Here is a 121896-nt window from a genome sequence, read left to right as displayed (position 1 = left end):
CCTTCAATAGGCCCTATCACAATTTCGGACCGTGCCCCAAATTTCATGAAATTGCGAATTACCTCTTTTCCCCGGCCTTCTCCGATATGGCGGTTCAATGAGTCCTTACTGGGTAACGCAGACCATTTATCACAATTGAATGTTTCTATTGCTATATTTTTCAGACAAAATATCTTAGAAGGAGAAACTACTCTCATTTGGGAAACACATAAGATGGTCCTCGGGGGAGAGTTGATTGCATTAGGCTCCCATGTTAAGCGTAAGAGAGATAAAGAGATTTCTTCTCTCTTAAGCTGGAGTCACACATAGTAACTTACCAGCGATCCCGACAACGATATCAATGTGTCAGGATCGCTGGTAAGTCGCTATGTGATCGCTGGTGAGCTGTCAAACTGACAGCTTCACCAGCTATTAGCACAGCGATGCCGAGCGTGCGGCATCGCTGTGTTCATTAGCGCTGATGCCATATTCATGTCAAAAATAGAATTAAAATAAAAAATATTGTTATTCTAACCTTCCGATGTCCCGCGCAGCCTTCCCGCCTCTCTCCACACTCCGGTCCCAGTAATCCTTTGCGAGAATGACCGCGATGACGTCCGTTCTCGCGGGATCGCGAAGTCTCGTGGTCATTCTTGCAAAAGATTACTGGGACTGGGAGTGTGGAGAGAGGCGGGAAGACTGCGCGGGACATCGGAAGGTGAGAACAACAATATTTTTTATTTTTTTAATTATTTTTTACATCCTAGTACAGCTGATCACTGGTTTCCCGCCTGTCACACGCAGCGATGCGTGCAGGCCAGCGGGAGATCAGCGACAAAAAAATGTCCAGAGGTTTCTTGCAGCGATCAGCAATACCGGCAGGGGGGCCGGTCGCTGATTGCTGTCACACACAGCGATCTCGCTGGTGAGATCGCTGTTGTGTCACAAAAGTTGTGATGCGTTCCCAGGCATCCCCAGGCATTATCCTTTGGCTCCTTAGGTATTATTTAATTTCAGCTCCCATTACTTTTTTTCCCTTCTCACATTGTATGACACTTTTGTGGTGTCTCTTGGTCACTGCACCAATTTTTTCCATTGCACTTTCTATTTCACTTATTGTCGGTATTATTGTTGTTGTTATTATCACTATTTTTTATTTTTTGTACACTGTGTTTACACTATTTTTGTTGATTTATTATTATATGGTGTACTGTATACATATTTTACTTTGGGGGCTTGATCAAGGTTTCATTAATACTTTTTTCCTTTTTGAGCCTGTGCCTCATAGGTATACATTTTACCCTATGTTATAGGATATTATAATCCATTATTATGCATGTATCTGGGATGCCTTATTATTTTTTACTATCATTGTTTATCTAGGTGTACACCCATTTATATTAATAAAGGTGTTTTTATCTATTTTCACGTGTTGTTGTATATATTATTTCCACTTGGTACTCTGTCAGCATCATCTTCCACCATACTCATTGGTATTTGGTTCTTTCACCGGATGGTTTGCCATCCACATTTCTAGAGGGGTGCTGAATTTTATTTTATTATTTATAATTAGTATATTACCCTCATTGTTCTAAACCCTTTATTGAAGCCATATTGTCATTATATGCTCACCCTACGGCCAGAGTCAGGGTGAATTAAATCCTATCGGAGCCCTTTAAGATCTGTAACGGTACCACTCTCCCCTCCTTATTCGTATTGGCTATGGAGAATTTAATACAATCCATTAGGCAAAATAGTGATATTAAGAGAATCAAGATTAATCAACTGGAAGTGAAGGTCGCCGCTTTTGCGGATGATCTCTTGCTGTTGCTCTCCAACCCGGGGACTGCCTTCCCATAGCTGTTAGAGATTTTTTCTTTATTTGGAGAGCTATCCAAATTTAAAATAAATCTTGGTAAGTCCAATGCCCTTAACATTTCAGCCGACATGGAAGACATTCACATACTTAAAATCTCAACTCATTGTAAATGGCCTAGCGGGAAAATTAAATTTGGAGATTTTTATCACAGATGATCCACAATCCCTCTTCCAACATAATTGTGTCCCCGTTGGGGAAATCAGGAACCTTTTTAATTCCTATGACTTCCCCTTTTTGTCCTGGTTAGGTAGGGTTAACATAGTCAAATCATATATTCTCCCCAAAATCTTTTTTTGTAATGACTATGGTCCCAATCTCCCTACTGAAATCCTTCTTTTAAGCCCTAAACCACGCCATTGCAAAGTTTGTTTGGAAATTTAAAAAAGCCAGACTACCTTTCAAGACCCTAATCCTTCCGAAACAGGCTGGAGGGTTGGGCCTCCCTGATTTATTTTCCTATTATCAGGCTATACATCTAGCCAGATGGATAAGACTCACTCATCTGGCAGATCAAGGTACGCAGGCACACATTGACGTGCAGCTTCTAGGTAGGAAGCAAAAAAATTGCTTTGGACAGCTTACCCCATCTTGAAAACTAGCTTCGACGAGATTTTCTCAACGTCCATTTTAATTAGACGCTTATTGATTCCAATCCACCTGCATGCTACTCCCTGGATAAAATACCGATGGCCTGATCCCGTGCATCTATAACCCAGACTTTACAGACCCCTATGGGCTATGGACCTCTCTCCCAAACAAACCAATTTCCCATTTTTTGAATAACAAAATACCTTGCAATAACTCATGAACCTTTGAAGCTACAAAACGTCCAAGTAATTACCTTCAACAAATTCATGTCGCATTTTAGGAAACAGATTAAAAAATTAACCACTCCACCCCCCACCCATCCCAGTGGCTTTGGTTAGACTTAACGAAAATAAAAACGCCTATTCCGAAACGCATTTCAAAAATTTACATTAACCTTATAAACTCAAAATTAAACACTACTCCACTTTTTCTCCATTCTTGAGAAGTCTAACTTAATATCACCTTATCATCACAAGATAAACAAAGGATTTGTTCTAACTTGCATGGCTTTTCTAGATGCAGCTTGCTTCAGGAATCTGCATACAAAATTCTTTCAAGGTGGTAGTACACCCCGGAAAAGCGCTTTCATTTGGGCTTAGCAGAGTCTCCACTTTGTTGGAGATGTGAGAGGTCGAGGCACACTTACCCACATTTTTTGGACGTCAGAAACGTAGATATTTCTGGCACAAAGTCAATGATATCTTTAAGGTCTTGGGAGTGCTAAAATGGGAACTTACTGCCCCAGAAGTACTTCTGTCCCTCTCCACACCAAATTTCAAACCCAAGAAACATGCTCTTCTGGCTAGAGAAAATTAAATATCTATTAGAGGAACTCTCGAGTTGGGAAACCTTTTCTCACGACGGTTTCCTAAAGATCTGGGCTCCCTGGACTAGATGAATCGGAAAGGTTCAGGTTCTCCAGTTTATTCTTGGGGACCATGGTGATCGAGCTCCCTTTAGGGAATGCCCTCTTTGCTGAGGGCTCCCTCTATAGTTTATATTTCTCTCATTTTTGCTATAGACTCTGTTCTAAGCTAAATATATTTACTCTAAACATTGGCTTATTCGATGATTCATCGCCAATTGTTAGTTTATCAATACAACTGTTATTTGTCTTGACCTCTTTATACCATTTGGACTGGTTTAAAAAAATTTTGTTTTATAGTTTGTACAAACTCACATGTATAATTGTGTTTACACAAAAGACAATGCTCTCTGTGATATATTGAGCTGTGAGTTCAATTTTTGCATGTCTAAAATTGATAATTAAAAAAAAAAATTAAGATGAAGAGCCGCATAGAAGAGCTCAGTGGATAGGAATCTAAGGGAATAGAAAAAAAATGCTCAGCTACTTACCGGTAGCGGTGTTTTTCAGGAGCCCATGACAGCACCACGAGAGAGGGGATCCGCCCTTCGGGGACAGGAAACCTAGACATAAAAAGGGCGGCCCTCTCTCCCGCCTCAGTTGGATTACAGAGCATGAGAGGACCTCTCTGGTTAGTAGCAATTCATATATGTACAGTCAAACTAAATGTTCTTACTACTGTGACTAATTCTCAACTAAAAGTAAAGGTGCTGATCCAAGACGTGAAAGCAGAGGGAGGGAATGTGAAGGTGCTGTCACGGGCTCCTGAAAAACACCGCTACCAGTAAGTAGCTGAGCATTTATTCAGTCGCCATGACAGCACCATGAGAGATTTACAGAGAGAACTCTAGGGAGGGATAGCTGCCTCAAGCACCTTTCTACCGAACGTGAGGTCGGCGGACCTGCCTAAATCTAATCTATAGTGGTTGAAAAACGTGGATGGAGAAGACCACGTGGCCGCCTTACATATGTCCTCGATGGATACTTCCGATCTCTCTGCCCAGGATGTTGCCACGGCCCAAGTAGAGTGCGCCCTTATGCCTTCCGGAACCTCCAGCCCACCTGCTGTATAAGCAAAAGAGATAGCCTCCCTAATCCACTTAGCTAGGGTGTTCTTGGACACTCTTAAGTCCTTTCCTAGTTCCCTGGAAAGATACAAATAGAGCATTGTCCCTTTTCCATGGTTCTGTGGCCGAAATGTAACTATGGAGGCACCATTTCACATCTAGGGAATGGAGCTTCTGTTCGGTCGGGTTAGTGGGGTGCGGGTAGAAGGATGGGAGGACTATTTCTTGTAGCCTGTGGAACTTCAAGGCGACTTTGGGTAGATATAGGGGTTCTGGCTTTAAGGTGACCCTATCATCTCCAAACTAGGTGTATGGACGTATCCTAGAGAGGGCTTGTAGATTACTAACCCTCCTGGCTGACATTAGTGCAATCAACAGGACAGTCTTGAATGAAAGGATTTTTATGGGGACAGATTCAATAGGCTCAAAGGGGGGTTCTGTTAGCGCTGATAAAACTAAGTTGAGGTCCCATGGGACCAGCCTATGTTTAATGATGGGTCTGGATCTTGCTGCTGCTTTAATGAACCTTGTCACCCAGTAATTATTTGCTAAGTTGCAGTTGTAAAAGTCCCCTAGAGCTGAAACCTGGACTCTAAGTGTATTTGTAGCTAGACCCATCTCCAACCCCCTCTGAAGGAATTCCAGAATCTGATCAATGCGGATTTTCTGACTGACCTCCGCCCCCGACTCTGCTAAAAACTTTTTCCAGACTCTGGTGTAGATATTTGTCGTGGAGGCCTTCCTGCTCTTTAAGAGGGTGTTGACTAGCCCCTGAGAAAACCCCCTCCCCCTTAGCAGCTCCCCCTCAAACTCCATGCCGCTAGATGTAAGTTGGAAACTCGTGGGTGATATACTGGACCCTGGGACAGAAGGTCCGTGAGCTCGGGGAGAATCCATGACTGAGATAGACATTTTCCTCAGCCAAGGAAACCATGACCTCCTGGGCCCGAACGGGGCTACCAAGATAACGTGGGCCCTGTCCTCCCGGATTTTCCTCAGCACCATCGGAATCAGATGCAGTGGGGGGAAGGCATATGCTAGGCCGAAGCTCCACGGAATCAGGAAAGCGTCCACGGGTTCTCTCTGGGATCCAGAGAACAGAACATAGGGAGTTGGCTGTTCCTTCTGCTGGCGAACAAGTCTATCTCTGGAAGCCCCCACCTGTGTACGATCTGTCCGAAGATGACCCTTTTTAGTGTCCATTCTCCGTTTGAGCCTGTAGCGACTTAGGAAATCGGCTGTCAGGTTTTGTTTTCCTTTTATATGTAGAGCTGTAAGGGGATAGGTGAACCTCGGCGATCTGGAAAATACGATTCGCCACATCCATTAAGGGCCTGGACCGGGTTCCCCACTGGTGGTTAATGTAGGCTACCGTTACCTGGTAGTCTGAGAATAGTCTGACGTGTTCGCCCTGTAGGGACATAAGGAAAGCAATTACAGCCCGCTCTACTGCTAACAGTTCCTTAAGGTTAGAGGAGAATTTTTGTTCTGACGGAGACCATGCTCCCTGGACCCAGTTGTCCCCCATATGAGCCCCCCAGCCCCTGGGGCTAGTATCCGTGGTTAGAATTCGGGAGATCTGGTTTACCCAAGGAACACCCCTACGCAGATTTGAAGTCAGTGACCACCAATGTAGAGACTGAATGGTATCATTAGATAAGGTAACTCTACTCTCGAGGCAACCCTCCAGCTGACGGGTGTTGTGTAAGATGTCCCACTGCAGGGTTCTTGTGTGGAATTGGGCCCAGAGTACTGCTGGTATACACGCTGTAAGTGAGCCCAAGAGTGACATAACCCCTCTAAGAGTAATCGATGGATTGTCTATTACCTTGAGTATCTGATGTTGAATTTTGAAAACTTTAGACTCTGGTAACCGACACTCCTGTATATCAGCATCTAGGATAAGGCCAAGGAACTGTTGCACTTTTAGGGGCTGCAGTCGTGACTTCTTAAAGTTAATGATCCAACCTAGACCCTGAAGGCTGGATATTACCTTCCCTAATTGCGTGGTGCAGTGATACTCCAAGTTCCCCACAATTAGATCGTCTAGATAGGGGACTACGAGAATGTTTTGTTCGTGCAGATGAGCCATAACCTCCGCCATTATCTTTGTGAAGACCTGGGGTGCCACTGCCACCCCAAATGGAAGCGCCCTGTACTGAAAATGGCTTATTATTCTGCCCAGAGAAACGGCCACCCTTAGAAATTGCTGATGATCTGCGTGTATCGGGACATGATAATAGGCATCTTTAAAGTCTACGACTACCATAAAGCACCCACCGAATAGCAATTTAATCGCCGATCTTACAGACTCCATTTTGAAAGAGTGAATTTCTAATGAGGTTTCTGAGATTAATGGTGCGGAAAGAGCCGTCTGGCTTCTTGACTAGAAAAAGGGGGGAGTAAAACCCCTTACTTCTTTGTAGCTCAGGAACCTTGACCAAGACACCCTTCTGGAGAAGATTGTAGATCTCCGCCTCCAATGCCTTCTGTTCTGTAGATGAAGAACGGATGGGAGTTAGAATAAACTTCTCACACGGAGTCTGCTGGAATTCGAACCTCAGTCCTGTTCTGATGATGCTCCATATCCAAGGACTATTTGAAACGCGTGACCAGGCTGGGTAGAACAACCTCCCCCCCACCTGGTCCGGCAGTCACTTGGGGTCGTTGTGGTCCCGAGGGGTATTAAACATATACCCCCTACCTCTTCTGGTGTCAAATCTGGGTCTTTCTCTTGTTGTTCTCCTACGATCAAACCACCTTCTGTAGGAGTCTCTTCTGTAAGGCGGTCTTCCTAAATATGGAAAGCGCTTCTTACTGTTGCCTGCCTTCTCTAACAGCTCATCCAGAACTTTACCGAATAAGTAAATCCCCTCGCATGGGATACCGCATAACTTTGATCTGGCCTGCATGTCACCTGGCCAACATTTAAGCCACAAGGCCCTACGGGCGGCATTGGAGAGTGCCGCGGATCTGGCTGCTAACTTCACCGAGTTCGCCGACACGTCTGAGAGGAAGACCGCTGCTCCCTGGGCTATAGAGAGGGAGGAAAGAATGTCCTGCCTTGGGACTTTATCCCTAATCTGCTCTTCCAGCTGGTCCAACCAAACCGATAAGGACCTGGCGGTGCATGTGGCAGCAATTGCTGGCCGTAGGGCTCCAGCTGATGTCTCCCAGGTTCCCTTGAGGAACACATCTGCCTTCCTATCCAGCGGGTCTTTTAATCTTCCAAGATCCTCAAAGGGTAGGGAAGTCTTTTTGCATGCTTTGGCTATAGCTGCGTCCAATCTTGGGGCTTTGTCCCATGAGGATGAAGTTGCTTCTTCAAATGGATACTTTCTTTTGAAGGCAGGCGGTAGGGAGCCTTTACTCTCGGGTTTTTTCCATTCCCTTGTAATAAGGGCACTAATTTTGTCTATCAATGGGAAGGACCTTCGATTTTTCCGGTCCAAACCCCGGAACATAAAGATTCCTGTACTGACTTCTCTGCCGGGGTCTCCTCAATCCCCATTGTGGTGTTTACCGCCTTTACCAGATGATTCACCTGTTCTAGTGGGAAACAGGAGTGGCCTGATCTGGCTTCAGATGATGAAGATGCTGACTCTGATCTTTGCTCCTGCAAGTCACTCGGAGACCAGAACGTGGGATTTAGGGGACTTTTCTCTAGATCTTGTGGCCGGAGAAAGGGATCTAACCGAACCCCTAACTTCTTGTCTATCTCCCTTATACTGGAGGTAAAGTCAGCGGTCTCTTCCGAGACCAGGCGATGTATGCAGGGTCTACAAAGCTTCCTTCCCTGACAGTCCGGGAGGGGGACCCCGCATTCGGTACACTCTGTGCTTGCTCTTTCCCGAGCACTTTTTCCCCTGGCAGAATGGGAGAGGGAACATAAGGGGAACAGTGAATCACCTAGGTGAACTTTCTCGTAGCTCACTTACCCTGGCTTATAACAACGCAGTACCGGGTTCTGTGGGGGGTCCATCGGAGCCGCCGATCCCTTACGGCTCGTGGACTTCTCAGGTCTCGCCTTCTGAGTAGACCTATGGTTCTCAGAACGGCTGCTGCTGCTAGAACGCTGCTGTGGTTTCTCTGAAGACTGAGGCTGCGTCTGTGCATGCTCCTCCAGAGGCTCTGGCTGCTCCTGCGACGCCATCATGGAATAACACAGGGCCAGAAGCAGCTCTCAACCTGACCTGAGCCTTTAAATAGACGGCCAATCCCCGGTACCGCCGCCTCTGGGGCTCACAGATGTCATCCATCTGGCCCGCCGAGTACCCCTGGCGTCCGGCTTCTTCCCCTCCCCCTGACCGCGCCCGCAGCGGGTCCGGACAAAACCCCCGGCCGGGCACGCCACGCACGCCCTGGGCGCCCAGAGGCGCACACCCCTGACGTCAGTCGCGGCCATAGCACGCGGCCGGCGCGTCATCAGCCCGCGCCTGCACGCCAGCGGCCGCTGGCGGTAGACGCCACGGCTGTCGCGGATGCCCCCGGGCCCGCGCCCCCCCGCCGAAGGAGACCGCCGCCCCCCCCCAGGACAGGGCGAGAAGGGAAGAAACCGGACCTACACACCTGGTACCGGTGTCGGGCTTCTGGAAGTAGGCTCTCCCCCTGAAGGCCCCTTCCACCTGCTGCCGCCTGCACCAACAGTCCCCCTGCCGTGCGGCGCTTCCAATGCTCTGGACAGGCCGAGGCAGGGGACCCCCCCCTTCCTGAGTCGGCTGCCAGGCATGGGCTTCCATCCGGAGTCCTGAAGGTATGTCTGAAGGGATCCCCTGTCAGGGACAGGAAACCAACTGAGGCGGGAGACAGGGACGCCCTTTTTGTCTGTAGGTTTCCTGTCCCCGAAGGGCGGATCCCCTCTCTTGTGGTGCTGTCATGGCGACTGAATAAAATAGACATATCCATGCCTCAACTGAACAGTTTAGGCCTTCCTAAAAGTTATGGCCAGTGGAAAATAAGCCCTGCCTAAACAAAAAGACAACACAATTCAATGCCTTTGGTCATAAAACAAAAAGCATATAATGTCCAAGGCAAAATGTGATACAAAACTTGAGGATACAAAAAGGGAACAAACCACAACAACAAAAGGAATGGATGAGTATTTCCCTAAAACACAAGTAAAATACATCAACATAGAGGATGAATACGTACCGTAGTGTAAGTAAAAGGCGCTCCTCTGCAGAAATATACTTGCGCATCTTGGTGTCCTTGAGGGTGATCCCAGGGCGCACAATCTCCAGCAGAATGTCAAATGTGGGCAGGCTCATCCGACAATAATGGTAGAACTTGTCAGGATGGCTACGTAGAAAAGCATACAGACTGTGGAAATGGCCTTTAGTCAGCCGTCGCCTCAAAAGGTACCCACATTCGTCTCCGCTTTCTCGGATCCACAATCACTGGGTGTGGCTCCCCAAAACGTTGGGACAAAACCCAATGGAAAAGAATCAGCTCAGTAGTGTTGAAAGTAAGCCTGTCTGACATGTTTAACACGAAGCAGAAATACCACAACACAAGCACGGGCTCTATTGCAAAGATTGGAGACTGTCGCCTGTTGCAGAGCCAATAAATAGGGTTGCTGATTAGGATTTAAATTAATTTCAGGCCATGGATACATTATATGTCCATTTTGCAAGTCTGAGAAAATCATTGCATACGCATCACATACGGATGTCACACAGATACTTAGATGCGAGGAAATCGCATCCTTGCATTGCAAACGGATTACACATGAATCACCGTACGGAGAATATTGGTGCGATTCACGGCCGTTAAAATCGGACCGATTTTTTTATGCGTTGAGTGTGACTCCGGCCTAACAGAAATAAACACGTGAAATAGATCACTCTGTCTGTAATGACTCTAATATATGAGTTTCACTTTTTGTATTGAAGAACTGAAATAAATTAACTTTTTCATGATATTCTAATTTAGTGAGAAGCACTTGTATATAATAATATACAAAGTGCGCTGCGGACCTCTATACAGAAGCTTTCTCCAAGGGTATTGGCACACTCAGGTTTGAGTTATCTTCAGATTTTGAAAAACGTCTGAAAAAAGTAGAGGAAGTTTATTTTATGAAGTGACTCTTGATGGGAAAACGCTCTGACAAGGCACCGTCCAAGCATAAGGCTGCAAAAAAAATATTCAGGAAAAAAACGTTTCAGAAAACAAAAAACTCCAAGCATGAGCACTTCCTGACTGCAATTTCTGGGGTCCTCCATTACTAGCAGCAAGTTTGTGGCCTTTTCTAAACAAATACTGCAGTATTGGACAGAGATCACTGCGCTGTCTTATGCGGTCACACTGCCTCTTACTGGCCAAAATCACAAAGGTTTACAAATGTGTTGAATTTTCTGTCAATGGTCATAAGTCGCCTAAGCTTCACTTGCCCAAGATCGCATATTGTTTATTACAGCCCTAAAAAAGTTGTTCTACAGTAGGTTGCAGAAATATTTTTGGTTCATGACTTGTCACTCCAGCCTGATAGGGATGTCTAGTTGCAGTATGTTTAACACAGTGGGGTTCCGACGCCAATCAGCTGCTACAAGCTGCGGCCGGATGCCCTTGTGTGGCTCCGTACAATATGTAGCAGCCGCAGAGATCTGCACATTGCAGCTCCTTTCCACAACTTGTAACAGATCATTGGGGTGTTGGAGCCGCACCAGTCTGATATTGATAACTTATCAGGTTCAGCAACTACAGGATCCTCCTAAACTCCATATAGTCATGAACTAACAGGAAATCTAACCCTTTAACAAGCTTTTCCCAAAAGGAACAGAGGAATCAAACATACTGTCCTGCCTGTATAGGGGGTATTTAACGCTAAATACTACTTTACTGGATAGGAAATAATGGGGACCCATTGCTGTGCCCCTATAAAACAAGGGTCCTGTGGAAGTTACAAATTTCTCGCTCACTGACAACTCATCGACATCACAACAAACAACACTTTTATTTGTCGGTGACCACAATGTCACGTCGGGTGGAACGATCTAATCTTCTATTTGATCTACTCCTTCTTCCATCGGCTCCTCGGGGGGTGGAGATTGCGTTATGGCGTCCAGTGCGGACTCGCTTTCTTCTTTTTGAGGAGACTCTTTTCCTGGAATTTTCTGAGGACAAGAACAAATCCAATTTAATTGAAATGCAGCCAGTGACTAAATGAACAGATGATGTAAAAACCCCACACAAACCATCTCCTCCTCTTCATCATCGAGCAGAAGAATGGGGAAATCCATCTCTGCTTCTTCCTCTTGCACTGGGGCACTTTGTGCTTTCTGCTCCTCTAGAACGTGTCGCTTAAGAGATTTTTCTTGGGCTAAATGATGGGCGATGAGGTTGTTAGATGGAATCTCTGTTACCTTAATTCAGCCAAGAAAAAAAAAAAAGATAAGATTGGGTCCAGCGTCGAGTTCTCACCAACACAGAAGCTCCGACTACTGACCTCCTCTGTTTGGGGGATGTCATCCGGTTCAGTGTCCGTTCTGGATTCAGCCTCCAGAATTGCCATGATGGTATGAGGGACATGGGCCAGCTAAAAGGCAGGAGAATCAATAACTTGATCGGTCTGTATGAGGGAACATCGGGCCGTGCTCTGGCTGATGGGTTCCATCACTCACCTGGTTTGCTGTAAAAGCCCGAACATGGGCCAGCAGAGGATCACGGAGATCGGGGGACGTCTGGAGGACGGACTGCAGCTGTGGAGGGGGGAGCTGAAGAAGGACACTGAATGACTGCGGTTTGGTTCTTTGGCAGCATTTTATGAAACCCTCCCAAACCTTCGGATACTTCCAGACCTGGAACCAAGAGAATGCAGCACAAAGGTTAGACACTAGATGAGAGGAGGGTTGGAGCGGTCAGTGCAACAGTTGTCAGCATGAGTTTATTGGAGAGTGAGAAAAAAACAAACAAAAAAGAGCTGTGTCCTGATGCTAGAATAATGGCTTCAAAATTGTTGCTGGTACAGGATGGGACTTTGTAGCTGTCAAATGCCACCTACTAGGGCTGCCAAACGCTAGTGCCATCCAGCCAAGAATGTAGGGAGCTTGAAGGGCCAGATAATTTTTCTGGCTCTGTTCACTGACCGTGCACCAGTCAGTTGAAACCAGCAACCAATACATGCTAGTAGAGTATCTACTCCCCAGGCACAACCTTAGTGCCCCTGCAGGGGATTAAAGGGTGAAAGCCAAATGTGACTCCTGCATAGCCTGAAAGTGAAAACATACATTGAGCTGATGGACAGTAAATATTACTCTTGCCAACCACGGCCGTCAATGATATGTGCACAGAACAATGGTTAGTTCACATGAACATAGAATAGCGTCGTTATCAGCAGCACATTCACAGGACAATGTGCTGCTGAGAACTATCCAATCACCCAATGAACAAGTATTTCACTTATCGGCTTGTGTAAAATTGCCAGTAAATGCTCATTCCCGATTATTGGCTCTTCTAAATGTCCATACCAACCGGTCATCCGGACAGGTCTTACCTGCTTGTAGATGAGTCGGGTGAGGATGTTCATAATGAAGCCCCCTAACCTGGGGTACATGCCCAGGGCCTGGATAACCGTCCTCATGAGAAGCATGGGTAGCGGGGTGGTGTCCATCAGCTGCTGAAGCACCACGGCCAGCACTTCAGACGTGTACACCGAGCGCGCAGAGAAACACAGGTTAATGGCTGCAGAGGAACAAGATGGAGATTTAGGCCTGTTTCACACTTCCGTTTTTGTGTCCGCCAAACGGATCAGTTTCCGTTTTTTTGACGGAAACGGATGCCAACGGATCCGTTTTTAAAAAAACGGATCCGTTTTTTTGACGGATCCGCGGTAACCGTAATGGAAGTCTATGGGACAAAAAAAACGGATCCTGCAAAAAATGGCGGATCCGTTTTTTTACGGAAAACAACGGATTTTGACGGATTTGAAAAAACGGAAGTGTGAAACAGGCCTTACACAGAGAAGGGAAATGAAGAAATGCCAGAGGTCAGGGAAAATTAAGAATTACCTTTAATGACAGATTTCATGTCACATTTACTGGAATCGATGTTATGAAGAGCGACCAGTAGGTCTCCAGGAGTCAGAGGAGAAATAGAGCTGCTCCCATCTCCTAGGAAAGGCACAAAGAAGCCGAATGTTTCACGTTCTCATGCACAAGCGGACTTGGCTTCAAACAGAAAAGTCAGAACAGGCACCATCCCTGCCCCCGCGTCTGAATCCATCTTTGCTCCTGCGTCGCGCACAGGACATCTAACCTTTCTGACCCCCATCCCTGCTCTTGTGGTGCACAGGAGTTCTAACCTTTCTAACGCCATCTGTGCCCCCAGGCCACACAGGACATCTAACTGTTCTGACCCCATCCCTGCGTCGCATGGAACGTCTTACCTTTCTGACCCCCATCCGTTTCCTTGCCACATAGGACATCTAACCTTTCTGACCGCATCCCTGCCCCCAAGCGTCCCACTGGACATTAACTTTTTTGACCCCATCCCTGCTCCCCCCCCCCCACACACAAAGGATTTCTAACCTTTCTATCTCTGCGCACTCATGTCGCACAGGACATCTAACCTTTCTGACCCCATCCTTGCCTCCACGCCGCACAGAACATCCAACCTTTCTGACCCTTCCCCCGCTCACCTTGCTGTGTTCCCAGGAGTCGATTGAACACCTCTTTCACGACAATTGGGTTGAGCTTGATGAGTTTGGGTAAAGCCTGAATGACCTCTTTCTACAAGACAGAAAGTGCACAGTAAAGAGGTCTCTATCCTCCCATATACAGACCATACACTCCACCAGTGGTACACAGTGAGGTCAGACCCCATCTTACCTTGTCCAGGCCATTCAGCACTGGGATCAGGAATCGGACGTCTGGGAGACGCTTCTGATACAGATCCCGGACGCGTTTCACAAGCTCGGGGGAGGGCGGAACTAAAAGGAGGATGGAAGCGATTACTGAAATTACCATTACAAATTCCAGACAGAGGTGACCCCGGTCTGAATGTTGTAATAAGGGGGCAATGTGGTTGTGGATCCAAGAGCTGACAATCTAAGAAAGGTCTCTTTGGATGATGCATTTCCTTCAATTTTAGGCAGTTTATGAAGGTTGAGGATATATGCTACACACGTCCCCTCCAGCATCTGCCATCTCTCGGGATGTCTGGGACAAACCTTTATCAGTCAGGATGTGCAGGCAACGAGTCACCAGGGTTTCTGCCCCCTTGGGGCAATTCTCCACAAGCAAGAGCAGCTCGGGGGAGTTCATGCCCATGCCACGGATCTGCAGGAAAGTAGCAGAGTCAGGAGCAATGCTCTGTCCCTCCAGCCACTCTCAGGTTTATGCCTTGAGGGTTTGAAATGTCTCACCGGGGTCTCGATGACGCGCAGCACAGTCCGCTTTATGTCTGCGGTGGCCTCGGTGTAGACTGATGCCAGCTCATGGATCAGCTTGTGGTTCTGCGGAAGTAAAGCCAGGTACAGGTACAGGCAGTGCTTCACCGTGTCCTCCGTCCAGGGTGCAGCCACCTCTAAGAAAAAGAATGAACCGAAGTGTCAGGTTTACATTTCATGGCCAGTAGAATCTGGGGTCCAATGACCAGGAAAATCCTCCCTGACCCACCCAGATCAGCATGTCACTGCCACATTGACCCTTCCATACCTGTGTCCTTATCTGCCCCGAAGAGCACAGATGGGGGGTTTGGGTGGACGAGCAGCTGGAGGTAATTCAGTGCAAACTTCTCTATGTATTGGCGGAGACTCTCCTTTTCATACATGCGTTTGATGAGCAGCAGCGCCTGCTGTCGGACCTGAGAAACACAGTAATAAGGAAAATGTCAGGGCAGAAGACTGAGCAGCTGCACAGAAGACCACAGAAACAGAGCGCAGAAAGAACGCAGTGGCAGCACAGAGGAGAAGCATAGCAGAATGGAGGAGCGCAAGCAGCAGCGCAGAGGAGCGTAGCGGCAGCGCAGAGAAGCAAAGCAGCGGCAGAGGAGCGAAGAGGAGGAATTCAGCGCCAGCGCACAGGAGAATCGCAATCAGCAGCGCAGAGGAGCGCAAGCAGAGGAGGAGAGCAAGCAGCAGGGCAGAGGAGGATCGCAAGCAGCAGCGCAGAGGAAGATCTCAAGCAGCAGCGCAGAGGAGGATCGCAAGCAGCAGCGCAGAGGAGGATCGCAAGCAGCAGCGCAGAGGAGGATCGCAAGCAGCACCGCAGATGAGGATCGCAAGCAGCACCGCAGAGGAGGATCGCAAGCAGCACCGCAGAGGAGGATCGCAAGCAGCAGCGCAGAGGGGGATCGCAAGCATCAGTGCAGAGTAAACCGTACCTTGTCCTTCTCGTTAGAGCTCAAGTCCAGAAGTAAATGCAAATACTGGAATTGCCGAGCCGGGCGAGTGAGGATGAGATCTCTCAGCGTGGACATCCCCAGGTAACTGCGACCCTAGGAAGGAAGCAAAGAGGATCAAGACCAGCCGAGGAAACCCTCCTAAAGGACGATACCATTGAAGAAAGATTCTTGCTGCACAGGGATTGCTTATTTCAGGCTGTATAATATGACAGGGTTATACAAGGGGAATATACTTCCTGAGAAGAATAATCCCATTCATTGTAGTGTAAATCCTCTTTATGACCCCATCATATTTTACACATCACCAGACTCCATTAATCACATTCTCTCCATACATTAACCCCTTTGAGACCCAGCCTGTTTTCACCTTAATGACAGGGCCAATTTTTACAATTCTGACCACTGTCACTTTATGAGGTAATAACTCACAGATACCGGTGATTCTGTCACTGCTTTTTCGTGACATATTGTACTTTATGATAGTGGTAAAATTTCTTTGATATGACTTGCGTTTGTTTGTTAAAAAAATGAAATTTGGTGAAAATTTTTAAAATTTTGCAATTTTCAAACTTTTAAGTTTTATGCCCTTAAATCAGAGAGTCATAGCGCACAAAATAGTTAATAGATGACATTTCCCACATGTCTACTTTACATCAGCACAATTTTAGAAACATATTTTTTTTGTTAGGATGTTATAAGGGTAAACAAATTTTACAAAACCATTTTTTTTAGGGACCACCTCACATTTAAAGTGACTTTGAGGGGTCTATATGACAGAAAATAACCAAAAGTGACACCATTCTAAGGCTATGTACCCACATATGCAGAAAATTCCTGACTAAAAACCGGACTCCTTCCCAGGAAAAATGTGTTTGTTTGCGCGTTTTTTATGCGTTTTTTTCCCGGAGCATCCACATTCTCATAGAATATAGTTGGAAATGCGTTTACCACAAAATTAATGAACATGCTGCGTTTTTTACCGCGATGCTTTTTTTTTTTGCAGAAAAAACGCATCATGTGCACAAAAATTGCAGAATGCATTATAAGAATGGGATGCTTAATGTATGCATTTTTTAAGCGTTTTTGCATGGAAACTCCCCCCCCAAAAAAAAACGCTTATGTGGGCACACAGCCTGAATAAACCTTTCAGTTTTGTTTCACAAAAATTTTCCTTTTTAGACCTAATGCTCCATTTGACATTTTGAATGTAAAATTTGCTGGAATAATTAGCGGACACAATGTCATGTTTGGAGAGCCCCTGATGTGCCTAAACAGTGGAAACCCCCAACAAGTGACCATTTTGGAAACTAGACCCCTTATGGAACTTATCTAGCTGTGTATTGAACACCTTGAACCCACAGGTGCTTCACAGAAGTTTATAAAGTTAAGCCGTGAGAATAAAAAAAAAAAAAAAAAAAAAAAAAAAAAAATCAAATTTTTCCCACAAAAATCTTTTTTAGCTACAAATTTTGTATTTTCACAAGGGCAAAAGGAGATAATGGACCCCAAAATTTATTGTGCAATTTCTCCTTGAGTTCACCAATACCTCATATGTGGTTGAAAACTACTTTTGAGGCACAGTGCAAGACCCAGAAGGAAAGTGGCGCCATATTACAGTGCAGATTTTGCTATTTATTTGAGGGTGCCATGTTACATTGACAGAGTCTTGAGTTGCCAGAGAACCCCCCATAAGTGACCCCATTTTACCAATTAAACCTCTCAATGAATTCATATAGGAGTGCAGTGCCAGTGATTATATTGACATCACAGGTGTGTCACAGACTTTTATACCATTGGGTAGTGAAGATAAGTAAAATTATTCTATTTTTACCACCAAGATTGTGCGTTAGCCCCAAGTTTTAAATTTTCACACTGGGAAATTGGTAAAAATGGCACGAGAATTTGTCCCACAATTTCTTCTGAATATAGAAATACCCCCATATGTGGTGTGGCTGTTAAGTACTACTTTGCCTCATGGAGAGATTCGGGAGGGAGAGAGCGCTATTTGCCTCCTGGAACACACATTTTCCTAGACTAGTTTGTGGATTCCAGATAAATAGACCCTAAGTGTTAAAAGAGCAGAATCCCCCCTCAAGTGACCCCATTTTGGAAATTATAACCCTTTGGGAATTTATCTACAGATGTAGTGACGATTTTGACTCCATGGGTGTTTTTCAGAAACAGGCAGCAGTGGATGTTGCTGAGTGAAAATTGCAAACTGCCGTTGTAGTGACCAGTATGTTGCAATCATGAGTACATTATGCCCAGCTCATGCTTCTGTAGACATGCACCTGTAAATTAGGCGGGCTATCATCACTACAGAAATGCCAAACATGTGGGCGCTATATGTAGTTTAGGTACACTGTGAGGCTCAGAAGGGAGGGGGGGGGGCGCATTAGGATTTGGGAGCAGAGAATTTGCTCAATTTCTTTTGTCGAGTGAGGTGCCATTGCGTTTTTCCAGAGCTTTGTGCTACCAGTAACGTGGAATCCCCCAATACTTACGCTAACAGATCACAGATCTGAGTGAGGGCTTGCTTTTTTTGTGGCTTGAGTTGAAGCTTTTATTGGGAACATTTTACATAACATTTGGGATCACAGTTATCCTGTGCTCTACGCCGGGCACTTACTTTGGTGTTTCCAGCTAAATTGCTGAGTGACGTGATTCAGATGAAACCCCCGATGGATCCATTCAATATCATGAGGCAGCAGAGTTACTCTGGACTCCGTCTGGCCTCTGTTCAGCGGTGTCATTCTTTTCAGAAGTGCACAAAACTGTGGCCAAGGGCACATTTATGCTCGCCTTAAAAGACAGACACCACCGGATCACAGGTCCTACTCAGTCCACAGTGCCTCCCATCTGCCTTGTTATAGGGAATTTTCCAGCTGGGGTACTGTCTGAATCACGTATTTCAGATTTACATGGAAACCCCGGTGTAAGCGCTCAGTACACAGCACAAGATAAATGTACGCCAAGCCTTACTGCGATCTTTGGGAGACAGAATGAAAAAAATCAGCAGCATGTGAAGAATTGGTTTATTTATTTTTGATGCCATTCCTCGTGTGGTATAATTGATTAGGCGACTTTATTTAAGCGACTTTATTCTTCAGGTTGGTGCAATTCCAGTGATACCAGTTTTATATCGTGTTTTTATGTTTGGCTGTTGTCACACACTAAAAGACTTTTTTTTATTGTGAAAACTAGTTTTTGCATCACCATATTTTGAAAGCTATAATTTTTTTATATTTCAGGGAGACAGTCATATTATGGTTTGTTTTTTGCGAGACGAGCTGACGTTTTTATTAGTACCATTTTCGGGCACATGACATTTTTTGACTGCCTTCTAGTCCGACTTTTGGGAGACAGAATGAACAAAAACCAGCAATTCAGGAAATATATATATAGAAAATTGATAAGGCAGCTTTATTCTTCGGATCACTACAATTACAGCGATACCTCATTTATATTTTTTTTATGTTTTAGTATGCATGATGGCTTGTTTTTTGCAGGACAAGATGACGTTTGCAGCAGTACCATTTATATTTACATATGTCTTTTTGGTTGCATTTTATTGCACTTGTTGTTTGGCAGTATGATGATAAAGCATTGTTTTTAACTTGTTTAATTATTTTTTTACCGTGTGGGATAACTAGTGGGACAGTTTTATAGAGTGGGTCGTTACGGATGCGGCGATACCAAATATGTGTACTTATATTATTTTTTTTTATTTACATAAATGTATTTATTGGAAGAATATTTATTTTTCTTTATTTAGGGATTTTTTAAAACTAGGGATTTTTGTGTACTCACCGTAAAATCCTTTTCTCCGAACCGTTCATTGGGGGACACAGAGACAGTGGGTGTTATGCTGCTTGCCACTAGGAAGACACTAAGAAAACCAGAAAAAAAATTAACTCCTCCCCTGCAGTATACACCCTCTCGCTGGATGAGATTTCTCCAGTTCGGTGAAAAAAGCAGAAGGAGCTTAAACAGTCAACAATAATCATAACTATGTCACAACCTAAGAATGCTACAATGAGCCAGTAGGCTAAACAGGGTGGGTGCTGTGTCCCCCAATGAATGGCTCGGAGAAAAGGATTTTACGGTGAGTACACAAAAATCCCTATTTCTCCTACGCCTCATTGGGGGACACAGACAGTGGGACGTCCTAAAGCAGTCCCTGGGTGGGGAGCATGCATCTGCTAATACCCCTTGTACCACTGACTTAACACTGTGGTACTGCCGATTGCAGACTGCGTCTGCCAAGAGCTGCATCCGCAGAGGCCTGAGAATGAATTTGGTAATGTTTTGTAAAAGTATGCAGATTGGACCAAGTCGCAGCCTTGCAGACCTGTTCTGCCGAGGCCTGGTGCCGAATGGCCCAAGAGGCGCTCACTGAATGGGTAGAGTGCGCCTTAATCCCCGCTGGGACAGGCGCGTTCCTGACACAGTAGGATTCCTGAATTGCCAAGCGAATTCACCTGGCTAGCGTTGCTTATGAAGCGGCTAGACCCTTCCTATGCCCCTCTGGAAGTATGAACAGGGTATCTGACTTGTGGAAGGGAGCCGTCCGCGAGGTGTACCGTCCTAACCACATCCAGGGTGTGGAGGGCCTTCTCAATGCGATGGACTGGCGCCGGACAAAAGGATGGCAAAACGATTTCCTTGTTGAGATGAAAAGAGGAGACGACCTTGGGCAGGAAGGACGGGGACATACTGAGAACTACCTTGTCCTGATGAAAATTCAGGAACCGAGTATGGCAGGACAGGGCCGCCAATTCTGAAACTCGTCTAATTGATGTAATTGCCATTAGAAAGACCACCTTCCAAGAGAGGACGGTCAGTGAAACGTCCTGCAGCGGTTCGAAAGGAGCCTCCTGTAAGGCCCCGAGAACCAGGTTAAGGTCCCATGATTCCAATGGCCTTCTACAAGGAGGCGCCACATGGGAAACCCCCTGAATGAACGTCTTGACTGAAGTTTGGTGGCAATCTTGCGCTGGAAAAGCACTGACAAGGCTGAAATTTGGCCCTTGAGCGAGCTAAGCGCGAGGCCTGACTTCAATCGGGATTGAAGGAATTCCAATATGGCCAGAATGGAAAACACCAGAGGGGATCGACCATGATCCTTACACAACGAAAAGGTTTTCCAGGTGCGGTGATAGATGCGCATGGACACAGGCTTCCTAGCACTAATCATGGTGGAAATTACGTAGTGAGAGAACCCAGCCTGTGCTGAAATCCAGGATTCAACGGCCACGCCGTCAAAGAAAGGGCCCTGGAGTTCTGGTGGTAACTCGGGCCCTGTGAGAGTAGATCCTTGCGATCTGGAAGTCGCCAGGGGACGTCGGCAACTAGTTGTATTAGTTCTGCATACCATGCTCGGCGCGGCCAATCTGGCGCAACTAGGATTGCTGGTACTCCCTCCACTCTGATCTTCTTGATGACCCTCGGAAGCAAGGGAAGAGGGGGAAAGATGTACGGGAGCCGGAACCGATGCCATGGCAGAACTAGGGTGTCCGCTCCGATGGCGTATGGATCGCGCGATCGGGCAATGAACCGAGGAACCTTGTTGTTTCATCTTGAGGCCATGAGATCCACATCCGGAGTCCCCCAACGATGACAAATCTGTTGAAAGACTTCCAGATGAAGAAACCACTCCCCCGAGGCAATGCCTTGACGACTGAGAAAATCTGCAGCCCAATTTTCTACGCCCAGGATGTGGATTGCTGAGATGGATGAATGGTTGATCTCGGCCCAATGGAGGATGTGACTCACTTCGTGCATGGCCATCCTGCTCCGGGCACCTCCCTGGCGGTTGATATACGCTACAGCCGTGGCGTTGTTGGATTGGATCCTGATGGGGTGACCTGCGAGGAGATGGTGCAAACTCCGTAGAGCTAATCTGATCGCTTGTATCTCCAAAATGTTGATGGGGAGACGTGACTCTCGGGTTGACCAACGACCCTGTGCCGTGTGGTGATGAAGGACCGCACCCCAGCCCAGAAGACTTGGGTCGGTGGTTACTACCAACTATTTTACTGGGAGAAAAGACCTCCCTTGATTCAGGAAGGACCTCAGTGTCCACCACCTGAGGGCTTGCCTGACCCGCAGGGACAGAAGGATCCGACGGTCCAGGGAGAACGGGTTCTTGTCCCAAGCTAACAGCAACGCATGTTGTAAGGGACGGAGATGGAACTGTGCAAATGGATCTGCTTCCATCGCAGCCACCATCTGTCCGAGAACTCTCATAATGAAATGAATGGAGTGAGAAACCGGGCGGGAAAGAGTCCGCACTGTCTGTTGTAAGGCTTGGGTCTTTTCTGGAGGGAGAATGACCAACCCGCAGGAAGTGTCCAAGATCATTCCTAAAAAGGAAATCTGCTGAGCCGGTTTTGGGAAAGCCTTTTCGAAGTTTATCTTCCACCCCAGGCGAGAAAGTGTATTTACTGTTATATCCACGGATTCCTCGCAGGCTGGAAGGGACGGACCTTTGATGAGCAGGTCGTTCAGATACGGTAACACCACTACTCCCCGAGAGTGGAGAATGGCCATGACAGCCGCCATGACCTTGGTAAAGACCCTGGGGGCGGTGGCGAGTCCGAAGGGCAAGTTCCTTGTGAATTGCAAAACGCAGGAACTGCTGGTGGAATGGTCAGATCGGAATGTGAAGGTAAGCGTCTTTGATGTCGATGGATGCTAGGAACTCTCCTTTTTCCATGGAAGCGACAACTGATCGGAGAGATTTCATTCGGAATCGCCGTACCTTAACAAACTGATTTAACAGTTTGAGATCCAGAATGGGCCACATCGTCCCGTCCTTTTTTGGAACCACAAAAAGGTTTGAATAAAATCCCCTGAACCTTTCATGATGAGGGACCGGAATAATGACTCCGTCCCTTAGCAGAGCCTGAACAGCCCGAAGGAAGGCTCGTCTTTTTCTTGAGGGGAGAGGAAGGGAAAAACCGAGTTGGAGAGGGAGAAGAAAAGTCTATCTTGTATCCGGAGGACTCCAGCTCCCTGACCCACTTGTCGTGGACGATCACGAGCCAGGTGTGGATGAAGGAAAGTAGGCGACCACCTACTTTGTTGGTGTCCGCCGGATACCGCAACAAGTCATTGGGTAGAAGATCTATGAGATCTGGCTCCCCTAGATCCAGATGCCCTAGGCCTAGGTTTCCAAGAGCGGTTAGGCCTGTATGAAACCTGGGCGCCTCTGTCTCCGCGGGGACCAACCTTATCCGGAAGAGAAGGTAGAGGAGGACCAACCAGAATTGTTGCGAAAAGATCGAAAACGTGTTGGCTTTTGTTGAGGGAGAAATTTACATTTTCCCCCAGGAGAATCAGAAATGAGCTGGTCCAGTTTCTCTCCAAAAAGACGACCAGTTTGAAAGGGGAGAGAAGTCAACGATCTTTTAGATGTGGCATCCGCCCGCCAGTCACGGAGACATAGGGCTGAGATCGCATTAGCGGCAGTTTGAGCAGTGCAATTGGCGGCATCAAAAGAAGCATCCACTACAAAGTCTGCTGCGTGAATTATCTGCCTGGCGACAGTGGTTGCCTCCGGAGGAAGATTGGTGCCCTGGAAGGAAGTAATCAAGACTTCTGCCCAAGCGGCCATTGCCTTAGTGACCCAAATTGCCGCGAAAGATGGAAAAAGCGCCACTCCTGAAGCTTCAAAAACTGAGCAGGCAAGGTAGTCAATTTGACAATCGGAGGGGTTTCTGACTGAGGATCCCTCAGAAACGGATAGGAGCGTTTTAGAAGCAAGACGCGATACAGGAGAGTCCACCGGAGGGGACTGTAACCAATCCTTCATTAGGTCTGGATCAAATAGTTATTTAGCATCAGTAGACTTTTGCCCTGTGAACCGCTTATGTGGCCGATCCCTATGTTTCTGGACAATTTTCTTAAACTCCGGATGGCTGGTAAATAACCAACGCACACGTTTGGTTTTCTTAAATGAGATAGGGTGTGCTGGAGCGGGAATATTTTCCTCAACCAACTTCAGAATCCTGTTAACTGATTCTATAAGAGAATCAAGCGACTCGATCAGTTGGGGGATTCTGAGAGGCTGACGTGTCAGATTCGAATTCAGAGTCGTGCTCGCTGTGAACCTCAGGAGAGCGAGAGAAAGGAGTCGCCGATGCTGAGGCGCTACCGGGACTAGGGGAGGCGTCATGGGTCCGCTTTCTAGAGACCTGACCATCCCTTGAACGAATACGGCCCCTGCTGGTGGACGGTTCCCAGCTGACACCAGAGCCCTCCTCGGGAGGTAAGGACGCTTTCTGACTTAGAGTCCTCCCGGAGGGAGAATATAGCCGGGGTCAGAGACTCCACCGACCGTGACAGGGACACAGCCCACTCAGGGGTACTAAACGCAGGAAGCCCTTCAGCAGCGGCGGCGAGGGGCATTTGAGCGCAGGCAGGGTCGAAGTCCATGCATAACGGATTAATCTGTGCACTGGGTAAGGCAGACTTGCAGGTGGTACACACGGTAAAAAACGCAGTGTGCTTCTTAGCAGCCCGTTTAGCCTCCTTAGATTGAGACATAGAGCTCCTGAAAGGGTTAACGGCAGTGTCTGTCTGCAGCTGCAGGGAATGTGCCGGGAAGGGGTTTTTAATTTGAGGGCAGAAGCAGCTTACCCACGGTCCTGTGCTGGGTCCCCTAGGGAGGAATAGCGGTTGCCCTGTGGTGTCACCCGGTATCCGGGAGAGTGCGCGCCTCACAGCTCGTGTCCAGAGCAGGCTGAGGTAAAAGACATGGCCCCGAGATTAGGATTGCACGTTTCGTAAGGAATGAGAGGCGCCAAGAGAAAGAGGCGGCGACGTTAGCGTAGGCGGCGCTAATCAAATTGCGGCCTGGTACGCTGGAAAAGCCGGGGACTAAATTTTTGGCCTACCCACGAGAAGCGCCGAGAGGGGGGGGGGGAGGGGGGGCGCCGGTGCACCGCCGCTGACGCTAAGTCAGCGCTTCTCCCGGGGACCAGGACCTCCAGTACTCAGGCCAGGCAGGCCGCGCTGTCCAGGGCCATCCATGCAGGTCCTCTCATCCTCCTGGGCTGATGTAGCAGAGCTGGAGGAGTTCTTAAAGGGGTATGCTCAATCGATCCTCCCTATGGCAGGGGGTATGGAGAGCTATGGGGCTGATTCAGGGCATTCGGAAGCGCTGTTCCAAGTCTTCTCCATTGCACTCGTATCCGTGGATTACCGGGACCGTAAGGATCATCGCCAGAGGAATCAGCCCCAATCGTCGCAGGAAAGTGTACGGGGAGGTATACTCCGCATGCTTGCCTGTTGTTGGTTCGGGGGAGAGCGGGCCGTAGAAAGGAACCGTCGCCCCCTTCACTCCGTTAATTAAAAAATAAAAATTTACAGAAAATTCAAAAATAAAATAAAAAAGGTGGGGTCTGAAGCCAGACCCAAGTGCCTCCTACAGATACTAAGCATGAACTGGAGATATCTCATCCAGCGTATGACAGTGTATACTGCAGGGGAGGAGTTAACTTTTTTTTCTGGCTTACTTAGTGTAATCCTAGTGGCAAGCAGCATAACACCCATTGTCTCTGTGTCCACCAATGAGGCGTAGGAGAAATTATTTTTACCCAATATTTTTTTTTACTTTATTACACTGCGTGCAGAATTATTAGGCAAGTTGTATTTGAGAGGATTCGTTTAATTATTATTGAACAACAACTATGTTCTCAATCAACCCAAAAGATAAATATCAAAGCTTAATATTTTTGGAAGTTGGAGTGGGTTTTTTTTAGATTTGGCTATCTTAGGAGGATATCTGTTTGTGCAGGTAACTATTACTGTGCAGAATTATTAGGCAACTTAATAAAAACCAAATATATACCCATCTCACTTGTTTATTTTCACCAGGTAAACCAACATAACACAAAATTTAGAAATAAACATTTCTGACATTCAAAAACAAAAAATCAGTGACTAATATAGCCACCTTTCTTTACGATGACACTCAAAAGCCTTCCACCCAAAGATTCTGTCAGTTGCTTGATCTGTTTACGATCAACATTGCATGCAGCAGCCACCACAGCCTCCCAGACGATGTTCCGAGAGGTGTACTGTTTTCACTCCCTGTAGATCTCACATTATATGAGGGACCACAGGTTCTCTATGGGGTTCAGATCAGGTGAACAAGGGGGCCATGTCATTATTTTTTCTTCTTTTAGACCTTTACTGGCCAGCCATGCTGTGGAGTATTTGGATGCATGTGATAGAGCATTGTCTGCATGAAAATCATGTTTTTCTTGAACGATACCGACTTCTTCCTGTACCACTGCTTGAAGAAGGTGCCTTCCAGAAACTGGCAGTAGGTCTGGGAGTTGAGCTTCACTCCATCCTCAACCCAAAAAGGTCCCACAAGTTCATCTTTGATGATACCAGCCCATACCAGTACCCCACCTCCACCTTGCTGGCGTCTGAGTTGGAGTGGATCTCTCTGCCCTTTACTGATCCAACCTCGGGCCCATCCATCTGGCCCATCAAGAGTCACTTTCATTTCATCAGTCCATAAAACCTTAGAAAAATCAGTCTTGAGATATTTCTTGGCCCAGTGGCCCAGTCTTGACGTTTTATCTTATGTTTCTTGTTGAAAGGTGGTCATTTTCCAGCCTTCCTTAGCTTGGCCATGTCCCTGAGTATGGCACACCTTGTGCTTTTTGATACTCCAGTAACGTTGCAGCTCTGAAATATGGTAAAACTGGTGGCAAATGGCATCTTGGCAACTTGACGCTTGATTTTCCTCAATTCAAGCGCAGTTATTTTGCGCCTTTTTTTATCAACACGCTTCTTGCGACCCTGTTGGATATTTGCCATGAAACGCTTGATTGTTCGGTGATCACGCTTCAAAAGTTTGGCAATTTCAAGACTGCTGCATCCCTCTGCAAGACATCTTACAATTTTTGACTTTTCAGAGTCCGTCAAATCTTTTTTCTGACCCATTTTGCCAAAGGAAAGGAAGTTGCCTAATAATTAAGCACACCTTATATAGGGTGTTGATGTCATTAGACCACACCCCTCCTCATTACAGAGATGCAAATCACCTGATTTACATAATTGGTAGTTGGCTTTCAAGTCTATACAGCTTGCAGTAGGACAACATGTATAAAAAGGATGATGTGAGCAAAATACTCATTTGCCTAATAATTCTGCACACAGTGTACTTTGTCCCTGAATGGGACATTACTATGTTACATCAGATCGCTGACCTGACACTCTGCACTGCAGAATATCAGATCAGGATCTGACAGGCAGGGAAGGAGGCATGCCGTCGCCTGCTCTCAGCAGGCGCTCACAAGCCACCTTACCTGCAGAACCCCGTGGCCATCTTGGTGCCGGGGATCTCCATGGAGACCTTCAGAACAACACGATCATATTGAGTTGTTCTGATGGGAGCGCGCAGGGAGCTCCCTCCCTGCGTGATGCTTCTCTATGCCACTGTCACTACTGACAGCGGCATCAGAGGGGTTAAACGCCTACAGTTGGTGCTAGCACCGATTGTGTGCGATGCAGAACAAGAGATAGGGGCACCACCGTCTATGTATAGCACAGTAGGATCCAACCAAGCCCATTCAGAGAACAATACAGAAACAAAAAAAAGGGGATGGGCTATGCAAGGGGGATCACCACAGACAAATGGTTGGCGTTTAAATAGACAGTTTTTTTATTTAAATTTAGACATGTATAAACCACACAAAAGATAAAAACATAAAAAAGTCACACATGTGAATTGACAAACACATAACTGGCTCACAATAGAGCCTTCACCCTAGAGGTGTACTCCACAAAGGACTTGCCTGTATAAACAGCATACCAAAAGGTGACCAAGTGTATCGAGAAGTGAGGAGGGTTGTACAGTCCCTCAGTCCAAAACACTTGAAATTATTCGGAGGTAAATGTAACCCTTAAATAGGTTGAGTATACAAAATACACTTGGTCACCATGACCCAGAATGCCTATCAGGAAGAAATTGTAAAACATACATATGGTCATCATCAAATGGGTGCAACCCCAAATTCAAAATAAACCCAGACAGGCATAAAAACCTTAATAGAAGGAACCTATAACCATAAGTAGTGGTATGTAGAGTGACCAAAAATTGCAGAGTCCATGTGGGGCAACCTCAGGGAGAACAAGATACCCGACGCGTGTCGCCACCCACAGTGGCTTCGTCAGGGGATTGTGTGCGATGCTGCGCGATGCTGCAGGGTGTCAGCTGTCCCCCGCACGCGATCGCCGTGGCGCTCAGCGTGAGGCTGTGGCACAGTACCAGTACTGCTCTGGGCACAAATGCACCTCCCGTAGAACAGTACTAATATGGTAAAGGTCACAAAGGGGTTAAATCAATGGTTGGGAATTAATGTGGCTCCGGCTGGGCAGTACCTCGTCCTCGCAGTATTTACGGATGACATCCAGCGCAGAGTCTGTGAGCAGCGGAGCCTCCAGGACAACTTTTGTGAAGACCCTAACAGGATGGAAACACCACAATGTCAGAATGACAATAGGAGAACATTGTGCCCTGGAGCCCCTGCCACCAGGCACTGACCCGTCCCTCTGGTCCGGCCGCTCCTGCAGTCCTGTCAAAATCCCAATCAGACACTCCTCATATCCCTCTTCTCCTGCCCCGGACTGATATTCACAATACTCCTGGAACAGCCAAGCCAGAGCCAGGTCCAGACGTCCACGAGGGTCAAAGAGAAAGTGGCTCAAGACTTCATCCTTCAGTGAAGTGTCGAACAGGGTCACCAATCGCGCCAGAACCTTCACCCGCATCTGTAAAGAGAGATTAAAGGCCATGGACACGTCTGGCATGAAAACAATGGCTGCCTGATGTCAGAGGTAAACTAAGGTACAATCTTCAATGAATCTCAAACCTGATATGCGGCAATCATCGCATAGTTTTACACTGATATTCTGTGGCGCCCTCCATGTGATCTCCAGTGTACCAGTCCTTCCCAGTAATACATGCTGGATGTGATCTCCCATTGATCTTGCCCTCCCAGTAATACATGCTGGATGTGATCTCACATTGATCTTGCCCTCCCAGTAATACATGTTGGATGTGATCTCCCATTGATCTGTCCCTCCCAGTAATACATGCTGGACATGAGCTCCCATTGATGTCGTCCTCCCAGTAATCCATGCATGATGTGATCTCTCACTGATCTCGCCCTCCGAAGTAATACATTTTGGATGAGATCTCCAATTCATCTCATCCTCCCAGTAATACACGCTGGATGTGATCTCCCATTGATCTGTCCCTTCCAGTAATACATGCTAGATATGATCTCCTTTGAACCTTTCCCTGTCAGTAATACAGGCTGGATGTGAACAAGGCTGGCAGTCCTCGGCAGTGTGCTGCTAAATCAGTTTCAGAAGTAGCAGCTACTGTAACACTACAGCATTAAAATTATAGAAGAAATTATGGAAATTGTTTAATTTTGCATTTACAAAGCAAAGGCACAATAACACAACTTCAGTGTGAATATGTGTACAGCCAATAAGATAAATAATCAAAAACGACAGTGGAAAAATAGGAAAAGCCTTCTACCTGAGCGGCCCCGCTGCCCCCCACACTGCGCTCTGCCTGTAATATCCTCTGCACTGCAGTTAGCTTTAGTTCTTTGACCTGTGTCTCCGTCAATGGCTCCAAAACTTCCTTCAGTTTGAAGATCTTCTTACGTCCTATGGCTCCAGCCGCCCTGCAAGGAAATAAGCAGTTAATATGGCTCATACTAGGTGGCAAGGTGCACAGTCTCCGACCAGCGTCTTCTCACTTGAGCTGCGCCCCCGGCAGAATGGGCTCCGGTCTTTTTTTGGCAAGTGGGGCTAAGTCACCCTTAGCATTCTTAGCCTGGTAGCCCACCACGGAAATGGCCTGGCCATGGGTGAGCAGGGTGGAGACTCTTCTTTTGATAATTAACCCTTCTGGTTTCATACTTTCCTCCTCCACCAATTCCACTGGAGATTCCTTTATCTTTTCCAATTTTTCCACACCTACAGAAGCACAAAGCAAGTATGAGCGGGGGCAAATGGGTCCAGTCTAGTAATTGGCTGCTAGTTGGGACGGGGGTCTACAAGATGTAACCTGTATACAAGCAATGAGAAGAAGTGATGGAGGCACCAGGTGGTCACCAGATACGAATAATGGAGGAGCTGTGCGGTCACCAGATATTGATTATGGAGGTGTCGGGCGGTCATCAGATACTGATGATGGAGGCGCCAAGCAGTCACCAGATTCTGATGATGGAGGTGCCGGGGCGGTCAGCAGATACTGATGATGGAGGTGCTGGGTGGATACCAGATACTGATAACGGAGGCGCCGGGCAGTCACTAGATACTAATAGCGGAGGCAACGGGCAGACACTGGATACGGATGATGGAGCTGACAGGCGATCACCAGATACTGATGAGATTTACATTTCTCTTTACTTCAATCACTTTAATATTACCAATGAACAAAATGCAATTTATTATTGCTTTTATGTATGACGTGTCTTACTGTGCAGCATTTATTACACACCTGCCTAACACTTTTTACAGTACTGTAACACCTGAAGTGGAAGTCCGGAGTGTCAGGTGTTCCCTGCAGGTTGGCACATTGTAACCTCCCACCACTAGATCAGCCAGTTTTTCCCTGCTATCAGTTCCCACCACTTTACCAGGCCCAATTCCAGCAGCTGTCATCTGTGTAGCCATAAGACGCGCAAGGTGCCTTATCTGAGCATCCGTTCCCGCAGACTCCACTGGGGTGTAAGTGGCCTGGAAGGAGGCAGGCATCGTATCTGGCAGGTAGACCATACTGATGAGGACCTGAAGACAAGGCAGACATTTCTGGATTAGCTCAGGACATGGTAAGTGACAGATAAGGCAGTTGGATGCCAGAACATGAGAAACAATAAAGATAACCGCACTCTAGAGTATTCAGACAATAGAAACTATCAGCAAGGATATAAAAAAAACAAACACAAAACTGCTGACTTACCAGATTGGCCACACTTTCTGGAGTGAGTAACGGACGCAGGAAATCAGCAGTGATGTCAGTGGCAGACATTGTACTGGGGGGAGCAGGGGGTAAGGAGGTGTGCGGGATGGTGTCCTTTTCATCATCATCATCTGCCAAGGGGGCATCTGCAAGAGACCGGCGATATTACGTCACATTACAATCATCCGGTGGGAAAATACTCCAAAATACAACAACACAAAGCACGAGAAGTGAGAAAAGGGAATGCGCAAGTCCTATAGGAGAACGTTATAACTACTCTAAGATAGGGGCAGTTATATTCTGGAATATAGGATCAGTATTATAGTAGTTATATTTTTGTACATAGGAGCAGTATTATAGTAGTTATATTCTTGTACATAGGAGCAGTATTATAGTAGTTGTATTCTTGTACATAGGAGCACTATTATAGTAGTTATAGTCTTGTACATAGGAGCAGTATTAGAGTAGTTATATTCTTGTACATAGGGGGCAGTATAATAGTAGTTATATTCTTGCACATAGAGGCAGTATTATAGTGGTTATATTCTTGTACATAGGGGCAGTATTATAGTAGTTATATTCATGTACATAGGGGCAGTATTATTGTAGCTATACTCTTGTATATAGAGGCAGTATTATACAGGTCAGTTTTGGAGATTTAGTTCTCATTTGGTCTGTGTCATAACCGCTCAAAATTCCTTTAATTTCCCATTTATTCTGCTACCAATATACCAAACTCAAGAACGACCTGTTCACTTACAACCTGCTGTATCTTGTCCTTCCTGCTGCCACCAGATAATCAATGTCATTCACCTCACTTGTCAGTGGTTTTTATGTTACGGCTGATCATTGTATATCATCACTGGGATCACATTCTTATTGTTCTCCTCCATCTCATCCCTTTTATTAGTCTTCAGAGAAGTAATAATATAACTGGGCCATAAGTTTTCTGCCTCTAACATTTGTCTTCTCAGCTGCTGCCCATCATTTAGTGCTACTACCGATCTCTCTGGTAATCACAATTCCTAGGTACTTCAGTTCCTCTAGGGTTAAAGAACGGCTCCAACCATAGGACTAGTACCAACAGTTTCCACCAGTATAATGTAGCGTCACTGTAACCCCTTATCTGCTATCACCTTACCTGTTCGGCTCTTCTTCTGGCCTCCTTCTCCGCCCTCTCTGGTCCTCTTGCGGTTAAGTTCCCTGGGTGGTGGCAGGTGGCGAGTAATCTCTGCCTGTCCGGTCCCCAGATCCATTAGAAGGGTGCTAATTGGCCCCTGATATTCAATAGATGACGGGTGCCGGAGTACGCTGAGCAGCTGTAACTTCAGGTTTTTCCTAACGCTGCTCACTTGAGATTTGGCCAGAGTTGGAGGTAAATTTGCTGCAAGAGGGAAAAAGTCAGAAGAAAAAGAAACGAAAAAGAAGGCAAGAAAATGTCACATTTACTGTGCGGAGATTGCACGGCAAGCCGCGCCCCACCTGCCTGCACTGAACTGCCCCCAACCTGCCCTCATATACTGTTCTACCCCCCACCTGCCTGCACTGAACTGCCCCTTCACCCCCAACCTGCCCTCATATACCCCACCACTGTACTGCCCCAACACCCATTGAACTGCCACCAACCTGCCCTTATACACTAAGTTATATACTGCCTCTACCCGTACTACATGTACAGCAACGGCCTCTACCCATATTAAATGTACTGCATCGGCCTCTACCCGTACTACCAGTACGTCACGTTCAGTATCTTACCATGTAGAGTTTCATAGGCTTGGATGACTTCCGCCATGAACATGGGTCTCTGACGAGCGATTGAAGCCAGAGAACCGAGTGCTGCAGTGAGGTTGATGCTGGAGATTGCAGGGTGAGCCATGAATTTCAGAAGTTCTTTGAGGGCTTGTTTCCCGACATCTCGTAACATATCTACAGAGAACAAAGGACTAGCAGATATCGAGGAGCCAATTTTCCCTACATTACCCAGCATGGCCAGAAGAGACGTCGCCTTTTTCCATCCCGCCCGGAAACAGGTCACTAAGCCCTGATACCTGACTATTCGATAACTGTGATAGTAAAGGGCACCGTCAGTACTTACTGTACTTCAGGTAGGAGTGATCTGTAGGAATTTGCTCCAGACTGATGTCACCCTCTTGCCTCTTGGGGATTTCACTATCTTGAGTACGAGGAGACAAAGTCACAATCAAACTCTCCACAAACTTCACTGCATGTGTGCGGATCCCATCGTTGTCAGACTCCAGAAGTTGGAGGATGTCGGTTGCCATTTCAGTTACCAGATCCCAGCAGGACTCTTGGCGATCTGATGTAGGGCGAGACCGGGCAACCCACTGTACAGAACAAGAGAAGATGGATAAAACGAGAGGCGCTGCAGACAATTACCAGATGAAAGCAAGAACTCGTTCTGGCCACAGTCGCAGTCCCATGTACAACAATAGCATGAAGCTAAAATCCTGCAATGTTTCCAGCTCTGAGGTCCGGAACGGCTACATAACGTCTGAGACACCACCCAAGGGAACAACTGGTAAGAAACCGCTCAGACACAAACATGGGTAATAAGTGCCGGCTCAGAAGTACAGCGAGTCTGTCATCACCAAACTCAAATGAACCAATTAAACATGTGTGTACTGCCCCTATAACCTCAGACTAATGGTGGGCACCACCCGGGCTTCTATTAAATCTGCACAGAGCCATCTTCATGTATCTAACACACACTCGCTGGCTCAGTTATGAGCGGGTTACGTGCCGTCAACAAGATACATGAGGACGAGCGTCACAAATCGAGGATGGAGCCAAGTAGGATGTCACATTCAACCAGCCAGAATTTTACTGCAAACTGATCCAAAAAAAGTAGTCGATGCACAAAATGAACAAGACAAGCCTGGAAAAAATGGGTGCCACCTCAGTATGTTATCTTATGGGAGGAGTAAGACTGCTCCCAGGGGATGGAGGCCACTGCATTGAATGGAAGACAGGTGCAGCAGAGTTGGAGAAATGCAGGTCTCCAGGTAGTGTCCTTCCTCACCAGGGTCCATTGCAATACCTTATGATGATGCCGACACCGGGATATGATCACTTTGAGGAGGCTCTAACCTGCTCCATCCCCTCTGGAGGACGTGAGCGCTGACCTGTAGGGCCACTTTGTAGAGATGGGTCATGGTTAAGATGGACTTCTTCACCACATTCACGTTTTCGTCCTTCAGCAGCATGTGCAGATTAGCAATCAGCTTTACGAGAAGCTCGTTATCCAGTTTACTGCCAGGCAAGAAGACATGAGTAACCAAAACTGACAATTCCTACAGACACCCAGCGAAGTGTGAACTCCCCGGAGACACCACACGACTATCATCAAAAGCCACACCTGTCCTCCCACTACCACTCAGAGCAAGGAATCCCACCATGCGTGTCGAACTCACCAGGCTTCTTCTATGAAGTTCACCACAAACTTGCGAACGTCCACAGATCTGTCAGCCTGGAAAGCGATGATCTCCTGCAAAATGGGCAGATGCCGGGTCAGAACCTGCACCGCCCACACCTCCACTGCACACACATGCGCCGTCCACACCTCTGCTGCACACAACTGCACCATCCACACTATCCCCCATCAGCACTTACATCCAGGAAGTTATCAAGCAGCGTCGGTTCCTTGTTTATGATCAGCTCTTGGACCTGGAAATAAATGAGACACATAAGCTCCGAAGACAAGGCACAGCCACTACGGGCGGAGAATAGAACTCACCTGCTTCAGCATCGTGATCTTGGAGTCATTGGCGGCCAGGGCGGCCATGTTCAACAGTTCCACCACCTGAAAGGAAAATCACATCAAAACACATGAAACCTTAAAAACTGAGCAGGAACAAGATGCTCATCTCCAAATAATCCTCCAGAAAAAGCAGAAGAATGGGAGAGGGGTCTACAACACTACTTCAAGTGAAAAAAAGGTCCAGCTCCAGGGATAAAATTCAAAGCTTTTATTAATAAACTTTAAAAGATATACATGGCTGCTGTGATCATATAATCGGTATATCCTTTGAAAGGGATTACCGCATGGGGATATTTCAGAGGAGCTCTGTACTCTGGCAGAGACGTGTCCGTGCTCGGATGCATTGGAGTACAGGATGAACTACGAGAGGTGAGCTGAATATTTTTTCTCTTTCTACAACACTACACCAACTAGGGGTCCATGTACAATGTGGAAGTCAAGACTGCTCCCCCTGCTGGCTGTATCAGGAAGGGCTCAGCTAGGGTCTAATCTGAAGAAGCAGCAGCTCCGACAAAGTCCAGGAGACAAGAACTGCGCAAATCTAGAGCTCTCTGTGTCACCGCTGCTGCATCCACAGACTGAGCCAACACCCCGCGCCACGGGAAATCCAACCACATGATCACATAATGCTCCTCTCCACACGCAATTACCTTCTCTGAAGTGCAGAGGCTGTCAGAGGCCGCATCATTCTGGGTGAAAAACTGGTAGGCCACACTGAGCGCCATCATGGAGAGGAGGCTTCGCAAGTCTGGAATACAGATAATGGGAGCAGATGTCACCTGCAGTCCTATGTAACACCACAGATAACACAGTGATAACTCTAGGAGTAAAGATAATGATGTAGATGTCACCTGCAGTCCTATGTAAAACCACAGAAAACACAGTGATAACTCCATGAGCACAGAAAATGTACTAGTTGTCACCTGCAGTCCTATGTAATAATACTAGTGATGAGCGAGCATACTTGGAAATGCTCTTTACTCGCCTGAGCATCGCTGTACTCTTGATACTCGGCGAGAGGCGAGCATTTCCGGGTTTGCTTGGAAGGAGTTCGGGACCCCACCCTGCATGTTTGGCGGTCTTTAGAGTGCCAATCAACATGCAGGGATTGTCTGTCACGCCCTGTAATGCCACAGCCATCTTGGTTGTGGTATTACAGTGATTGGCTGGCCGCACAGCGTCATCAGGTCTATATCAGACCTGGCACAGCTCAATTGCATGTTACACATAATGGATCCAGAGAATAATGCTCATATGACGAAACAAGATGACAATAGGTAAAAGAATTCCTCTAAGATATACATATATTTTATACATGGAAACAGAGATCATAATCAGTATAAAAATAGAAAAATAAAGTAACACTCAAGTAATCTCAAAATCTATCTATATATATGTGTACATATCCATCATACCAAGTATTTTTCTTCTATAGACAGACATGATAAGATAAATATATATATATATATATATATATATATATATATATATATATATATATATATATATATATTTGTCTTATCATGTCTGTCTATAGAAGAAAAATAGAGCAGCATCCTTTCCAGGTGAAACATGGATTTTTGTGAGTACTCACCGTAAAATCCTTTTCTCCGAGACGCTCATTGGGGGACACAGAGACTGTGGGTGTGTGCTTCTGCCGTCTGGAGGCCGACACTAAGTATACAAAAAAAGAGTTAGCTCCTCCTCCGCCGCATACACCCTCGCCCCCAGGCCGGGCGTAACTCAGTTTAGTGCATAAGCAGTAGGAGAACGCGCCTTAAACTCAGGCAAAAAACTATATGTCTGAAAAAGGGGCCACCCTAAACCTTGTACAAGGATTTTTATAACTCAAAATAAGTAAATGCCAACTGGCTGATAGGGTGGGTGCTGTGTCCCCCAATGAGCGTCTCGGAGAAAAGGATTTTACGGTGAGTACTCACAAAAATCCATGTTTCTCCTTCGTCTCATTGGGGGACACAGAGACTGTGGGACGTTCTAAAGCAGTCCTCTGGGCGGGATCTTAGCTCACCCAATCCATGCTAATTTGCGCCCCTGATTAGAGGTGCGCAACTGCTGCCTGGAGAATCTTTCTTCCCAGGCTTGCATCCGAGGATGCCTGGGTATGTACGTTATAATGTTTGACAAACGTATGCAAACTGGACCAGGTAGCTGCTTTGCACACCTGCTCCGCTGAAGCCTGGTGTCGCAGTGCCCATGAGGCACCCACTGCTCGTGCCGAGTGAGCCTTGATCCCTGCCGGAACCGGCGTGCCACTGATTTGATAAGATTCTTGGACCGTCAGGCGAACCCATCTGGCCAAAGTCGCTCTGGACGCAGCGAGCCCCTTCCGCCGCCCTTCTGGAACCACGAATAGAGAGTCTGTCTGGCGGAATGGCGCTGTCCTTGTCACATACCTCCTAAGAGCTCTTACCAGATCCAGGGTGTGCAAAGCCTTTTCTACCCTGTGCACCGGTGCCGGGCAAAACGAGGGTAAGACAATGTCTTCGTTGATATGGAATGCAGACACAACCTTCGGCAAGAAGGGAGGAGCTGGCCTTAAAACTACCTTATCTTTATAAAAGGTCAGGAACGGCGGTTTACAAGATAAGGCCGCCAATTCCGAAATCCGCCTAATAGACGTTATAGCTACTAGAAAAACGACCTTTCTGGACAGGTAAGGTAAGGAGACCTCTTGCAATGGTTCGAAAGGAGCCTCCTGAAGGGCCCTGAGCACCAAGTTCAGGTCCCATGATTCCGTCGGCGCTTTATAGGGGGGTACTAAATGTGCGACCCCCTGCATAAACGTCCTAACCTGCCAGACGGAAGCGACTTTTCGTTGGAAAAGCACCGACAGGGCCGAGATTTGCGTTCTGAGCGAACTCGGAGCCAACCCTGCGTCCAGCCCTGCCTGTAGAAAAGCCAGTACGTTGGGGATCGAAAAAACCAGAGGAGCCACTTCACGATCCCTACACCAACGGAAAAAAACTTCCCAAGTTCGATGATATACTCTCGCCGAGGAAGGCTTTCGGGCACTCACCATCGTGGCCGCCACATCGCGCCTGAATCCTGCCTGTGTTAACAGCCAAGATTCAATGGCCACACCGTCAAACACAGGGCCCCTAAGTTCGGATGGCAGATCGGCCCCTGGGACAGTAAGTCCGGCCGATCTGGGAGACGCCAGGGTACGTCCACCGCTAGTTGGACCAGATCTGCATACCAGGCCCGCCGGGGCCAGTCTGGGGCCAGCAGAATTGCTGGAACATTCTCTCTCCTTATTTTCCTGATAACTCTTGGAAGCAGCGGCAGCGGGGGGAACAAGTACGGGAGACGAAACTGACTCCACGGGAGCACCAGAGCGTCTGCTGCGATTGCCTGCGGATCGAGGGATCGAGCGACAAACCTTTGTACTTTGGCATTCTCTCTGGATGCCATAAGGTCCACGTCTGGTGTCCCCCACCGTTGGCAGATCTGCTGAAAGATCTCGGGGTGCAGGGACCATTCCCCTGCCGTGACCCCCTGTCGGCTGAGAAAATCTGCCGCCCAGTTTTCGACTCCCGGAATGTGCACCGCTGAAATTACCACGCGGTTCTTCTCTGCCCAACGCAGTACCAGCCCGACCTCGCGCATGGCTGCCTGGCTGCGCGTGCCCCCTTGATGGTTGACATATGCTACTGCTGTAGCATTGTCCGACTGAATGCGCACCGGCCGGTGTCTCAGGAAACACTGAAAATGTTGCAGGGCCAATCGTATTGCCCGTATCTCCAGAATGTTGATCGGGAGAATTATCTCCTGAATAGACCACCGCCCCTGGGCTGTGTGACTCTGGAAAACTGCTCCCCAACCATGCAGGCTTGCATCGGTCGTCACCACCAACCACTGCTCCGGGGGAAAAGGTTTCCCCTGGACCAGAGACGAGTCGCGAGTCCACCACCGGAGTGAACGTCGGACCAGCGGAGACAACTTGCACCGATGACTGAGAGACAGCAGCCTCCGGTCCCATGCTGACAAGAGCGCATGCTGAAGCGGACGGAGATGGAACTGGGCAAACGGGATCCATCGCTGCCACCATTCTGCCCAACACACATGCCGTACCGGATGGATCTGGTGCCCGGCTGTAGAAGGTTCCGTACCCCTTGTTTGATTTTTCGCGCCTTGTCCTGAGGGAGGATCACCAGCCCCCGGGAGGTGTCGAAAATCATGCCTAGGAACATGATTCTTTGGGCTGGAACCAAGGACGACTTGCTCCGATTGATCAACCAGCCTAGACGGGCCAGGGTATCCAGAGTGATACTGACATTGTCCTGGCACTCCTGAAACGACGGCCCCTTTACCAAAAGGTCGTCCAGGTAAGGTAACACCGTTATGCCCCGTGCATGCAGGATGGCCATAACCACCGCCATTATCTTTGTAAAGACTCTGGGGGCAGTGGCTAAACCGAAGGGCAGAGCCACAAATTGGAAATGTCGTCCTCCGATCGCAAATCGCAGGAACCTCTGGTGTGGGGGAAATATCGGAATATGTAGATATGCATCCTGCACATCGATCGAGGCCAGGAATTCCCCTGGATCCATGGCTGCAATGACCGAGCGGAGGGACTCCATCCGGAATCGCCTGACCCTGATGAATCTGTTCAGGATCTTTAGATCCAGTACTGGCTTCACAGTCCCGTCTTTTTTGGGGACCGAAAACAGGTTGGAGTAAAACCCCTGCGACTCTTCGCCCTGCGGCACTGGGGCGATGACCCCTTTGCGCTGTAGCGTCATTATAGCCTGTAACAAACTTTCCGCCTGCGAATCTGTCTTGGAAAGTCGGGAACGGAAGAATCGCTGTGGCGGGCGTCCGATAAACTCTATCTTGTACCCGGACGATATTAGTTCTGCCACCCAAGTGTCGCGCGCCACTGCGACCCAAACGTGGCTGAACCTTAGTAGGCGTCCGCCCACTCTGTCGTCCGTAGGTACGGAGCGCCTCCAGTCATTTAGCTGGAGGCTTTTGGGATCTGGCCCCCCTCGCTCTGGGCAAACGGCCTCGGCCTCTACCCAGCGGATTGGCCCTGTAAGAGGTTTGCTTTTCCCTACTCTGGCCATCGTTTGCGGAGGAGTATGCCCTGGCCGAAGTCCCCCCCCAGGGGCTACGAAAGGGCCGAAAACGCCTCTGCGTTTGCCTGAATGCCGGGCAACTTCTCTGCTGCGGGAGGAAACTACTTCTCCCCCCTGTGGCTTCTGATATAAGCCTATCAAGCTTCTCACCGAACAGCCGATTGCCCTGAAAAGGCAATGAGGTTAAGGATTTTTTAGAGATAGAATCCGCTTTCCACAACCTCAGCCATAATGCACGCCTAATGGCGATCGAATTTGCTGCCGCCACAGCCGAACACTCGGCCGCGTCCAGTGAGGCGCTGACAAGATAATCACTCGCTCCTGATATCTGATTTGCCACCTCCAAGACCTCCGCGGGCAGATCCCTGTCTTGGAGGGCCTTATACAGAGCGTCCCCCCATGAAACCATGGCTTTAGCCACCCAAGTTGCCGCAAAGGAGGGGGCCAGAGCCGACCCTGCTGCCTCATATACCGAGCGGGCAAGCCCGTCCATGAGGCGATCAGTTGGGTCCTTTATAGAAGAAACACTGGGTATCGACAATAGCGATCTTGATGCTAAACGTGATACCGGTGGGTCCACTACTGGCGACTCTACCCATCCCTTATGGAGCTCAGGAGGAAACGGATACTTTGCTTGCAGCGCTTTTTGCATTGCAAAACGCTTATCCGGGTGTTCTCTATGTTTCTGGACTAGCTCCTCAAACTCCGGATGCGTGGCAAACCTTCTATGTGGTCGCCTGGATTTCTTGAAAGAGACCTTGTGACCTGAGGCTGTGGGCACATCGTCCTCGATCTCTAATGTCTGGTTGACTGCCTCAATGAGACTGTCCACCGAGTCCTGGTACCCCAGGCTTTCTAGAATCCAGGCCTCCTCCTCCTCGCCCTCATCCTGATCGCTCCCTGAGCTCAGCGACGGGGAACGAGATGCCCTAATACCCGCCGCCGAAGCCCCGGAGGGCCCGGCCGACGGGGAAAGAGCCCTTTTGATATGAGCTTGCCTGGTACTGGAGCGGCCTCTAACGGTTGGAGGGTCCTGAGAAGAGGACGAGCTATCTTCCGCTGGCAGACCACCATCCTTGTCCCTGCCCGGGCCTCGAAGGGATTCAATTGCCCTTGTAAGGGACAGCATAGAATGCGATAAAGACACCGCCCATTCCGGGGGGTCCTGACCCCTGGGTTCTGAAACAGTGGGGGGCTCCTGGGCGCGCTCCGACTCGCAGGCTTCACAAAATTTACCCGCCTGTGCCTTTGGCAGCCTGACCCCACAAGACACGCAAACCGCGTATAGGAAAGAGTGAGCTTTCCCTTTGGCAGACATATTTGCACAAGCTGAAGGCAGGGTAGAAGGAGGAGGAGGGTAACCCCTTCCCTGACAACCAGTGCGATTCTCCAAACGGAGTTGCACTTACCCACCGGCAGCGTCCCACTCCTGTTTGAAGTACCCCGGGAAACTCCGGATGCGTGGACGCGAGGTGGTAGGGCGGAAGTCTCCGCTCCGGGACTTGTGCGCCCGCCGCTCTCCACCCCCTGACCTGCCAGACGTCAGTGGGCGGGACTTCCGGCTACCACCGGAAGTCGGCGGGCGGGGCCTCGCGTGATACTCACGGGCCTCCTTCTGCAGCGGGGGCCGCGGCCGCCGGCGGGCTTCCGGCCGCACTCCGGTACACACGGCGTGCAGCGTCCGGGTGCAGCGCCACTCTGGGCAAACGGCCTCGGCCTCTACCGTTACTCACCGGGGTCAAACCTGCGGTGCGCTCCGGGAGAGAGGCGACGGGCGAGCGAGAGAGACGGATCTCCCTAATATTAAAGGTGAGCAGGGCCTTCCGCCGTGGGCTCTATCCCCGGCAGGGAGGGGGAGGGTTCTGGTACCGGCTTCATCCCCCTGTACTCAGCCACGTCCAGTGACTAGCTCCCTTGGCTCACCTGCGCCTCCAACTCAACCCCTGGACTCACTACCTAGGGGTGGAAGGGGCCTCCATAAATTGTGTTGTAGGAGAGGAACAACGTGGAGGCTGACCCCTGGGTTCTGCTCACACGTGCTCGCCTGTTGAAGTTATGGGGAAACCGAATCCTCTTATCAGGATGCGTTGCCCCTCTTTACAAAATAAAAAAGAAAAATGGTTGTCTGGGAAAAAGTCCCAGATGTGTCCCTCGGTGCGGGAGAGGACACGTGGAGGGTTACTCACACGTGGTCGCCCGTTGATGATTTGGGGAGATCGGACCCTCTCTATAGGATCCGTCGCCCCTGTCTTATCTTCATAGAAAAGGGAGGAAAAAAAAAAATAAAAATCTAGTCTGGAGCTCCAGACTGCGTGTGCCTCCATCAGACACTAAGCAAAAAACTGAGTTACGCCCGGCCTGGGGGCGAGGGTGTATGCGGCGGAGGAGGAGCTAACTCTTTTTTTGTATACTTAGTGTCGGCCTCCAGACGGCAGAAGCACACACCCACAGTCTCTGTGTCCCCCAATGAGACGAAGGAGAAAAATACTTCCAAAATTTCTTTATTCTGCCATTACAAATTACAACATTTCGGCCATATTGTGGCCTTTTTCAAGTACAACACATAGCACAAATGGTGGCCTTATATGGTCTGGAGTAGCCAATCACCATTCAGGTAACACCCATTAGTTACAACAATACATAATCACATAATTACATATACTTACATCCATCAGATACATAAAAGGACATATAAACATTACATCATATGAATCATACTATTGATATCATTATTATTCATATTGAGAGAGCAATCCATATGTAAACAACAATCCCCTGTTCATCCCCCAATCGTCGCAGTGCATCTGTGTAACCATGATGATAAGATACCAATCACAGCTGCCAATATATAGAAACTCTTGCATAATCACACTTACCAATCAACATTCCCCTTGAAACTGGCGCCATTCCCACTAACCAATTACAAAAAGCCTCTCATCGCTTGTAAATACAGGAGATTTCCCTCCCCTTCCAATATGAATCATACTACCATAGCATCATAGGCAGGCGCCGGATTACACAACCGGCGCAGCCCCATGACGCGCGCATCCAGGGAACTGCGCATGCGCCGCCCTCCGACGAGATGCAACCACATGACGCGCCCGCCACCCAGCACCACGCATGCGTGGCACCGCGTCCCGGACACCACCACGTGATACACCCGTCAGAGGAGCCGCACACGCGCAGCGACACCCAGAGCCCGCAGTCACACCATTGGAAATATGCTCAAAGGAGATAGTTTTCACCATCCACATACCGGAAAATTTTTTTGGATAAAGGAGAGGTACACATGCTCCTCTAGTTTTGTGATTTATCTGATTCTGTGCCCTTGTGGGTTGATGTATATAGGTGAGACTACTATGGAAATTAGGGCACGTATCAGTAAGGATAAGATTACCATCAGGACTAAATTATTGGAGTTAGCTATCCCGAAGCACTTCATTGATTGCAGACATTCGGTTAATCAGTTGAGATTTAGGGTGATAGATGGGGTCCCCATGTTGAGACGAGGGGGTGACAGGGTTAAAATATTGAAAAAGAAAGAATTGAGATGGATATCGATTTTGGATACCTTACAGCCAAAGGGTTTAAATCTGGACTATAACCTACAGACATATTTCACCTAACCTCTGGTTTCTTGTCATCATTCTTCCTTTTAGCGGGTATATGTGGTTTCTTAATGGTGTTTTTTGATTTTAATTGTTTTTTTCTTATATTTTTTCATAGGTTTTTCATGATAGCATTTGGAGGACACGGGGACTTAACAGTCCTGAATTATGAAGAACAGAGAGATATATAGGGCTAGTTTCACATTTGCGCTTTTGAGCGCAACGAAGGCCTGCGCACGGCTGCCGCTAAGCCACGCCCCCTGCATGCGTCCTGCGTCCCCTATCTTTATCACTGGGGGCGCAGGCCGTGTGCAGTATGCGTTTGGCGGCGCATGCGTCCTTTTCACGGTGCGCCGAGTGCAACCAAACTGCAGCACGGCCTGCGCCCCCAGTGATAAAGATAGGGGTTGCAGGACGCATGCAGCGTCATGCGCCGGTAGGCGAAGCTACCCGCGGAGGCGCGGCAGGGTCGGGGCTTAGCGGCGGCCGTCGCTGCGCTCAAAAGCGCAAATGTGAAACTAGCCTAATTGATGTTGATTTTTGTCTGTTATTCCCCGGGCCCTCTATTCTGCTATTATATATTGAATTCACCCCTATTTCCCCACTGCGTGCTTATGTGTGTATGGACATTTGAATATATTGACCCATGTAAAATCTACTGTATTGTATAAATTATAGTAAATGTTGAGGTTATGATATAGGATGCTATGGATGTGGCTATCTATCGATTGATGGCTGTCATTTTTTGAGGGCCTTATTTATTATTTTTATTTTTTTGTACAATATTGAGTGAACATGGGTTCTTTAAATGCTGGGATAACCTCATATCTAGTCCGACACTACATTTTCATATTTTTGTTTATCTGTATTGACTCTGGGGCAGGTTTCCTGTTTTTATTCCGATTACATTTTCATGTTTATGTCTCTCTGCGCAGGTGCGGTATTTGCGACTGGTGTGTCACGTGACTGCGGGCTCTGGGTGTCGCTGCGTGTGCGCGGCTCATCTGACGGGTGTATCACATGGTGGTGTCCAGGACGCGGTGCCACGCATGCGTGGTGCTGGGTGGCGGGCGCGTCATGTGGTTGCATCTCGTCAGGGGGCGGCGCATGCGCAGTGCCCTGGATGCGCGCGTCATGGGGCTGCGCTGGTTGTGTAATCCGGCGCCTGCCTATGATGCTATGGTAGTATGAGTCATATTGGAAGGGGAGGGAAATCTCCTGTATATACAAGCGATGAGAGGCTTTTTGTAATTGGTTAGTGGGAATGGCGACAGTTTCAAGGGGAATGTTGATTGGTAGGTGTGATTATGCAAGAGTTTCTATATATTGGCAGCTGTGATTGGTATCTTATCGTCATGGTTACACAGATGCACTGCGACGATTGGGGGATGAACAGGGGATTGTTGTTTACATATGGATTGCCCTCTCAATATGAATAATAATGATATCAATAGTATTATTCATATGATGTAATGTTTATATGTCCTTTTATGTATCTGATGGATGTAAGTATATGTAATTATGTGATTATGTATTGTTGTAACTAATGGGTGTTACCTGAATGGTGATTGGCTGCTCCAGACCATATAAGGCCACCATTTGTGCTATGCGTTGTACTTGAAAAAGGCCACAATATGGCCGAAACGTTGTAATTTGTAATGGCAGAATAAAGAAATTTTGGAAGTATTTTTCACCTGGAAAGGATGCTGCTGTCTTTTTCTTCTATGGATGTTTTTGTTCGACTGGGTCCTTGAACTTGGAGCGGGCATCCTATTGTCCCTGCTGTGCTGTTAGCTGTCTTTATGCTGTACTTATCATGTCTGTCTGTCTGTAACCGAAATCGCGGGTCGCTGACTCGTTGCGGCCGCCAGGCCGCGACCAATCAGCGTCAGGCGCAGTTGTTTGTAACGGTAAGCTGCGCCCGCCGCTGATTGGTCGTGGCCACCAGCAAAGGGGGGGGTGGGGACCATGCATACCAGGAAATGGGGGTGAGGGTGACCATACATACCAGGAAAGGGGGGTGAGGGGGACCATGCATACCAGCAAAGGGGGATGAGGGTGACCATGCTTAACAGGATTGGGGGGTGAGGTGTGCCATGCATATCAGGATTTGGGGGTGAGGGGACCATGCATATCAGAATTGGGGCGTGAGGGGACCATGCATACTAGGAAAGGGGGGGTGACGGGACCATGCATACTGCAAAGGGGGGTGAGGGTGACCATGCATACCAAAAAAGGGGGTGAGGGTGACCATGCATAAAAGGAAAGGGGGGTGAAGGTGACCATGCATACCAGGATAAGGGGGTGAAGGTGACCATGTATACCAGGAAAGGGAGGTGAGGGGACCATGCATACCAGGAAAGGGGGGTGAGGGGGACCAGGCATACCAGGAAAGGGGGGTGAGGGGGACCATGCATACCTGGAAAGGGGGGACCATGCATACCAAAAAAGGGAGGTGAGGGGACCATGCATACCAGGAATGGGGGGGGTGAGGGGACCATGTATACCAGGAAAGGGAGGTGAGGGGACCATGCATACCAGGAAAGGGGGGTGAGGGGGACCATGTATACCAGGAAAGGGAGGTGAGGGGACCAGGCATACCAGGAAAGGGGGGTGAGGGGGACCAGGCATACCAGGAAAGGGGGGTGAGGGGACCATGCATACCTGGAAAGGGGGGACCATGCATACCAGGAAAGGGGGGTGAGGGGGACCATGCATACCAGGAAAGGGGGGGGTGAGGGGACCATGCATACCAGGAATGGGGGGTGAGGGGACCATGCATACCAGGATAAGGGGGTGAAGGTGACCATGTATACCAGGAAAGGGGGGTGAGGGGACCATGCATACCAGGAAAGGGGGGTGAGGGGGACCATGCATACCAGGAAAGGGGGGTGAGGGGACCATGCATACCAGGAAAGGGGGGGGGGTGAGGACACCATGCATACCAGGAAAGGGGGGTGAGGGGACCATGCATACCAGGAAAGGGGGGTGAGGGGACCATGCATACCAGGAAAGGGGGGTGAGGGGACCATGCGTACCAGGAAAGGGGGGTGAGGGCACCATGCATACCAGGAAAGGGGGTTGAGGGGACCATGCATACCAGGAAAGGGGGGTGAGGGGACCATGCATACCAGGAAAGGGGGGTGAGGGGACCATGCATACCAGGAAAGGGGGGTGAGGGGACCATGCATACCAGGAAAGGGGGGTGAGGGGACCATGCATACCAGGAAAGGGGGGTGAGGGGACCATGCATACCAGGAAAGGGGGGTGAGGGGACCATGCATACCAGGAAAGGGGGGTGAGGGGACCATGCATACCAGGAAAGGGAGGTGAGGGGACCATGCATACCAGGAAAGGGGGGTGAGGGGGACCATGCATACCAGGAAAGGGGGGGGGGTGAGGACACCATGCATACCAGGAAAGGGGGGTGAGGGGACCATGCATACCAGGAAAGGGGGGTGAGGGGACCATGCATACCAGGAAAGGGGGGTGAGGGTGACCATGCATACCAAAAAAGGGGGTGAGGGTGACCATGCATAAAAGGAAAGGGGGGTGAAGGTGACCATGCATACCAGGATAAGGGGGTGAAGGTGACCATGTATAGCAGGAAAGGGAGGTGAGGGGACCATGCATACCAGGAAAGGGGGGTGAGGGGGACCAGGCATACCAGGAAAGGGGGGTGAGGGGGACCAGGCATACCAGGAAAGGGGGGTGAGGGGACCATGCATACCTGGAAAGGGGGGACCATGCATACCAAAAAAGGGAGGTGAGGGGACCATGCATACCAGGAATGGGGGGGTGAGGGGACCATGTATACCAGGAAAGGGAGGTGAGGGGACCATGCATACCAGGAAAGGGAGGTGAGGGGGACCATGTATACCAGGAAAGGGAGGTGAGGGGACCAGGCATACCAGGAAAGGGGGGTGAGGGGGACCAGGCATACCAGGAAAGGGGGGTGAGGGGGACCAGGCATACCAGGAAAGGGGGGTGAGGGGGACCAGGCATACCAGGAAAGGGGGGTGAGGGGACCATGCATACCTGGAAAGGGGGGACCATGCATACCAGGAAAGGGGGGACCATGCATACCAGGAAAGGGGGGTGAGGGGGACCATGCATACCAGGAAAGGGGGGGGGGTGAGGGGACCATGCATACCAGGAATGGGGGGTGAGGGGACCATGCATACCAGGATAAGGGGGTGAAGGTGACCATGTATACCAGGAAAGGGGGGTGAGGGGACCATGCATACCTGGAAAGGGGGGTGAGGGGGACCATGCATACCAGGAAAGGGGTGTGAGGGGACCATGCATACCAGGAAAGGGGGGTGAGGGGGACCATGCATACCAGGAAAGGGGGGGGTGAGGACACCATGCATACCAGGAAAGGGGGGGGTGAGGACACCATGCATACCAGGAAAGGGGGGTGAGGGGACCATGCATACCAGGAAAGGGGGGTGAGGGGACCATGCATACCAGGAAAGGGGGGTGAGGGGACCATGCATACCAGGAAAGGGAGGTGAGGGGACCATGCTTACCAGGAAAGGGGGGTGAGGGGGACCATGCTTACCAGGAAAGAGGGGTGAGAGGACCATGCATACCAGGATTGGGGGGTGAGGGGACCATGCATTTCAGGATTGGAGGGTGTGGGGACCATGCTTACCAGGATTGGGGGGGTGAGGGGACCATGCATACCAGGAAAGGGGGGTGAGGGGGACCATGCATACCAGGAAAGGGGGGTGAGGGGGACCATGCATACCAGGAAAGAGTGGTGAGAGGACCATTCATACCAGGATTGGGGTTTAGAGGACCATGCATTCCAGTATTTGAGGTTGAGGGGACCATGCTTACCAGGATTGGGGGGTGAGGGTTACCATGCATATCAGGATTGGGGGGGTGACAGGACCATGCATAACAGGATTGATGGGTGAGTGAACCATGCATACCAGGACATGGGGGTGAGAGAGCCATGCATATCAGAATTGGGGGGTGCATTATTGCACTATTATTAAAACTTCATAAATAAACTACATACATATTCTAGAATACCCGATGCGTTAAAATCGGGCCACCATCTAGTATAACAAAGTGGGAACTTCAAGAAACAGGAACAAAGGAAAAGGGTGAGAAGATCTTTACTTCCTGTTTTTGGTCCATTACTGTAATTATTTTTTGGTGTGTATTTTTACACACCATTTTGATGTTGATATGGACTTTGATATGTACATACAGTATATGTGTACATACATGTGTGTATTCATATATATATATATTTATCTCTTCTTCTGATGGATATGTACATATACATACACATATATATATATATATTTTTTTTTTTACATTGAGTGCTACTATATTTTTCTATTTTTATACTGATTATGACCTCTGTTTCCATGTACAAAATATATGTATATCTTAGAGGAAATGTTTTACCTATTGTCATCTTGTTTCATCATATGAGCATTATTCTCTGGATCCATTATGTGTAACATGCAACTGTAAAAGGAGATTGTGGCTTATAATGTAAATGAACTATTGTTGTTCATGACTGTGTATTGGTGGATCAGCGTGCACACTTGTTTTGCCCTGATTTAAGATGCACGCTGTGTGATGGAACTCCTCCTCCTTCGCTGCCTTTCTTGGCATGCTTCTTTGCTGGGTGACAGCTAGGGGCCAGCCGCCCCCTCTTCGGTGTCACTTCCTTTTTGGGCAATGAGGGCGGAAGTACTTGTTTTCCTCCACTGCGCAGGCGCGATTTACGTCCACCACTATTGGCCAATTGAACTTATGTGACTCATGAGACCGGGTACTTAACAGGGCATATGTCATTATGTAAGCCACGCCCCCCCGAGGAAACGTGTGTACTGCGAAACGTGCATTGGGGGTCTCTCTGGACAGCGGCTTGCCAGTAGCTGACATGATGGGTATGTTATAACTTTACTTCATTACCAGTGTATTGGGCAAATGTGCAATTAGGTGAGCAGATCGCTTTCTCTCTATTACTCCATTTTAACCATATAGGAGTACTAACATCTCCACATGAATCCACTAATTGTGGAGTCTAGAGAGAGCTATTACTATGCTATATATATTTTTGCCATTTTTATAAATGAGTGATTTTTTTGTAATTCGCCCTCATGTGTCATTGGCACCACTGCTCAGGACTTTTCTTTTTTGTATCCGGTTACTAATGACATTGTTTTTCTTCATCGGATTTTATTAGTGCCTTGACTTGTTCTGCTCCCCACACTGTCTTGTATAAAATAAAATTGTTACAATTTTTTCATGTAGTTTTGGACTCAATTTCTCTTTTTTCATTTGTAGTGAACGTAGAAAATATTGTAGTCCATTTAAAATGGTCAAGGAGCGTGGCAAGGGATGGGAAAGTGGACGTGATGGTGCATGCCGAGGCCATAGGCAAGCTGAAATTGGCCCATAACAAACACCCACATGTTCTCGCCTGATCTGAATTACTTGGGGACCGCAAAACACCACTATTGAACCCAGAGCAGTGTCAAAAGGTTGTTGGTTGGATAGCGGATAATGCTTCCAGTCACTTTGCCGCCACCACCACCAGCACCCTGTCTTCCACACGGTCAAGTCTGAGTAGCCGTGAGTCTGGACGGCATATTCCTCACCCTGATCCTCCTTCCTCCCGCCATGCCATGTGCCCGGAGACAACTGATCCCACACTTGGACACTCCGAAGAGCTGTTCACTTTTCCATTTATAGATTGGGGCTTCTCGCCCGGTCCACTTGAAGTGGGGTAAGATGAGATCTCACGTAGCGATGCCCAAATATTTGAGCAGCCACGTTCACACGAAGGCGACGGTGGGAACGTGTCACAAGAAGTGGACAATGATGACACACAATTGCCAGAAAGTCAGGAGGAGGATCAGGGTGCAGAAGTGGAAGACAAGGTGGTGGATGATATAGTAACTGACCCAACCTGGCAGGAGAACATGCAGAGCAAGAACAGCAGAACACAGGGGGAGGGAGGTGTAGCACCCTAACAGACAGGAAGAAGTCGTGTGGTGGCTACAGACAGAAGGCGGGCAACCGTTCCCCGTAACACCAACATGACGGAAGTTGCCAGTCCAACTGTTAGGTCTTCCCGAATCTGGTTATTTTTTAAAGACTCTGCCGATAACCCCAAACAGGCCATTTGCACCACCTGCCATGCCCACATCAGCAGGGGTAGCAAAACTAAAAGCCTGATCACCACCAGCATGATCAGGCACATGGCAGCAAAGCACCCGACTTTCCGGGCTGAACCTCAGGGTCCAGGATCACTGTCTACAGGTGACACCACTGCTTCTTCCGCTGTTGTGCGTGGAAGCCAATCCACTGTCCATGGTGCCTGCGAACATGCCTCCTGCCCTGCACCTGTCGTTGCATACACTCAACTACCACCATCATCAAGCACGTCCACGTCCTAGTCCCAAGCGCAGCCTTCAGTTGCCCATACCCCAGTCATTGGAACGCAAGCGGAAATACGCAACCAACGTCCCACAGGCCACAGTAATAAATTCACACATTTCTCATCTGCTTGCGCTTGAAATGTTGCCTTTTAGGCTCGTGGAGAAGGAAGCATTCCGCACCCTGATGGCGGCGGCCGCCTCGAGATACTCAGCCCCCCAGCTGCCACTATTTCTCCCGATGTGCCGTCCGGCATTAGACAAGTACGTGTCCTACAACATTACCCGTGCCCTCAATAATGCTGATACTAGGAAGGTCCACCTAACCACGGACACGTGGACAAGTGCTTGTGGACAGGGAGGGTATATCTTGCTGACGGCACACTGGGTTAACATAGTGGAAGCCGGGACCCAGTCGGACCTTGGGATGGACGCCGAGGATTGCGGGCCCTACGTCATTTAGGGTTGCCTCCACAGTGTACAGCTCTTGCACCTCCTCCTCCACCTCTTCAGCCTCCATCCCCGAAATGAGCACATCAGTCACAAGCTGGAAGCACTGCCTCAGTCAAGCGGCAACAAGCTGGGATGAAGCTAATATGCTTAGGTCAGAAACCACACAATGCTGAAGAGTTGTGGACAGCTCTGAAAGAGCAGGCAGATCTGTAGCTGACACCGCTGAACCTACAGCCAGGCTTGGTCGTGTGTGACAATGGTCGGAACCTGGTGGCGGCTCTGAGGCTAGGCAAGCTCTCACACGTACAATGCCTGGCCCATGTGCTTAACCTTGCGGTTCATCGGTTTCTCAAAACCTACCCGGAGCTGCCAGATCTGCTTGTCAAAGTACGCCACCTATGTGCCCATTTTAGAAAGTCAGCAACAGCTTCAGCAGCGTTTGCAGCTTCCGGCCATCCAGGACATCTAGCCCAAGTGTTATTGGGGTGCGTGCAACTTTGGGGCAGGGCAGGCCTTGCACTCACTTCATGTGCAAACTTTCTGGGAGTCCAAAAATCATAATAATGGGAACTTTGGTTTCATGTGGCCATCCAGTACGTCGGATCAAAGGGTTATTGGAGTGCGTGTAACTTTGGGGCAAGGCAGGCCTTGCATTAAATGCATAGGCAAAAACTATGGGAGACCCATTTTCTTATAATGGAAACATTTTTTATGAGGCCCTCCTGTACGTCTCGTTAAAGGGGTATTGGGGTGTGTCCTAATTTTTGGCAGCCCAGCCACAAACTACATAGGCAAAAACAGTATAGGAGACCCACTGTTTAATAATGGGAACGACAATGCATAGCCGGCTTATGGCTCTCTAAGATTAGTGAGGGGCGACTGCTGAGCCTATAAAAATACACTTTGTGACTTTCAGAGTCTCATCTTCATAAATTAAACAGGATGTGTCTGATGATGTCTCACAATTAGCAAGAAATAGGGTCCACTACAACAATAAATGAGTAATATCAAACATTAGGGTGCTGCAAGATGCATTGTAAAGTGACACATGGTAAGAAAGAGGAAAAAGATCAATGCATAAATGTTGCGCACACCTGGGTAATAGAAAGGGGATATAATTTTCTTAAATAGCCCAAAAAAACGCACAATAAATTTAAAACACCATTAACCCCTTTACCCCCAAGGGTGGTTTGCACTTCATGACCTGACCAATTTTTACAATTCTGACCACTGTCCCTTTATGAGGTAATAACTTTGGAATGCTTCCATGGATCCTGGTGATTCTGACATTGTTTTCTCGTGACATATTGTACTTCGTGTTAGTGGAAAAATTTCATTGATATAACTTGCGTTTATTTGTGAAAAAAAACGGAAATTTGGCGAAATTTTTATGCCCTTAAATCACAGATGTGGCACACAAAAAACTTAATAAATAACATTTCCCACATGTTTACTTTATATCAGCACAATTGTTGTTTGTTAGGAAGTTATAAGGGTTAAAAGTTGACCAGCGATTTCTCATTTTTACAACACCATTTTATTTTTAGGGACCACATCACATTTGAAGTCACTTTGAGGGGTCTATATGATAGAAAATACCCAAAAGTGACACTCTTCTATATACTGCACCCCTCAAGGTGCTCACAACCACATTCAAGAAGTTTATTAACCCTTCAGATGCTTCACAGGAATTTTTTGAATGTTTAAAAAAAAAAAAATGAACATTTAACTTTTTTTCACAAAAAAATTACTTCAGGTCCAATTTTTTTTATTTTACAAAGGGTAACAAGAGAAATTGGATTGCAAAAGTTATTGTGCAATTTGTCCTGAGTACGCTGATACCCCATATGTGGGGGTAAATGACTATTTGGGCACATGGCAGAGCTCGGAAGGGAAGCAGCGCCATTTGACTTCTATGGCTGGAAATGAGATCGGACGCCATGTCGTGTTTGGAAAGCCCCTGATGTGCCAAAACAGTGGAAACCGCAAACAAATGACAACATTTTGGAAACTAGACCCCCCAAGGAACTTATCTAGATGTGTGGTGAGAACTTTGAACCCCCAAGGGCTTCACAGGAGTTTATAATGTACAGCCGTACAATTAAAAAATCATTTTTTCCAAAAAATGATATTTTCATCCTCAATTTTTATTTTCCCAAGGGTAACAGGACCCCAAAAGTTATTGTGCAATTTGTCCTGAGTACGCTGATACCCCACATGTGGGGGTAAAGACTATTTGGGCGCATGGCAGAGCTCGGAAGGGAAGCAGCGCCATTTGACTTCTATGGCTGGAAATGAGATCGGACGCCATGTCGTGTTTGGAAAGCCCCTGATGTGCCAAAACAGTGGAAACCCCCCCACAAATGACACCATTTTGGAAACTAGACCACCTAAGGAACTTATCTAGATGTGTGGTGAGCACTTTGAACCCCCAAGGGGTTCACAAAAATTTATAAGGCCCGGGCATGAAAATATATAAAAAAAAATCATATTTTTTTTCCAAAAAATGATCTTTTCATCCTCAATTTTTATTTTCCTAAGGGTAACAGGAGAAATGTTGTTGTGCAATTTGTCCTGAGTATGCGGATACCCCATATGTGGGAGAAAACTACTGTATGGGCACACGTCGGGGCTTGGAAGGGAAGTAGTGACGTTTTGGAATGCAGACTTTGATGGAATGGTCTGCAGGTGTCATGTCGCGTTTGGAGAGCCTCTGGTGTGCCTAAACTGTTGAAACCCCCCACAAGTGACCCCATTTTGGAAACTAGACCCCCCAGGGAACTTATCTAGATGTGTGGTGAGCAATTTGAACCCCAATGTGCTTCACAGAAGTTTATAACGTAGAGCCATAAAAATAAATCTTTTTTTTTCCACAAAAATGATATTTTTGCCCCCAATTTTTTATTTTGCTAAGGGTAACAGGAGAAATTGGACCCCAAAAGTTGTTATGCAATTTGTCCTGAGTAGGCCGATACCCCATATGTGGGGGTAAAACACTATTTGGGCGCATGGCAGAGCTTGGAAGGGAAGGAGCACTGTTTGACTTTTTCAACGCAGAATTGGCTGGAATTGAGCTCAGACGCCATGTTGTGTTTGGAGAGCACCATATGTGCCTAAACAGTGGAAACCACCCAATTCTAACTCCAACCCTAACCCCAACACACCCCTAACCCTAGCCCGAACCCTTGCCCTAACCCCAACCCTAATGGGAAAATGGAAATACATTTTTATTTTATTATTTTTCCCTAACTAAGGGGGTGATAAAGGGGGGTTTGATTTACTATTTTTAGCTGGTTTTTATGTTTGACAGCTGTCATACGCTAAAGAAGGATTTTTGGTACTCACTGTAAAATCTCTTTCTTGAAGCCTTCACTGGGGGACACAGGTAACCATGAGTGCATGCTGCTGTCGCTAGGAGGCTGACACTATGCAAATAAAAACTGGCTCCTCCTCCGTAGCATACACTAACTGACAGGCAGGAGGTACCTCAGTTAAGTGTTAAAGCAGTAGGAGAAGCAACCAACAAACTCCACATATGTACCGGCTCAACAACCAAGGCATGCAGGCCCAAAACCAGTACAAACAAATAGGGAGGGTGCTGTGTCCCCCAATGAAGGCTCCAAGAAAGAGATTTTACAGTGAGTACCAAAAATCCTTCTTTCTTTATCGCTTCATTGGAGGACACAGGTAACCATGGGACGTCCTAAAGCAGTCCCCAAGGATGGGAACAGAAAGAATGCAGAGAAAAAAGGACTGAGGCCGGCCGGTGCGTAACCACCGCCTGAGCACCTTTCCTTCCTAGGCCTGCGTCGGACAAGACATGAGTATGAACTTCATAAAACTTTGCAAGAATGTGCGATGAGGACTAGGTCGCAGTCCTGCAACATCTAAAGCCGAGGCCTAGCGAGAAACTGCCACTGGAGCTATCCAGAGTATGGACCGGAGAGGGGCAAGAAGGACCTAGAGAAGAAAGGACAATGTCTGCACTAATGAGGGATGAAAGGGAATGGAAGACGGCAGGATAATGCTGCCAACTCAGAACTCCCCTGATTTCTCTTCTTGGTAGCCAATAAGGCTAACGGAACCAAATAGTTGTACTTACACCACCTGAATCAGATCTTCAGTAACTGTCGTAGAAACTTGAGGATGCAGGTTTCCTCGCCCAAAGCATAGTCAGAATGACCTGATGGGAAGAAACCCAGTGCCTCTCAGAAGTAGGCCTCAAAGGCCATGGTGTTAAACTTAAACGACTGTGAACTGTGGCGGAAGAGGGGCCTTGCGGAAGAATATCTGGACGGTCTGGAAAGCCCCAGGAGGCATCCATGAGCATGTACGCCAGCTCCGGGTACCAGATCTGACTTAACCGCTTGTAGTTGTCAGGACTACTGGAAACCCTTCTGACTGATTTTTTTTTTTGTGATTAAGGGAAAAGGTGGGGATAGAAGAAGAGGCATCTGAAACTGGGACCACGGAATCACAAGTGAGTCGCAACCAACAGCCATCGGATCCTGGGACCTGGTAATGTACCGGGGAACTTTTTGGTTCGTTCGAGAAGTCATTAGGTGGGCATCCGGAATGTCCCACCTCCGACAAATTTAGCCGAAGACAGCTGAATATGGTGGGGACATGGCCTTCCGCCCAACGCAAGATCATTGCTACTTCTACCCTGATCCGTGTGTTGCGAGTTCCGCCTTGGTGGTTTATGTAAGCCACGGCTTTGACAAAGACCAACTGACTGCGGACTGGCTTGCCTGCGAGGAGAGACTGCCAGCGGAGGAGGGCAAGAAGAATTGCCCTTATCTCCAAGAGATTGATGGGGAGGAGGGTCTCCTGAACATTCCAGCGACCCTGTGCTGTGAGAATGAGGAAGCCCACTCCCCAATCCTAAAGACTGGCATGGATGTTAATGATTTGCCAATGGAGCGGGAGAAATTACCTCCTGCGCAGGGCAGAGGCGGATAGTGTCCACAAAGAGAGGGACTGCTTCACATTGAAAGGTAAAAGCAGTGGCCGATCCAGGGAAACAGTCCAGGGAAACAATTCTCTTGTCCCAGGTAGACTGGAGTGCCAGCTGAAGAGGGCAGGTGTGAAACTGGGCATAAGGCACAGTTTCCATGACCGCCGCCATGACCTTCATGAAAACCCTGGTAGTGGATGCCAGGCTGAACTGGAGTGCCGTGAACTGGTAATGGTGCTCCTGTATCGCAAACCGAAGGAACCTACGTACACAAACAGAAATGTGCAGGAAAGCATCCTGAATGTCCACAGAGCAAAGTAAATCCCACTGCTCCATGGAGGGGATCACCGAGCGCAAGGACTCTGTTCTGAAGAGGCGAATCCGAAGGTGGCAATTCAACTGCTCGAGGTCTAAGATCGGGCGGGGAGAAACATCTTTTTTCGGGAGTACGAAGAGGTTCGAGTAGAACCCAGAAAACCGTTCGTACCAAGGAACAGGTACAATGACACCTCCGTGAAAAGAAGAAACCTGCCTTCCACTCTGGAAGATTCCCAGGTAGGGGTGACCTGTCAGAGGTGAATCTGTGGTCCGGAGGACTTAAGACCCCATCACACATAGCAATCTCGCTAGTGAGATCGCTGCTGAGTCACAACTTTTGTGACACAACAGCGATCTCACCAGCGAGATCGCTGTGTGTGACAGTGATCAGCGACCGGCCCCCCTGCCGGTATCGCTGATCGCTGCAAGAAACCTCTGGACATTTTTTTTGTCGCTGATCTCCCGCTGGCCAACACGCATCGCTGCGTGTGACAGGCGGGAGACCAGCGATCAGCTGTAAAATAATAAAAAAAATAAAAAATATTGTTATTCTCACCTTCCGGCGTCCCGCGCAATCGTCCCGCCTCTCTCCATGCTCCCGGTCCCAGTAATCCTTTGCAAGAATGACCGCGAGACTTCGCGATCCCGCGAGAACGGACGTCATCGCGGTCATTCTCGCAAAGGATTACTGGGACCGGAGCGTGGAGAGAGGCGGGAATGCTGCGCGGGACGTCGGAAGGTGAGAATAACAATATTTTTTATATGGATCCATGGCATCAGCGCTAACGAACACAGCGATGCCGCGCGCTCGGCATCGCTGTGCTAATCGCTGGTGAAGCTGTCTGACAGCTCACCAGCGATCACATAGCGACATACCAGCGATCCTGACACGTTGATATCGTTGTCGGGATCGCTGGTAAGTTGCTATGTGTGACGGGTCCTAGGCCCCCAGTGAGGAATAGCTTGAAGAAAGGTTTCCTTATTTCCCCTTGTGCAGAAGAATGGTCCTGCTGGAAGGAACCGCCAGAGGAAAGGCAGAGAGGTGCTCTTCCCTCTGGTGGCGTCGGAAGTGACCTGAACCAGTTTGGTCCCAAAGAGCATCGATTCCTGGAAGGGCAGGGCAGTGCTAGATCTGCTAGCACCAGGAAGTATCTTGGTCCAGGCTGATATGGCTTTCAGCACTCAAGTGGAGGCTAAATTAAGTCAGGGAGAAGTGCATGACGCCTCTAAGGTCGATACAGTTAAAGCCACAATCTGTCTGTCCGTAGCATCCTTGAGAGACACAGCATCAGGACTGGACAGAACTGTTTGAGAGGCTAAGCGGGAAAAAAAAAGGGAGGATCCACCTTAGGGGAATCAGACCATATGCTGTGAAGGTCTGAACTAAAAGGGTATAGAGTGTCCAGACATTTTCTTCCCGGGAAGCGTTTGCCGGGATATTCCCAGTGTCTAGAGGCGGTAACCTCAAACTCGAGACGTTTCACCCGTCTGAATGAAACAGAGACATCCTGAGCAGCTGCATGCTCCTCTTTTATATCGAGGGTTTGAACAATAGCCGAAATAAGGCTACCTACCATGTCCAGGGTCCCAGAAGTCTGATCCGAATCCAAGTCAGACTGTGACTGACAAGCTACATCCGACCCGACGTCCGCCTCCGAGGAGGGGGAATGGGTAGAGAGGGACTTTCAGCATGCCGCAGAGGGGCCCGGTGAACTGAATGAGGAGCTAGACAGAGTCAGCTTCCTAGATCTTTCCCCTGATCTGTCCCTGTGGAGGTTGTGGGCAGGTGCATGCGAAACACCATGTGAGGTGTTCGGAGCACTGGTGGCGGCAGACAGATGCGGCATACATTCCAGGACCTGTACCAGGGACTGTGAATTTTCTAGTCAGGTCTGAGACCAATTGAGACATGGCAACAGCCCACTCCAGAGTGAGGGGAGTGCATTCATCTCGGAAATTGAAACTTCTGTCCGGCTGGGACATGGCAACAGACCACTCTGGAGGGAGGGGAGTGCCGTCCTCCCAGGCAGATGCCGAGGGACTCTTGTTCCGTACCAGATATGTCCTTGTGACCATCGTGGACAGGTGCGTGCGAATCACCATAAAAGGTGTTCGGAGCACTGGTGGCAGTAGACCGAAGCAACAGACGCTCCAGGACCTGGGCCGTGGACTACGAAACGTTTGTCAGGTCGGATATCGACAGAGACATGGCAGCAGTCCACTCCGGAGGGAGGGAAGTGCTCTCGTCCCTGGCATTAGGGGACTGTTGTAGGGCTGGCACGGTGGAAGAGCAGCAGTACGGGCATAAATAACGCAAACTGGTCAGTGGGCCACTGCTGTTATACAGATGGTGGCCAAAGGGAGAGATGAAGACTACTGCCGGGGATAGATAAGCCCCTATGAGGCAGAAATAACAAACAGGCTGGGCTGGTCCTACCTGAAACTAGAGATGGCGCTGTCGCTGCTAAGGCAGCATTGTCTCCCTGATTCGGGGCCGGATAGAGATGGGTGCCTGCTGAGCCCGCTGGGATGCACGAATCTTCGTCCGCTGTTACAGATAGAGACACATTGCCTGCTGTGCCTTCTAAGTCCTGAGGCAGATGGTGAAAGACGGTGCACAAATCTACAGATAGTGCATGATCACAAACTTGCAGGCATTGAGACGTTATACTGGGGTCGTGTCTCGGGCGACAGGGAAAGAGGGCTAGAGAGGCACACTCACTGATTAGTCAAATAAACGCGGCCATCGGGAGGGGGCGTGGCTAGGCACACGCCGATTGGCCTGGTAATGCGCAGGGCGGGGGGGGGAGAGGCGTGCTACTGATGTAAAATGGCCGAAGGGAAGAAGAAAACCTCCAAAATGCCGGGGCCACGTGCAATGAGAAAAAAGGCGCGAAAATTGAACTGAGGTAGAGCAGGGAGGAGAGTGGCCTATCTACAGCGGGGACCTATACACCGGTAAAACGGGGGAGCTTCTGCAGGGGGGGGGGGGGGAGAAGGGGCCCACTGGATTACCACCTGCTTGAATCCGGCTCCTCTTGATAGGTGAGGATCGCATCAGGAGCCCTCAGAAGTGAGAGGGTACTGGGAATGAAGATCCTCCTTCCCGCACCGTCTCCGGACGGTGCAGAAGACGGCGTCATCCCCTTGCCAGAAGGGGAAGGCCACCACCGATGACCACCGTCTTCCTATCAGCCCTCTCCGAGGAGAGGGGTGAGGAGGGGATAAGCCAAGGACTGGCCACCGAGAGTCACCCTGAAACACCCCGACGGGGGACATGGGACAAAGTCCTGCCAGCGGGTTCGAGAGTGGGCGATGTGAGTGATACCACACTGCTCTCTCGGTCACTTAAATGTGGGAAACAGGGTGAGAAATCTGCACCCTGTTACCTGACGAGCTGTATCTGAAAAACAAAGCGAAAACGATTAATAAATTCACACAGAAACCTGTGAAAGAAAAAACACTGCGGATATGGGGTTAGATCCAGGTCCGCCTCCTACAGACACTAAGCTTAAACTGAGGTACTTCCTGCCTGTCAGTGGGTGTATGCTACGGAGGAGGAGCCAGTTTTTACTTTATTTGCATAGTGTCAGCCTCCTAGCGACAGCAGCATACACCCATGGTTACCTGTGTCCCCCAATGAAGCGATAAAGAAAAATTATTGTAAAAATAGTTTTTGCATCACCACATTTTGAGAGCTATAATTTTTCCATATTTTGACCCACCGAGTCATGTGAGGTCTTATTTTTGCGGGACGAGTTGACGTTTTTATTGGTATCATTTTCGGACACGTGACATCTTTTGATCGCTTTTTATTCCGATTTTTGAGACGCAGAATGAACAAAAACCAGCATTTCATGAATTTCTTTTGGGGGTGCGTTTACACCATTCCGCGAATGGTAAAATTGATAAAGCAGTTTTATTCTTCAGGTCAGTATGATTACATCAATACCTCATTTATGTCTTTTTTTATGTTTTGGCGCTTTTATGCAATCAAAACAATTTTATATAAAAAATAATTATTTTTGCATCACTTTATTCTGCGAGCTATGACTTCTTTATTTTTTCGCTGATGACGCTGTGTCCCGGCTTGTTTTTTGTGGGACAAGATGACGTTTTCAGCAGTACCATGGTTATTTATATCCGTCTGTTTGATCGCGCGTTATTGCACTTTTTGTTCGGTGGTATGACGATAAAGCATTGTTTTTGCTTTGTTTTTTATTTTTATTTTTTAAGGGGTTCACAAAAGGGGTTAACTAATGGAACAGTTTTATAGGGCGGGTCATTACGGACGCAGCGATACTAAATATGTGTACTTTTATTGCTTTTTTTTTATTTCCAAAAAATGAATTTGAGAATATTTTTTTTTTTACATTTATTTAGCGATTTTTTATAATTTATTTTTACACTTTTTTTTTATTTATTACATTGGGGGACATCACTGTAATGTGTCAGATCGCTGATCTGACAGTTTGTACCGCACTCTGTCAGATCAGCGATCTGACAGACGCTGCACATGCTTCTTTGTGCCTGCTCTCTGCAGGGAAGGAGGCCCCCAGAGCAGCGCAGCACATTGAGCTGCTCTGGGGGTCTCAGGGAAGCACGAAGGGAGCCCCCTCCCTGCCGATGCTTCCCTAATCCCCCGGTACACTGCGATCATGTTTGATCGCAGTGTGCCAGGGGTTAATGTGCCGGGGGGCGGTCTGTGACACATAGTGGCGGGTGTCAGTTGTGATAGTCAGCTGACACCCGGCCGCGATTAGCAGCGCCCCCCCACCGCTGGGAGCGCCGCTGATAGCTTTGACGTACTATCCAATCCCCGGTCATAGGGGCCCGGGTACCGTGGATGGGATAGTACGTCTAATGTCAGAAAGATTTTAAAAACAATGGACGATGATACAGCACCCAAGGTATTCTGACAATCCTGATAGCTAGTAAGGCTTAATCAGCCTATATAGGTAATGCAATGCAGTTGGTGTACATGGTAAATCCAGCTATTCAAAATGACTAAATCTGACACAAATGAACATGCAAAAAACTCCACCATGACTAATGCATGTATAATAATGAAAATAATTAGTAAACCAATTATGTAGCTCTAAAACTAATTCAGAAAAGGGCCAACAATAGGGTTAGGATCACATAGCATAAATTATTCACATAATCATAAATGTGGCCATATATCCAGAGCCAAGCTAATACTACATAACATGATTCATAACATGATTAAAATCCAAAATCAATGGGGGTTAGTCCCAGTACAAAGATCAGCTTTAGCTTCTCTAAAAAAAGAGCATGATTCAAGAAAGAGCCAGCAATAGAGTTATGATAATGTAACATAAGGTATCCCTACAACCAAGGAAATGGAGATATATATATATATATATATATATATATATATATATATATATATATATATATATATATATATATATATATATATAGAGAGAGAGAGAGAGAGAGAGAGAGAGAGAGAGAGAGAGAGAGAGAGAGAGAGAGAGAGCAAAACTAATCAATAGCAAGATTCACAGCATGATTAGAGTCAGAAAACAAGAGTTTTTAGAGCTACATATTTTTTGACAAATTATGCAACTTTTGACAGGGAGGGATCATTTTTTTAATATATGAGAGCATTACTATATTATACTAACCTGAGGTCCTTTTTAGCCTATCAAACAGACATTAAGGTCTCTCCTTTCATCTCTTTTCATTGCTTATTGTTTTCCCACCTGCATTATATCAGGGCCTATTAAGGACAGTTTGGGACAGCCATCGCGGAGTGGGGCCGCCAAAAAATTGTTTCTTTTAGGGTGCCAACCACCACTGTCAGGTAGGGATAGTAGGGCATTGTACAGACCTGTTAGGTTAATTTTTTCAGGATATTAACTTATGCTATTTTTTCTTGAGTCATATACACAATTTTTTGTTTGCACTGGGTGGTGAATTTTAATAATGATCCAATAAAGTTTTAGGCTTTTATGGGAATATATGTTTACACAAATGTCAGAAAACACCAAGGTAGGTGAAAGATAGGTCCCAGGACCAAGGGTGCGTGGTGACCTTTCAATACATAGGGCAAGAAGCGAAACCCGCAGTCCACACAACAGATAGGATGGTATCTGCTCATACACTTATCTATTTCTGGCATATATCTTTCAGTGTCTATTGTCTCTTACATGGCTGACAGCCTTTTTGTCTGTGGTTACCAATGGTTTCTACCTTAGGATTACTTTCATTTTTTATACTTGTTTTACACTGGTAGATACACTTATTTCCCTCAGATATTTGCTGTGATTGACATAGGATTATATATTCCTCTTTATGTACCTGGCCTAGTCCTAGTTTTGGACTATTCTCATGCACTATTGCACTTTATGTGAACATTGAGAAGATATTGTGTGCTTTTGTATTTAAGGGATAACATAGAGAGAGCCATTTTCTGCTACCTTTATATGCCTTTGTTCAGTTATTGCAATTTGTACCATTACCTATACCTGCGTGTGGTAACTGGGTGTCGCTGATTCCCTTATCTTCAATTTTATAACTAATTTTTCCTAAAATTGTATTTTATTTCATTTTGTATAACAATAAAATTTATACTTTATTTATTGCTCCTGGTTCCATTTTTTCTTTGGTTCATATATTGCTTTAATGGATGAGCTCTAATATTGATAGCCTCCTTGTGGTATTTATACATGCAGTAGCTGAAGAACTCGGCGGTGCCCGGGCATAGTAACAAACTACGGTTAGTTATAACAAATTATAATGATTATATATGCTGAGTGTAAAGCCCCGCCCACGCCGCATAGCCACATTCACTATAATATCTCACATCATCCCGTCAGCCAGAGCCACCGGACTACTACCCCTAATATCCCACATCATCCCATCAGCCAGAGCCACCGGACTACTACCCCTAATATCCCACATCATCCCGTCAGCCAGAGCCACCGGACTACTACCCCTAATATCCCACATCATCCCGTCAGCCAAAGCCACCGGACTACTACCCCTAATATCCCACATCATCCTGTCAGCCAGAGCCACTGGACTACTACCCCTAATATCCCACATCATCCCATCAGCCAGAGCCACCAAACAACTACCCCTAATATCCCACATCATCCAGAGCCACCGGACTACTACCCCTAATATTCCACATCATCCCATCTGCCAGAGCCTCCGGACTACTACCCCTAATATCCCACATCATCCCGTCAGCCAGAGCCACCGGACTACTACCCCTAATATCCCACATCATCCCATCAGCCAGAGCCACCGGACTACTACCACAATTATCCCACATCATCCCATCAGAGTCACCGGACTACTACCAATAATATCCCACATCATCCTGTCAGAGCCAATGGACTACTACCCCTAATATCTCACATCATCCCGTCAGCCAGAGCCACCGGACAACTACCACTAATATCCCACGTCATCCAGTCAGAGCCACCGGACTACTACCCCTAATATCCCACATCATCCCGTCAGCCACAGCCACCGGACTACTACCCCTAATATCTCACATCATCCCGTCAGCCAGAGCCACTGGACAACTACCACTAATATCCCACATCATCCAGTCAGAGCCACCGGACTACCATTAATATCTCACATCGTCCCGTCAGAGCCACCGGACTACTACCCCTAATATCCCACATCATCCCATCAGCCAGAGCCACGAGATTACTACCACTAATATCCCAACATCATCCCGTCAGCCTGGGGTTAGAACCATAGCGCTGAGTCGAACGGTCCTAACTTCCATACCGGGGATCCCTTTAAGAGAAGCCTGGTGTCAGAACCAGAGCGCTGAGTGGATTTGCCTTGACTTCCATACCAATGATCACTAAGGGTATGTGCACACGTTGCGGATTACCCTGCGGATTTTTCCATGCGGATTTGGCTAAATCCGCAGGTCAAATGACCTGCGTTTTACCTGCAGATTTAGTGCAGATTTTGTGCGGATTTCCCCTGTGTTTTGACACCTGCGGATTCCTATAAAGGAGCAGGTCTCAAAATGCTTGACATTTGACAAAAGAATTGACATGCTGCGGATTTAAATCCGCAGAAAATCCGAGTGGAAAAATCCGAAGCATGTGCACAGCGTTTTTGGTTTTACATAGACTTTAATGCTGCGGATCCGCAGGGCCAAATCCGCTGCGGATCCTCACCAGAATCCGCAACGTGTGCACATACCCTCATAGAAGCCTGGGGTCAGAATCAGAGAGCTGAGGGATTTACCCTTCCTTCCGTACTGGAGATCCCTTTAAGAGAGGCCTGGGGTCAGAACCAGAGCACTAAGTGGATTTGCCCCCACTTCTATACCAATGATCCCTTTAATAGAAGTCTGGGGTGAGAAACAGAGTGTTGAGGGATTTGCCCTAACTTCCATACCGGAGATCCCTTTAAGGCTGTGTTCACACACAGCGTTTTTTTAGCGGTTTTTACCGCGGTTTTCACTATAAAACCGCTAAAAATAAGATGCACAGTCATTTCTATGCATTTTGCACTTTTTGTGCACATTGATGCGTTTTTTACCGCGAAAAATCGCATTGCGGTAAAAACCGCGGCATGCACATTATTTTTTTTTTCCGCGGTTTAGGCTTCTCCCATGCTTTTAGAAACCGCTGCGGTAAAAAACGCATCAAAACTGCGCAAAAAACGCACAAAAACCGCCGCGGAAAAATAGGTGCGGTTTCTGGGAAGGGATTCAGGTTTTTGTGCAGAAATTTTCTGCAACGTGTGCACTTAGCCTAAGAGAGACAATGTGCTATGGGATGGAGGATGTGTGATGGGGATATGGGCAGGGAGGGGGTGATTCATTTCTGTTATGTGCTCTCTGCTCCTTTCTGGGGGGCAGACAATGGCTGGGACCTTATGTTCCCGGGGATGCTAGATTTCTCCCACCCGGTCAGTGTCTGCTGAGGTGTTGTGGAATTGGAAAACTGTTGCTCGTAGCAACCAATCACAGCTCAGCTTCTTTTAAACAGCTCTGGTGAAATGAAAGATGATTAGTGATTTGGTGGGGCTATGTGGAGTGGGCGTGGCTGATACACACATACATTCATTTTCATATATATAGATTAGTAATAGTGGAGTTTTTTTGCATGTTCATTTATGTCAGATGTAGTCCTTTTGTATAGTTGGATTTACTATGTACACCAAATGTATTGCATTACCTATATAGGCTGATTATAGTGCTGTCCATTGGTTTTAATAGTGTTTTAAATTTGTGTTTTTTTTGGCTATTTAAGAAAATGGTATCCCATTTCTATTACCCAGGTGTGCGCAACATTTATGCATTGATCATTTTCCTCTTTCTTACCATGTGATGATGTGTCACACTCCACATGGCCAGATAAGGTTGTTAAATGTTAAAATGACGTTTTCCAGTGAATGTATTTGGATTGGTTGAAAGCAATGCTACAGTGACAAAACGCATAAAAAACGCTACGTGTGCACCCAAGTGGTGGAGGAACTTTTTTGGGGGGGTTAGATATTTTGTCTTACATACAAATCATTACCCTGGAAAGGATGCCCCTTTACATATTTCCTATGCAAAATATGCACTTTGGTTTAATTTTTGTATGTTTTCGTGTGCGCCTGTAAAAGTGGTGTAAGACTGACAACACTGTTTACAGCAGTGACCTGGGAGTCAGAAATGCTTCCAGGGGCAATCCCCATGATGTTCCCATTGATTTCCGACGTTTTTAGACCCTAAAAGGACCCCCGGTGGTGGTGGGGGGGTTGTGGCAAGAATGCTCGGGTCTCCCATAGACTTACATTGGGCTCGCTGTACTGTCCGAGCACCCGAGCATTCCAATTTGATCAACCCGAGCAACGAGCACCCTAGCATTTTAGTGCTCGCTCATCACTAAACCACAGACATCACAGTAACAACTCTCTGAGAACAGATAATGTAGATGTCACCTGCAGTCCTATGTAACACCACAGATAACAGTGAAAACTGAGTACAGATAATTTAATAGCCCGCAGTCCTATGTCACAACACTTATAACACAGGGATGAGTACATATAATGTAGCAGCTATCACCTGCAGTCTTATGTAACACCACAGATAACACAGTGAGAACTGAGTACAGATAATGTAGATGTCACCTGCAGTCCTATGTAACATCACAGGTGACACAGTGATAACTGAGTACAGATAATGTAGTAGATGTCCCCGCAGTCCTATGTAACACATCAGATATGACGCAGTGTAGCCGCCTTCTCTCCCGCTCTCATATTAACGAGCAGTCCCCTCCAATACTATTCCACAATGACTTATTACCGGTTGTGCACACGTTTCGTCTCCCCTGGTTGGTCTCAGTCCCCGGTAAAGTCTCGGTTCTTCTCAATTCGTCTCCTCCCGACAATTCCCTGCAGGCGCGGCCATGTTGCGCTGACTAGTGACGTATTTCCGCTTCCGGCGCGCACGTCCTGTCAGCGAGTGTGTGGCATCGAAGCGACGGTGACGGTCGTTGTTCTGTTCCTAGAGCTGAGCGGATATTGGGCTCCGGGCGGCAATGTCTGTGGGGAAGGAAGATGGCAGCGGTCGGGGAGGCGAGGGTTAATAGAAAAGAGATGAAAAGAAATGTGTCACAGAAGATAACATGAGAGATTGTGTCATCTACATCCATGGTGACGTAATCAGTAGTGTCGCCTACATCCATGGTGACATAATCAGTAGTGTCTCCTACATCCCCGGTGACATCATCAGTAGTGTCGCCTACATCCCCGCTGACCTCATTAGTAGTGTCGCCTACATCCCCGGTGACGTAATCAGTAGTGTTACCTACATTCACGGTGACGTTATCAGTAATGTCACCTACATCCCCAGTGATGTAATCAGTAGTGTTACCTACAACGGTGACATCATCAGTAGTGTCGCCTACATCCCCAGTGATGTCATCAGTAGTGTCGCCTAAATCCCGATATCATCAGTGGTGTCGCCTACATCCCCGGTGACCTCATCAGTAGTGTCGCCTACATCCCCGGTGACGTAATCAGTAGTGTTACCTACATTCACGGTGACGTTATCAGTAATGTCACCTACATTCACGGTGACGTTATCAGTAATGTCACCTACATCCCCAGTGATGTAATCAGTAGTGTTACCTACAACAACGGTGACATCATCAGTAGTGTCGCTTACATCCCCGGTGATGTCATCAGTTGTGTCGCCAACATTCCCGGTGATGTCATCAGTAGTGTCGCCTACATTCCTGGTGATGTAATCAGTAGTGTCGCCTACATCCCCGGTGATATCATCAGTGGTGTAGCCTACATCCCCAGTGACGTCATCAGTATTGTCGCCTACATCCCCGGTGACGTCATCAGTAGTGTAGCCTACATCCATGGTGATGTCATCAGTAGTGTCACCTACATCCACGGTGACGTCATCAGCAGTGTCGCCTACATCCCCGCTGACCTCATTAGTAGTGTCGCCTACATCCCCGGTGACGTAATCAGTAGTGTTACCTACATTCACGGTGACGTTATCAGTAATGTCACCTACATCCCCAGTGATGTAATCAGTAGTGTTACCTACAACGGTGACATCATCAGTAGTGTCGCCTACATCCCCAGTGATGTCATCAGTTGTGTCGCCAACATTCCCGGTGATGTCATCAGTAGTGTCGCCTACATTCCCGGTGATATCAGTGGTGTCGCCTACATCCCCTGTGACGTCATCAGTATTGTCGCCTACATCCCCGGTGACGTCATCAGTAGTGTCGCCTACATCCACGGTGATGTCATCAGTAATGTCACCTACATCCACGGTGACGTCATCAGCAGTGTCGCCTACATCCCCGCTGACCTCTTCAGTAGTGTCGCCTACATCCCCGGTGACGTAATCAGTAGTGTTACCTACATTCATGTTGACGTTATCAGTAGTGTCACCTACATCCCCGGTGATGTAATCAGTAGTGTTACCTACATCCTCGGTGATATCAGTGGTGTCACCTACATCCATGGTGACGTCATCAGTAGTGTCACCTACATCCCCAGTGACGTCATCAGTATTGTCGCCTACATCCCTGGTGACATCAGTAGTGTCGCCTACATCCATGGTGACGTCATCAGTAGTGTCGCCTACATCCCCGGTGACATCATCAGTAGTGTCGCCTACATCCCCGGTGATATCATCAGTGGTGTCGCCTACATCCCCGGTGATATCATCAGTGGTGTCGCCTACATCCCCAGTGACGTCATCAGTATTGTCGCCTACATCCCCGGTGACGTCATCAGTAGTGTCGCCTACATCCATGGTGATGTCATCAGTAGTGTCACCTACATCCACGGTGACATCATCAGCAGTGTTGCCTACATCCCCGCTGACCTCATTAGTAGTGTCGCCTACATCCCCGGTGACGTAATCAGTAGTGTTACCTACATTCACGGTGACGTTATCAGTAATGTCACCTACATTCCCAGTGATGTAATCAGTATTGTTACCTACAACGGTGACATCATCAGTAGTGTCGCCTACATCCCCGGTGATGTCAGTTGTGTCGCCAACATTCCCGGTGATGTCATCAGTAGTGTCGCCTACATTCCCGGTGATGTAATCAGTAGTGTCGCCTACATCCATGGTGACATAATCAGTAGTGTCTCCTACATCCCCGGTGACATCAGTTGTGTCGCCTACATCCCCGGTGACCTCATCAGTAGTGTCGCCTACATCCCCGGTGACGTAATCAGTAGTGTTACCTACATTCACGGTGACGTTATCAGTAGTCACCTACATCCCCAGTGATGTAATCAGTAGTGTTACCTACAACAACGGTGACATCATCAGTAGTGTCGCCAACATCCCCAGTGATGTCATCAGTTGTGTCGCCAACATTCCCGGTGATGTCATCAGTAGTGTCGCCTACATTCCCGGTGATATCAGTGGTGTCGCCTACATCCCCTGTGACGTCATCAGTATTGTCGCCTACATCCCCGGTGACGTCATCAGTAGTGTCGCCTACATCCACGGTGATGTCATCAGTAATGTCACCTACATCCACGGTGACGTCATCAGCAGTGTCGCCTACATCCCCGCTGACCTCTTCAGTAGTGTCGCCTACATCCCCGATGACGTAATCAGTAGTGTTACCTACATTCATGTTGACGTTATCAGTAGTGTCACCTACATCCCCGGTGATGTAATCAGTAGTGTTACCTACATCCCCGGTGATATCAGTGGTGTCACCTACATCCATGGTGACGTCATCAGTAGTGTCACCTACATCCCCAGTGACGTCATCAGTATTGTCGCCTACATCCCTGGTGACATCAGTAGTGTCGCCTACATCCATGGTGACGTCATCAGTAGTGTCGCCTACATCCCCGGTGACATCATCAGTAGTGTCGCCTACATCCCCGGTGATATCATCAGTGGTGTCGCCTACATCCCCGGTGATATCATCAGTGGTGTCGCCTACATCCCCAGTGACGTCATCAGTATTGTCGCCTACATCCCCGGTGACGTCATCAGTAGTGTCGCCTACATCCATGGTGATGTCATCAGTAGTGTCACCTACATCCACGGTGACATCATCAGCAGTGTTGCCTACATCCCCGCTGACCTCATTAGTAGTGTCGCCTACATCCCCGGTGACGTAATCAGTAGTGTTACCTACATTCACGGTGACGTTATCAGTAATGTCACCTACATCCCCAGTGATGTAATCAGTATTGTTACCTACAACGGTGACATCATCAGTAGTGTCGCCTACATCCCCGGTGATGTCATCAGTTGTGTCGCCAACATTCCCGGTGATGTCATCAGTAGTGTCGCCTACATTCCCGGTGATGTAATCAGTAGTGTCGCCTACATCCATGGTGACATAATCAGTAGTGTCTCCTACATCCCCGGTGACATCAGTTGTGTCGCCTACATCCCTGGTGACCTCATCAGTAGTGTCGCCTACATCCCCAGTGATGTAATCAGTAGTGTTACCTACAACAACGGTGACATCATCAGTAGTGTCGCCAACATTCCCGGTGATGTCATCAGTAGTGTCGCCTACATTCCCGGTGATGTAATCAGTAGTGTCGCCTACATCCCCGGTGATATCATCAGTGGTGTCGCCTACATCCACAGTGACGTCATCAGTATTGTCGCCTACATCCCCGGTGACGTCATCAGTAGTGTCGCCTACATCCATGGTGATGTCATCAGTAGTGTTACCTACATTCACGGTGACGTTATCAGTAATGTCACCTACATCCCCAGTGATGTAATCAGTAGTGTTACCTACAACGGTGACATCATCAGTAGTGTCGCCTACATCCCCAATGATGTCATCAGTTGTGTCGCCAACATTCCCGGTGATGTCATCAGTAGTGTTGCCTACATTCCCGGTGATGTAATCAGTAGTGTCGCCTACATCCCCGGTGATGTAATCATTAGTGTTGCCTACATCCCCGGTGATATCATCAGTGGTGTCGCCTACATCCCCGGTGACGTCATCAGTATTGTCGCCTACATCCCCGGTGACGTCATCAGTAGTGTCGCCTACGTCCATGGTGATGTCATCAGTAATGTCACCTACATCCACGGTGATGTCATCAGCAGTGTCGCCTACATCCCCGCTGACCTCATCAGTAGTGTCGCCTACATCCCCGGTGACGTAATCAGTAGTGTTACCTACATTCATGTTGACGTTATCAGTAGTGTCACCTACATCCCCTGTGATGTAATCAGTAGTGTTACCTACAACCACGGTGACATCATCAGTAGTGTCACCTACATCCCCGGTGATGTCATCAGTAGTGTCGCCAACATTCCCGGTGATGTAATTAGTGGCGCCTACATTCCCGGTGATGTAATCAGTAGTGTCCCCTACATCCCCGGTGATATCAGTGGTGTCGCCTACATCCCCGGTGACGTCATCAGTAGTGTTACCTACATCCGCGGTGACGTCATCAGTAGTGTCACCTACATCCATGGTGACGTCATCAGTAGTGTCACCTACATCTCCAGTGACGTCATCAGTATTGTCGCCTACATCCCCGGTGACATCAGTAGTGTCGCCTACATCCATGGTGACGTCATTAGTGTCGCCTACATCCCCGGTGACATCATCAGTAGTGTCGCCTACATCCCCGGTGATATCATCAGTAGTGGTACCTACATCCCCGGTGACATCATCAGTAGTGTCGCCTACATCCATGGTGACGTCATCAGTAGTGTCACCTACATCCCCAGTGACGTCATCAGTATTGTCGCCTACATCCCCGGTGACATCAGTAGTGTCGCCTACATCCATGGTGACGTCATCAGTAGTGTTACCTACATCCCCGGTGACGTCATCAGTAGTGTCGCCTACATCCCCGTTGTTGTCATCAGTAGTGTCGCCTACATCCCTGGTGATGTTACCTACATTCCAGGTGACGTCATCAGTAGTGTCACCTACTTCCACGGTGACGTAATCAGTAGTGTTACCTACATCCACGGTGACATCAACAGTTGTGTCGCCTACATCCCCGGTGATGTAATGAGTAGTGTTGCCTACATCCCCAGTGGTGTCATCAGTAGTGTCGCCTACATCCCTGGTGATGTAATGAGTAGTGTTACCTACATCTCCAGTGGTGTCATCAGTAGTGTCACCTACATCCCCGATGACGTCATCAGCAGTGTTACCTACATCCCCGGAGATGTCATCAGCAGTGTCGCCTACATCCATGGTGACGTAATCAGTAGTGTCACCTACAGTTGTGGCCAATAGTATTGACTCCCCTGCAATTCTGTCAGATAATACTCAGTTTCTTCCTGAAAATGATTGCAAACACAAATTCTTTGGTATTATCTTCATTTAATTTGTCTTAACTGAAAAAACACAAAGAATTGTCCTAAAGCCAAATTGGATATAATTCCACACCAAACATAAAAAAGAGGGTGGACAAAAGTATTGGCAGTGTTCGAAAAATCATGTGATGCTTCTCTAATTTGTGTAATTAACAGCACCTGTAACTTACCTGTGGCACCTAACAGGTGTTGGCAATAACTAAATCACACTTGCAGTCAGTTGACATGGATTAAAGTTGACTCAGCCTCTGTCCTGTGTCCTTGTGTGTATCACATTGAGCATGGAGAAAAGAAAGAAGACCAAAGAACTGTCTGAGGTCTTGAGAAACCAAATTGTGAGGAAGCATGAGCAATCTCAAGGCTACAAGTCCATCTCCAAAGACCAGAATGTTCCTGTGTCTACCGTGCGCAGTGTCATCAAGAAGTTGAAAGCCCATGGCACTGTGGCTAACCTCCCTAGATGTGAACGGAAAAGAAAAATTGACAAGAGATTTCAACGCAAGATTGTGCGGATGTTGGATAAAGAACCTCGACTAACATCCAAACAAGTTCAAGCTGCCCTGCAGTCCAAGGGTACAACAGTGTCAACCCGTACTATCCGTCGGCGTCTGAATGAAAAGGGACTGTATGGTAGGAGACCCAGGAAGATTTGCCAAAACTTACCTGAAAAAGCCTAAAACGTTTTGGAAGAATGTTCTCTGGTCAGATGAGACAAAAGTAGAGCTTTTTGGGCAAAGGCATCAACATAGAGTTTACAGGAGAAAAAAAGAGGCATTCAAAGAAAAGAACATGGTCCCTACAGTCAAACATGGTGGAGGTTCCCTGATGTTTTGGGGTTGCTTTGCTGCCTCTGGCACTGGACTGCTTGACCGTGTGCATAGCATTATGAAGTTTGACGACTACCAACAAATTTTGCAGCATAATGTAGGGCCCAGTGTGAGAAAGCTGGGTCTCACTCAGAGGTCATGGGTCTTCCAGCAGGACAATGACCCAAAACACACTTCAAAAAGCACTAGAAAATGGTTTGAGAGAAATCACTGGAGACTTCTAAGGTGGCCAGCAATGAGTCCAGACCTGAATCCCATAGAACACCTGTGGAGAGATCTAAAAATGGCAGTTTGGAGAAGGCACCCTTCAAATATCAGGGACCTGGAGCAGTTTGCCAAAGAAGAATGGTCTAAAATCCCAGCAGAGCATTATAAGAAACGCATTGATGGTTACCGGAAGCGGTTGGTCACAGTTATTTTGGCTAAAGGTTGTGCAGCCAAGTATTAGGCTGAGGGTGCCAATACTTTTGTCTGGCCCATTTTTGGAGTTTTGTGTGAAATAATCAATGTTTTGCTTTTTGCTTCATTCTCTTTTTTCATTTAAGACAAATTAAATGAAGGTAATAATACCAAAGAATTTGTGTTTGCAATCATTTTCAGGAAGAAACTGAGTATTATCTGACAGAATTGCAGGGGTGTCAATACTTTTGGCCACAACTGGTGATGTCACCAGTAGTGTTACCTACATTCCAGGTGACGTCATTAGTAGTGTCGCCTACATCCCCGGTGACGTCATCAGTAGCGTCACCTACAACCCCGGTGACGTCATCAGTAGCGTCACCTACAACCCCGGTGTGTTATCAGTGGCGTCGCCTACTTCCCCGGTGATGTCATCATTAGTTACCTACATCTCCGGTGATGTCATCAGTAGTTACTTACATCCACTTCTACGGTGACGTCATCAGTAGTGTCACCTACATCCCCAGTGATGTCATCAGTAGTGTCACCTACATCACCGGTGACGTCGTCAGTAGTGTTACCTACATCCACGGTGACATCATTAGTAGTGTCACCTACATCCCCGCTGATGTCATCAGTAGTGTCACCTACATTCATGGTGATATCAGTAGTGTTACCTACATCCGCGGTGATGTCATTAGTAGGGTCACGTTCTTCCCCAGTGACGTCATCCGTAGTGTCACCTACATCCCCGGTGACGTAGGACTTCTGGTGATATCCTGGAGCGTTAATTCTCCTTCTTGACTTTTTTGGCATTTCTAAACAGATAGTTATTACCGAGCACAATGGCTGTTCTCGTTAGTGCCACTCCTTTTTGGTACGAACCACTGTATATCAGAAACACTACACAAGACCCAACTTATATTAAACACACTTAAGGACTGCTGTATACTGGGAACACACCACAAGACCTGGCATATACTGAGAACACCACACTAGACCTACGACAAACTGGAAATGCCCAACAGGACCTTACATATACTGGGAGCATCCCACAAGGCTTACTGTATACTGGGAGCCCACAAACAACACCTGCCATATACCGGGAACACTTTGTTTTCAAGCTGTTATAATCCAGTCATTTAGACATCACAATTTGTTAAGTTTGCTTCTTTTTTCCCCTTCTTAATACATACAGTAAATGTGAAGATCTTGTTGCCTGGTATATATGTCCTGCACCTGTGGGTATTTTTGTGTTACCTCTCACACATATTCGAGGTGATTTATATGTCCCACCTATAGTCCTGATTATAAATGACCAGTGCTTTATGTGTAAAGTCATTAGTGTGCCCCCTAGGTATAGACTGGAGTATAACCACGACTTGCGTTCATTTATACTTCTCTTCTCTCCACGTCACCTTCAGTTGGGGTGTTCCCAGTAGGTCTTTAGCTTATTAAACCGCCATGTGTTTCTTTCACATGGCTCTGCCGAATTGTGGAAGGTTAAGGAAATGTATTAGGTTCGAGTTCTCATGTGGCAAGGGCTGGAAAGTGCAAGCTTCGATGCATCTGCTACAAGCCCAGATGAAATTTGTGGCTTTTATGTGCCTCAACTGGCTACGACGGTGGTGCAGGCAGCAAGGATTTGGATTCTTGGACCATGGCGTGAATTACCTCTACGATGGACTTCTCGCATGAGATGGGATACACCTCACAAAACCGGGGAAACACACATTCGCCGGAAGACTTGCCACTCATCAGGAGGGCTTTAAACTAGAAGAAGAGGGGATGGGAGGAAAAACAGCAGACAAGAACATGCAGCAGAAGGACAAACTAATCAAGGATACTAGATATGGTAAAGAGGACCCAAGACAGGGTACTCAGAAGGAAGCTAAGAAAAAGGAAGCAAAACTTCTTTCCTGCATGCTGACCAACGCAAGAAGCCTGACCAATAAGATTGAAGATCTGGAGTTGGTAATGTATGAGGAAAAATACGACATAGTAGGAATAACTGAGACATGGTTAGACGACAGCTATGACTGAGCGGCTAACTTGCAAGGATATGATTTGTTTAGGAAGGATCGTAAAAAAAGGAAAGGGGGTGGAGTCTGTCTATATATAAAGTCCACTTTAAAGCCCACACTAAGAGAAGATATACAAGAGGGAAATGAAGAGGTGGAGTCTCTATGGGTGGAGATACAAAGAGGGAAAAGTAATAAAATCCTCATAGGGGTTTGCTATAAGCCACCAAATATAACAGAAACCACTGAAAATGTATTATTGAAACAAATAGACAAAGCAGAAAATCACAATGAGGTGATTATTATGGGGGACTTCAACTACCCCGACATAGACTGGGAAACTGAAACCTGCGTATCTCAGAAAGGAAACCAATTTCTGTCAGTGACCAAGGATAATTATCTGTCACAACTTGTGCAGGGCCCAACTAGAGGGACAGCCCTTCTGGACTTAATTTTAAGCAACAGGCCAGATAGAATAACAGAAGTACGAGTCGATGGGCACCTAGGGAACAGTGACCACAATATAATACAATTCCACTTGTCCTTCCGTAAGGTGCCCTGGAAGGGGGTTACAAAAACGCTCAATTTCAGGAAAGCAAAGTTTGATCAGCTTAGAGAGGACCTTTTCCGAATTGATTGGGACAATGTCCTCAAAAATAGGAGCACAGAAAATAAAATGGGAAACATTTAAATCCGTTTTACACACCCACTGCGAGCTAGCCATACCGTAGAGAAATAAAAGGGCTAGGAACAGGAGAACACCAATGTGGCTAAATAAGGATGTAAAAAGGGCAATAAATAACAAGAACAAGGCATTTAAGAAGCTAAAACAAGAAGGCAATGAAGAAGCATTAAAAAGTTATAGAGAAAAAAATAAAATGTGTAAAAAACAAATTTAGCAAAAGTGGAAACTGAGAGACTCATTGCTAAGGAAAGTAAAACAAACCCCAAACTATTCTTTAATTATATAAACAGTAAAATTATTAAAATTGATGGTGTCGGCCCATTAAAGAACAATGAGGGTGAAATCATAGAGAGCGATGTGGGAAAAGCAAATGTTTTAACCCCTTAATGACCAGGGGTATTTTTGGTTTTACATTTTCATTTTTCCCTCCCCTTCTTTCCAGAGCCATAACTTTTTTATTTTTCCGTTTATATGGCCATGTGAGGGCTTATTTTTTGCGGGACGAGTTGTACTTTTAAATGACATCATTGGTTTTACCATATCTTGTACTCGAAAACGGGAAAAAAATTCCAAGTGCGGTGAAATTGCAAAAAAAGTGCAATCCCACACTTGTTTTTTGCTTGGCTTTTTTGTTAGGTTCACTAGATGCTAAATCTCACCTGCCATTATGATTCTCCAGGTCATTACGAGTTCATAGACACCAAACATGTCTATGTCCTCTTTTATCTAAGTGGTGAAAAAAAATTCCAAAGTTTGCTAAAAAAAAAAAAAAAAAAAAAAAACTTTGCGCAATTTTCCGAGACCCGTAGCGTCTCCATTTTTCATGATCTGGGGTCGGGTGAGGGCTTATTTTTTCCATGCCGGACTGACGTTTTTAATGATACCACTTTTGTGCAGATACGTTCTTTTGATCGCCCGTTATTGCATTTTAATGCAATGTCTTGGTGACCAAAAAAACGTAATTCTGGCATTTTTAATTTTTTTCTCGCTACGCCGTTTAGCGATCGGGTTAATGCTTTTTTTTTATTGATAGATCGGGCGATTCTGAACGCGGCGATACCTAATATGTTTATGTGGGATTTTTTTTTTACTGTTTTATTTTGATTGGGGCGAAAGGGGGGTGATTTGAACTTTTAGGTTTTTTTTAATTTTTTTTTATTTTTAAACATTTTTTTTTTTTTTTTACTTTTGGCATGCTTCAATAGCCTCCATAGGAGGCTAGAAGCTTGCGCAACCCGATCAGCTCTGCTACATATGGGCGATGAGCAGATCGCCCATATGTGGCAGATTTACTGCTGTGCTTTCAGCGCTGACCACCGGGTGGCGCTGAAAGCCATATGCCTGGAACAACCATAGAGGTCTCATAGAGACCTCTGGTTGTCCAGGCAACATGACGCCGACCCCCGATCACGTGACGGGGGTCGGCGGTGACGTCATTTCCAGCCCGGCGGCCAGAAATGCTATTTAAATGCACGCTGTCAGCTTTGACAGCGGCATTTAACTAGTTAATAGGCGCGGGCGGACGGCGATTCCGCTCGCGCCTATTGCGGGCACATGTCAGCTGTTCATAACAGCTGACATGTCTCGGCTTTGATGCGGGCTCAGCGCCGGAGGCCTCATCAAAGCAGGGGAAATGTCTGATGACGGACTGTGTCCGTCATTGGACATTAAGGGGTTAAATACTTTTTTCTCAACAGTGTTCACACAGGAAAAGAATTTGCCAGGGGAAATGCAGAGTGATCATGTAAACTCCCCATTAAGTATTACCTTCCTAACCCAGGAAGGAGTGCAGAACCGCCTTAGTAAGATTAAAATTGACAAATCACCAGGCCCTGATGGCATTCACCCTCGGGTATTAAGGGAGTTAAGTAATGTGATAGACAGGCCTCTATTCCTTATATTTAAAGACTCTATAGAAACAGGGTCTGTTCCTTTTGATTGGCAGCAAGCAAATGTGGTACCAATATTCAAAAAGGGCTGTAAAAGGGAACCTGGAAACTATAGGCCGGTAAGCTTAACATCTGTTGTGGGTAAAATTTTTGAAGGGTTTCTAAGGGATACCATTATGGAATATCTCAATGCTAATAAATGTTTAACTCCATATCAACATGGATTTATGAAGGATCGCTCCTGTCAAACTAACCTGATCAGCTTCTATGAGGATGTAAGCTCTCAAATGGACCAAGGAGAATCATTGGATGTCATTTATCTCGACTTCTCTAAGGCATCTTACACTGTCCCACATAAAAGATTGGTAAGTAAGCTGAGAAAGCTTGGGCTAGGGGAAAATGTGTGTAGATTGGTAGGTAGCTGGATTAGTGATAGAAAACAAAGAGTGGTTATTAATGGGGCATACTCAGATTGGGCCAGGGTTACTAGTGGGGTACCACAGGGTTCTGTATTGGGCCCCCTACTATTTAATATATTTATTAATGATCTAGTGGATGGCTTACACAGTAAAATATCAGTATTTGCAGATGATACAAAACTCTGTAAGGTAGTTAACACAAAGGAGGACAGTTTGCAACTACAGACAGATTTGAGTAAATTGGAGAATTGGGCTGAAAAATGGCAAATGAGGTTTAACACAGATAAGTGTAAGGTTATGCACATGGGAAGGAGAAACAGATGCTATAATTACTTACTAAATGGGAAACTGCTGGGGAAATCAGACATGGAAAAAGACAGGCATCTTAATCAATAAGAAACTAAATTGGAGTGCCCAGTGTCAAGCAGCTGCCACCAAAGCAAATAGGGTCATGGGATGTATTAGAAGAGGTCTGGGGACACGAGATGAAAACATAGTTCTCCCTCTGTACAAATCACTCATCAGACCACACTTGGAGTATTGTGTGCAATTTTGGATGCCGGTGCTCAAGAAAGACATTACTGAACTTGAAAGGGTTCAAAGGCGGGCTACTAAAATGATAAATGGAGTTGGTTCACTACAATACCCAGAAAGGTTATCAAAATTAGGTCTATTTACTCTAGAAAAGAGAAGCCTTAGGGGAGACTTAATATACACTCACTGGCCACTTTATTAGGTACACCATGCTAGTAACGGGTTGGACCCCCTTTTGCCTTCAGAACTGCCTCAATTCTTCGTGGCAGAGATTCAACAAGGTGCTGGAAGCATTCCTCAGAGATTTTGGACCATATTGACATGATGGCATCACACAGTTGGCGCAGATTTGTCGGCTGCACATCCCTGATGCGAATCTCCCGTTCCACCACATCCCAAAGATGCTCTATTGGATTGAGATCTGGTGACTGAGGAGGCCATTTGAGTACAGTGAACTCATTGTCATGTTCAAGAAACCAATCTGAGATGATTCGAGCTTTATGACATGGCGCATTATCCTGCTGAAAGTAGCCATCAGATGTTGGGTACATTGTGGTCATAAAGGGATGGACATGGTCAGCAACAATACTCAGGTAGGCTGTGGCGTTGCAACGATGCTCAATTGGTACCAAGGGGCCCAAAGAGTGCCAAGAAAAAATTCCCCACACCATGACACCACCACCACCAGCCTGAACCGTTGATACAAGGCAGGATGGATCCATGCTTTCATGTTGTTTACGCCAAATTCTGACCCTACCATCCGAATGTCGCAGCAGAAATCGAGACTCATCAGACCAGGCAAAGTTTTTCCAATCTTCTACTGTCCAATTTCGATGAGCTTGTGCAAATTGTAGCCTCAGTTTCCTGTTCTTAGCTGAGAGGAGTGGTACCCAGTGTGGTCTTCTGCTGCTGTAGCCCATCTGCCTCAAAGTTCGACGCACTGTGCGTTCAGAGATGCTCTTCTGCCTACCTTGGTTGTAACGGGTGGCAATTTGAGTCACTGTTGCCTTTCTATCAGCTCGAACCAGTCTGCCCATTCTCCTCTGACCTCTGGCATCAACAAGGCATTTCCGGCCACAGAACTGCCGCTCACTGGATTTTTTTTCTTTTTCGGACCATTCTCTGTAAACCCTAGAGATGGTTGTGCGTGAAAATCCCAGTAGATCAGCAGTTTCTGAAATACTCAGACCAGCCCTTCTGGCACCAACAATCATGCCACGTTCAAAGGCACTCAAATCACCTTTCTTCCCCATACTGATGCTCGGTTTGAACTGCAGGAGATTGTCTTGACCATGTCTACATGCCTAAATGCACTGAGTTGCCGCCATGTGATTGGCAGATTAGAAATTAAGTCTTAACACACAGTTGGACAGGTGTACCTAATAAAGTGGCCAGTGAGTGTATATATGTACAAGTATATCAGAGGGCAATACAGAGATCTCTCCCAATGAACTGTTTGTACCAAGGACTATGACAAGAACAAGGGGGCATTCTCTTCGTTTGGAGGAAAGACAATTTCTGCACCAGCATAGAAGAGGGTTCTTCACGGTAAGAGCAGTGAGGCTCTGGTATTCTCTTCCTGAGGAAGTGGTGATGGCCAACTCACTGAATGAATTTAAGAAAGGAATGGATGCTTTTCTTGTGAGTAACAATATAGAAGGTTACGAATAACATAATATTAAAGGTAGATGGTTGATCCAGCTTAGGGGGAAGGAATTTTTTTGCCTATGGAGAAAATTGTCTTCTACGCTGTGGGTTTTTTGCCTTCCCCAGGATCAACAATGTAGAACAGCTGCACTAAAAAATAGACTGAACTAGATGGACATAAGGTCTTCCTTCAGCCTTCAAAACTATGTTACTATGTCATCTGTACTTGCGGTGAAGGATGGTGGAGTTTTGCCACACGGTTCCTGGTCACGTTAAACTACTACTCGCACCATAAACTCCCGGCTTACAATGTTCTTCCCTCAAAGCCATCAGAATTCAATAAACAAAATTATCGTTTTGTTTCAGTTTCTGAAAAAAAAATTTTAACAATGACAACCAATTTGGTTCTTCCTCATATTCTGAGCTATCGTCAAGACTTCATCAGATGCCCTAACACTCACCTATCTCCCAGGTAGAGTTTGTATCATCCAATGTACTCATTAGTCTGGGTAAATTATGTATCCTAGCATGTACTCACTTATCTCATGGGTAGATTACATATCCTTGCGTGTATTCACTTGTCTCCTGGGTAAATTACATACCCTCCGGTGTACTTACCTATCTCTCAGGTAGATTACTCACCACACAGTTTTCTGTCCTCTCTTTAATGACGACGCCTTGTTAGGAACCAGAAGCTTTTAATATGATGTTATTTACATACAGGATCAACGCGCCCATCCGTCTACTTAACGTAACGAGGCGGGGAAACCATCTAGTGAGGATGCGGATTTCTATACATATATATTGCTTTCTGAGTTAGCCACATGGGTGTCTAGAGAGGAGGACAGAACTGGAGACGTCCGTCACAGCATTGAACGTTTCCATATGAAAACCTGAGAGCAGCAGGAAACGAACGCTGGACAGGCGGCCCCCAAAAACTACCCAGCGGCCCCCAATCAGATCCATCAGTTGAGTCAGTACAAGACTTGAAATCTACTGAAGCTTCGCCCTGACACAAGGGATCTTTTCATGCGTTCACCCTGATGCTAGAGCTCAGCCCCTGCTTCTAACCCCCAAACCAGTGTGCTTTATCAGGAGCTTTCCTCCGGGGGTGGCCGCAGACATCTCAAATTAGAACAGTGGGGCGAAGTGTATAGTGGAGGCCATAAGGGTGCAAGGCCGCAAATACCTTCATCCCCCCATGAGTAGGAGCTGAGAGGAGCATGAGATTTAGGCAGAGGTCCCTGTCACCTGTGCTTGTACTACACTTTCCCCAACAATTCCTACTACAAGAGGATTGTGGAAGTCGCATTTCAAACACAGAAACAAATGCAAGGAGCCATCAGGAAGATTTCAGCATTTTCTGTCTGGGGAGTAAAAGTCCTGAAGTTCTCCGCCTCCTCGTACAGTTCGCCAAATCCTACAGGTTTTTCCAGCGGCCTCTGCGTTTACGTGAGGTCAAGTAGGAAAATCTCTTCCTCTTGTTTGGTGGCGGCGGGGAGGAGGGAGGCTGCGGCTGCACTTCTGTAGTCTCCTGGGCGCCATCTTCATGTGCCTCATGACTCTCTACCTCATAACTTACAGAACAAGGCTCAGATTCTGGCTCGGTCTTTGTGGGGAAGTAAACAGGTTCAATAATGGCCGAGGGGGCCGGGGATGCTGGCTGGGGAGGTATAAGAGGCAACAGTGTGGCCAGGACATTGGTCAAGCGGTCCATGCTTTGCCGCAGGGTGTAGGTAAGGTGCCTTATAGCTTCTGCAGTATCTTGCTGGGCTCTCAGCATGGCAACAGTTGGGTCGTAGTGCTGACTGACACCACCGGGGGCAATTAACGGAGAACCAGGGGGCAGCTGTTCTGGAGAGTCCCCATCTGAGGGATCTGGCGAGGGGCTCAGCTGGGGCAACTGAACAATGTGAAGTTGAGGTGTTGGGGAAGCAGATTCCTTAGGATGAAGCAGCATTGGTGGGTCCGGGGGGCAGCAGGGACCACTCAGAGAGTTTTCAGCACTCGACGAGCCAGGGCCGGTTAAATGTAAATCTGCGGATGAGAAAAGACATTGCGTTAGCCATGTGCAGCATCATCACTGCTGCCCCCCATGGAGGTCACAAATACAGGAGGAAGAACTGGCAACAAAATAATTAATATGGAGAGCTTCCAGAAAGGGGGAATAAATAAAGTGTGGGGGTTCTCGTCATAATTCTTATAGTCCATTCTATGGGCGACAGCAAACACTGCAGCTGGCGCTCTGTCCACCATGATTGCCCAGTGGCTGCCACTTTGCTTTCAAAATCTGGTAGCCATTAGGCATCAGGATAATGGAGGTTCAGACGCGTCCAGCATATACTATGGGTCCTAATGAGGCCGATAATCAGGGAACATCTACCAATTCATAATACAGTCCGGTTAGAAAAGTAAGTGCCCCCCACAGATGAACACCTGAGTCCGCTCCTCAGTGAAAGAAAACTAAAGATAAAGCAGAGAAGTAACGGAAAGACAGAAACACAGTCTTCTATCACTTATTACACGCCATCTTCTCCTGTTGGATGAGACATTCGGGAAGCCTCAGTTTCTTTTGTCCCACCATTCTTTAGTGAATGATAAGTTATCGTCAAGTGACAAGGTTCACTTTTGGATGAGCTTAAATGGCGAGGTCTAAAGCAGAACATTTTTGCCACCACCATGAAATGGTTCTCACATTCATTCCAAGTTTATAGCCTCAAAACCATCTTCACCGCCATGATTTACACTGCAGGCAAGACACTCGCTGAGGTCTTGTGGCACAATAATTATCTTTTCTGGCTCTGATCAGAACACATTATTTCAGAAGGCCTGTTGTGATGGAAGTTCTCGGCTTCTTAGATACGTCTTCAAGCACCTCCAGGGACTGATCTTCCTAGACGATCATGGTCTCCTCTTGGCACACTTGCCCCTTCTCTCCCCTACAGTAATGGTGGATGCTTTGGACTTAAGAGAAGTCACCAGTTCTTTGCATTCAGCATATGATCCTACCGTTCTGGCCAGAAGGACTAATGACACTTGTTTTGCACGACCTTTGGCATCTAGAAACTCCTTAGCCAAGTGTCCAAGGCTGTGCATCCATACCCAGAGATCGTACCTCGGCTGCCACCGATTTGGATTATACATAATGGCAGAACAAAAATGATCCCAGAAGTTTCTGATTCCCGCCGTGCACTATATCACTGGGCTTCAATCAAAACTACAACTCCCAGCATCCCTTGACAGTCCACACAGGCTGGAGATCAGCTACCAAAAAAAAAAAAAAAAAAATGAGATAATCCGTCACATCTTTACTATAATCACGGCAAAAAACTGCAGAAGAAACACTGTCAGGTGTGAAAAGATCTTCTCAATGTTACACTTGCACCTAATATTGGTAGCACCAAAATCGATGGAGGGTGGGGTTCACTTACTTTCTGTATGGACTTTGGTGAAACTTATATTAATAATACAGAATTGTGATTTATTCTTTTCATTTAGTTCCGTCCCTTTATTTTCTGTGACTCAGGAGCAGACACGACCCGAATGGGTAAATGCTTTACATGGAGGGGGCACTTACTTTTTTCCCCATGACTGTGTTTTGCCTTTTTAGATCTGTTGGAAGCATTTTCTGCACAGATCTGTGGCTGAATATTGTGTCCTGACTATAAAGTCTCTCCTGTAAACAGGTTCAGTAGATAGCATTCTTTTACACATTAAAACAGCGAGAAGTTTTTATTTTTTCCCTGCACCCAGATTGAAAATGGGGCTCCGTCTCTCGTTCATGAATGGGGTCATCAATATGGGACCTGTGGAGGTTTGATGACACCCCCACCCTCGGAGTGATTATCTGTGTGCAGTTCCCACAGAAACCAGATGTGCAGGGTTCAGAGCCAGAACAGCACGACTAGTGGCCATAATGAGTACTGCAGCTAAATTTCTATTGCGTGAATTGCATCTGGATTGCAGGACCAAGAACGGCCACCTCACAATGTATAGCGCTGTGTTGTTCCAGCTCTGTACTGTGCGGCATTCATGGTGGCCAGATGTGCAAACAGCTGATCGGAGGAGGAGCCGCAGATCTGATATGGAAGATAGGTCAGCAATATAGACGTTCCAGACAACCCCTTGAAGGTCTGTGAGCATGACAATCACTGGGGAACCATTACACCTTTCCTTCTGCATTGACTTGCTCTATGTATCTGTAGTCTACAGAAGATGTGAGGTCAGGAGGACATCAGCACGACGAGGATGCTGAGGAGAAGATTAAGGTTATAATGTACAGCAGACCATAATAACATCACTGACCTGAGTCTCTCTAACTACAGCAGTCCGGGGAGCAGGCACCTGAAATCCTCAGATCTGAAACACAGACTGGAGTCCTACAAAACACCGAGAACTGGAAATATTGGCAATTTTTTGCTCACCCATAGCTCCCAGCCGCGTCCCATGAAGATAGGAGTCCCTCCCAGGCACCACCCCCGGCCCCAGGATGGCAAAGATGGTTTCCTCCTCCGCCGTGAGCACGTCCTCGGCTGTGCCATTCTGCGTGGAGTGAGGGATACGAGCCAACTTCTCCTTGGTCCGTCTCTTAAAGTCATTCCAACGTTTCTGCACTTCCTGGGCAGTTCTTTTCCAGTTGGTGATGGCGTTGATCTTTGCGGCGATGCCCTCCCACACACGGCGTCGCTCTGCCACGCTGAGACGTCGACTCTGTGCACCGTACAGCATAGAATAATGGGCCCGCACTTCTCGAATCAGGATCTGGTTCTCCTCATAAGAAAACCTGGGCTTACGGAGGCGAGTCACCTCCTCCGTGTCGCCAGACATGGCGAGGGCATTCACTATGGCCTCCAGTGTTTAGGCTAAATGAGAATGGAGAACAGAGGTTTAACAAATTATACTGACCGGTCCAACCAAATACAACACACAGCCTGGACCCCTGTGCATATCACACAGCTCAAACTAACTGGACCCAGGACCACCCGAACCAGCAGGCCATGAAGACTGTTTGAAAGCCTGTGGTGCCAAGGACGGCATACTTGATGAGTAGGGGCATTTGGGGGCAAACAGTAATACATGCTGGATGTGAAGTCTGTATGTTCCTCCCAGTAATATAGGCTGGATGTGAGGTCTGTATGTCCCTTCCAGTAATATAGGCTGGATGTGAGGTCTGTATGTCCCTCACACTACTATGGGCTGGATGTGAGGTCTGTATGTACAGGGTGCTGCTTTGGTCACCAACTATCCTGCGTGAGCACAGCTGCATTACAGCAGTGATTTCACCTCCTACAGCAGATAAAGAAGACTCATGTGCCTCTCTATCTACAGCCCGAGTTTGCTGCCTGCTCCATTCAGTCTGATATGAAGCATACACCCTCTCCATCTCTATTCTCTTCATACAGGTAATCACTTCATATAACTCCTGGACCAATCCATCTTGCATGTGTTCACTCTATTCCATGTCAACAAGCATTTTGTACTGGTAATCATTTCGTTCAACTCCTTTACTCTAATTCATCTGTTACATTGTTCTCAGTACTTACTGCTGTATATCCATGGGGGGAATCTCTGGAGAAGTTATCATGGGAGAGGTGCTATAGCATAGAGATGGAATCAGGTTAGCGTCTTTGATCATCTATTCCACACCAGGATGTGTTGAGCAGCTGTTGCTTATTACTAACCAGCTCCCACAATCCCTTTCTCATGGCCCTGTAGTGTGGTGTATAAATTTAGATTCATTCTAAGGGGAACATGCATGTGACAGATCGCACGCATTGAGCAAAGCATCGTATTAGCTAAGCATCAAACAAAATGGCAGTTAGTCAGGGCAGGGAGCCCACAATTTTCTCTCCCTTCATCCATGTGCTTTATTGCTATCTTCGTGTTCCATTGCCATCCACATTCACCGCCCCATTCCCCCTCCATCACGACTTATACACATCAGCCCCTCTATACTTTCCTCTCCAATGCACTCCTCACCTTCCTGAAAAACCTCAGCCCATCTTGCCCATACACATCGCACAGAAAAACTTCTTACAACAATTCCAAAAACTACTTGCTCTTTATCTTCCTACTCGTACTGATTTCGGGGGACATCTCCCCCAACCCCGGTCCACCGTCCCCCAACCCCTACTCCACCTCATATCGAAGCCATATTAATCTTATTAATATTACTTGCAATCCCTCATCTCCCTTTCAATTATAACCTCTGGAATCCACGGTCTGTATGTAACAAGCTTCCTTTCCTGCACAATTACTTTCTGAACAAAGCTCTGAATCTGTTGGCCCTCAATGAAACCTGGATCCAGGATTCTGACACTGTCTTCCCTGCTGCTATTTCCCATGGTGGCTTACAATTCTCCCATTCCCCGAGACCCACAAACAGACTTGGTGGTGGAGTCAGCATACTCCTGTCCCCACAATGCACTTTCCAGGTCATCCCCCCAGTTCCATCACTCTCATTCCCTTCTTTTGAGGTCCGCACCATCAGGCTCTTTCGTCCCCTCTCCCTCAGAGCAGCGGTCATATTCCGGCACCCAGGCTCACCCACCCACTTCCTTGACCACTTCTCAGCCTGGCTGCCGCACTTCATGTCTTCAGAACTCCCAACCCTTATCCTGGGAGACTTCAACATCCCCATAAACAGCCCCACTTCCACATCTGCATCCCAGCTTCTATCACTAACCACTTCTCTCGGCCTCTCACAGCTCTCAACCTCTGAGACACACAAAGACGGTTACACCCTTGACCTGGTCTTTGTCCTGCTCTGTTCAATATCCTACCTAAATAACTCACTGCTTCCCCTCTCTCTCTGACCACAACATTCTCTCCTTCACGCTCACAAATCCTTGCCCACCCCAGCACACTCCTACCTACCACACATTCAGAAATTTACAAACCATTAACCCTCAGACACTTGCAGACTCCCTCAAAGTCATCAATGTCCCCAATCTCCTCTTTTTCCTGTCCTGATCTGACTGTACATCACAATGACACTCTCAGAAGAACCCTTGACCAAGTAGCACCCCTCACCCTCAGGACTTCCAAACAGAGTAAAACAGCCCTGGCTCACATCGCAAACTCGACTTCTCCAGCAATGCTCTAGGAGTGCTGAACGCTTATGGAGGAAAATCCGCACACCAGAAGACATCATCTGCTTCAAATTTATGTTAAGAACCTATAACTCTGCTCTTCACCTCGCCAAACAGACCTACTTCACCACCCTAATCTCCTCACTATCCAACAACCCCAAGAAACTTTTTGACACCTTTCACTCCCTCAGGCCAAAAGCACAAGCCCCTATCACAGATATTTGTGCTGATGACCTGGCCTCCCAATTTATATAGAAAATAGATAATATCTGTTTGGAAATACGCTCCCAACCACTATGTGCTGTGACTCCCATCCCTCCCTGCATTTCCCCTGGCTCACTCTCCACATTTGATCCCATCACAGAAGAAGTCTCCAGATTCCTTCCTTCTTCTCGTTCGTCTACATGCACTACCGACCCCATTCCCTCACATCTCCTCCAGTCTCGCTTTCCAGTCGTCACAACTCACCTAGCTACAATATTTAATCTCTCCCTCTCCTCGGGCATTTTCCCATCCTCCTTCAAACACTATCGTTACTCCATTATTAAAGAAACCCGCTCTTGACCCATCCTGCAAAAACAACTACAGACCAGTCTCCAATCTCCCCTTCATCTCTAAACTCTTGGAGCGCCTAGTCTACACCCGCCTTACCCATTACCTTTTCACCCACTCCCTCCTAGACCCTTCACAGTCCGGCTTCCGCCACCTGCATTTGACTGAAACTGCACTCAAAGTGACCAATGACCTTCTGACAGCAAAACGTAACGGTGAACACACTCTGCTTATTCTTCTTGACCTTTCTGCAGCTTTCGACAGTGTTGACCACCGTCTCCTAATCTCTAGGCATTAAGGACACTGCTCTCTCCTGGTTCTCTTCCTATCTTTCTGACTGTTCCTTCAGTGTTTTGTTCGCTGGCTCCACTTCATCTCCTCTTCCTCTCACTGTTGGGGCTCAGTCCTTGGCCCCCTTCTATTCTCTCTCTACACAGCCCCAGTTGGACAGACCATCAGCAGATTTGGCTTTCAGTACCATCTTTATGCTGATGACACACAACTATACACGTCATCCCCTGACCTTACCCCCGCTGTACTACAGAATGCCAGTGACTGTCTGTCCGCAGTCTCCAACATCATGTCTGCCCTCTATTTGAAACTCAACTTCCCCAAAACTGAACTTCTGCTCCCGCCATCTACTAACCTCCCTAAAGCTCACATTTCTTTTTCCGTGGGTTGCACCATAATAACACCCCGGCAGCAGGCGCGCTGTTTGGGTGTTATGTTTGACACCTATCTCTCCTTCACATCCCATATACAATCTCTTGCCACTTACACCTAAAGAACATCTCTAGAATCCGCCCTTTTCTCACCATGGAAACAACAAAAATCCTTAGGGTGTGTGCACACGTTGCAGATTCTGCTGCAGATTTTTCTGTGCAGATTTTGCAAAATCCGCAGGTCAAAAGACCTGGGTTTTATCTGCGGATTAGCCTGCGGTTTTCCCCTTTGGTTTGACACCTGTACAGTGGAGCAGGTGTCAAACCGCTGCGGATTCCGCACAAAGAAGTGACATGCTGCAGATTTAATTTTCCATAGAAAATAAAGGTACTGTACAACGCAGCAGAAACTGCTGTGGATCTGCAGGGCGAAATCCGCAGCAGCTCCGCAGCAGAATCTGCAACATGTGCACACACCCTTACTGTTGCCTTGATCCACTCCCGCCTGGGCTACTGCAACGCTCTATTACTTGGTCTCCCCGTTACTCGACTTTCCCCTCTACAGTCCATACTTAATGCAGCAGCCAGGGTCATTCATCTGGCTAATCGGTACTCGGACGTGTCCTCTCTTCGCCAATCGCTACACTGGCTTCCCATTCATTTTAGGATCCAATTCAAAGTACTTGTTCTCACCCACAAAGCTCTCCACAGTGCGGCACCCCCCTATATCTCCTCCCTCATTTCTGTCTATCGGCCTAACCGACCACTGCGCTCTGCAAACGACTTTCGACTAACCTCCGCACTAATCCGTACCTCCCACTCCAGACTCCAAGACTTCTACCGCGCTGCGCCAATCCTCTGGAATGCTCTACCCCAAGAAATTAGGACTATCCACAATTTGCATAATTTTAGGCGCTCCCTCAAAACACATTTGTTCAGAGCGGCCTATCACATTCACTAATCAAAGTCATTTTATGCGAAAGTATGCACGTGCAGCCCATTCACTATCCCCATCCATCCCTCCCTCAAGATGGCTGGACCATCATTGTAAATACACCACTGTAAATACACACCTGTACTTTGTATCTGTCCCACCTCATTGTAGATTGTAAGCTCTCACGAGCAGGGTCGTCTAATTTTGCTTTAATTATTGTATTGCTAATGTTACTTATGACTTGTGTTTTGAAACTGTTAAACTGTAAAGCGCTGCGGAATATGTTGGCGCTATATAAAGATTATTATTATAATATGCTGCTAGCTCTAAGGTGACATTCACATGTTCAGTTTTTGGTCAGTATTTTACATCAGTATCTGCAAGCCAAAACCAGGAGTGGAGCAGAGGAAAAATATAATAGAGACGCGTCACCACTTCTGCAGTTTTCACCCACATTTGATTTTGGCTTACAAATACTGATGTAAAATACTGAACATGTGAACACGGCCAAACACAGAGGAGCCAGAGCCAGAAGCACTGATGGGGGGTCTATCAGATTTTGTATAGGTGAAGGGCTTACAGAATCTGCAACAGAAAAATGGTAGGAAATTATTGATAAAGAATATATCGAAAGTTACTTAATTTTGCATTTGGATGGGAAATAAAAATACTCTCCTTAATAATGAAATTGTAACACCAAAAAGGGAAAGTTGTGAAGTGATGAAGACATTACTGATTGGCAAATGATGAAAACTAAATTAAAACAAAATTTTCAAAGTCTCTAGATTTCTTGACTCTGAGCTTCGTGCAGAAATCCCAGCACCTCCAGCCTCAGCTGCTGTCACTGTGGTCGTCTGAGGAAGGAAATCAATAGGATCCGCTGCCGGTAGCTCCTGTGTAATCACTGACCAATGACGATCCCGATGTGCTTGATGGAGACAAGTCCGGAGACACTGCAGCCACAGGAGCAGGTTGAGGCCACGCACGCTGCTCGCAGGAGCTCAAGAAACAGGTGGCCTGGGAATGTGGTGTGGAAAATCTGCTGACATATTTTGGAGAAATGGCTGCACCACTGAGCCCACCAACAAGTCACTGCAACACAGAGGTGTTAGTGCTCCTGAAATGAAGACTAGAGGGGTCTGGCTACCTACTATTATGTCGCCCCACAAGAGTCCTGAGAGTAGGACCTGTGCGACGTTTCCCTGTGAAGCCACTTCATGGCAATGCTCACGTGGTCTCATCATCGTCAAAGAAAGACGCAGCGATCCATCTGCGGCGCAACTGAAATTACACATCACACACTGAGCCTGAGGCGTCAGCGTCCACACAAATCATCAGAAGTAGAGTTGAGCGACTTTGGTCGGATCGGGTTTCGTGAAACCCGAATGAAAGAAAATTTGAGTCAGATGAAACTGGTCCGACTACGGCAAAAAAAAAGTCGGGAGTGTCGTCCCAAACCCGACCCCAATGCAAGTCAATGGGGAATAAAAGTCGGCATTGAGTGGATGAATGTCATCAAAGTCGCTCAACTCTAATCAGAAGGCGTCTGCCCCACATTGGGCTACAGGTGTCCATCAACCTCATGTCACCGTTCCCAAGGGCAATCATGGTGCAGGGAGATGGAAATGGAGGCTGGAGTTGCGGTCTGTCCTCTTTCACCCTTGTGTATTTATATTAGGGTTAGCACTGGTCTTTATCACGTCTGTGTGATGGTCATTTATTCTCATCATGTAACTATTTTTAACAAGTTTTGTTCTAATGTGTGTCTTTTTGTATTAAAATAAAGTTGTACTTTTCAGTAGCGGACTTATGTATATATATATATATATCTCTTTACAGACGAGCTGGTATTCTATTAGATGCAGTTATAGCTGGAGATCAGACTGGAGACCCACGTGGGCGATGCCATGAAGAGACCTCGAGAGGGAGCATGAAAGCGTCAGAGATGCTGTTTCACTATGTTCCTGGCCACGTTTCTCACTACTGTGAGCTGTTGTGTGGCCTCATCCTGCGCTAGTGGACGCAGCGTCTCCAGACTCGCCCCCCGCGGACGCGGCGTCTCCAGACTCGCCCCCCGCGGACGCGGCGTCTCCAGACTCGCCCCCCGCGGACGCGGCGCCTCCAGACTCGCCCCCCGCGGACGCGGCGTCTCCAGACTCGCCCCCCGCGGACGCGGCGTCTCCAGACTCGCCCCCCGCGGACGCGGCGTCTCCAGACTCGCCCCCCGCGGACGCGGCGTCTCCAGACTCGCCCCCCGCGGACGCGGCGCCTCCGACTGTTCACACACGAGCTGCCGGCAGCAAATCCTAATTATTTGTACAATCAGCAGCAAATCCTTCCTCAGACGACCATCAATGACCTCAGTGACAGCAGCTGAGGCCGAAGATGAAATTGAGGTGGTGTCCAGGTAGGTATGACGGATACTGGGTACTGACGGTGGTTACCGGGTATATATGGTGGTCTCGGAGTATATACGGTGGTCTCCAGGAACATACGGTGGTTACAGGGTATATATGGTGGCCTCCAAGAACGTATGATAGTCACCGGGTATAGACAATGGTTACCGGGTATTTATGGTGGTCTCGGAGTATATACGGTGGTCTCCAGGCATTTGTGACCACACACCGCTCTCCAGCACATCTCTGCAGCTCTCCGGGCTGTCTATGTGTGAGGACGTGGCTCTCCTGCCTCATGCTGTGGGCGCTAAGGCTCCGGGGCTGCACTGCGAGTGGGGGCGGGGCTCAGTATCCGGGGTGATTTCGGGGGATTTTACCTTTTTGTAGCCGCTCCGGCTCCTGCTCCACCTCTTCCACTTCCTCTCCTCCCGCCGCCCACAGAGCATGCGCCGCACTGCGTCATCCTCACAGTCCGCAGCGCGGAGCATCATGGAAAAGATCTCTAAGCGCCTAACTTTCCACCACCAGATGGCGCAATGAGATCAAATGCAAAAGTGGGGTTAGACTGCGAGAATAAAGACCCACCTAACCACGCCTGAAATTCCAAGCCACGCCCACACCACAGGTAGCGATCTACACAAGTCTGCAAAGCACAGTGCGCATGTGTGGACGATATCGTGCTCCCTCTGCCGGCAGAATAAGGGGAAATATGCGACCCTCATAAGTGAGTTTGCACACTTCCAGGGCCATCTGTCCCCACCAGCCCCCTCTAACCCTTCCAGATTTCTCTGTCATCTCCAGACTCCTCTAACACATGAACAGGCAGATGCCCCTCTGTGTAAGTCAGGCTAAGTTCACACGTAGTGGAATTCCCGCGGAAGTTACCATGAGAATTCCGGAATTCCATTCCGCGGGAAAATCGTATTTTAAATTCCCGCTGAAAAACTAGTGATTTGCAAGCGTAATTATCTTGCAGAATGCTAGCGTTTTCCAAGCGATCTGTAGCACGGTTTGGAGAACTGATTGACAGGTTGGTCACACTCGTCAAACATAGTGTTTGATGAGTGTGACCAAGTTTTTACTACTGAGGCTGCCTATGCGGCATCAGTAGTAAAAGATAGAATGTAAAAAAAAAAATAAAAAATGGTGTTATTCTTACCTTCCGACGTCCCGCGCAGCCTTCCCGCCTCACTCCACGCTCCCGCAACGTCATCGCAGTCATTCTCGCAAAGGATTACTGGGACCGGAAGATGCCGGGAGCGTGGAGAGAGGCGGGAAGGCTGCGCGGGACGTCGGAAGGTGAGAATAACAATATTTTTTATTTTAATTCTACTTTTTACAGGGATATGGTACCAACAGCCCGGAGGACAGTCTCCTCTCCTCCGGACTGTGGGTACCATCCGCAATTGCTCTGCCTACTTTCCGCATGGTGTGCACAGCCACATGCGGGAAATAAGCGGAACAACGCATTCCTATGGGTGCGGGATCGCCGCGATTCCGCAAATTAATGAGCATGCTGCGTATTTTACTGTAAAGCGTTTCTGCCTCGGAAAAAGACGCAGCATTAGCACAGCATTGCGGAATCCCATAGGTTTGCATGAAATTGCAAAATTGCGTGTTTAAAACCACCGGGAAAAAAACGCGACGTGTGAACGCTGCCTCACTGTACATATATTACTGATCCTGTACTGATCCTGAGTTACATCCTGTATTATACCCCAGAGCTGCACTCACTATTCTACTGGTGCAATTACTGTGTACATACATTACATTACTGATCCTGAGTTACATCCTGTATTATACTCCAGAGCTGCACTCACTATTCTGCTGGTGCAGTCACTGTGTACATACATTACTGATCCCGAGTTACATCCTGTATTATACCCCAGAGCTGTACTCACTTTTCTACTGGTGCAATTACTGTGTACATACATTACATTACTGATCCTGAGTTACATCCTGTATTATACTCCAGAGCTGCACTCACTATTCTACTGGTGCAGTTACTGTGTACATACATTACATTACTGATCCTGAGTTACATCCTGTATTATACTCCAGAGCTGCACTCACTAGTCTGCTGGTGCAATTACTGTGTACATACATTACATTACTGATCCTGAGTTACATCCTGTATTATACTCCAGAGCTGCACTCACTATTCTGCTGGTGCAGTCACTGTGTACATACATTACTGATCCTGAGTTACATCCTGTATTATACTCCAGAGCTGCACTCACTATTCTGCTGGTGCAGTCACTGTGTACATACATTACTGATCCCGAGTTACATCCTGTATTATACCCCAGAGCTGTACTCACTTTTCTACTGGTGCAATTACTGTGTACATACATTACATTACTGATCCTGAGTTACATCCTGTATTATACTCCAGAGCTGCACTCACTATTCTACTGGTGCAGTTACTGTGTACATACATTACATTACTGATCCTGAGTTACATCCTGTATTATACTCCAGAGCTGCACTCACTAGTCTGCTGGTGCAATTACTGTGTACATACATTACATTACTGATCCTGAGTTACATCCTGTATTATACTCCAGAGCTGCACTCACTATTCTGCTGGTGCAGTCACTGTGTACATACATTACTGATCCCGAGTTACATCCTGTATTATACCCCAGAGCTGTACTCACTTTTCTACTGGTGCAATTACTGTGTACATACATTACATTACTGATCCTGAGTTACATCCTGTATTATACTCCAGAGCTGCACTCACTATTCTACTGGTGCAGTTACTGTGTACATACATTACATTACTGATCCTGAGTTACATCCTGTATTATACTCCAGAGCTGCACTCACTAGTCTGCTGGTGCAGTCACTGTGTACATACATTACATTACTGATCCTGAGTTACATCCTGTATTATACCCCAGAGCTGCACTCACTATTCTGCTGGTGCAGTCACTGTGTACATACATTACATTACTGATCCTGAGTTACATCCTGATTTATACCCCAGAGCTGCACTCACTATTCTGCTGGTGCAGTCACTGTGTACATACATTACATTACTGATCCTGAGTTACATCCTGTATTATACCCCAGAGCTGCACTCACTAGTCTGCTGGTGCAGTCACTGTGTACATACATTGCATTACTGATCCTGAGTTACATCCTGTATTATACTCCAGAGCTGCACTCACTATTCTGCTGGTGCAGTCACTGTGTACATACATTACATTACTGATCCTGAGTTACATCCTGTATTATACCCCAGAGCTGCACTCACTATTCTGCTGGTGCACTCACTGTGTACATACATTACATTACTGATCCTGAGTTACATCTGTCATGATCCCAGTGCAGGTTTTTGAGCTGCACGTCAGGGGTTAATGTCTGGAGCTCAATGCAGATTCTGACCTGCACACCTGGGGTTAATGATTGTGGCCTCTTTTTGGTTCTGGGAGAGCTTCTTAAACCCCTAGGAAGCTCCAATCCCTGTCAGTTATACTTTTGCCGAGTGTGGTGACCTCCGTGTGCCTGTGTCTGTTCGTTGTTTTAGCTTGTTTATATGGTTCTGACCCGGTTCTGTTCCCCGTTGTGAGTTTGCCTGTTGTTTCTGTACTGCACTACCCTCTCTGTGTATGACTTCATTGCCTGTGATCTGACTACTCGCTGCTCACCCCTCTTGTGCCTTGCAGCTATCTCTGTGTGTGACTCATTGGCTATGTCTTGTCTATCCTCCCTGTCTATGCCCCTTGGTAACTTTGTTCTGTAGTTACCTTTCTAGGAGTTCTCTTGCAGCTCCTAAGCTCTTTGGAGTTTATGCCACGCCCCTAGCAGTCACGTGCTTCAGGTCCTGCTGTTCTGAAGTACGCATCTACTCGGCTGCTGCCCGCTCCACAGGTATCTTTGAGAACAGTTCGCTTTACTCAGGACACGCGCACTGGCTCTGTGAGCAAGCTCGGTGCGGTGTTTCTGACAACATCCTGTATTATAATCCAGAGCTGCACTCACTATTCTGCTGGTGCAGTCACTGTGTACATACATTACCTTCCTGATCCTGAACTGATCATGAGTTACATCCTGCATTATACTCCAGAGCTGCACTCACTATTCTGCTGGTGCAGTCACTGTGTATATACATTACCTTCCTGATCCTGAGTTACATCCTGCATTATACTCCGGAGCTGCACTCACTAATCTGCTGGTGCAGACACTGTCTACATGTATTACATTACTGATCCTGTACTGATCCTGAATTACATTCTGTATTATCCTCCAGAGCTGCACTCACTATTCTGCTGGTGCAGTCACTGTGTATATACATTACCTTCCTGATCCTGAATTACATTCTGTACTATCCTCCAGAGCTGCACTCACTATTCTGCTGGTGCAGTTACTGTGTACATACATTACATTACTGATCCCGAGTTACATCTTGTATTATACTCCAGAGCTGCACTCACTATTCTGCTGGTGCAGTCACTGTGTACATACATTACTGATCCTGAGTTACATCCTGTATTATACCCCAGAGCTGCACTCACTCTTCTACTGGTGTAGTCAATATGTACATACATTATATTACTGATTCTGAGTTACATCCTGTATTATTACCCAGAGCTGCACTCACTATTCTGCTGGTGAAGTCACTGTGTACATACATTACATTACTGGTCCTGAGTTACATCATGTATTATACCCCAAAGCTGCACTCACTATTCTGTTGGTGCTGTCACTGTGTACTGTACATACATTACACTACTGATCCTGAGTTACATCCTGTATTATCCTGAAGAGCTGCACTCACTATTCTGCTGGTGCAGTCACTGTGTACATACATTACATTACTGATCCTGAGTTACATCGTGCATTATACCCCAGAGCTGCACTCACTATTCTGCTGGTGCAGTCACTGTATACCTATATTACATTACTGATCCTGGGTTACATTCTGTATTATACCCCAGAGCTGCACTCACTATTCTGTTGGTGCAGTCACTGTGTACATATATTACATTACTGATCCTGAGTTACATCATGTATTATCCTCCAGAGCTGCACTCACTATTCTGTTGGTGCAGTCACTGTGTAAATACATTACTGATCGTGTACTGATCCTGAGTTACATCCGGACCAGTATTATACCCCAGAGCTGCACTCACTATTCTGCTGGTGCAGTCACTGTGTACATACATTACTGATCCTGAGTTACATCCTGCATTATACCCCAGAGCTGCACTCACTATTCTGCTGGTGCAGTCACTGTGTACATGCATTACATTACTGATCCTGTACTGATCCTGAGTTACATCCTGTATTAATTCCCCAGAGCTGCACTCACTATTCTGCTGTTGTAGTCACTGTGTACATACATTACAGGATGTAACTCAGGTTCAGTAATGTAATATATGTACACAGTGACTACACCAGCAGAATAGTGAGTGCAGCTCTGGGGAATTAATACAGGATGTAACTCAGGATCAGTAATGTATGTACACAGTGACTGCAGCAGCAGAATAGTGAATGCAGCTCTGAAGGATAATAAAGGATGTAACTCAGGATCAGTAATGTATGTACACAGTGACCGCACCAGCAGAATAGTGAGTGCAGCTCTGGGGTATAAAACAGGTCAGGATGTAACTCAGGATCAGTACACGGTCAGTAATGTAATTTATGTACACAGTGACTGCACCAGCAGAATAGTGAGTACAGCTCTTCAGGATAATACAGGATGTAACTCAGGATCAGTAGTGTAATGTATGTACACAGTGACTGCACCAGCAGAATAGTGAGCGCAGCTCTGGTGTATAATGCAGGATGTAACTCAGGATCAGTACAGGATCAGTAAGGTAGTGTATGTACACAGTGATTGCACCAGCAGAATAGTGAGTGCAGCTCTGGGGAATAATACAGGATGTAACTCAGGATCAGTAATGTAATGTATGTACATATTGGCTACACCAGCAGAATAGTGAGTGCAGCTCTGGGGTATTATACAGGATGTAACTCAGGATCAGTAATGTATGTACGCAGTGACTGCACCAGCAGAATAGTGAGTGCAGCTCTGAAGTATAATACAGGAGGTAACTCAGGATGGGCAATGTAATGTACGTTCACAGTGACTGCACCAGCAGAATAGTGAGTGCAGCTCTGGAGTATAATATAGGATGTAACTCAGGATCAGTAAAGTAATGTATTTACACAGTGACTGTACCAACAGAATAGTGAGTGCAGCTCTGGAGTATAATACAGGATCAGTAATGTAATGTATGTACACAGTGACTGCACCAACAGAATAGTGAGTGCAGCTCTGGGGTATAATACAGGATGTAACTCAGGTTCAGTATTATACCCCAGAGCTGCACTCACTATTCTGTTGGTGCAGTCACTGTGTACATACATTACATTACTGATCCTGTACTGATCTTGAGTTACATCCTGTATTATACTCCAGAGCTGCACTCACTTTTCTGTTGGTGCAGTCACTGTGTAAATACTTTACATTACTGATCCTGTACTGATCCTGAGTTACATCCTGTATTATACTCCAGAGCTGCACTCACTATTCTGCTCGTGCAGTCACTGTGAACGTACATTACATTACTCATCCTGAGTTACCTCCTGTATTATACTCCAGAGCTGCACTCACTATTCTGCTGGTGCTGTCACTGTGTACATATATTACATTACTGATCCTGGGTTACATCCTGTTTTATACCCCAGAGCTGCACTCACTATTCTGTTGGTGCAGTCACTGTGTACATTCATTACATTACTGATCCTGAGTTACATCATGTATTATCCTCCAGAGCTGCACTCACTATTCTGTTGGTGCAGTCACTGTGTACATAGATTACATTACTGATCGTGTACTGATCCTGAGTTACATCCTGACCTGTATTATACCCCAGAGCTGCACTCACTATTCTGCTTGTGCAGTCACTGTGTACATTCATTACATTACTGATCCTGAGTTACATCCTGTTTTATCCTCCAGAGCTGCACTCACTATTCTGCTGGTGCAGTCACTGTGTACATACATTACATTACTGATCCTGTACTGATCCTGAGTTACATCCTGTATTTTCCTGCAGAGCTGCACTCACTATTCTGCTCGTGCAGTCACTGTGTACATACATTACATTACTGATCCTGAGTTACATCCTGTATTATACTCCAGAACTGCACTCACAATTCTGCTGGTGCAGTCACTGTGTACATGTATTACATTACTGATCCTGTACTGATCCTGAATTACATCCTTTATTATCCTCCACAGCTGCACTCACTATTCTGTTGGTGCAGTCACTGTGTAAATACATTACATTACTGATCCTGTACTGATCCTGAGTTACATCCTGTATTATACTCCAGAGCTGCACTCACTATTCTGCTGGTGCAGTCACTGTGAACGTACATTACATTACTCATCCTGAGTTACCTCCTGTATTATACTCCAGAGCTGCACTCACTATTCCGCTGGTGCAGTCACTATGTACATACATTACTGATCCTGTACTGATCCTTAGTTACATCCTGTATTATTCCCCAGAGCTGCACTCACTATTCTGCTGGTGTAGTCACTGTGTACAAACATTACATTACTGATCCTGAGTTACATCCTGTATTATACTCCAGAACTGCACTCACAATTCTGCTGGTGCAGTCACTGTGTACATGTATTACATTACTGATCCTGTACTGATCCTGAATTACATCCTTTATTATCCTCCACAGCTGCACTCACTATTCTGTTGGTGCAGTCACTGTGTAAATACATTACATTACTGATCCTGTACTGATCCTGAGTTACATCCTGTATTATACTCCAGAGCTGCACTCACTATTCTGCTGGTGCAGTCACTGTGAACGTACATTACATTACTCATCCTGAGTTACCTCCTGTATTATACTCCAGAGCTGCACTCACTATTTCGCTGGTGCAGTCACTATGTACATACATTACTGATCCTGTACTGATCCTGAGTTACCTCCTGTATTATACCCCAGAGCTGCTCTCACTATTCTGCTGGTGCAGTCACTGTGTACATACATTACTGATCCTGAGTTACATCCTGCATTATACCCCAGAGCTGCACTCACTATTCTGCTGGTGCAGTCACTGTGTACATGCATTACATTACTGATCCTGTACTGAACCTGAGTTACATCCTGTGTTATACCCCAGAGCTGCACTCACAATTCTGTTGGTGCAGTCACTGTGTACATACATTACATTACTGATCCTGTACTGATCCTGAGTTACATCCTGTATTATACTCCAGAGCTGCACTCACTATTCTGCTGGTGCAGTCACTGTATACATACTTTACATTACTGATCCTGAGTTACATCCTGTATTATACTCCAGAGCTGCACTCACTATTCTGCTGGTGCAGTCACTGTGTACATGTATTACATTACTGATCCTGTACTGATCCTGAATTACATCCTGTATTATCCTCCAGAGGTGCACTCACTATTCTGTTGGTGCAGTCACTGTGTAAATACATTACATTACTGATCCTGTACTGATCCTGAATTACATCCTGTATTATATTCCAGAGCTGCACTCACTGTTCTGTCGGTGCAGTCACTGTGTAAATACATTACATTACTTATCCTGAGTTACATCTTGTATTATACTCCAGAGCTGCACTCACTATTCTGCTTGTGCAGTCACCGGGTACATACATTACATCACTGATCCTGTACTGATCCTGAATTACATCCTGCATTATCCTCCAGAGCTGCACTCACTATTCTGCTGGTGCAGTCACTGTGTACATACATTCCATTACTGATCCTGTAGTGATCCTGAATTACATAGAATCATAGAATCGTAGAGTTGGAAGGGACCTCCTGGGTCATCTGGTCCAACCCCCTGCTCAAAGCAGGATTCGCTAAATCATCCCAGTCAGATGTCTGTCCAGCCTCTGTATGAAGACTTCCATTGAAGGAGAACTCACCACTTCTCGTGGCAGCTTGTCCACTCATTGATCACTCTAACCGTCAAAAAGTTTTTTCTAATGTCTACTCTGTGTCTCCTCCCATTCAGTTTCATCCCATTGCTTCTAGTCTTTCCTTGTGCAAATGAGAATAAAGTTGATCCTTCTACAATGTGACAGCCCTTTAGATATTTGTAGACAGCTATTAAGTCTCCTCTCAGTCTTCTCTTTTGCAAACTAAACAATCCCAAATCCTGCAACCTTTCCTCATAAGACAGGGTTGCAGACCAGTCACCATTCTGGTTGCTCTTTTCTGAGCTTGCTCCAGTTTGTTGATGTCTTTTTTAAAATGTGGTGCCCAAAACTGGATACAATATTCCAGATGAGGTCTGACCAAAGAGGAGTAGAGGGAATTACATCCTGTATTATACCCCAGAGCTGCACTCACTATTCTGCTGGTGCAGTCACTGTGTACATACATTACTGATCCTGAGTTACATCCTGCATTATACCCCAGAGCTGCACTCACTATTCTGCTGGTGCAGTCACTGTGTACATACATTACTGATCCTGAATTACATTCTGCATTATTCTCCAGAGCTGCACTCACTATTCTGCTGGTGCAGTCACTGTGTACATACATTACTGATCCTGAGTTACATCCTGTATTATACTCCAGAGCTGCACTCACTATTCTGCTGGTGCAGTCACTGTGTACATACATTACATTACTGATCCTGAGTTACATCCTGTATCTCTTTTTTTATTATAAAAGTACAAAACAAAACTTACAGACAGAAAAAACAGACAAACAATAAAATATAACCTCAAAAGTCCAATGTCCAGCAGATTAATACAAACAAAATGTTCCTCCGTTTCATTAATACTCCCCAGCAAGGGAAGAGACCTCAACATATATATTTTTTCCCTTCCTATGTACCTTTTTCCCCTTATACACTCATACCCACACATTCACCCCTAGAAAAACCAAAATCCGGCCAACTGCCCTATAGAAAGTAAATAAGCCACCTGGCCAAAACTTATTTACCGTATATATTTTTTCTTTTTTTATTTTTTATTTTTTCCTCCTAAACTAAACCACCACCATTCCCCCAAAGGTCCCATGAAAGTTTGTGGCCTATCACACAGCAAGGTCCATAAAAGTTTATGGCCTTTTTTTCCCATCTTCTTGGCATCCAGCCAGACGTCCATTCACAAAACCCATCCCCCCTCCCCCCCAAGAAACCCCCCACCCCACATAAACTAAATCCCCCTACACGCATAAAAGTACATAATATATATATATACATATATATATATACACAGAACCTTATAATAACATATATCAATAATTACAGCATATTCAATAATCTATGAATTTTCCACTATACACCTTAACCATGACCAAAGAACAAGCCCAAGTTCAATTCTTGCAAGCCCTATACCTGGGTTACCAATTACAAAACAAAAATCTATGAGTGAGGGTTACAGCCCACCACCAGGAACTGGAGACCATAGAGGCTCTTACCCTAATCTCCCGCACATCACCCTGACCCTCCCTAACAACACAAAAGAGAAAAACCTGTCCTTATAGCCCTACCAATCTCTCCCTACCTGTCCCTCACTGACCCTCACTACCAACCTAAAACTAACTACCTGTCCCTAAAGACTGTCCCTATCTGTCCCTCCCTGTCCCAACACATTTATCTGACCCTACAAAATAAAGATAAAAGGATAAAAAAGACTAATTCAACCCTATCACAGGCACACATAACCTAACTCTCCCTAGGGCACATTAATGGAGAAACCCTTCCATAGAAGAGAGGCCCTCCCTGCACCCAGCCTCTCAAACTCCAGTGAGTGCACTTTTGCCAGGTCACCCAGGATTTTCCTAATCACCTCTTCCCTGGGGAGGATTTTCCGCTGAGTAGACACTAGACACCGTGCATTCCACGTGTAGAACCTAGTTACTAAACTAACTAAGAAAACAGTGCCCCTATCTCAGCCACCAAGGGACCTGAATGCCCCATAGGCACACTCCGTATAGGAAAGGCCTGCCAGCCTGGGCCAGCCAATGGAAGCACCCACCCTGTTGTAGACCTCTGTATTAAAGGGACACCGAAGGAGGAAGTGCTCCATGCTTTCAAGCATACCGCCACACTCCTCGCGGGGTCAATCCCGGTCATCAGAGCTCCTGCACTTCAGGTTGTCTCTCACATACAGCTTCCCATGGAAGCAGCTCCAAGCCAAGTCCCAAAACTTCAAGGGGATCCGCTTAGAGTTCAATAACCCGAGCCCCACCTCAAAGACCAACCCTTCCACTGATCCACCTTCTGGGCGGCAATCTTAAGTCTGCCCTCCCAGTTTTGCTGGGGATAGTCCCCCAGGCCGAAACTGATGCCTAATATTTTTGCTGTGGCCTGAGGCCCTGGAAGGGTGTCCGGAAGATCAAAACTTGGATCTCCCCCTCCCAGCCAGAGACTCTCACACTTGTCCCGGTTGATCATGACCCGGATGCCACCGAGTAGCGTTCAATCTTAGACATCACCCATTCTGCATCCTCTCTCGAGGATACAAAAAGGGAAATGTAGTCAGCGTACGCCACTACCCTCAAGGCGGCCTCTGGCTCCGCCTGGACCATCCAGACTCCCACCAATGGTCCGCGCTCCACCCTCCATAAAAGGGGGTCGATTATGAACACGTATAACAGTGGGCTCACAGGACAACCTGGGCGGACACCAGACCTCACCTCAAAAGGGTGTCCGACCCAACCGTTCACGAGCGGAAAAGTCTCTGCCCCACTGTATAAAACTCTTAACCAATCAACAAATATCCCAGGCAGACCATACCTCAGGACGGACCAGAGGTATTCATGGTTAACCCTGTCAAAGGCCTTCACCTGGTCTAAGAACAGCAAGTACCCCTTCCAGAGACCTGCCCTGCACTACTCCACTGCCTCTCAGACACCGAGCACAGCACTAAATGTACTGCGGTCTGGAACCGAGCAGTGCTGGGCCCCTGAAAGGAGCTGGGGTGCAAACTTCACCAACCGATTAAAAAGCACCTTTGCCAGAACGTTTCGGTCCACATTGAGAAGCGCTATGGGACGCCAATTCTCAATACGGGACAAGTCTTTACCCCTTGACAGGATAATCAGCGCTGACTTCCTCATTGAACTGGGCAGAATGTCCAATGAGAGGCACTCATTAAACACCTCAGACATGAGGGGGACCAAAGAGTCCCTAAAAGTCTTATAGAACTCGGATGTTAAGCCATCCGGACCGGGCGACTCTTTGGGCCGGAGCCCATCAATCGCCCGTCTCACTTCCTCTTCCCTGATTGCTTCTGCCAAAACATGAAGAGCGGGGTCATCCCCCGGCTCAGGGATGGTTTCAGCCAGGAAAGCAGACATCTCATCCCGATCAGGATCCCTCCTCCCCACCCCAAGAGGTGTGAGTAGAAGGATCTGACCACCTCCAGGATCCCTGATTTGGATCTGTTCAGGGATCCCGTACTGTCGATCAGTCCTGTCACCATCTTACAAATCACTGACAACCTGCAGTTTCTGTAAGGGTCGGGCGAGCAGTACCTCCCGAAATCCCTCTCAAAAACCAAGGATGTGTGCCTATCATACTGGCACCCCTTGAACAAGGTCTTCACCCTGGAGATTTCCTCTCAGTCCCCTCCAGTCAAGTCAAGCTGCTCGAGTTTCCTCCGCAGCTGCCAATACAGGCGGTACCTGTTCAGGCCCCTGAGGCTCGAGAGCTGACGGAAGAATCTTGCGACCCTTCTTTTGAAGATCTCCCACCACTCAGACTTACTGCTACAAAGACCCAAGAGAGGTACCTGGATCTGAAGAAATTCCTCAAAGGACTGTCTTACTTCCGCTTCCTCCAGAAGGGACGAATTCAGCTTCCATAGGCCTCTCCACACGCAGACAGTCTCTGTAACATTCAAAGTAAAGAAAATTTAACAGTGATCGGAGAACTCCATCTCAACAGCGGACACTGCAGAAGAGACGGCTTCCTCCTTTAAAAAAAACCTATCTATCCTAGACCTACTGCTTCCCCTATAAAAGGTGAAACCCCTGTGACGTGCCGGATGTGGACATCCACCAGGCGCGCTTCGCTTACTATGCTATTCAAGGCTACGCTATCATAAGTCAGCCGGTGTTAGGCGTCCAGAATCCAGAGCCTTGCACCCAGCGGTCACCCATTCTTCTTCGGCCACAGTGGAACCTGCTCAGCAGATTCATCGGTCCCGGCACTCTGTCCAGGCCAACTCCGTGGGTTTGCTTGCTGCTGCCTCCTGTGGCACAGCTATAACAATGCATGCTGCTCAGCAGCGAGAGTCTCCAGGGACTAAGTCCTCATGTCGGGTCACTGAGCATGCCCGTGGAGTGATCTCCCATTGGAGATCGAGGGTCACGTGCTCAGGTCCTGCTCGTGCTCGGATTGGCCCATCCGAGAAGCCAGGAAGGTCCCGGACGCCCGTGGCTATAAAAGGTTTGCATGGCCGCTCGCCCATGCGCTAGTATAGACTGTATTTACAGACTATGTGGAGTGAGTGATGTATGCACGTATGAATGTCTCTGGTAAATGACTCATTAAGAAACCCCTACACTTGGTACGCATGTGTTGTGCAGCCTAGCCTGCTAGCGCCCAGGCTTAGGCGTAGGTAGGTCTGAGGTTGAGTCAGGCATCTGGCCTCACCAGGGACTTGGCACGCCTCAGTGCACGTGCTCCATAGCCAGCGTCTATAGCGGCGCTCGCGGTAGCGACGCCGCGCATTCAGTGGGCCTAGAAGGAATCTAACCCCTTGTCCTTGGGGTAGAGTTCTGTGGCCGTAAACTGTGCGCTCTTTTGGCCGAGCTTTGTGAGTTAACAGGCTCCGGCATCTACTTTCAGCGGTGGTGCGGCTCTGTGCAGTAACAGAGTTCGCCCTGTTCACATTGGGTGACGTAACCCACGTGTGACTGGTTTCTCACCGCTTAATTCTTCCGCCATTACTTAGCAGCAGTGTACCACCTCTGCACGGTGGACCCTGGGCTGCGAACGCACCTACTATTATTTTATAATTTGGTGCGTTCCGCCAGCCCTTACATTATACTAGCGCCAGGGTCTGGCTAGTAATGGCGGATGAACAGCGACTGCTGCAGTACATCCGGCAGCTGCAGGGCAGGTTGGCGGCTCTCTAGCATTCAGCCTCAGCTGCGGATGTTACTGCGGTCGCTGTTCAGGCAGCCACAGAGGCTGTCTCCCGTGTGACCACAGCCATCCCTGCCTCGAATTTGTCCCGCCTCCCGCTGCCCGAGAAGTTCTCGTGTGATAGTGCTTCTTGTAGGGGTTTCGTAAGCCAGTGCTCTATACAGCTGGAGCTGCTGGCCGCACGATTCCCCTCTGAGCGGGCTAAAGTGGGATTTATTATTTCCCTCTTGTCGGGCAGGGCTTTGGAGTGGGCCACACCGCTGTGGGAGCGTGGTGATCATGTGGTGCAGAGTGTCTCGAGGTTCTTGGACACTCTGAAGCAGGTCTACCTGGGGCCATGAGTCACCCATGACACCGCGCTCCGGCTGCTGGCATTATCACAGGGCTCGTCCATGGTCAGCCACTTTGCAATCCAGTTTCGGACGCTGGCCTCAGAGTTAGAGTGGCCAGATAAGGTCCTCATTCCGGTATTCTGGAGAGGTTTGGCTGGCCATGTGAAGGACGCTCTGGTCACCAGGGAGATTCCCGCTACAATGGACGAGCTTATCTCCACCCGTATTGATCTTCGCCGAGCGAAGGTTGAAGCGGGCCCAGTGTAGGCAGAGGTTTAGGTTGACACCTAGCTTTGCTAAACCTCTGGAATCTTCAGATCGGGCATCCGAGCGCCAGGGGGCTTCCCGTGAGGGATCCAGGCCCCGGTCCGCATGAGCTCCTGTGAGCTGTCATGTTTGCCGGCAGTCCGGTCACCTTGCCAACCGGTGCCCACAGGAGTGGGAGGACGCTCGCGCCTAGTGGCCATAGGAGGCGGCGGACTAGAATCAGCGGCGTTTTCCTCCAAGCTGTCCTTTAAGGGGACACTTGAGGTTGATTCTTCCACTCTGGCGGTGGAGGTTTGCGTGGATTCTGGGGCAGAGGGCAATTTTATGTCGTCAGCCTTCGCTCAACGGCACGCTATACCTCTGGTATGATGTCTACACCATTCACCGTCAGAGTGGTGAGCGGCGCCACTCTACCCTCACAGATAACCCACCAGACCGCCCCCTTTTTACTCTCAGTGGCTCCATCTCATCAGGAGACGATATCCCTCCTCGTCATGCCCGAGGGTATTGACCAGGTACTTCTAGGGGTCCCCTGGTTGCGGTACCACTCCCCCCATATAGAGTGGTCCTCAGGGAGAATTATTGGGTGGAGTAAATCATGTGAGGGTAGATGTCTGAGGGAGTGCGTTCAGGTTGCCTCCACCGAGGTTCCCACAGATCTCTCCTCGCTCACCAAACACTATCGACAGTATGCGGACGTGTTCTCCAAAAAGGCGGCGGAGACCCTTCCACCGCATCGCCCCTATGACTGTCCTATTGACCTATTGCCTGGTGCTGAGCCTCCCCGGGGTCGAGTCTATCCCCTATCTCTCCTGGAGACAGAGGCCATGTCTCAATACATCAGGAAGAATCTGGCAAGAGGATTCATTAGGAAGTCAGTGTCACCAGCGGGGGCGGGATTCTTCTTCGTCCAGAAGAAGAGTGGGGAACTATGCCCTTGCATTGATTACAGGGGTCTTAACGCCATCACCGTTAAGAATAAGTATCCTCTGCCCCTGATATCAGAGCTGTTTGATAGGCTACGGGGAGCAAGAGTGTTTACCAAACTTGATCTGCTGGGGGGGGCTTACAACCTGATTCGCATCCGTGATGGGGATGAATGGAAGACGGCATTTAACACCAGGGATGGGCACTATGAATACCTGGTGATGCCCTTCGGCCTCTGTAATGCCCCGGCCATCTTCCAAGACTTTGTGAACGATATCTTCCAGGATATGCTTACCACCTTGGTTGTAGTCTATCTGGATGATATTCTCATCTACTCACCAGATATTGACTCCCACCGGAGAGATGTTTGCAAAGTTTTCGATCGCCTGCGGGCAAACTCCCTCTATGCCAAGTTGGAGAAGTGTGTGTTTGAGCAGTAGTCCTTGCCTTTCCTGGGCTATATCATCTCCGCCCGGGGGTTGGCCATGGATACTGCCAAGCTACAGGCGGTGATGGATTGGCAGGAACCTCATTCTCTCAAAGCGGTGCAGCGCTTTATGGGGTTCATAAATTACTATCGCCAATTCAACCCCCACTTCTCGACTTTGGTAGCACCCTTGGTAGCCCTCACCAAGAAGGGTGCAAACCCCAAGTTGTGGTCGGAACCGGTCTCCAAGGCCTTCTCTATTAAGTCCCATTTTGCTAGCGCTCCCATTCTACATGGCCCCGATGTAGATAAGCCCTTCATTCTGGAAGTGGATACCTCTTCCGTCGGTGCTGGAGCGGTCCTGTTTAAGAAGGACACGCAAGGTTGGAAGCACCCATGCTTCTTTTTCTCCAAAACCTTCACACCGGCGGAGAGAAATTATGCCATCGGAGACAGGGAGTTGCTAGCGATGAAGTTGGCCTTCTCGGAGTGGAGACACCTCCTGGAGGGGGCTTGCCATCCTTTCCAGGTGTTCACCGACCACAAAAACTTGGTGTATTTACAAACAGCCCAGCGACTAAATTCTCGCCAGGCCAGATGGTCTTTGTTCTTTTCCCGGTTCCACTTCACCCTCCAGTTTCTCTACGGGGAGAAGAACGTCCGGGCCGATGCTCTCTCCCGCTCCGTGGTGTCATCGGAGGAAGAGGAGGAGGAGCCTTGGCTGATCGTCCCATCCGAGAACCTGAGGACTGTGGCTCCAGTTGCCCTTGAGTCAGTACCTCCGGGTAAGACATTTGTCCCTGCCCGTCTGCAACTTGAGGTCCTCTCTTGAGCTCATTCATCCAGGGTGGGTGGACATTTCAGGATAAAACGGACCTCTGAGCTTCTGGCGAGGACATACTGGTGGCCGCATATGGCCCGAGACGTCAGGGACTATATTCAGGCGTGCGTCTCTTGCGCCCAGAATAGGTCCTCTCGGCAGCGGCCCGCTGGGCTTCTTTTTCCTCTGCCAGTAGCAGACAGGCCCTGGGAGATGGTCGGTATGGATTTTGTGGTGGGGCTACCCAAGTCCAGTGGCAGCACGATCATTTGGGTTGTCACCGACCATTTCTCTAAGATGGTGCACCTGGTACCTCTCTCCCGGCTACCTTCTGTGCGGGGCCTGGCAGTGTTGTTCATTAAGCACGTTTTCCGCCTGCATGGCATGCCGGACAAGATTGTCAGTGACCAGGGTCCTCAGTTTGCATCCCGGTTTTGGAGAGAGTTTTGTTCCCTGCTCAGCATTGAGCTGAATCCCTCCTCGGCCTATCATCCCGAGACGAACGGGTTGGTAGAGAGAGCCAACCAGACCCTGATCACATATCTTCGACATCTTGTCTCGGCCAGGCAGGACGACTGGGCATCCTTGCTGCCGTGGGCAGAGTTCGCCTTGAACAATGCTGTGGCCGACTCCACTGGTCACACCCCATTCCTCCTAAATTACAGCCAGCATTCACGCGTCCCTGTGCCCATGCCCGTGTCATCCACCGACTCCAGGGTGGCAGACTGGGCGGTGGAGGCATGCGACATTTGGGATCGCACCCTGGATGCTATCCGGGCTTCCAAGGAGAGAATGAGGACCTCCGCTGATGCACACCGGCGCCCTGTTCCGACTTTTGCCCCTGGAGACTTGGTGTGGCTCTCCGCCCGAAACATCAGGCTGCGGGTAGAGTCCGCTAAGTTCGCACTGGGCTACATTGGCCCCTTCAAGGTCCTTGAGCAGATCAGCTCTGTGGTCTATTGTCTGGCCCTTCCACCACACTTGGCTATCTCTGATACATTCCATGTGTCCCTCCTTAAGCCTGTTCACTTGTCCCGGTTCTCCGAGTCATCTGCCGGGACATCAGACTTGTCTTCGGATGAGTTTGAGGTCAATGCCATCGCGGGATGCAAGGTTATGCGGGGCAAAAAGTTTTATTTGGTGGATTGGAAGGGTCATGGTCCAGAGGCTCGTACCTGGGAGCCAGTGGAGAATATCCACGCTCCGCTCTTCATTGTGGCGTTTGAGCATAGCGAGGCTCAGAGGGGAGGGGACCCTAGCAGGGGGGGTAATGTTAGGCGTCGGGTTCCTGCCACTGCACAGCAGGACTCCAGAGCCTTGCACCCAGCGGTCTCCCATTCTTCTTCGGCCACAGTGGAGCCTGCTCAGCAGATTCGTCGGTCCCGGCACTCTGTCCAGGCCAACTCCGTGGGTTTGCTTGCTGTTGCCACCTCTGGCACAGCTATAACAATGCATGCTGCTCAGCAGCGAGAGTCTCCAGGGACTAAGTCCTCATGTCGGGCCACTGAGCATGCCCGTGGAGTGATCTCCCATTGGAGATCGAGGGTCACGTGCTCAGGTCCTGCTCGTGTTCGGATTGGCCCATCCGAGAAGCCAGGAAGGTCCCGGACGCCCGTGGCTATAAAAGGTTCGCATGGCCGCTCGCCCATGCGCTGGTATAGACTGTATTTACAGACTATGTGGAGTGAGTGATGTATGCACGTATGAATGTCTCTGGTGAATGACTCATTAAGAAACCCCTACCCTTGGTACGCATGTGTTGTGCAGTTAGCCTACTAGCGACCAGGCTTAGGCGTAGGTAGGTCTGAGGTTGAGTCAGGCACCTGGCCTCACCAGGGACTCGGCACACCTCAGTGCACATGCTCCAGTGGGCCTAGAAGGACTCTAACCCCGTGTTCTTGGGGTAGAGTTCTGTGGCCGTAAACTGTGCGCTCTTTTGGCCGAGCTTTGTGAGTTAACAGGCTCCGGCATCTACTTTCAGCGGTGGTGCAGCTCTGTGCAGTAACACAGTTCGCCCTGTTCACATTGGGTGACGTAACCCACGTGTGACTGGTTTCACAACGCTTAATTCTTCCGCCATTACTTAGCAGCAGTGTACCACCTCTGCACGGTGGACCCCGGGCTGCGAACGCACCTACTATTATTTTATAATTTGGTGCGTTCCGGCAGCCCTAACAGCCGGTCTCCGGGGCCTTCCCTATCACGGAGTCTCGTTATAGTATTAAAATCCCCACCGAAGACCACCTGCCGGCTCGTAAAAAGATAGGGCTTGATCCTCAGGAAGAGACATTTACGGTCCCACTTAGATTGCGGGCCATAGATATTGATGAGCCGAAGCTCCTGTCCCCTCATGAAGACGTCAAGGACCAAACATCTCCCCATTTCTACCTCGATCACCCGTCTGCATTCCACCTCCGTGGTCTTAAAAAGGACAGCTACCCCGCTATACGGCTCGGCTACAAGAGACCAGTATGAGGGCCCACTCCTCCACTCCCTCTTTGCTTTGTGGATGGACCCCAGGTCCGTTAGTCTGGTCACCTGGAAAAATAAAATATCAGCCTCAACCCGGGTGAAAAAATCAAAGGCCGTAAATCTAGCCGTATCCGACTTTATGCTGGCGACATTAATCGACGCCAGAGTCAACGGGGTAGGTACCGCCATCATGGGTGATTAAGTTAGATGGCCTGTTTTTTAACCGTACCCCCCGATTTCCTCTCCCCCTCTGAGGAGGATCCCGACTCACCCCTCCTCTTTAAACACCGATGTTATGAATGAGTCACCGTAGGAGGCAAAAACAGAAATACTGTCATGTTAGGACATGGTTAATGTCCTGTTCTGACAGGGTTAACATTGCCGGTGTCATGGTTAGGACATGGTTAATGTCCTGTTCTGACAGGGTTAACATTGCCGGCCTCTCTTTGGATCTGGGAGGGGTATTTATGCTCACTCCATACTGGCATTCTCTGTCAGTTATACTGCTATTCTGGTGTGTCTGACCCCTGGTGTGCGTGTACTCTGCATTGTTTGTTTGCTTCCCGTGTATGACCCGGCTTGTTCCTTCACTCTGCACTCCGTCTCTCGTTTTTGGTACCATTGTCTTTTCTGGTTCTGACCTCCTGGCTTGGCTATCGTTACTCCGTTACAGTTTACCCCTATTGTACCGTCTAATACCTGTTCTGGTTTTCTGATCTATTGCTACGTCCTGACTATTCTTTCTGTCTAAGCCCTTTGGTACTGTCCTGCTATCTCGTGCTTTGACCCGGCTTGATCTGGTATCTGTCTCTGTCTATGCTCCTTGGTAAGATTGTCCTGTAGTTACCCTTCTAGGAGTTTCCCTGCAGCTCCTAGCTCTGTGGAGCTTAGGCCACGCCCCCAGCAGTCACGTGATTCAGGTCCTGGAGCATGCATTGTCACCACTGCTGCTCGCTCCGCAGGTATCTTTGTGCACAGTCTTTGTACTCAGGACACGCACTCTGGCTCAGTGAGCAAGTGCAGTGCGGTGTTCCTGACAAATACTAGCTAAGTCCAGAAAACCAGAGATGTTGGCAGCTATCGGATTACAGACCCCTGAACCTATCAACAACAACTAGCAGTAGCCGTGGTGGGTTCCTACGGTGCCCTAGACCCCTCAATCACAGCCGGAGAACTACATAGCCTAAAGACAGAAAGGGAAATCTAAACTGCCCCAGAGCAGACCCCAAAGCAATAGGCAGCCCCCAACATATAATGACGGTGAAGCAAGATGAAAAAACACTCACACAGATAGAAAGATAGGCTGAGCAAACGATGGGGCCCAAGCTAACTACATAGGACAGGATAGAAAATCTGCTGTCTGTAATCCGTCAAAACTCTATCAAAACAGGAGCCAACAGCTGATAGGGAAGAAAGCCCTGAAGACGCTAGGCTTCAAAAAGACTATATCAGTACTCAGGTATTTTCTGAAGACATAGCAAAAAGGTATTCAGCACACCCCAGCAGGGAATGGCAGAAATCCAGAAAAACAAGGAAAAACAAAACCAAAACACAAATGCAAAAAACAGAGCAGAAAACTTAGCTTTTGAGGAGCAGGAATCAGACTGGTCTCCTAGAATCCCTCAGAGAGATCACCAGCAAGGCAGAAGGGCGTCGGCTGCCTTATATCCAGTCAGCAATTCCCGTCACCCAGTCATCATCATCCTGCCCAGATGCTTGGTAATCAGCCTCACTACCTTCCTTCACCAGAAGAGGGAGTTCATCAGACCTCAATGGTGAAGGGGAAAATGAACTCACAACAGTACCTCCCCCTTGAGGAGGGGTCACCGAACCCTCATCCACGCCACCAGGGCGATCAGGGTGAGCCCGATGAAAGGCACGCACCAATCTTTTGGCATGAATATCAGAGGCAGAGAACCAGGAATTATCCTCCTGACCATAACCCTTCCACTTAACCAAATACTGGAGTCTCCGTCTAGCCAGACGGGAATCCAGTATCTTCTCTACCTCATATTCCATGTTACCTTCAACCAATACAGGGTCCGGAGGTGCCACCCCAGGAACTACTGATTCAACAAACCTCTTCAACAAGGACTTATGAAACACATTATGGATTTTAAATGTGACAGGAAGAGCCAAACGAAAAGAGACCGGATTAATAATCTCCAAAATCTTGTAAGGTCCAATAAATCTAGGCTTAAACTTAGGAGAAGCCACCTTCATAGCGATATTTTTTGATGATAACCAAACCATATCACCAACCTTAAACTGGGGACCAATGGTCCTATGTCGGTTGGAAAACCGCTGGGCCTTTTCCTGGGAGAGAGATAACTTATCCACCACTTGGTCCCAGATCTGGTGCATTCTCTCCATCACAGTGTCAACACCTGGGCAGGCAGAAGGCTCCACCTGCCCTGAAGAAAATCGAGGATGAAACCCAAAGTTACAAAAAAAAGGTGACATCAAAGTGGCAGAACTAGCTCTATTATTTAAAGCAAATTCGGCCAAGGGCAAAAATGAAACCCGATCATCCTGATCAGCGGAAATAAAACATCTCAAATACGACTCCAAGGTCTGGTTTGTTCTCTCCGTCTGCCCATTGGTCTGAGGGTGAAAAGCAGAGGAGAAGGACAACTGAATTCCCAGCTTGGAACAGAAAGTCCTCCAAAATCTAGACACAAACTGAACTCCTCTGTCAGATACAATGTTCTCAGGAATCCCGTGCAAGCGAACCACCTGTTGCAAAAACAGGGGCACCAACTCAGAGGAAGATGGCAATTTAGGGAGTGGTACAAGATGAACCATCTTAGAGAACCTATCACAAATCACCCAAATAACAGTCATTCTCTGAGAGACAGGCATATCAGAGATGAAATCCATTGAAATATGGGTCCATGGCCTCCTGGAGACCGGCAAAGGCATCAACAACCCAGTAGAGCGAGAACAAGGTTTAGACCGGGAGCAAGTCCCACAGGGCTGCACAAAATTCCTGACATCACCAGACAAGGCGGGCCACCAAAAAGACCGACTCACCAGATCTCTAGTACCAAAAATACCTGGATGACCAGCCAATGCAGAGCAATGAACTTCAGACATCACTCTCTTCTTCCACTGGTCAGGAACATACAACTTCCCACTGGGACAATGCTCAGGTTTGTCCTCCTGGAACTCTTCCAGAGCACGTCTCAAATCGGGCGAGATGGCAGAAAGAACTACCCCTTCGCCTAAGATGGTAGCAGGCTTGGTCACCACAGGAGAATCAGCAAAGAAGCTCCTAGAGAGAGCGTCAGCCTTGACATTCTTAGTGCCAGGAAGAAAAGAGACCACAAAATCAAAACGTGTAAAAAACAAGACCCACCTAGCCTGTCTAGGGTTCTAGCGTTTGGCCGACTCCAGGTAAATCAAATTCTTGTGGTCAGTGAGGACCACGACTTGATGTTTAGCTCCCTCCAACCAATGTCTCCACTCCTCAAATGCCCATTTCATGGCTAACAGTTCCCGATTCCCCACATCATAGTTACGTTCAGATGGAGAGAACTTTCGGGAAAAGAAAGCACAGGGATTCATTTTAGATGTTACAGGATCCTTTTGGGACAAAACAGCTCCTGCACCAATCTCAGAAGCGTCCACTTCTACCTGGAACGGGAGTGAGACATCAGGTTGCCGCAAAACCGGGGCAGAAGTGAATCTTTGCTTCAGCTCCTGAAAGGAAGAAACAGCCTCCGGAGACCAATTCAACACATCAGCACCCTTCTTAGTCAGATCAGTCAATGGCTTGGCAATACTAGAAAATTTTGCTATAAATTTCCAATAAAAATTAGCAAAACCCAAAAACTTCTGGAGGGCCTTCAAAGAAGTGGGCTGAACCCAATCATAAATGGCCTGTACCTTGGCCGGGTCCATTTCAATAGTTGACGGAGACAAAATAAATCCCAAAAAAGAAATCCTCTGTACCGCAAAAAGGCATTTCGATCCTTTGACATACAGGGAATTCTCCCTCAAGATCCGGAACACAGTCCGAACATGTTCCACATGAGAATCCCAATCCTTGGAAAAGATCAAAATATCATCCAGATAGATAATCAAAAATTTATCCACAAAGTCTCGGAAAATATCGTTCATGAAGCACTGGAAGACAGAAGGGGCATTAGTGAGCCCAAAAGGCATCACCAGGTACTCAAAATGTCCCTCCGGAGTATTAAACGCCGTCTTCCATTCATCCCCATGCTTAATGCGGATAAGATTTTACGCCCTCCTGAGGTCAAGCTTGGTAAACCAGCAAGCACCTTTAACTCTGGAGAATTATCCGAAATCAGGGGTAACGGATACTGATATTTAATAGTAATTTTGTTGAGGGCACGATAATCAATACAAGGCCTTAATGAACCATCCTTTTTGGCCACGAAAAAAAACCCAACACCTAAGGGTGAAGAGCATGGTCTAATATGACCCTTCTCCAACGCCTCCTTAATATAGGATCGCATACCTCGTGCTCGGGTACAGATAAATTGAAGAACCGACCATTGGGAAATTTACACCCCGGGCTCAGTTCAATTGCACAGTCATAACTCCTATGAGGAGGCAAAGACGCAGACTCATTCTCACTAAATACATCATAAAAATCCGCCAAATAGTCAGGAACATCATGCGACTGAGGTGAGGTGGAAAAAACCGGAGCCTCACTAAGGGCACACCGACAACCCCAACTCACCACAGACACAGATTTCCAATCCAAAACTGGATTATGAATTTGCAACCAGGGAAACCCCAGAACAATGGTATCATGCAAATTATGCAACACCAAAAATCTGCAATTTTCTTGATGGTCTGGGGCGACCCGCATTACCACCTGGGTCCAAAACTGAGGTTTATTTTTCGCCAAAGGAGTAGCATCAATCCCCCTCAAAGGGATAGGCGTCCGCAGAGGTGTCATCGGAAATCCACAACGTTTAGCAAAATCCAAGTCCATTAGGTTCAGGGCTGCTCCCGAATCCACAAAAGCCTTGGCGGAAAATGTGGACAGGGAGCAGATCAGAGTAATTGCCAGAAGAAATTTCGGTTGAACACCACCCACAGAAAACGTGTGTGCAAAACGTTTCTCTCGTTTAGGACAGACAGAAATAATAAGCGAGGCATCTCCACAAAAAAAACACAGCTTATTACGCCTTCTGAACTCTGACGTTGCTCCCTGGACAAAACTCTATCACATTGCATAGGTTCAGACACTTGTTCAACAGGTGGCAACACCTCTCGTGCAGTCCTGCGTTCACGTAAACGCCGATCAACCTGAATGGCTAATGACATAGAATCGTCAAGACCAGAGGGAACAGGAAATCCCACCATAGTATCTTTTACGGCTTCTGACAAACCCTTCCGAAAGAGAGCTGCCAAGGCATTATCATTCCAGGTAGTAAGGACCGCCCACTTTCGGAATTTTTGACAGTACAATTCTGCAGAATCTCGACCCTGGCTCAATGCCAACAGGGTCTTTTCAGCCTGATCAATAGCATTAGGTTCGTCATACAACAACCCCAAGGCTTGAAAAAATGCGTTCACATTAGTCAGAATAGGATCATCTGGTTTCAAAGAAATTGCCCAATCCTGGGGATCGCCACGCAGCAAAGAGATGACAATTTTAACCTGCTGCACGGAGCTCACTGACGAGTTAGGCTTCAAGGCAAAAAATAATTTACAATTATTTTTGAAATTCAAAAATTTAGACCGATCCCCAAAAAATACATCAGGTGTAGGAATCTTTGGTTCAGCAGCATGTGAATGAGCAAGGTAGGCGGAAATTCCCCGCACTTCCGCAGCGAGCTGCTCCACACTATCAGACAATTGCTTTATGTCCATTGAGAGAAAAAAAAAATTCCCCCTACGGCCTCAGAGATATAGAGGAAAAAATATACACACTTTTTTTTTTTTTTTTGCATAATGCTTTCCTGCTATTGAGTACCCCAGGATCTGCGGTATGGCTGGTGATTCTGTTATGAATGAGTCACCGTAGGAGGCAAAAACAGAAATACTAGCTAAGTCCAGAAAACCAGAGAAGTTGGCAGCTATCGGATTACAGACCCCTGAACCTATCAACAACAACTAGCAATAGCCGTGGGGGGTTCCTACGGTGCCCTAGACCACTCGATCACAGCCGGAGAACTACATAGTCTAAAGACAAAAAGGGAAATCTAAACTGCCCCAGAGCAGACCCCAAAGTAATAGGCAGCCCGCAACATATAACGACGGTGAAGCAAGATGAAAAAACACTCACACAGATAGAAAGATAAGCTGAGCAAACGATGGGGCCCAAGCTAACTACATAGGACAGGATAGAAAAGCTGCTGTCTGTAATCCGCCAAAACCCTATCAAAACAGGAGCCAACAGCTGATAGGGAAAAAAGCCCTGAAGACGCTAGGCTTCAAAAAGACTATATCAGTACTCAGGTATTTTCTGAAGACAGAGCAAAAAGGAATTCAGCACACCCCAGCAGGGAATGGCAGAAATCCAGAAAAACAAGGAAAAACAAAACCAAAACACAAATGCAAAAAACAGAGCAGAAAACTTAGCTTTTGAGGAGCAGGAATCAGACTGGTCTCCTAGAATCCCTCAGAGAGATCACCAGCAAGGCAGAAGGGCGTCGGTTGCCTTATATCCAGTCAGCAATTCCCGTCACCCAGTCATCATCATCCTGCCCAGATGCTTGGTAATCAGCCTCACTACCTTCCTTCACCAGAAGAGGGAGTTCATCAGACCTCAATGGTGAAGGGGAAAATGAACTCACAACACACCGAGGTGTCCATATCCTCCTTTACAGCACTGGACACCTCCTTCCCAGAACTAGTTTCCTCGCCCCTGGACCCCAAGGTAGTCCCCGCTCCAGAGGAGTGTGAATCCCCCGGAGGACGGACCTCGCCACTCCCTAAAGGCACCCCAGATGTTGCATCCGGTCCCTCACCCCGACCTCCGACACAGCAGAGTCATCGAGGGCTTGGAACCGATTGGAGAGGGGGATCAGAGGGGAGCCGGTGAGCCCTTCCGTAGGCATCCTAGCGGTCAGGGGGAGGGCCTTAGATTTTGTTGCCTTGTTCTTCCTCTTCTTCCAATTCTTATCGGTATGATTGTCACCCTTTTTTTAGGCTTCTCCACCACCTCTTCATCCAGACTTTCATATTGGGAAGAGTTATCAGAAGCAGCCAACTCCTCCCTCTCCATCCTCCGGATCTCCTCGCTCACCGCCTTCTACCCCAGGGCCTCAGAGGCTTCGGCTGCCACCTCCAGGGTGGGAGCAGTCATAACCCCAGTTGCCTTCACTCATCAAACAGAGCTGGCACTGGTTTGTGGAAAACATGACACATCCGGCTTGGAGAGAGATGCTAGTGATAGAGGTTCTACGCGAAAACTTTTCTTTTATTTCCTTCTGCAAAAGCACAGTGCTAACTCATCGCATCCTATATTTCGGTCGATATTCTCAGCCTGGAGGGAATTCATTAAGCCGACTAAAAATATCAAAAAAGCAGAGCAAATATTAAAACTACCCCTATCTTCATTTGCACTGATGGATGATCTCCCAATGCTGGAGGTATGGGGGAAATCTGGAATCAAAAAGGTGGGGGATGTTTTTAGTGGAGTGGAGTTCTTGAAATTCAGTGAGATCAAGGCTAAATATAATCTACCATCATCTGAGCTGGTCTTTTACACCATGTTGAAAGACAGAATTTTGAAAATCATAAAAGGGAAGACTTTAAATTATGAAATGCTAGCTTCACTGTTGTACAACCTTAAAAATAAAAACCTCTGGAGTCTGCGTAATTTGTATAGATCTGTCATCAAGGACCTAACGAGCCACAAAAACATATACATGAAGAGATGGGAGTCTGATTTAGGTGCTGATATCCGTCTCGAGAATTGGAACGATGCCATCAAATTCACTTACAAATCCAACATATCAATGGGTCTTCACAAGGGTTATTTTAAATTGTTAAATAGGTGGTACTATACCCCAACAAGGTTATCACATTTTAACACAGAATTATCTTCCTTGTGCTGGAGAGGCTGTGGACATCAAGGGAACCTCTACCATATATTTTGGGGTTGTTCAAAGATCAAAAACCTCTGGTTCCAGGTCACACAGCACATTAACCTCATTGCTAAGGACTTCACAATTACGCCTGAAAGAGCACTTCTTTCATTAGACATGGAACAGTTTGATGATTCGGTAAGATACATTATCATACACATCCTTTTAGTGACTAAGACCATGTTACCACAATGGTGGAAGAAAGTTGAGGTTCCTAAGTTTTCGGACATACTTGATAAGATAGGCCAACATAGTGATTTAGAACTCAGATTTGCGATTAACAACAATCACATCCACAAATATACAAAAAAATGGAAGACTTGGAACAACATATTCCATATCAAATAGACCTATTAAGAGGTATTATATTTTGAGGCCTAAACATGGCCGTTCTAGTACCGGGATGTTGTATCTCCTTCCAAGAATGTTACCCCATAATAAGGATTGGCGATTTTCTTTTCCTTTTATGTTGTTATTTGCTATATGCTATTTAATGCCAATTTGTGGGTTCTCTAGTTTTAAATTTTTTCCGTACCTGTTCAAGGTTCTTTACTTCCCATTCCCTTTCCTCCCTTCCTCCCTTCCTTCCCTTACCCTGTTTAATTACTGAAAACCAATAAAATTATTTGAAAATAACCCCAGTTTCCTGAGGCTTATCCTGCCCCCCTGTCTTTACGGCGCCTCACCTGTTGCCATTGGTGGGCAGATGTACTAGCCTCGCCTTTCCTCACTGACCCCTCAGTTCCCCTCACGCCTCCACCCTCAGCCCACCGGCTGCACCACCGGGGACCCCCTTTGGCTCCCCCCTGCCGGCCAGAGATGGTGTTGGAAAAGGAACGGGGGCAGCGGCTATACGGGTGACCTAGGTCACCACACAGGTGACACCTAATGTCACCACAGGCCAAGTCAAGATGGCCTAACCCGCCACACAAGGCACACTTCTGCACCTTGCAGCCTGCGCTGAAGTGGCGGGGATCCCCGCACCTGTGGCAGACCTTCGGTTGCCCCTGGTAGAAGATCTGGATTCTGTCCCTCCCCAGAAATGCTGAGGAGGGGATGTGAGTGACCGTACCTCCTGAAACGTTCAACTTTACCATGAAGGTCCAGCCCCCTGACCAAATGCCAAACTTGTCCCTATTTTTCTTAGGGACGTCCATGACTTCCCCATAACGGGAAAGCCACGTCATGATGTCGACCCCAGAGAGTGACTCGTTACTTGTCAGAACTGTCATCCTCTTTACACTATTTTGGTGGGACACCGCCTGTATGGCAAAGTCTCGCCAGCCGGGCTCCCCCTTTGACAGTTCAAAATTCGACCAGGAAAGCTCTAAGCCCTCTGGCCGAACAAAACTGACATCGAAGAAGGAGGTGCCAAACGGATGAATCAGGGCAAAGATGTCTGTCGCCCTGAAGTCCATCGACAGAAGGAGCTCCACAACCCTCGCCCTTGGTGGGCATGCTTCACTGCCCCTCCACCGAAGATGGACCACATTCCGCCTGGCCACCCCCTGCCCGGCTGTCGGGAGGGACCAAACCGTTTCCCCCTCCCTTTTATCTTGGAAGGCAGCCAGGCTGTATCTATCCAGCCAAAAGGCCAAGGCCACCTCTCTTCCTTCTACTTCGATCGTCCAGTTCTCCCTTTTTGAGGACCTCCAGGAAACGGCGCTGCAAGACGCTATCCCCGAGGTCCAGAAGCGAGGAAACCCCCCGACTAGACCCTGAGGCCCCAATCACCACCCCCGAATAACTCCGAGGACCGGTGGCCGGGGGCAGATGGACCAGCCCTCTCCTCTCACTACCATCAGACACCGCATTCACACTTGCCACCCCATTCACACTTGCCACCTTAGACATACTGCCACTCGCTTCCTCAACCACAGACACTTCCATACCCACACCCTCCTTATCCACTCCATTAGTCACCCCACTCACCCCACTCTCACTCACATGCACACTGCGGTCACTATCATTTTGCCTCACTTTTTGGTTATTTCCAGGTTTTGCTGTTTCTCCATTGCTACCGCCACTGGCATCTTCCCTGCTGGGGGCTTCTGCACACACAGTGCTGTTGTCCATTTAAGGCCGGCGTCACACTAGAGTGAATTACGGACGAGTGAGAGGCGTTAAAAAACGCATTGCACATGGACTAATGATTCTCTATGGGGTAGCTCCCATCAGCCGTATTTTTTCCGCGTATTTTTTACGGGCCGAGCCAATCGCGG

At 47.6% G+C, this 121896-nt stretch overlaps 2 protein-coding genes across 3 annotated transcripts; both read right to left on the bottom strand.

Annotated features, from left to right (window-relative positions):
* Window positions 1-11311: 11311 nt before the first annotated feature.
* On the bottom strand, window positions 11312-66855 carry SYMPK (symplekin scaffold protein). The gene is made up of 27 exons (XM_073561255.1): window positions 66654-66855; window positions 35154-35251; window positions 34480-34545; window positions 34356-34409; window positions 34157-34230; window positions 33869-33995; window positions 32821-33070; window positions 32481-32651; window positions 31867-32109; window positions 30726-30871; window positions 30403-30553; window positions 29518-29737; window positions 29292-29442; window positions 28287-28513; window positions 28124-28205; window positions 15698-15811; window positions 15031-15178; window positions 14739-14899; window positions 14544-14652; window positions 14203-14303; window positions 14013-14103; window positions 13384-13485; window positions 12870-13057; window positions 11998-12174; window positions 11823-11912; window positions 11572-11739; window positions 11312-11490 (listed from the first exon to the last, which is right to left on the bottom strand). Exons 2-27 carry the CDS (start codon window positions 35229-35231, stop codon window positions 11371-11373), a joined length of 3609 nt encoding a protein of 1202 aa, XP_073417356.1. The 5' UTR covers window positions 35232-35251; window positions 66654-66855; the 3' UTR covers window positions 11312-11370.
* Window positions 66856-81263: 14408 nt separating this feature from the next.
* Window positions 81264-92755, bottom strand: LOC141073808 (myb-related transcription factor, partner of profilin-like). 2 transcript variants are annotated; one of them, XM_073561253.1, is made up of 3 exons: window positions 92598-92755; window positions 85010-85447; window positions 81264-82622 (listed from the first exon to the last, which is right to left on the bottom strand). In XM_073561253.1, exons 2-3 carry the CDS (start codon window positions 85410-85412, stop codon window positions 82006-82008), a joined length of 1020 nt encoding a protein of 339 aa, XP_073417354.1. In that variant the 5' UTR covers window positions 85413-85447; window positions 92598-92755; the 3' UTR covers window positions 81264-82005. The 2 variants fall into 2 exon arrangements, with proteins under 2 accessions (XP_073417354.1, XP_073417355.1); XM_073561254.1 differs by lacking the exon at window positions 92598-92755 and adding an exon at window positions 92389-92578.
* Between the last annotated feature and the right edge of the window lie 29141 nt (window positions 92756-121896).

This window comes from Dendrobates tinctorius, unplaced genomic scaffold, assembly GCF_039654945.1.
Source record: "Dendrobates tinctorius isolate UK_male_01 unplaced genomic scaffold, ASM3965494v1 ptg000315l, whole genome shotgun sequence".
NCBI lineage: Eukaryota > Metazoa > Chordata > Amphibia > Anura > Dendrobatidae > Dendrobates > Dendrobates tinctorius.
This window is presented reverse-complemented; position numbering and strand designations above follow the sequence as displayed.

Excerpts from the sequence above, each read along its gene's own strand:
- SYMPK (XM_073561255.1), bottom strand. The coding sequence starts at position 35,231 with ATGATGGCGCTCAGTGTGGCCTACCAGTTTTTCACCCAGAATGATGCG. Across the intron at positions 30,554-30,725 it reads CAGAAAGTGTGGCCAATCTG|GTCCTCATCAGTATGGTCTA; the intron begins GTAAGTCAGCAG and ends CCTTGTCTTCAG. Across the intron at positions 11,740-11,822 it reads ACATCCCCCAAACAGAGGAG|GTAACAGAGATTCCATCTAA; the intron begins GTCAGTAGTCGG and ends GGCTGAATTAAG.
- LOC141073808 (XM_073561253.1), bottom strand. The coding sequence starts at position 85,412 with ATGTCTGGCGACACGGAGGAGGTGACTCGCCTCCGTAAGCCCAGGTTT. Across the intron at positions 82,623-85,009 it reads GACGCGGCTGGGAGCTATGG|ATTTACATTTAACCGGCCCT; the intron begins GTGAGCAAAAAA and ends TCTCATCCGCAG.